Source organism: Canis lupus, chromosome 8 (genome assembly GCF_003254725.2).
Source record: "Canis lupus dingo isolate Sandy chromosome 8, ASM325472v2, whole genome shotgun sequence".
Lineage (NCBI taxonomy): Eukaryota > Metazoa > Chordata > Mammalia > Carnivora > Canidae > Canis > Canis lupus.
This window is the reverse complement of record NC_064250.1, coordinates 47,987,483-48,101,484: the sequence shown is the minus strand read 5'-3', so window position 1 is coordinate 48,101,484 and position 114,002 is coordinate 47,987,483. Positions and strand designations below refer to the sequence as shown.

Below are 114,002 nucleotides of genomic sequence, written 5' to 3'. Positions count from 1 at the left end.
ATCTCTGAGGTAGATCATGGTACCTACAATTTAAATATATGTATTAAGTGCTCACCTGTGGAAAAAGATAATTCATGAAGAGTATTTTTCAGGGGGACACAATTCCTATTGACAGGGGGACACAATTCCTATTGACAAGAAAAAATTCTTTCAGACTACACAAATCTAAAGTATGCAGGAGTTGAATGCTAAAACAAACCCCAGAGGTTAGCCTCCAGAGAAAGAAGGGAATGTCTGAGGAAACGTTGAGAGGTAAACACAATGAAAACAGTAAGAACATCCATCCTGTGCCTCACCAGTTCACACATCTACCCACTCTGAGGAATTGGCTTCCTCCTTCACCAACAGTCTTCTGGGTTTGGTTTCTCACAATCTCACCCCTTCATGCACATAGACTTGTTTTGCTATTTCCAAATCACCCCTCAAATATATATCAGGTCATAGTCTTCTCTTTGAACCACCCTCCTCTTCATTTACTGACTTCTGTGGCTCAAGCTCCTATTCCTTGATAACCACTTCTGGCCTGGACATTTAGCTTTGAGCAAGAATGCTGTCTCTACCTTAACATTTTCCCCACTTTATCCTCAGCATCTGATCTGCCGCCCTTCCTCTCAACCAATACCTTTCTTAGGAAGAGTACTGCAGTTAAGCGCAAGAGCCCCAGAAGCTTGTTTCATCAGGGCTCAAGCACCTACTAGCTATGGATCTCTGCAAGTTACTCTCTTGGCCTCAGCTTTCCCATCTGCAAAATGGAGATAACAAAATAGTATCTACCTCACAGTAATGTTTGAATGTTTAGGTAAAATAATACATGTGAAATTCTCAGCCCATTCCGACTGCCCAGTATGATCTTCGCTATATTATTACTTAGCAGTCCTGAACTGTTAGCAAAGTCAGGAATTTGGATTGCTTTACAGTGGAAAAAGATTTCTCGGGATCCCTGGGTGGCGCAGCAGTTTGGCGCCTGCCTTTGGCCCAGGGCGCGATCCAGGAGACCCTGGATCAAATCCCACGTCGGGCTCCCAGTGCATGGAGCCTGCTTCTCCCTCTGCCTGTGTCTCTGCCTCTCCCTCTCTCTGTGTGACTATCATACATAAATAAATAAAAAATAAAAAAAAAAGAAACCCGAATATGTTAAAAAAAAAAAAGAAAAAGATTTTTCTCTCTCTCTCTTTTTTTTTTTAATTTATGATAGGCACACAGTGAGAGAGAGAGGTAGAGACATAGGCAGAGGGAGAAGCAGGCTCCATGCACCAGGAGCCCGACGTGGGACTCAATCCCGGGTCTCCAGGATCGCGCCCTGGGCCAAAGGCAGACGCTAAACCGCTGCGCCACCCAGGGATCCCCTGGAAAAAGATTTCTTAGCTTAAGAATGGCCCTGGGGATCCCTGGGTGGCTCAGTGGTTTAGTGCCTGCCTTGGGCCCAAGGCGTGATACTGGAGTCCCAGGATCGAGTCCCGCATCAAGCTTCCTGTGTGGAGCCTGCTTCTCCCTCTGCCTATGTCTCTGCCTCTCTATGTGTCTCTTATGAAAAAATAAATAAAATCTTTTTTTTTGTTTTTTTTTAAATAAATAAAATCTTTTTTTTAATTTTTATTTATTTATGATAGTCACAGAGAGAGAGAGAGAGGCAGAGACATAGGCAGAGGGAGAAGCAGGCTCCATGCACCGGGAGCCTGACGTGGGATTCAATCCCAGGTCTCCAGGATTGCGCCCTGCGCCAAAGGCAGGTGCCAAACCGCTGCGCCACCCAGGGACCCCTAAATAAAATCTTGTAAAAAATAATGCAAACCTTAAAAAAACAGCTCTGATGTGTGACGTTATAGGCCCAAGACATATTCTGAATATTTTTACTATAACCGTGCAGTAAAGTGCACTAAGAGCTGTGGTGACATCATAAAACTTAACTTTAAACCGAGATGTTAATATTTTCTGAGAAGGAAAGAAAATCCAGCTAAAAAAAAGCCTTGTGCTATAAAGTCTATATGCATTCCCTCATTTACTCTTCATAACAATCCTATGTTGACCTGTCTATTTGGCACATGACATAACTACTATTGCTATTTGCCAGTTGGTTACTAAAGGCTTGTCGTTTACAGGCCAATACATAGTCTGACACTCTTAACTTTAAACTTAGTGACTAAATGTAGTATTTCTAAAATTATTCAACATGCCACATATTTTTTTTAAGATTTATTTATCATGACAGAGAGAGAGAGAGAGGCAGAGACAAAGGCAGAGGGAGAAGCAGGCTCCCTGCTGGAAGCCTGATGCAAGACTCCATCCCTAGAATGAGGATCAGGCCCTGAGCTGAAGGCAGACACTCAATCACTGAGCCACCCAGGCATCCCTTAACTTGCCAACTGTTTTTTGGGGCTGTATCAGTGTCCACTGAAGAGACTGTTTGGCTTGGATCTTTTCTTAACTCCTGTACAGTTGTTCAAAACATCTTTGCAGCTGTTCTACTCCCTAAAACACTGGGTGCATGTATAGGGGGAAATACACTGACACAACCATGCTCTTCTAACATTTAAAATATATGTTCAAGGGCAGCCTCGGTGGCACAGCAGTTTAGCGCCGCCTGCAGCCCGGGGTGTGATCCTGGAGACCTGGGATTGAGTCCCATGTCAGGCTTCCTGCATGGAGCCTGCTTCTCCCTCTGCCTGTGTCTCTGCCTCTCTCTCTCTCTCTGAATGAATGAATAAATAAATAAATCTAAAATAAAATAAAATAAAATAAAATAAAATAAAATAAAATAATAAAATAAATGTTCAAGATCACATTTCCACATAGATAAGCTTGCTTTTTTTATTTTTATTTTTTTTAAGCTTGCTTTTTTATTGCAGATAAACTGGCCCCTTTTCTGGTTCTCTTCATTTTATAGTCATTAATGTTGATAATCTTCCTCCTCTGCTTTTTTCATGAATGTGGGTTATCTTTTTCAGAATATTTAAGACTTTAAGGTTTTTTGGCTACTCTGTTCCAAAATAAATGGACTTTTTCAAACCCAGTGTTATGAGACAGTGGGATTATCAACTTGATGCTTTGCTGAGTTCTTACTATATTAAATCCCTAAAAAAATAAAACCTCCATAATTATACCTGGTGGCATGTATTCTTTATAGATACCCCAAAGATGCTTTTGCCCAAGATTACTATCTTGATGTTTTGACACTCATTTCTCATCACATATCCCATTACTTCATCAGAGCTGAGCTTACTGGGCCAACCAGAATTTTCCAACCAACCAACCAACCAGCCCCAGAACTCTTCTCTCCTATAGGATTCTTGCTAAAAATAGAATCAGAAATAAGAGTTTCCAAGAAAGACTAGGGTGCCGGTATTAGAACAACACACATATAAGCAGTTTTGTTAGATTGTAGATTTATCAGCAAATACTAGGAACAAAAGGTTTAATGGCACTGAGTTTATACTCCTAAACACCAGTTTTGATATATTAGGTGCAAAGGCAATTAAGATCCTTATGCCCTGTAAATGGTAGATAGGATCATGTATCCTTAAGCTCTGGAGACAGCAATTACCTAAAAAACATATGTGAGACAGAGTTTAATTATGTTGACAATGCTTAGAAGATTCTACTAAGTGACTGCTTCAGTTTCTTTATTACAAAATTATATCTAGTCACTTCAAACACATCAGGGCATTTCTCTGGGTGAGGGGCAGTCTTCTGTTTCAGGAACCACAAAGATGCATCATTTATTGAGCAAGTCTCCAATGTTCTAAAACTTGGCAGAGAAGGAACTTTCTAGTAGTCTATTGCTGTTGTGCCAGAATTGGTGGATCTGCCCCCAAAAGAAAGACCAATAACAGATTTTTACATTTTGGGGCATAAATTTATCATTTCACTTCCTTCATATAAAGTGACCATGATTTACCTCCTCAAAACATAGTCCTTGATAAAAACACCTTTAATGATGATCAAATAAAAGAAGAAAAGTCACTTTCTGTTGCAAAAGCTAAGCTACCTATCCCTACAAAGCAGCAGTCCCCCAAAATACAAAGTCCTGAACTCAAGCTGGTGATGGGACTACAAGCAAAACAACTCATTCCATACCCCTTAACAGTTCTTCAAGTCCCATGTGGAGCACAGTATCTGGAATACAGAGGTGTTACATGAAGTTACGCATGATAACATTGCACAGAACCACACACACACACACACACACACACACACACACACACACTGCTTTTAAAATAAAAAATCTGAATAAGCTCTGTGGAGTATTCCAATGTCAATTTCTTGGTTTTGAGACATCTCTGATTCATATAAAATGTTACCATATGGGCGGACTTGGTGAAGGATGCATGAGGATTTTCTCTGCACATTTTTTGCACTTTCTATGGATCTATAATTATTTCAAAATACAAAGTTAACCCCCCCACCGCCACACACACACCATGTAGAATCAGAATCTTTGGTAGAGTTCTACTTAAGGACTAATGTCCCTTAAGTAAGAAGCAAATAAAAGTCCACACCACCATAAATAAGAGTGCTTTTATAAGGACATTTAAAACCATAAATAAGTATTTTAAATACCAAAGCAGGCTAATTTAATAAGGTACATTCTAGCTTCTTAATTAAATATCAATTTTTCATTTTGTTACGGTTTACTTGGTTTTGTTCTGTGTACACAGATAATCAGAACTATCAGCTAATTCTGTGCTCAGAATCAAGTCATAAAAAAAAAATACTTGTCCTGCCTACCCAATGCACTTGTCTTCTCCCATCTATGACCCCCTCCACAAATCTAACTTCTCCTCCAAACTTTCCAGTTTAAATGACATTGTACCACAACTTACTTCTGTTGTTAAGAAGCTTCACCACAACTTGAAGGGCTATGGCTTGTTTTCAGGCCCAGGGGCACATATGTGTTTCATATTAAAAGACATTTTAAATCTTGGCTTTTATTCGCTCCCAATAAGCCAGATTCTCCATGTGCCTAGACTATTTCTTGTCTATCAAGCACCTTTGGAAACTGCATTAACTTTCAGGCTATATGGATTTTACTTTGCACTTAAGGAGTTTCATTAATTGTTACTAACAAGTATCCTTCCAACACTTCCAACATCTACCACACCTGCAAAGTACTAACAGACCAAGGCCCTTAGAAATTATGATTAATGAACTTATCTTTAGATGGAGATAGAATAAATTAAACATCTCTTTTAGCCCTCTCGTTTTCAAACTTGGCTGCACGCTTGACCTACCTGGTAAACTTTAAAAATTACCAATGAGGGGATGCTCGGCTGACTCAGTCAGTAGAACATATGACTCTTGATTTCAGAATCATGAGTTCAAGCCCCACATTTGGTGTAGACATTACTAAAACAAACAAACAAAAAAAACTTTAAGGGATGCGTGGGTGGCTCAATTGGTTAAATGTCTGACTTTGGCTTGGGTCATGATCTCAGGGTCCTGGGATGGAGCCCTGCATCAGCCTCCCACTTAGCAAGGAGTCTGCTTCTCCCTCTCCCTCTGCCCCTCCACCCACACATGCTCTCTCCCTCAGTAAATAAAATCTTCAAAGACAAAAAAAGTTTTTTTTTTTTTAATTACTTATGCCTGAGTCCTACCTCTAGACTCTAATTGTTTTAAGTATATCATTGTTTGAGCCTTGTTTTAACAGATCCCCAGGCAATTTTTAGATATAAAGTTTTATAATTACGTGCTCTAGCATAGGACTTTTCACATGGAACACTGTTTATGTTTCATTGTTTTTCCAAACATGTATACATAGAGAGTAATCTTATGTTCAAGTGCTTATGGAATCTAAGCAATTATTCAACCAGAACCATACCAGTTCTTGGTTTAAGGCCTTCACTGTCAATATACTTCCCTGACAATAAACTTAAGGAATGCTGTTCAGATCTTGGAGAGGCCCTACCGACATACTCAGATTCACATCTAGTGAAAGCAGAGGGATCTTATGAAAAACAGAACATCCTCAAAGTATATAATTAAAAAAATAGACTTAAGAGTCATGTTGGGTTCACAGCAAAATCAAGCAGAAGATACATAGATTTCCCATGTATTGCCTGCCTCCATATAAGCATTTAGGCTCCCTCATTATTAACATCCCCACCAGAATGGTATATTTGTTACAACTGATGAAACTATGTGCATCAGCATCACTCAAAGTCCATGGTTTTCATTAGTGTTCACCCTTTGTGCTGTATATTCTGAGTATGAACAAGTACAAATGACATGTATCTACATTTATGGTTATCGTACAAAATAGTTTCATTGCCCTAAAAGTGCTTCCCTTCTCACTAACCCCTAGCAACCAATCACTAATCTTTACTGTCCACATAGTGTTGCCTTTTCCAGAATGTCATATAGTTGGGATTATATAATGTGTAGTGTATGATTTTTTCATTTATTAACACGCATTTAAGTTTCCTCCATGTCTTTTGATGGCTTGACAGCTCATTTCTTTTTAGTGTTGAGTAACACTCCATTGTTTGGATATGTTTACTTAACCATTCATCTCTGAAGGATATCTTGGTTATTTCCAAATTTTGGCAATTATGAATAGAGCTTCTATAAACATCCATGTTTAGGTTATTGTGTGGCCATAGTTTTCAACTCCCCTAAGAAACTGTCAACTATCTTCCAAAGTGGTGGTATCCATGTTGCATTCTCACCAGCAATGAATATGAGTTCCTGTTGCTGCACATTCTCACCAGCATTTGCTGTCATCAGTGATCTAGATTTTGGCCATTCTAATGGTGTGTGTTGATACCTGTGTTTTCATTTTAATTTCCCTGAAGACATATGGTATGAAGCATCTTTTCATATGCTCATTTGCCGACTTTATCTTTTTGATGACCTGTTAACTCTTTGGCCCAATTTTAAATTGGGTTGTTTTCCTATTCCTGAGTTTTAAGAGTTCTTTGTATATTTTGGATAATAGTCCTTATCAGATACATATTTTACACATATTTTCTCCCAGTCTGTGACATTTCTCTTGACAGTGTCTTTCATAGAGCAGAAATTTTAATTTGAATCAAGACCAACTTATCAATTCTTTCTTTCATGGGTTGTGTCTTTGGTGATCTAAAAAGTCATCACCAAACTCATTTAGGTTTATTTCTATGTTATCTTCTAAGAGCTTTATAGTTTTATGTTTTACATTTAGTTCTATGATCCATTTTGAGTTACTTTCTGTAAGAGGTGTAAGGTCTGTATCTAGATTCAACTTATTTGCATATTGATGTCCAGTGGTTCCAATACCCTTTGTTGAAAATACTACCTTTGTGAACACCTGGATGACTCATTTAAGTGTCTGCCTTTGGCTCAGCTTGTGATCCTGGGGTCCTGGGATCCAGCGGGAGTCAGGCTCCCTGCTCAGCGGGGAGTCTGCTTCTCCTTCTGCTCCTCCCCTGGCTCATGCTCTCTCTCCTATCAATCTTTTTAAAAAGATAGTATTTTTTTTTCCATTGTATTGCCTTTGCTCCTTTGACAAAAATCGGTTGATTAAATTTATGTGGATCTACATTGGGATCTCATTTCTGTTCCTTTTATTTATGCCTATTATCTATTTTGTCTGTTTTTGTCTTGATTACTATAGCTCTATAGTAAGTCATGAAGTCAGGTATTATCAGTCCTTCAATTTTGTTCTTCAATATTGTGTTGTCTAGGGATCCCTGGGTGGCTCAGCGGTTTGGCACCTGCCTTTGGCCCAGGGTGTGATCCTGGAGTCCCAGGATTGAATCCAACATTGGGCTCCCTGCATGGAGCTTACTTCCCTCTGCCTGTATCTCTGCCTTTCTCTGTCTCTCATGAATAAATAAATAAAATCTTAAAAAAATATATTGTATTGTCTATCCTGGGTCCCTTGCTTCTCCATATAAACCTTAGAATCAGTTTGTCATTATTCACAAAAAAGTTGCTGGGAATTTGACTGGAATTGCATTGAATCTATAGATTAATTTGGGAAGAACTGACATCTTGACAGTTTTGAGTCTACTTATCCATAAACATGAATTCTCTCTGCATTTACTTAGTTCTTTGATTTCTTTCATCAGTTTTGTAATTTTCCTCATATACATCTTGTTAATTTAAGTATTTTGTTTTGGGGGATGCTAATATAAATGGTATTTAAAAAAATTTTTTTAAAGATTTTATTTATTTATTCATGAGAGACACAGAGAGAGAGAAAGGCAGAGACACAGGCAGAGAGAGAAGCAGGCTCCATGCAGGAAGCCCGACGTGGGACTTGATCCCGAGACTTGCTGAGCCACCCAGGCTGCCCAATGGTATTGTTTTAAATTTCAAGTTCCACTTGTTTATTGCTGGTACATAGGAAAACAACTAACTTTTATATATTAACTTTGTATCCTGTAACCTTCCTGTATGTATTAGTTCCAGGAGTTTGTTGATTCTTTTGGATTTTCTACATAAACAAGTGTCTTCTGCAAACAAAGTTTTATTTCTTCTAATCTGTGTATCTTTTCTTTCCTTCACTTGTCTTCTTGCATTATCCAGGACTTAACAAAATTTTGAAAAGCAGTGGTGGGAAGGAACATCTTTGACTTGTTTCTGATCTTATAAGGAAAGCTTCATGTTTCTCACCATTAAATATGAAATATATTAGCTATAGGTTTTTTTTTATAGTTACTCTTTATCAAGTTAAGAAAGTTCCCCTCTATTTCTACTCTACTGAGGGTTTTCAATCATGACTGGGTGTTGGATTTTGTCAATGCTTCTTTCATTTGTTTATATGATGTGATTTTTCTCCTTTAGCCTGTTGTGATGGACAACGTGTACTAATTTTTGAATGTTGAACCATACCTTGCATACGATCCCACTCAGTCATGAGCATAATTTTTTAAATACATTATTGGATTCAATTTGCTAATATTTTGTTAGGGGTTTTTGCATATATGTTCATGGAAATCCACAGTCTGCAGTTTTCTTTACTTGTAATGTCTTTGGTTTTGGTAGAAGGATAATGCTGGCCTCATAGTATGGGTTAGGGAATATTCCTTCTGCTTCTATCTTCTGAAAGAGAGAATAGAAAACTGGTGTAAATTCTTCCTAAAAAGTTGGGTAGAATTCCCAGTAAGCCTATCTAGGCCTGGTGCTTTTTGTTTTTGAAGGTTGGTTAAAAGAAATAAGAATAAGGTTTGTTAGTATTGATTCAATTTTCTTAATAGATACAGACCTATTTATATTGTCTATTTTCTCTTTTATGAGTTTTGGCAGATTATACCTTTCAAGTAACTGTTCTATTTCATCTAGGTTATCAAATCTGTGGGCAGAGTTGTTCACGGTATTCCTTTCCTTTTAATGTCATGAGATGTTTCGTGATGTCCATTCTTTCACTTCTGATATTAGTTATTTGTGTAAAGAACATTCTTTTATTTTTAAAATTTTATTATTTATTTAAGTAATCTTTATACTCAATATGGTGCTCGAACTCATGACCTTGAGATCAAGAGTGGTATGCTCCACCAATTGAGCCAGCCAGGCACTCCAAGAATGTCCTTTTAATAAAACCTTTAATACCTAAAAAAATGAACTAGATCCTCTCATGTAAAGTGGTTATTCCAGATTTCACCAAACTAATACTTTTTTTAAAAGCAAAGGTACAGTATCAAAACTTATATTTTCAAACTAGTATCAAACAGGATGTGTGATGTGAGAAAATATTTTCATAGTACTTATGGATCCAGTTGTCATAATTCCAAAGGGAGAAGAGAAAGAGTTGGAAAAAAGAACTTCACAACTAAGGGAGATAATCTTCTCAATTGAAAATTTAATTTCCCCACCATTGAAACACAGCACCTATTCCCAAAAACTTAATAGCTTTGATCTATGTATGGCTATTACTTTGAGTCTATTTCGCTTATCCTTATCAATTCCAAATTTACTCAAGACTGAATTTTAAAGTACCAAGAAAACAATTTTTTAAAATTCCCAGCCATTAAGTTAGGACTCTTTCTAAAATACACATACAGATTATTAGAAGGACATAAATGGAAGAATTTTTTCCTATGGCCCAATAATTAAATTTTTCTGTATTTTCCCTGGAAAATTTGAAACTATGCCCCAGAAGGGCATTTACAAGAATGCTCAATGTTAACACTGTCATGATAGTGAAAAACTGTCACAAATAAGAGAAATAATCTATGCTATATAGATATCATGGAATATATACTTACACATATATAATTTATATGTATGTGTGCATATATATATATACACACACACAGACATAAGGGGTTTGCAGACAACATGTAAAGAGTATCACTCACGTAAAAAAAACTTAACTAAACCCTTATAGGTACATATATATGTTTATAAATGCACAGAAAAAGATTTGGGAAGCCACATCCCAAAATGGTAACAGTAATTACCTCCAAGATTTTAAAATGTTTGATGCTCAACAGGGGTTTTAGTATTATCTATAGTATTTTAATTTTTTTAAATAATGAGAACGAATGAATTATTTTATGACTGGAATAAACTTGAAAAAGATAATGCCCCAAAATATAGTTTAAGAAATCAAACATAGCAAAAGTACACCCACCTTGACACTGACAGGTGCCAACAAAGAAGCTTTAATGACATGTATCCTCTCTCCCCAGTAGAAATAGTAGCAAGCAATGGAGAGTTATGAGTAGGACATTCTGGTCAAATTCACCTCTGGGTATGGCTGCTCAGCTGCTCCACTTAACCAAAGGGAATTCTTGCAGTCTTCTTTCTCTGGGATAAGTGTGTGCACACTATTTAATTGTGCACACACAGGTGCTCATCTGCCATCTTGATAAATGGAGGCATGGAAAGGATGTCACCCAAGGAGGAGGCAATATGCATGCATCCATGTGACAGCAACCAATGAACAAAAAATAACCTACTGCAAATTCAGCATTAGTATATTATGTATGTACTGCTATCTGACTCAATGAAAACAGAATTATTTACTCCAAAATGTTAGTTACCAGGTATTGGCCAAAATCTTTACATGCAAACTATAAGCTGATGTTTCCTCTCCTATTGAAATCTTCTTTGTCTTTCCAAAGTCTTCTATGACATATGTCAGAAGTCTCAAAATGATGGCCTGTAGATAATATGTAGCCTCCAGCTGACTTGCCCATTGCCACTACTCTATTGCCCCTATAGTATTTTGAAAAGACTTTATCACATAAAAATTGAGCTTTCCCTTTATCTTCATTTGGTAACACCTGGCTGGAGAAGAACGATCTCATTGAGATAGGGCAAGCACTCAGTCCTCACCATGCCCTACTGCCTCCCCAAGCTGAGAGCAGTTGCCTTTATGATTCTGCTTCCACTGTTGATTTTCTCAGAGTAAAGAAGAAAATGAACACTTGTACTTATATCTCTACCAAATGTAGGGACACTAAAGATACATAGTGTAGAATATTTTGAGAAAAATTGGAAAGAGGACATTTTCCCACAAGACTGAAGAATATTCCTACACGTCTAGTTTGCAAAGTATGTTCCTGATGAAAGAAGAGAACATGCCATTATGAAACTACTGGCCAATTCTTTCACTTACATCCATAGCAGGCATTTGAACTTGTGATACCTGGTTTATATAGTACTTATGGAAATGCCACCAAGTGGAAAATAGGCAGTGAAAAAGCAAACTCAAGAACTGGAGTTTTGGGGATCCCTGGGTGGCACAGTGGTTTGGCGCCTGCCTTTGGCCCAGGGCGCAATCCTGGAGACCCGGGATCAAATCCCACGTCGGGCTCCCGGTGCATGGAGCCTGCTTCTCCCTCTGCCTGTGTCTCTGCCTCTCTCTCTCTGTGTGACTATCATAAATAAACAAATAAATAAATAAAAATTAAAAAAAAAAGAACTGGAGTTTTGTGAATTACACATATATTGACCTATATGAGTTAACTTTATATTTAAATTCATTGCATCAATTCTAAATATGCTTAATGAGCATCAACTATACATAACAGGTATTGCATATTAGGTGTTGTAAGGATGGAAGAGGAGCAAAATAAAGTTTTTACCCTCTAGGAGCTGTATTTGGGAATGGGAAGGGATGAGGCAGAAAGACAAGACAGGTGTGTGTGTGTGTTATTCTACTAGAAAAAAATTAAGAGGAGATCATAGATCTACGGAAGGACATATGGGTTGCTTCCGTATCTTGGCTATTGTAAATAATGCTGCAGTAAACACAGGGGTGCATATATCTTTCCATTTTCTTTTGGTAAATAACCAGTAGTAGAATTACTAGGTCATTTGATAATTATACTTTTAATTTTTTGAGGAACCTCCATACTGTTTTCCACAGTGGCTGCACCAATTTACACTCTCATTTACAATAAGATGTTAATAATGTTGTGTTTGGTGACAGATGGTTACCACACTTACTGTGGTGAGCACTGAGTAATGTATAGAACTGTTGAATCATTATATTACAACTGAAACTGTGTATATTAATCCTACTTAAAAAAATTAAATATATGAAAGCCACATCCAAAGGCAGAGAGAGAGAGAGAGAGAGAGAGAGAGAGACCGATCATAGGACAAATCAAGCAAAACCCTGTGCTGGAAGGAAGAAGCAAAACAGGAAGATCAGAGAAAACACAGCTTTAGGGAGAATGTAGCGTGTGATCCAGGCCCTAAGATACAATTTCTAAAGGAAATGGGAAATTTTAGGGAAAGCTGAGTATACAGTAAGTCACACAGTGTGCCTGTGGTATGTGTACACGTGGTAAGAAGAGTGGAAGAGGAAGCTGGAAAAGTAGCTGGGATCGTGTTACTGACGGATTTCACTGCCAAGCTGATGAATTTGTCCTTCATAAGATGGGTAACAGGGAACTTCCAAGTGAAGTAGGTTAAGATGCTTGTTGTTGGAGCTAGAGCAAATAGGCTAGTTATATTACATAAGAAATGACAAATTAGGGATCCCTGGGTGGCGCAGCGGTTTGGCGCCTGCCTTTGGCCCAGGGCGTGATCCTGGAGACCCGGGATCGAATCCCACATCGGGCTCCCGGTGCATGGAGCCTGCTTCTCCCTCTGCCTGTGTCTCTGCCTCTCTCTCTCTCTCTGTATCTGTCATAAATAAATAAAATATTAAAAAAAAAAAGAAATGACAAATTACAGAAAACAAAATTATTTCTATGAGCTATCCAAACTGCAAAACATGATTTCCTCTCCTCCATTCTTACACAAGAATACTCATCAAATTTTTAAGCTTCTGTAATTAAAAAGTATCAAGCAATCTAACAAGTAATAAATAAGATCCCAAGCATATAGTTTTACTGTGGGAATGCAAGGAAGATGGTTTCAGAGGTAACCAACTGAATCATATTGTTCCTAATAGATATATTTACATCAGAACGTACTTCTAGGTCCACAGAATTTAGAAAACACGCCCATGTGCACATGCACACAACACACACAATACTGAAGCATTTACCATCCTAGAACTTATGAAGGCCCTCAGAAAGAAGGTATCATAGTTAAGAAAAAAGTGCTAAGTCGGGGACCAGGAAACCCAAGTTTTAGTCTTGTTCTGCCATCAAATAACTATGGGATTTTGAGCAAATAATTTGTCTTTCAGACTCAGAAACTTCATCTCTAAAGTGAAGGGATTTGACAGGAATGAGTCCTAAGGTCTTTTCAACCTCTTCTCTAAATATCAAGAGTTTCAAACTGGCAGCCTTCAAGTCTGAAATGGCAGGCAAACTGTGCATGCCAAAGCATTTGCAAAAAGCCCCCCAACCAATCAAATCAAAACCAAAATAAGTTCCTAGTGCTCAATGATTTCACACATAAAAACCCAGATTTTTCATTTTTCTTGAAAAGCCAGAAAATCTGGCAACAAGAACCCACTTCCCCACATAGCCACAATCTGCTGTGGCTTTGCAGGTGTTGTTTCCCCTTTAACCGGACCTACCTTGTTCTCCAGTTTGCCAGTCTCCACCCTCTGACTCACTCCTTTTTTTACCTGTCCAACTCTGAATAAGTGAAGTGTGTGACTACTGCCACGCTCATGGGAGACATCCCCTCTATTCACTCAAGAGATAACATGAACCATGCACCAAGCTAGCTAGATGCTGTAAAAGAAACAAACATTAGACATACCCAAGAATTAGAACTCACCATCAGAAATGATAGGTATGAGAGAAATTCCAAGTTATGGTGGAAGAGATTACTTTAATTCTTTAAATATAGGAGAAGGATCTGCAATCTAGATCAATACTGTCAAAAACAAGAATTTGGTAGAAAGTGCAAGCTTCTTAAATAGAAGACTCAAAGTCTTTCCCTTTATAATAAATTGTTAAATTTGTCTACAAGCTCCTCATAGGATCACAAATGCAAGGTCCTGCTGGCAGGCAGACGGCTGTGCATTAACTGCAGAAGCTCCGCCTCACTCAAGAGGATGCTCATTGACCATGGTCTAACATGAAAGCAATGGAGCCTGAGAATGGAATCAGATCAATCATTGTGCATAAATATCCAGGTACAGAGGACGGTGGTCTAAGGATTTAACATTCATTCACGTGTAGACCAGGGACTCATCAGAGTCTCTGGCCCTCTAAGATGCATCATGATTCTTTGCTTTGTCAGAATCCTATTATGTAAGATTTACCAGGAAACAAGATCTGCCTTTGTCATTTCATTACGGCATCTCTCTTAATAGTTCACCCCTGTGACATGCTGGCTCTAAAGTGCCTATCATCCCCCTGAGAATATGTAAAGGATGCCATTGGTACTGTTCCTTCATTGTTAAAACTCAGGTAAGCATAGGGAGTGGCAGAGTGATGATGATATATAAAATTCAAAATTTGTAAGAACAGAAGACAGCATGGATATCCATCAACAGAAACCTGGTACATTAAATCACAGTAACGACATACAATATTCTGCAGCTGTAAAAGGAAAAAAGGATGGAATGCCACTGAGCAATACAAAGGAACAAAGCACTGATACACATAACAACGTGAATGAATGCCAGAGAATTATGCCAAGTTAAAAAAAAAAAAGCCAAGAATCCAGTCCCAAAAGTTTACATCTTAAATGATTTCATTTATATCACATTCTTTAAATGATATAATTATAGAAACAGAGAACAGATTAATGATTGCCAGGGGTTAGACATGGGGGTATGAGGAAGATGGGGGTGGATACACCAACCTACACATGTAATAAAACTGTATAGAAATATACCTACACAATATATATTCCATGCCATGAAAAGAACAGAAATATAAATGAAGCGGTTGCTTAAAATTTTTCAGTAAAGCTCCTTAAAATACAAAGGTACCTTTGGAAAATTAAGGAGGGGGGAAGGAAGGAGGGAGGGAAGGAGGGAGAGAGAGAGAGAATGGAGGAGGAAGAAAGAGAAGTTAGAAAGGGGAGAAGAGAGAGAAAAAGAGGGGGAATGAGAATGTTCTGTATACAATCTGAACGACTTCCAAGACCATTAAAAAGAAAAAACAAAAATAAGATGGTTTGTGTAGCACTCTACCATTTGAGTACACAAAAACAAAAATGTTAATACTTAATGCTTATCCATAGAATTTTTCTAAAAGGAAACAAAATTAACAGGCAACACTGGTCACTTCTATAGATGGGATGTGGGAGGCTGAGGTCGTTGAGATGGAAGGGAGACTTTAATACATATGCCCTTGAACCTTCTGAATTTTATACCACATGCATGCATTACTTATGCATAAAATTACCATTTTCTTTTTGAATATATGCAAGTCAAAGCAAATCCACAATTCAGTACCTTTACCTTTGTACACACCTGTGGTCTGGCAACTGTTGTTAATACTTATCCTCTCTGGGTATTTAGTAGTTAGCCTTTGCGCCTAAGCCTCTTAAGGCTCCTTACAGGTTCTGAAGATTAGTTTCACCACTTACCTGAAAATGCTTCTCAATGATTACTCTTCCAACACACACACACACAAACTGTACTGTTTCATATGGCATACCTCAGTCTATAGTAGCTGACTACAAACGATGATGATTATCTTTAAGCCAAGTGAAAATTTCAGATTTCAAAAGCAAAAAGAGGAACAAATAAAAAAGTAATAATGACAATGATGACGGCTACCACCAGTTTTTTACCTTTTACTCTGTGCTCAGTACTGGGCCAAGCAGCTTACAAACATCCTCTCAATTCACTCCTCCCAGCAACCTGTGCTAGCTAGGTAAGTTTTGTTATGTTCACTTTATAGATGAGGAAATGGAAGCCCAGATAAGTTAAATGATTTGCTTAAGGTCACATAACTTCTGAGAGAGGAACTTGAACTTGTACCAGTAAAATTCATCTCTGTTTTGGTAGCTCTAAGCTGTATTTAAAATAGCCATACAGTCTCTTTGTAGCCGACGACTTGTTGCTTTTACAGTCCTAACAGTATGCCAGGCTCTAGATACCAACATTACCTTTAAAATACCTGCAACTTGCACAGTCAGCAGGATAAAATACTTAACATAAAAGCTGAGGCACCTCCAAAGTATGAAAACCTAGGTTGAAATTTTAGTCAATCCAATTCAGAATTTTATACGTGGTTTGCCCAAACAACAACCAGAATTCTTTCACAAAGGAAAGAAATCCAACCAGAAAATTTAAGATTTTTGTCTGTCAGTAAACTTCTGAATTAATCATTGATATCAAAATCAAGTATAACTTCTTGAAAATTATGTGAATCGTGTCAACAAACAGATTACTGTGTATAACTGATGGCTTTTGATCCCTGTAATCAATCACAATGTGTTCTGAATATGCCAACTTAACCCTAAATAAATGATTTCTAAATAGAAAAAATTTCTGCATCTCATCAAGCAGAGCTGAATCACCAAAGTGAGAGTTTTCATTTAGTTTAAGAGATCTGAAACATTAAAGATACCAAGAACTTTCCCCAACATCAGATTATTTTTGTATCAAGACACAACACAGGATTTTAAATCAACTTCATACGATTATAATAAAAAACGTAAAACACATACCAAGCAGTTTTTTGAGATGATAAAGAAAACAATGTTAATAAAACAACAGTAAAATGCTAGCAAATAAATGGAACCCAAGTTTGGTTTTCTGTATTCCAAGGATATCTCAATAAATTTAAAGTATCTATGTTATCAAGGCATTTTTTACTCACACCAAATTTCTCCAAGATATTCTTGGGCTTTCTAATTCTATTCTGCATCTAGTGAGAATGCAAATTCAAGAATTTTTTACCAGTCTCATTAGATTAGTAAAGTTGAATACTAACTGACAGTCTCTATTATTTTATTTTTGGGGCCTAATCTTTTTTTTTTTTCATTATTCTCTTTCATTGAGGTTGTTAGGCCAAGTTCCTAAAGCAGCCAACATTCTATGTCCATCTCCTAAGGTCATGTTATTCTGTATATTCTGAAAACCAGCAGAGGCCATTTCTGACTCTGTTCTCTTCCCTATCCCCTTTGGTATAAGATCAGAGACACAAAGGCATGGCTGCAAGGCAAAAATATGGTGGGTTTAAAGTGATTACCACTTATTTCACTGGCATTCTGAATTCTGTTAGAACATAAAAAGGTTAAGAAAACTAAAGTAAAACATCCTTTATGAGAGCATATATGCTTCCATTGTCTTCTGAACTAGAGAACACACTCTGGAAATACTGTTTTTGATAAGAACAGACATTTGGTAGATTCACGTGCGTCTCTGTACAAACAAGAATTCTATTGGTTATCCTGTGATGTACCTTCACTCATAAAGGTGGCTGAGAAAGATGGGTACATAGAAGTGTACTGTCGGCCAAGAAGCAACCAAAGTAGCTTGTTAAATACTACAAACAGTGGAAGTCATCCAATGTGGCAAATTATACATTCAGTATTGACTTGTTAATGATCTTAAAGCCTCTTACATATAAACATTCAGAACTTCAGGGAAGACAGAAGAACAGAAAGTTGTCAGGATTCCCATTAAATTCATCTTCAGTACTATAATTTCACATTCTTGAACCCAAAGCAATACAATTTGAGTGCTAATAAATATCATTTCTGGTTACACAATATTTAATGTAGGTCATAAAATTAAAAGGTTTTTGTCTGTAGCCCAAAAGTGTATATTTCAAAATAGTTAAGCCTTTCATGAACATATTTACAAATTGCTGAGTTGGATTACAAAGTGGAAATGGTGTTTGAGGAAGAAGGCTCCTTTCTGTCTTCTCTCATGCTACAAAATGTTTTTTTCTTTGCAGATTGGAAAAGGGAAAAGTGTTTTTTTTGCTTTTAAATTGGAGTATTTGGGTTTTAGCTCTGTGCATTTCTAGGTTCCACCTGGTACTATCCACAAGAGAAGAAAATCTGTGCAGAAGGCCATGCTTTCCAGTAATGAGCAATCTGGCAAGAATCTGAAAACTTGACAGGCTTAGAGGGTGCCTGCCAGAAGGCTGCACATCTCCGTACTCATCCTTCCCTGTCATCTTGATGAAAACATCAATGATTCAAGTTTAGCAATAAGGCAACAAGCTCCTGAGTTCTATGGAGTACATCAGTTCTGCCCACCAGGAATCAAAGCCAGATGAGGGAAAAATCAAATTATAACATAGCATGAAAGGAGAAAGTGAAAAGTGGGAGGAACAGCAAGAGGATCAAAAAAATAAGACAATAAAACACCATGCTACAGAACTGATGTGCTCCAGAGAACTGATGAATATTTGCAATTGTCTATACTAGTCTTCATGCTGCAAAGACAGAGAATGAAATCAGCTCTCAAACAAAGATCAGTGCACCTTCCTTGTGTTTACAATATGTGCTATGGAATCACTGAGCTACATAATATTCAATGGGAAAAAGGCTTTGGGATGTTCGGCTAGCATGTAATTAGAACACATCATATTAAAAAAGTAATAAAAAATAAAATTAAGAAAACAAGAGAAAGGGGCCCATGCTGTATAGCCCATGAATACTCATCGGCTTTATCATGAAAGTTTATTGTTTTTAATCCTAGTACAATCAGCTACCAGTTACATACAGTAAAAAACAAAAACAGCCACAAAGCAATGATGATAGAGATAGTCTGTGACATTGTACAGTGGAGGAAATATTTTCTGTTGGAATCCTCCAGCAGACCCCCACATGGTTTCAGCAGTTAAGCTATCACTCCCTCCCTCCCCAAAATAGTTAAAAAGAAAAATTAATGTCTTGCTTGGGTACAGCAAGATTCTAATACCTCTTGGGGACACTGGAGAACTTTAAAAAACTAAAGTGGTAGAAACAAAACAAAAACTGAAACGTGGAAGGCAAGGTGACACACAACGAAGCTCCATGAGGCTGTGGCTTCAGAATCACCTCAAAGCGAACCACCTGAAAGGAAAAGAAAAGGCTGTCAAGCCACGAAACAGCAGGCAGAAAGTTCAATAGACTTTAGTATCTCATCATTCTACTCCTTCTCAAATCGAAAGAATCCAAGCTTTTCTCAAGTCTTGTATAAAGTGAGCCAGGTTGCAGAAAACTGCTCCCTTTTCCAACACCCTCATTGTATATACTGGCAACTAGCACATACTTACTCTTCTAAGAACCAGAAAATACAAGAAGAGAAGCCTTTTTAGTAAAGCATGCTGTCTCCTTTATCTCAAACCCTTCAAAACAACCACACAGTAGGCTATTTACGTGACTGTGCAAACTTACCTTAGAGGAATTAATGACTCCGCTCAAAAACGAAGTCTCATATATATTTGGTTCGATTGAGGGCTTTTTCAGCCAGGTGACCACTTTCATCTGTGATCTTCTCCCAATCAGTCTGTCCGACCACAAAACCTATGGCCCTTTTCCTATCTGCATCCTTCTTTTCTTCCAGGTCTGCCCATCTCACCTAAAAAGAACACAGCATTAGGCTGGGCTTTAGGAAAAATAAATACATAAAGAGCTCTTCATTCTCTTGGTAGTCTAAGGGATATTTAAAACAAAGAGATAAAAACATTAGGAATTAACTGCAGAGAAGTGGAGAAAGCCATGTATCTTAAGTTCCAGAAAGAAAATTCTCTAGCCAGTCACCAAGTCCTAAACCCTTCCAACTCCTGAACAGTTCAGCTCTCAGCTCTCGGCTCAGTCCCCCATCTCTTCTGTCCCTCCTTTCTGGTTTACTGATCTTATTTTTCCTTTTGCCTAGTCTTCCTACCTTTTACATGCTCACTCCCTCCGATCCATTCTGCCAGTGATCCCCAAATACAGACAGTTGTGACTATCACCTGCTTTAAATCCTTCCCTCGCCTAAAGAATAAAATCCAAGCACACAGCTCCCTTTGGATCTGGCCTGTCTGCTCTCCAGTGGCATTTCTGGGCAGTGACTACAGCCTTTTATATAAGCAGTACAAAATTATTTCTAGCTCTCAGAGCACATTGGACCATTTCCCATCTCTGTAACCTGGCATATACTAGTCTCCTTCCTGAAATGTCTTTGCCCTAACCTTGTCCACCTGCCATGAGTTTAGTCATCAACCCTTGCTTTATCTTTCTTGTCTTTGCCAAATAATTAATTAATCATTGCTTCTTTAGAGCTACTTCTAGATCTTGAGGTTTACTTTTGAACTTTTACACTATATTGCTATGATCTATTACAGACTTATCTTCCCTAACAGACTATAAATACCCTAGATTAACAGACTTTCTTAGAAAATAGGAAGCAGGTATTACTATTTTCATTCATAAGATAAAGAGATGGACTCAACTGCTATCATTTACAGAAAGATTTATTTTTTTTTAAATATTTTATTTATTTATGACAGAGAGAGAGAGAGAGAGAGAGAGAGAGAGAGAGAGAGGCAGAGACACAGGCAGAGGGAGAAGCAGGCTCCATGCACCGGGAGCCCGATGTGGGATTTGATCCCGGGTCTCCAGGATCACGCCCTGGGCCAAAGGCAGGCGCCAAACCGCTGCGCCACCCAGGGATCCCCATTTACAGAAAGATTTAAACTACAAATACATAAACTGGATATTTCCCATTGGCAGGTATTCTGATAGTTTAAAAACGTAAGCAGATACATTTTGAATTTTAATAATATATCAAGTATAGATTCTTATATTAACAATTAAAAAACAAGCAGATAAATCAAATTCTGCAAAAGCTGAAATACTTAAGGAGAAACTATGAAACTGGGGACACAGCACCAAAGTCTGTAGAAACTGTATTTTTTAAAAAGATTGTTTAGTTGAGAGAGACAAAGAGAGTGAGAGTGTACAAGTGGGAGGGGCAGGAAAGGGAGAGAGAATTTCAAGCTGACTCCACACCAAGCATGGAGCCTGACATGGGGGGCTTGATCTCACGACCCTGACATCACAACCTGAGCTGAAACCAAGAGTTGGATGCTTAACTGACCGTGTCACCCAGAAGCCCCCAAGACTGTATATAAATTTAGCTTGTGATTTATTATCTGTTGCAAGGAAAGAAAACGAGAGCATGCATACTCCATGCTGTTCACACCAGACATAGAAATGCATTACTGCTCTTAGAGGTACACTGACCTTTCCTATTACCATTTACAGGACTGGTAATGAAATGACTAGGCTTCTCCAAATAGCAACCACTTGACCAAAGAGAAGATACATAGTAATGGCAGTGGGGAAAAATTGATAACACCCAATTCTTTTTATTTTTTTAAGATTTTATTTATTTATTCATGATACAGAAAGAGAGGCAGAGACATAGGCAGAGGAAGAAGCAGGCTCCTTGTGGGAACCTCGGAATCATGACCTGAGTTAAAGGTGGATGCTCAACCACTGAGCCACCTAGGTATCCCATACCCAACTCTTTTTATTTTTTTATTTATTTTATTTTATTTTATTTTATTATTATTTTTTTTTATTTATGATAGTCACAGAGAAAGAAAGAGAGAGAGGCAGAGACATAGGCAGAGGGAGAAGCAGGCTCCATGCACCGGGAGCCCGACGTGGGATTCGATCCTGGGTCTTCAGGATCGCATCCTGGGCCAAAGGCAGGCGCCAAACCGCTGCGCCACCCAGGGATCCCCCCAACTCTTTTTATTTTTTTTTTAAATTTTTTTTTAACTTTTATTTATTTATGATAGTCACAGAGAGAGAGAGAGAGAGAGGCAGAGACACAGGCAGAGGGAGAAGCAGGCTCCATGCACTGGGAGCCCGACGTGGGATTCGATCCCGGGTCTCCAGGATCGTGCCCCGGGCCAAAGGCAGGCGCCAAACCGCTGCACCACCCAGGGATCCCCCCCCAACTCTTTTTAAAGTAGATTTTTAGTGTGTAGAAAACCTAAATTTCCTTCATGGACTTTAGAAAAAAAAAAAAAGCCTAAATAATGTGAGCTTTTGTATACAGAGATCTCTGGTCTTTCTGCTATGTATTTATGCTGATTGTATTTATTTTGATAGATTCATCTACTCTCTCAATTTCCCTTGGGATCAAGGGGACACACTTTAGCAAAAGATGATTATGGTTAAGGAGGATGAAGGATGGAGAAATGGACAGACTGTGGTCACTGAAGAAAAAAACAGCACGTCCTTGGCACAGAGTTAAACACACTGGTCAATTTCACTTTGAATAAACTAAGAGCTAACTTTTAAGTCTGCAGCTTAAATTAAGTCTTTAAACTCAGATAAAATAAAGAACATAGGATTAGAAGAAAAATATGTAATTATGTTTTAAATAAGCAATATGTTTCAGCACAAATACAGTTTTATGTTGAAATTATTTTATTTATTTATTTTTAAAAGATTTTATTTATTTATTCATGAGAGACAGAGAGAGAGAGGCAAAGACATAGGCAGAGGAAGAAGCAGACTTCCTGAGGGGAGCCCGATGCATGACTTGATCTCAGGACTCTGGGATTACACCCTGGGCTGAAGGCCAGCTCAGCCACTGAGCCCACCCAGGCGCATTAGAAAAGGCCATCTGTCTTTCTTTTTAAATTTAAATTCAATTTGCCAACATATAGTGCTCATCCCATCAAGTGCCTGCCACCCAGTTACCCCATCCCCCCACTTTCCTCCCCTTCTGCCCTTTGTTTCCCAGAGTTAGGAGTCTCTTATGGTTGGTCTTCCTCTCTAATTTTTCCCCATTCAGTTTCCCTCCATTCCCTTATTGTCCCTTCAGCATGGAGTTTTAAAGGTCAGCAGGTTGGCTGGGAGAGACGTAAGAGAATTGCCCTGCTCTTGGAGAGAAGACAGGCAAATATAGAGCGTGGAAACAGCAATCTGAAGAATGCCTGTGGCATACAGTAGGGAAGTTATTTGCTCATCTTGGAGCACATCCCAGAGAGACAGCATTCACAGAAAGAGACCCCTCTAGGAACAAAGGACCTGGCCAATGCCACTTCCCTCACCTACCCCTCAGCATAACCACAGGACTACCTGTGGGAACCAGTGCAGCACCAACACTAACGACCTAACTTGCCTAAACCAAGACCTGCCCCCTGTGCTCTTGCGGAACTGCCTCTCCCACTCATACTTGCCTTAGCCTCAGTAAGGCAGGACTCCTCTCTCAGAAGACTGAAGCAAACACTTGCTCACGTTGCATCTCCCGATGTGGGAGTTTTATGGAGCCTCAGTTCTGGCAGTGGTGGCAAGAGGTCTCATTTCACAATCAGACCAGAGCACATCTATTTAAAACGCACCACATTCAGGCCAGGGACCAAACACTGCCCACAACTGGCAAAGAGCCTCTGCAGATAGCTGGCCTGAAGGATAAAATGGCCAGAACAAAAGAGCAAAGCCTACAGAGCATTCACTGGTCACACTTTCAGAAGCATGAGGCCCTGGGGAACAGGGGATACCATATGGCAGGGCACTACAGGACCTTTTTTTCATAAAGTCATTACCCTCAAGAATGAGAGATGTAGCCAACTTTCCTAACACAGAGAAAGAGGCAGAGACTCAGACAAAATGAGAAGTCAGAGAAATTTATTCCAAATGAAAGAACAAGAATATGGCCAGAAGAGATCTAAGCAAAACAGATATAAGTAACATGCCTGATAAAGAATTTAAAGCAATGATCATAAGGATACTAACTGGACTTGAGAAAAGAATAGAGGATATCAGTGAGACGTTAACAGAGAGAAGGAATAAAACAGCAGAGAGAAAGGGTACAATAAATGAAATGAGAAATATGCTTGAGGGAATGAACAGCAGGATGGAAGAAGCAGAATAAATTAGTGACCTAAGGAGACAGAGTAATGGAAAGTAATCAGACTGAACAAAAGAGAACAAAGAATTAAGCAAAATAAGCATAGCCTTAGGGAACTCAGTGACTCTATCAAATGTAATGACATTCTTATTATAGGAGTCCCAGAAGAAGAGAGATAATTTATTTGAAGAGTAGCAGCTGAAAACTTCCCTAACCTAGGGAAGGAAACAGATATCCAGATCCAGGAAGCACAAAGAACTCCCATCAAAATCAACAAAAGCAGATCCACACCAAGACATGTTGTAATTAAATTGGCAAAATATAGTAATAAAGAAAAAGTCTTAAAAGGAGCAAGACAAAAGAAGGCAGTAACTTACAAGGGAAAACTCAGAAGGCCAGCAGAAGATTTTTCAGCAGAAACTTTCCAAGCCTGAAGGTAGCACTACATGGGAAAACTCTGCAGTCAAGAATACACTATCCAGCAAGGCTATCATTCAGGGAAAAAAAGGACAAAGAGTTTTCCAAACAAACAAAAACAAGGGAATTCATTATCATTATACTAGCCCTGCAAGAAATATTAAAGGGGATTCTGAGTGTAAAGGAGAGACCAAAAGTGACAGTATAAAGGTAGAAGCATGAAAGCAATAAAAATGAGTACTTCTATAAAAAAAAATCAGTCAAGGAACTCACAAAAGGATGTAAAATAAGACAACATATATTTAAAATGTGGGGAGAAGAGGAAAAAAATGGGTTCAAACTTAAATGACCATCAATTTAATATAAACCACATGCAGAAGAGGTTATAAATAAACCTAATGGTAACTACATATCAAAACTATCAATAAATATGCAAAGAATGAAGAGGAAGAAGTCAACTGTATCACTAAAGAATTTTAGCAAATCATGGAAGAGAGAAAGACAAGAAAGGATCAGAGAAAAAAATCTCCAGAAACAGGGATCCCTGGGTGGCGCAGCGGTTTGGCGCCTGCCTTTGGCCCAGGGCGCGATCCTGGAGACCCAGGATCGAATCCCACATCAGGCTCCCGGTGCATGGAGCCTGCTTCTCCCTCTGCCTGTGTCTCTGCCTCTCTTTCTCTCTGTGTGACTATCATAAATAAATAAAAATTAAAAAAAAAAAAAAACAAAAAACTCCAGAAACAACCGCAAAACAAACAGTAAATAAACATTTATCAATAATTACTCTGAATGTAAATGTACTCAATGCTCCAATCAAAAAACATATGGTGATGGAATGGATAGAAAAAATGATGGGGCAGCCCAGGTAGCTCAGTGGTTTAGTGCTGCCTTTGGCCCAGGCTGTGGTCCTGGAGACCTGGGATCAAATCCCACGTTGGGCTTCCTGAATGGAGCCTGCTTCTCCCTCTGCCTGTGTCTTTGCCTCTCTCTCTCTCTCTCTCTCTCTCCCCCTCTGTGTGTGTCTCTCATGAATAAATATATAAAATATTTAAAAAAAGAAAAGAAAAAATGAGACCCATCTATATGCTGCCTACAAGACACTCAATTTAGACCTAAAGACACCTGCAGATTGAAAGTGGGGGATGGAGAAATATCTATCACACAAATGGATGTCAAAAGAAAGCCAGAGTAGCAAGACTTAAAATGGACAAAACAGACTTTGAAACAAAGACAGTAAAAAGAGACAAAGAAGGACATAATATAATAATAAGGGGACAATCCAACAAGAAGATGTAACAACTGTAAATATTTATGCTCCCAAAAGGGGAGCATCTAAATACAAAAAAACAGTTAATGACAAACCTAAAGATCAGAAGAGATCACATATTTAGTCCACAAAACAAGCCTCAACAAATTCAAGATCAAAGTTATACCATGCATTTTTTAAAAAGATTTTTATTTATTTATTCATGAGAGACACAGAGAGAGGCAGAGACAAAGGCAGAGGGAGGAGAAGCAGGCTCCATGCAGGAGCCCAACGTGGGACTCGATCTCAGAACTCCTGGGATGTCCTGAGCTGGAGGCAGATCCTCAACCACTGAACCACCCAGGTGTCCCTACCATGCACCTTTTTTGACCACAATGCTATGAAACTAAAAGTCAACCACAAGAAAAAAATCTGGAAAGAGCACAAATATATGGAAGTTAAATAACATGCTACTAAACAATGAATGGGTCAACCAGAAAATAAAAGAAAAAAATTTAAAATGTACAGGGAAACAAATGAAAATGAAAATATAACAGTCCAAAACCTCTGGGATACAGCAAAAAATGGTTCTAAGAAGGAAGTATATAGCAATACAGGCCTACTTGAAGAAACAAGAAAAATCTCAAAAAAAACCCCTAACCTGACACCTAAAGGAGCTAGGAAAAAAACAAAAACAACAACAACAAAAAAAATCTAAAGCTAGAAGAAGAAAGGAAATAATAAAGATTAGAGTAGAAATAAATGATATAGAAACTAAAAAAACAATAGAACAAGACCAATGAAACCAGGAGCTGGTTCAATATCAATATCAATAAAATTGATAAAACTCTAACCAGACTTACCAAGAAAAAACAAGAATGGATTCAAATAAATAAAATCACAAACGAGAGAGGAGAAATAACAACCAACACCACAGAAATACAATTTCAAGCGAATATTATGAAAAACTATATGCCAACAAATTAGACAACCTAGAAGAAGTGGATAAATTCTTAGATAATATAAACTACCAAAACTGAAACCGGAAGAAGTAGAAAATTTGAACAGACGGATAATTCCAAAGAAATGGAATCAGTAATCAAAAAGCTTCCAATGAACAAAAGTCCATGACCAGATAGCTTAATAGATGGATTCTACCAAACTATTTAAACAATAGTTAGTAGCTATTTTCGAACTATTCTAAAAAATAGAAAAAGAAAACTTACAAATTCATTCTATGAGGCAGCATTATTCTGATAACAAAACTAGAGAAAGACACCACTAAAAAGGAGAACTAAATAAATAAATAAATAAAAAGGAGAACTACAGGCCAAGATTCCTGATGAACACAGATGCAAAAATTCTCAATAAAATACTAGCAAACTGAATCTAACAACACATTAAAAAAATCATTCACCATGATCAAGTGGGATTTATACCTGGGTTGCCAGGGTTGGTTCAGTATTTGAAAATCAATCAATGTCACATCAATAAGAAAAAGGATAAGATACATATGATCATTTCAATAGGTGCTGAAAAAGCATTTCACAAAGTACAACACCCATTTATGAAAACAACCTTCAACAAAGTAGCTTTAGAGGTAACATACCTCAACATAATAAAGGCTATATATGAAAAACCCACAGCCAGTATCATCCTTAATGGGAAAAAATGGAGAGCTTTTTTTTCCTAAGGTCAGAAACAAGACAAGGGTATTCACTCTCACTTTTATTCAACATAATATTGAAGTCCTAGCCACAGCAATCAGACAACAAAAATAAATAAAGAGCATCTAAATCAGTAAGCAAGCAGTAAAACTTTCTCTTTTTGCAGACAACATGATACTACATAAAGAAAACCTGAAAGACTCCACCAAAAAAACCTGCTAAACGATTTTAGTAAAGTCACAGGATACAAAATCAATGTGCAGAAATCTGTTACATTTCTATACACCAAAAATGAAGCTGCGGAAAAATAAATTAAGAAAGCAATTCCATTTACAACTGCACCCAAAATGATGATACCTAGGAATAAACCTAACCAAAGAAGTAAAAGACTTGTACTCTGAAAACTGTAACTGGTAAAAGAAACTGAAGATGACAAAAAGAAATGGGAAAACATTCCATTCTCATGGGTTGAAAGAACAGATCTTGTTAAAATGTCTATACTACCCAATCTATACATTTAATGCAATCTCTATCAAAATGTCAACAGAATTTTTCACAGAATTAGAACAACATTCTAAAATTTGTATGGAACCACAAAAGATCCCAAATAGCCAAAGCAATCCTGAAAAGGCAAAGCAAAGCTGGAGGCATCATAATTCCAGACTTCAAGTTACATTAAAGCTGCAGTAATCAAAACACTACAGTACTAACACAAAAATAAACACACAGATCAATGGGACAGAATAGAAAACCCAGAAATGAACCCACAATTATATGGTCAATTAATCTTCGACAAAGTAGGAAAGAATATCTAAGGGGAAAAAGACAGTCTCTTCAACAAATGGTGTTGGGAAAAATGGACAGCAGTAAAAGAAACTAAATCATATTTCATAAACAAAAATAAATTCAAAATGGGTTAAAGATCTAAATGTGAGGGACACTTGGGTGGCTCAGCGGTTGAGTATCTGCCTTCACCTCAGGGCAAGATCCCAGGGTCCTGGGATAGAGTCCCACACATCAGGCTCCCTGCAGGGAGCCTGCTTTTGCAGGCATCCTGCTTCTCCCTCTCCCTATGTCTCCACCTCTCCTTGTGTCTCTCATGGATAAATAAATAAATAAAATCTTAAAAAAAAAAAAAAAGATCTAAATGTGAGACCTGAAACCATAAAAATCCTAGAGGAAAACACAGGTACTAACTTCTATGACATAGGCTGTAGCAACCTCTTGCTATGCTTACTGAGGCAAGGGAAACAGAAGCAAAAATAAACTATTGGAATTACACTAAAATAAAAAGTTTCTGCACAGCAAAGGAAACAATCAACAAAACTAAAAGACAACCTATGAAATGGGAGAAGATATTTGCAAGTGACATATCCAGTAAAGGGTTAATATCCAAAATATATAAAGAATTTATAAAACTCAACGCCCAAAAAACAAATAATCCAATTAAAACATGGGCAGAACTTACGAACAGACATTTCTCCAAAGATGTAGAGATGGCTAAAAGACACATGAAAAGATGCTCATCATCACTTATCATCAGGGAAATGCAAATCAAAACTATAATTAGATATCACCTCATACCTGTCAGAATGGCTAAAATCAACAGCACAAGAAACAGCAGGTGTTGGCAAGGAGCTGGAGTAAAAGGAACACTCGTACAGTGTTGGTGGGCATGCAAACTGGTGCAACCACTGTGAAAAACAGTATGGTGGTTCCTCAAAAAAGTTAAAAATAGAACTACCCTACAATCCAGCAGTCACACTACTGGGTAATTACCCAGAGAACACAAAAATACTAATTCAAAGGGATACAAGCACTCCTATATTTATAACAGCATTATTTATAATAATCAGATTATGGAAGCAGCCTAAGTGTCCAACGATTAAGTGGACACTTAATCGTTGAGTGGATAAAGATGTGGGAGTGTATGTACGTAAATGTGTATATGTGTGTATTATATAAAATGTGAAGTAAGTCAGTTGGAGAAAGACAAATATCATATACTTTTATTCATATGTGGAATTGAAGAAACAAATGATCAAAAGGGAAAAAAAGAGACAAATCAAGAAATAGACTCTTAGAGTGCCTGGGTGGCTCAGTCAGTTGGATACATGACTCTTGGTTTTGGCTCAGATCATGATCTCATGGGTCTTGAGATCGAGCTCTGTGTCGGGCTCTGCGCTTAGCAGAGTCTGCTTGAGATTTTCTCCCTCCTCTTCTGCCCCTCCCCCTGCTCATGCTCTCTCTTTCTCAAATAAATAAATAAATAAAATCTTAAAAAAAAAGATTCTTTTTTTTAAAAAAGATTTTATTTATTTATTCATGAGAGACAGAGAGAGAGAGAGAGAGGCAGAGACACAGGCAGAGGGAGAAGCAGGCTCCATGCAGTGACTTGATCCCGGGTCTCCAGGATCATGCCCTGGGCTGAAGGCAGTGCTAAACCGCTGAGCCACCCAGGCTGCCCAAGAAACAGATTCTTAAGTATTAAGGACAAAGTGATGGTCACCAGAGGGGAGGTGGGGGAACAGGATGGGAGAAATAGGCAACGGGGAGGATTAAGGAGTGCACTTCTCATGATGAGCACCTGGTGTATGAAGTACTGAATCACTATATTGGACACCTAAAACTAATATAACACTGTATGTTAACTAACTGTAATTAAAATAAAAACTTAAAAAAGAACTACGATGTACACAGCTTAATTTTTGTCTACCCAGCTTACAAAGTAAATTACAAGGGATCACATACTCTGTAGATTAATAGGTATTCAACTAAAAATAAACCAGAGAAAATGTTTTTCATTTGAGATTATTCGTTGTTACTGAACTACACCAAATTATTATTCCCTAGGAAGAGCTATTTCTATTTTTTATTGCCCCAACCTTAAAACTGGAATAGGAAGAATCGACACAAGTAGTATCTGAGTGGAGCTAGGCACTAATCTAGAAGGCCCCTAATCTCCCTTTGCCCTCCTCTCAAGCTACATGGACAAGGGTGGGTCTAGGGACTATGTGAAGTATTTAAAAGAGCTTTGAAAACTGGGATTCTTCATAATGTTATCCAATGTAATGAAGTGTTACTGGCAATTTTACCCTCTTACAATAAATACTCTTAATATTAAAAGTACTGAAGAAACTCATAATAAGGAAATGATGTGTAAAGATAAATGATACAGAGCCTCATCTTAATTAAGGAAATGCAAACTGAGATACCATTTTTGTTTTACCAGATTGTCAAAAGGTTAAAAGTTTGGTAATAGCACCTTTAGTGCAAGTGTGGAAAAACAGGCATTTAGTTACATGTGGCTGTATAAACAGCTGTAACCTTTTGGGTAAAAAGCTCACAGTATTTGTCAAAATGATAAATCATATTCTATAAGATTGCAGCTTTTATGTTAACTATTTAACCAAGGCATATGCTTTCAAAATGATGCCAAGAACATATGCACCATGACTTTCGCCCTAGTATTTATATTAATAACGCAGAGAAGACAGCCTAAGTATTCACCAGTAAGGGACTAGATAAATAACTGTACAACCAATGGCATATTAGGCAGTTATTTAAAAAGACTGGTACGTCTGTATATACTTATACAGAAAGACCAAGACAAATTAGCTAGAAAAGGCTTATCCAGATCATATATAATATGACCCTTTTTTTTTTTTTTTTTGCTTCATTATCTTGTTTTAAAGGATACACAAAGATCACTTTTCCTGATTTTGATGTCTATGTGGAAGGGCTATACAACGTTCTGGTTATATTTCTCTGTTCCTTTTCACAGCAAAACTTCATCAAAAAGTTGTCTCCATCTGCTGTTCTATATTTCATTTCTTATTACTTTGTTTGCTCCCAACTGGCTTGTGCCCTTCAACTCTAAAACTCAACTGATTATTGATCAATCACCAATGATCTCCAAGTTGCCAAATCTAATCTAATAGCCATTTCTCTGCTCCCAATTTACTTGCATTCTCTGTATCATTTAACAATTGACTACTCTTTACTTCTTGAAACATTTACCTCTACCTGAATTTCTAAATTTTGGAGTCTTGCGTCTTAGTATCATTTCTAATGTAAATGGTCCCTCACTGACCTTCTCATTGTTTAGTCTCAAACTAGACTCCTCCAATTTTTTCTGAGTCAGTAAATGGCACCACACATGTGGAGTGCTTATGGCCAAAACCCTGAAGATTCATTTTTGATTCATTCCATCCACTCCTGGACCCTCTAAATCTAATCCACTAAAAAGTCCCACAGATTCCTGGGGCACCTGGGTGGCTCAGTCAGTTAAGTGTCCCACTCTTGATTTCGGCTCATGTTATGATCTCAGGGTAGTGAGATTGAGCCCTGAGTCGGGCTCTGTGCTCAGCAGGGAGTCTGCTTGAGATCTCTCTTTGCCCCTCCTCCTGCCCTGTGCTTACTCTCTCTCTCACATAAATAAATACATCTTAAAAAAAAAAAAAAAGACATTCCATAGATTCTCTTCAATACTCTACTTTGCACCTGGCTATTCTGCCCCATGATGAAACAGTACAAGTGGCAACTTAAAACTCCGTTCAGGTTGACAGCATGCTAGCCATGATATTCTTTTTTTTTTTTTTTTTTTAAGATTTTATTTATTTATTCATGAGAGACAGAGAGAGAGAGAAGCAGAGACACAGGCAGAGGGAGAAGCAGGCTCCATGCAGGGAGCCTGATGTGGGACTTGATCCTGGGTCTCCAGGATCATGCCCTGCGCAGAAGGCAGGCGCTAAACCGCTGAGCCACCCAGGGATTCCCTAGCCATGAGATTCTGTTCTCCATTTTTTAAATTATCTATACATTTTAATCTGATAATTTATATGGTCTGACTCCTTTTTTGATTTGTAATATGATACAGTATAAACTAAATCACTCTAAAAATACCATTCATGTTCTTATCTGCCTATAACTTTCTAAAACCAGATGGCTAAAGAAGCCCTTTATCTACTGGCAATTACTGACAAAGTCTCTTACCCTCTTCTTCCCAGGTTCAGAGGCACGAGTGTCATAATCATCAGGGAGCTGTAGGTAATCTTCCATTCTGCTGGCAATTGCCTCCCAGTCACGTTTCCTTTTAGTACCAGTTCTCAAGCCATCCAACTTGTCTGAGGGACAAACACAGAGCCGCAGCATTAAGGAAGAGTGTGAGTTTGCACACAACACACAAACAAAGGAAAAGAAGTCTGGAACACTGTCAGAGGGCACATCCACATTTTTGAGAGCAGCATCACTTGCAGATCGAAACTATCTTCTTGGTTGAGATAGTATCAAGTTCTGTGCAATTTCCATTGTTTATTTGGTGTTCATACTGGCAGGCATTACATTACAATGTTGGTTTAAGGCACAAATACAGGCAGAGCAAGAAAAGTCACTTGTCTCCTGGCCTCCCACCCCCAAATCACACTTCAGCTCTCATGTTCTGAAGGAAAATGCGAAGACGGGTTTTTCTAAAAACTACTTCTTCCACTCTTTTTCTTTAACACAATATTAACATCACCCATTTGATTTGCAATCATGTGTGATACTGTGTCATATGAAAGGTAGGCAGTACCAACAACTTAATGAACCAAGCTAATATTTAAAAAGGTTTTACATTAACAGTTCCTTGGGATTTTGACCACTGTGTGAGGATTCGCCATAAGTTAAGGTTTCTGAGTAAACCGTACAAATCACCACATTCTTTGGTTATACTACGAAGTTCTACTGACCATTCTGAGGCTAAAAGCTAGCCAGTGAAAGTGACCAGACCTAAATTTTCTTTCTGAATCCTCAATCTGAGAGGGCTAGGCTTTCCAAGGGCCCCAAATCGTAACCAATTAAATGAACAGAGATTGCAGATTCAGAAATTATAAGACATGAGTTTAGGTGTCTTCAAGAACACATGATGAAAATGTGCAGTCATTTTTATTGGTCGTTAATACTGATTTTTAATTCTCTATTTTTATTCTCATGTGAAATATGAGTTACACTGAAGCACTAAATTATTGAATCATCTGTGATTATATACACACACTTATTAAGCAAGTCAATAAAAGAAAAGCTAAAAATGTCAGAAATACACAACAACCACACTTCATTAAACTCCATAAAGGGTGCAGAGTGCATATAATAAAAATCTGTTAGGCACCAAGTTGGAGAGAAATTGATATGAAAAGAAAAGTACAATGGAAGCAGTGGCAGGAGAGAGGGTGAGTTTATGCTTCAAATGTAAAAGATTCACACACAGCTAACTGTACCACACCAAACAGGCTTAAAAAAAACCAGTAAGATTTCGCATACTTGGCAAAATTTTTATTTCCTAAAACCCTCCCCCATAAAAGCAATAGTATTGAAAAATCTGCAAGGCACACTACAACACTTTACAAAACTCAATAAATTTTTATCATATCACTTTGGAAAAATTTTTAACATGGAAGAGTTCAATAGAAACAGTTGCCTAATCTCTGTAAACCACATGCTGTACCAAATGGCTTTATCTTTGTGTGTATGACAGGCCGTATTATACAGATTCTTAAAGAAGTGATCCCTTGATTGCATAGGGACACAGATGATGGTATTAGAAAACCAATGAAGTCCCACAAACAATAAAACTGTTCTAGTTCAACAGTATACAGTATTACTAGAAGAGTAGGAAGCTCTAACACACTTATTAAATAAACCTCAAGGGATTTCCAAACTTAAGATCAACTTTGACATTAACATACTTCAAAGGAAAAAAATTCATATCTGAACTCCAAGAATAGAGCATAGCCAAGGCAGCAATGCAGAAGGGCAAGTATGAAAACTGCAAGAACTTTTCCTCAAACACTGGGTATGTGACAGGAGTCCCATATTTGCAACATGGAAGATCAGAAGAACATGTACTTCTAGTCTGAACACCCTTGTTTGTAATGTTTAATTTGAAATTTCATTGTACACAGCATGTTTAAAGCTTCCTTCTTGGGGCTGAAGAAAGGTTCATACCTCTTCCACATGGCATCCTGGAAACCCAAACACACAGATGTATGGCATAAGGTGAGGGAAGAGGAATCTGGGGTGTTAATTACAGAAGGCGGCTGGTATTCCATACACCCACACTAATGATTTTCAGAGGTTTGAATTTCAAAAGATGAGGTTTTAAGATGAAGATGAAGGTTTAAATATCCAACTTGGCAGGTCACAGAATTTCCCACATCTTCAGAACAGTAAATATTATTATAGCACAACAGAAAATTTTTGTAGATACATCTATGCATTTTCTAAACATAAATGGTGTTTCTGAAAATCTGTTCATGGTAAACATATAAGGGTTACGTGCCTATATGAATAATAACTTCATTCCAACTGTGAAGAGATGAAATTGCCTGACATGTAGAAGGCCAATATACAATAACCAATAATCAGAGACGAATGACAGATGAGAAAAGCAAAGTACTTGGTATGGAGAAATCTAAATTAGGATAGCAGTCTCAAACCTTCTTTTGGTTTCTCAAATTGTGAGAATTTCTCACGATTTGAGAAACCAAAATCGTATCATCAGAATTTAAGTAGCTTCAATACTGAAACCCAGCGTCTGATGTGGCATGTAACACCTACCCTAGTATTAGGGTGCCTGTGTCCCAGCTGAAAAGGAGCCAGTCAGGGGCAACTGAAATGGGCCACAGGCAGTCTTTAACAACTCCACAGCACCCATGCCAGATGTATTTCAGGCCAGTTTTCAATCTCTCTAAAATTACACCACTTCCAATTTAACACTCAAACATTGGCTGAAGTGCATACTGTACTTAATGAACATAGATCAAGAATCTGCAATGGGATTTAACCAGCTGCATGAAAGGTAAATAGTACTTTCTCACTGGCAGACTCATTTGTGAATCAAAATTCCCCAGGTACACATTTAGCTCTTCTGGCTCAATGTGTGACTTAGATGAAGCTTAGTATGTTTTCATCTAGCATAATCGTGTTTCCAAAAGTAATTTAAGAATGTTGGTAAAGTACTAGAAAAATTAATTGTATTTGGTAATCAAATCTATTGAATTTGTTATCATAAGGAAAGCACCATAGACTAATTCTCAGATGAAGGGCCTTATGTTTTAGGGAAGAATCTTCTTCTCATTTGGCTCCACGGACCAATCTCAAAGAAGCAAGCACTTTCAAGAATGCTCACACTCAATTTGCCTTCCTCCACAAATAGATTAGCTCTCAAGATAACACAGTGGTGCAAGATGTCCGTCATTAAATGAAACATCACTGTCACGTATTAAAACAACAGCAGCAGTGGCAAACATGGTGGGGTTTATTTTCTAGGTTCATTACTAGACCTTCAGTGCCTTTAACTGAAATGGTTTATTTACCAAATCCATTTCTGGAATTAATTGCCTAACGCTTTAAGATGGATTGCATTTGTATAAAATGTGTTTTCTGAGAAGCAAATGGTAGACAGGACAAAATTATTTTCAGGAATCAGTACCAAGTTTAATAACATATTTTCTTGAATATTCATCACAGCTAAATTTCCTTTCTCTTTTGAAATTAGAAAGAAAAATAGAAATTGGACTGGCTCAAGTTTAAAAATTATTATTGTAGATCACATATTACACGATACCTATGAACATTACATGCTTAGCTAAAATACCGATCATTTTTATAATCCTCTTGATCTGTATTTATGATCTCTTTTTGCCCAAAAAGATAATTGCTATTTTGAGAACCAGAAGAGGGAAATGATCTTACAGTCTTACAGGTTATTCTCAAGGTACAGTGCAGAGCTTCAAACAGACTTAATCTAATATCAAAATAAGCAGATCTAAAGCATTATTATTTAAAAAGTAATTTGTGATTATTATTTTCCTACGTATTTAATGGCATTGAAACGTTTATAAATGCTTTAAAAGTTTAGAGGAAGAGATCATTGACTAAGATTTCCCAAAGAGAGAAGACCAGTTTAAGAATATGTCAGTAACCACATACAATTTTCACATGTCATACACTAGGAAAAAACCCTAGACTTTATATCAAAGCACCTATCCCTATTAATAATACAGTAATACTAAAGTTTATGGAACTACTTTACATAGGACCTAGTGGACATCAATTGCTAACATGATCAGTTGGGCAAAATAAAAGGCAGAACTTATGCAACTTATGTAAAATGTACTCCTCTTACATCAGAAACACAAAGGATCCCAAACAGTGAAGCAGCTAAATGACTCAGATGTGTTCTATAAACTTAAGATATTTAGATGGTTACTTCAGTCTTGGAGTAACAGTACGATACCAGGAAAAGAAACGCAGAGACTGACAGTTAAATTTCATACATTAGTAAGGTCAATTTTCCAGGAAGTCCTTATCTCATTTTCTTAGATTATTTATTAATACATCTTAATGTGATAAATGATTTTTTAAGCGAGGTGAAAAAAAGTTTTGCAATTATTACCATTAAATATTGGAAGAAAATCACTGGATATATATGATTTTCTGCTTGACAGACAACCTCACCATTAGGCAACTCCAACTTTTGGGTTAGATAGTAATTTTAACCAGTTTACCTTGTAATCAACCTGCCACTAAAAATAAACCTAAGGAAAGAATCTTACAAAGCAGGCTCCTTAAAAACCTCAATTACATATCTACCTCCCCCAATCCAGAAACTCTTATTTATTATATAAGAAAAATAACTGCCTTTCAATGAATGTTTGAATGTTTAAACTTCAATATTTATTATTATTACTACTCTTGTTACCCAAAATATTCATAATCAGGTTCAACTTTGGACTGCCATTAAATATTCTTTTTTTTTTTTGCCATTAAATATTCTTTTAAAAAAGAAATCTCATCATCTCTAACATTTCTGATTAATATAACAATGGATTTTAGAAGTGACAGTATTTTATTGCTAAATTCATCATACTTCTGCTTACTCTAAAATTTTTTGAAGTGGTGGTAAAGGCAATTCTTCTAAATACCCTTCTTTCACCCTGTCACAAGATGTAACTAGTTAAACTGAAAGCTTGCTAAGGATGTATTAAGGTAGGCCAAAAATCTTGGTTTAAAGCAGAAATTTGGGGAAGTTTGTTCTTCTTAAAGCAGAAAGATCTATGACCATTACCATCAGGTATCACATATAAAAACAGGAAAAAGGAGATACCCACCTAGCTTGGCCTCAGATGTGTCCATCTCCCATTTGCTTTTCGGAATGTAACCCTAAATCGCACACAGAGAGAAGCTCGAAGGGTTAGAAAGAGACACATACATGCATATCACTGTTGAACTGGAAAAGCATTAAAACTGGGAACGGATTCAGTTTCCACTCACTAGTTATATATATATCCTTAGGGAAAACACAGTCTCATTACCTCTGAAGAAACTGAATTACCCAATTCACCAACTTCACTGCCCAGATTTCAGAGTAGTCACTTCAAAACACTATTGTGAAGGCGCTTTGAGGCAGCTACAGTTCAGGACACACAGTTGTAGTCCGAACAACAGCTGGATAGGAAATATGGTGAGGATGTACGGTGGTTACTGTGCTAGTATTAATATCATTCAGAGTAGCAGAGTAGTTATTTGTAATAACTAGCTAGCTTGTTTTCTAAGTACAACTTCGATTCTCAAGTGATAGTAGACAAAGAGTGTTCTTCAAGACAGTTACTTTATATTGCAGCGTAATTTTAAGTACTCAAAAGAAAGAAGAAAACATGGTATTGCTGAACACAACTATGAAGTTCCAACTTATTTAAAAATGACTCAACCCATTTACCGGTTAGATCTTACAAAGGCTGGTTTTTACTGAATCAGTATGAGAGCATTTCTTTTTCATCGGTTGGAACCTAGATTATTATTTCCAATGTCTTTTAAAATGACATTTTCCTATTATTCGAAAACCAGAAATCTCCACAGGCAATTTACATTTTATTTAATAAAATAACTGGGTGGTTTATTTCAAACAAAGTCCCGTAAGATTTTCAAATTTCCCAATGTACCTATTTAACTATGTAGTAATATTTTTCCACTTATTCACCTAGCAAGTGTACGGTTATGATTCCTCTTTTCCTTCATTTGGACTCTGTTGTTAGACCCTAACATACAGAACTTTAACATTAGGGCTTATTATGTAAACAGATTCATCAAAGGTGTCAGCATCTTCTTTTCAGAATTAATATCTCTACATAGAGAATATTCAAGTCCATGGAACAGACTGACACAAAGGTAGGTTGGCAAGTATGCTGAATGTATGATAACAATAGCTGCTGTGTAAGAGTACTGGAGCATCATAGTTCTTCCAGGAAACCTACAGATTTTGTACATTTCTAGTTTTTAGGCCAGACTAATTATTCACTTTCAACTTATTAGTATTTGAAGTTATAAATCATACCATCTTTCCCAAATACATTTCTACAACAAACCAAGACAAAGCTATGCTGAAGTGATGGTGCTAAAAGTACTCATGAAATTTGTACAAGTGATATCTCGAAAATCATCTGAAAACCTTAAGCATCACTAGAATAACATATTTATAAATTCTGAATCATATCTACTAGGTTCACTGAAGCACTAAAGAAAGAAAAATATCATACCAATGATCCCCAGAAGGATTCTCTTAACCAAGAAAAGTTTGGATTTCGCCCAGTTGCAGTGATCAGTACAAAGTAGAAAATGCAAAGTTTATTAAGAATTCCATTAAAATGGTCTGAATGACATGAGACTTGCTCTTAACCCTTTGGTTAAAATTCTCCAAGAATCTTTTACTCTTGGAATAGAACCCAATAGTAGAAGATCTGGATTCTGCATTTTTGAATGGGTTAAGAGAAGTTTTATAACATAAAGATAAGCAGAATGAGTATATTAATTTCCTCCTGCTGGAACCACCCTGTTCTTCCTTAAAACTGTGTATCTTCTCCCTGGTTAAAATGTTAGGCCACTTGGAAATAAAAGAGAGAGTCCAGCAGGGTAGAGTTCTATGGCTTCCTTGACATGTTTCTGATGTAATAATAGAGTATTACAGTGTGTTTCACTTTTCAAAGTAAGTAGTACATTCAATTAAAAGTTCCGAACTTTGACCTAACCTAAACGAGTCAGATGTTATGAATCATAGCCTGAAATCTCCACAAAGGAAGACGGAGCTTCAGAAAGCTAACATTACAGACTTCTCACGTGATCATTTTCTAGTACACACGCTGCAAGTAGCTAAAGAGGTCATTAGCCATATTCCAGAACAGCGTGGACCTTTAAATGAACTTCCTACCTACGTTTTAAATCATATATGTCAAAAGACAACCTAATTAAGAAAAATAATTTGTTTAAAGAAAAAAACATACTGAGACTCAAATGCAATTAACTTTAAAGCTTATTTTTTAATCCGCATATGAAATCTAAGAATGTAGAGGTTGACACCATCTCTATGTACACACAGTTTCTTTCTTTTCAGAGTCCTCTATATCACACATGGGTTTGATGGGACCACTCCTTAGAGAGTCTGTATTCTCTAGGGGTAGGAATCAGGGTTCTCGCTTTGTACATTTCCAGAAGAATATGAGAAGCAGCTTTATAAAGGGCCGAAGTATTAAATAAACCAAATAATACTTTAAATTAAAAAAGCAACACTGTTTCAAGGCATTGCTAATCTCTGTGCCTCATTAGCAAACACTGAAAAGTAACATAACTCTACAGGTCGCATATTTTTCAATGACAGGGTAAGGCAAACATCTCTACAGAGGTGTGATCAAAAGCATTTACAGTAGGTACACGGGAACTTTGAACTCACACTACGGAAGCCTCTCATCAGCTTAAACAAAATGCATTGCCTACACACTCAATTCATTTTCCCCATCACTTAACAGGATAAAATGCAGAACAAATCCAGCAGTCAGTGGCAACCCTCTGCCTCCTCATTCTAGAAGTTCTTCTGCCTCAGTGACAGAACTCAATTTTGAAATCTTGTAGCAAAGAAGAGACAATTATGCATATGTTGGGTAGGTTGTACCACATATCTGCTGGAATGTAAGAATGCCCTCTCATATATCATTGATTTTCTTAAAAAGTATACTCCCCTAAAGCCACCCACAAGTAGATGAGTGAGTACAAGGGTAAGTTTCTTAGCATTCTTAAAATTTTCTTGTAACAACACAGTAGAGGGTCCTTTTGGTCAGAGGGAAAAGAAAAAGTATCCAAAAGTCTCCTTGAAGATGATTATGGAAACTTTTACCATTAAGGTGCAAATCAACAGTAGTAATCTGACCATAGATCTGAGATTAAACCCTTAAAAATTTCAATAGAGACACTTTGTTCAAAGTGGTTGGTCTGTCTCCTACCAGTTCGCTTTCCTCTTCCTCTGCATCTTTCTTTTCTTCCTTCTGTTCTTCGATATTTGCATCAAAATCTTCCATCTCTACCTACACCATCCCAATTAAAAAAAAAGAAAAAAGATGAGTTAACATTTAGGAAAATGTTGAGTCCCTCACTGAAATCTGAAATGAGCACAGTTGCCCAGAGCAAGACAGCACAAACTCACTGTTACATTCTAAGTAATTTTTAAACCCTAAACTTTGAAACAGAACTTGTAAAAGAATGATATTCCTGTCTTTCATTTGCCTGGGATATCCATCTTTATAATTCCCTATGAAGTTGAGTATAATTATCCATGCTAAGTTGACAATTACCTGTTTTGAATGCCTATGATTACTAGAATTTCATTTTAAAACCTTTAGCAAGTATTTTTTCCAATCAAGTAAAACACGTGTTTGTTTGTTTGTTTGTTTTTTTGGTAAAACATGTATATGATTCACATTTCAAGATGTAAGAAAGGGTATAGTGAAAAATAAGATGATAGTAGCTTGGCCCAGAATGGTAGCAATGCAAATAGAGAGTAGATAGATTAAAGAAGTATTTATAAGGTAAAATTGACAAAACTTGTAGACTGACTACATGGTGAAGAGATAAAGTTGAAGGTTGATATAACACAGAATCAAGAGCAAAGGATAACAGAGAGTTGAGTCAAGGTTTCAGCAATCAAGTGATTTGTGGGTTCAGTTACCAAGAGAATACCAGAAGAGGAGCAGGTTTGTATGAATTATATAGTGGATAGGTTGAATTTGAGATGTACTCAAGTAATAAGTTTTTGGTAGAGAATTTGGAAAGTAAGGGTAGAGTTTTAAAAATCACCCATAATCCCTCCACTAAGATATAATTAGTGTTGTACTGATAAAAATTATTTGATTCTTCACAATTTATTATTAAAGGCACATATGTGGTGATCCAAGCTACCAGAAAGATCTATATCAAACGTGCAGAATAACAAGATCCTAAGATAGATGGAGCCCCAAAGAACTCCAAAATTTTAGGACTGAGTAGCAAGAAAAGCCAGCAAAGGAGACTGAAAGGGATGGCCAGAGAAGCAAGAGGAAAATCAGAAGGTGGACTTGCAGTAGCCAAAAGGAAAACGCTGTCAAAAGGTGGACATGAGGGCAGCCTGGGTGACTCAGTGGTTTAGCGCCGCCTTCAGCCCAGGGCATGATCCTGGAGACCCTGGATCGAGTCTCATGTCGGGCTCCCTGCATGGAGCCTCCTTTTCCCTCTGCCTGTGTCTCTGCCTCTCTCTCTTTCATGAATAAATAAATAAATAAAATTAAAAAAAAAAAAAGAAGAAGGTGGACATGGTCAATTAAGTTCTATGTGGCTGCAAAATTAAGCAACAGAAATGAAAATTATCTACTGTCATGAAATCTTTGCTGAGAGTGTCTGGAGAATGGTTGGAGCAGAAACCAGAGGAAATGAGTTGAGGAATGGCATTGGGAGGTAAAAATACATAAAAACACAATGACAACATTAATAGGAGCTCAAGCCAAATGGAAGTACACAACTGATTAAAAGAGAAAAATCTCTACTCTTCCATGATAAAGATTTACTTCCACCAAATTAATAACTGATTTAGGCAAAATTATCAATGAGTGAAAACTTAGGGAACAAGATATTAACAAAGTTTCTCCCTACAGATTATTATAAAGGATAAAGGTAGAAAAATTTGATGGATACCACCTGAACTAAGTGATCAACATTTGAACCACCAGGAATGAAATAAATTGACATCATATGGTTCTGATATGATGCACTAAAGACCCAACATCACTATGTAGCATTCCTGGTAATGTTTAACCTGAAACTAATCATGTGGAAACAACCAGACAAACCCAAATTGAATTGTATTCTACAAAACAACTGGCCTACACTCTTCAAAACTTCTTTGTCTTTCCTGACAATGACATGGCTGAGAAAGTACTTTTTTTATATTAAACGGCTATATCCTTGATTTTTAAAAATTGCTGTAAGGCACATTAAGAGAACATTTGGTGAAATGTGAATATGGACTATATGAGATAATTCAGGAAATTTGTACTACTTAATATAATATTTTATCAATGTTAAATTTCCTGAATTTGATAATTGGGACTTCTAGTTTTGTAAGAGAATACCCTTGTTCTTGGGGAGATACATACTGTAATACTGTATTAGAGGTGAAGGGTTAAGGGTTATGAAGTTTACAACTTAACTTTCACATGGTTCCACAGTAGTAGTAATAAGAAGACATATATATCTATCTCACATCCATCAAAATCCTAGAGGAGAACACAGGCAACAACCTCTGTGACCTCAGCCACAGAAACTTCTTATTGGACATGTCTCCAAAGGCAAGAGAAACAAAGCCAAAGATGAACTATTGAGACTTCATCAAGATAAAAATCTTCTGCACAGCAAAGGAAATAGTCAACAAAAACAAAGACAACTGACAGAATGGAAGAAGATACATGCAAATATCTTTTTTTAAGATTTTATTTATTTATTCAGGAGAAATACAGAGAGAAAGGCAGAGACATAGGCAGAGGGAGAAGCAGGCTCCCTGTGGGAAGCCTGATGTGGGACTTGATCCCCGGACCTGAACCAGGGATCACGACCTGAACCAAAGGCAACGCTCAACCACTGAGCCACCCAGGTGCCCTGATATCTGCAAATGTCTTATCAGGTAAAGTGCTAGTATCCAAAATCTATAAAGAACTCACCAAACTCAACATCCAAAGAACAAATAATCCAATTAAGAAATGGGCAGAAGACATAAATACACATTTCTCCAAAGAAGACATACAAATGGCCAACAGACACACGAAAAAACGTCACTTGGCATCAGTGAAATACAAATCAAAACCACAATGAGATACCACCTCACGCTGGTCAGAATGTCTAAAACAAACAAGTCAGGAAATGACAGATGTTGGTAAGGATACAGAGAAAGGGAAATCCTCTTACACTGTAGGTGGGAATGCAAGCTGGTACAGCCACTCTGGAAAACAGTATGGAGGTTCCTCAAGAAGTTGAAAATAGAGCTACCCTATAACCTGGCACTTGCACTACTAGCTATTTACTCTAAAGATACAAAAGTAGTGGCCTGAAAGGGCACTTTAACCCCAATGTTTATAGCAGCAATGTCCACAATAGCCATACTGTGAAAAGAGCCCAGATGTCCATTGACAGATAAATGAATAAAGATGTCATATGTGTATATATACTGGGCTATTACTCCGCCATCAAAAAACCCTGAAATCACAATAGCCAAATTGTGGAAGGAGCCTCGGTGTCCATCGAAAGATGAATGGATAAAGAAGATGTGGTTTATGTATACAATGGAATATTACTCAGCCATTAGAAACGACAAATACCCACCATTTGCTTCAACGTGGATGAAACTGGAGGGTATTATGCTGAGTGAAGTAAGTCAATCGGAGAAGGACAAACATTATATGTTCTCATTCATTTGGGGAATATAAATAATAGTGAAAGGGAATATAAGGGAAGAGAGAAGAAATGTGTGGGAAATATCAGAAAGGGAGACAGAACATAAAGACTCCTAACTCTGGGAAACGAACTAGGGGTGGTGGAAGGGGAGGAGGGCGGGGGGTGGGGGTGAGTGGGTGACGGGCACTGAGGGGGACACTTGACGGGATGAGCACTGGGTGTTATTCTGTATGTTGGTAAATTGAACACCAATAAAAATTAATTTATTAAAAAAAATAAACACGGAAAAAAAAAAACAAATAAAGAGTGAATGGCTGGAAATGAAAAAAAAAAAAAACACCCTGAAATCTTGCCATTTGCAACAACATGGAACTAGAGGGTATTATGCTAAGTGAAATAAGTCAATCAGAGAAAGACAATTATTATATGATTCCAGTCATATGTGGAATTTAAGAAACAAAACAGAGGAGCACAGAAGAAGGGAGGGAAAAATAAAACAAGATGAAATCAGAGATGCAGACAAACCATTAGAGACTCTTGATCATAGGAGACAGACTGGGGGTTGCTGGAGGGGAGGAGGATAATGGGGGACATAGTAATTGACTGATGGACATTAAGGAGGGCACGTGATGTAATGAGCACTGAGTGTTACATTAGACTGATGAATCACTGAACTCTACCTCTGAAACTCACAATACACTATGTTAATTAACTGAATTTAAATTTTAAAAAGATATATATCTATATAGAGAAAAATGTGGCAGAATATTAACAATCAAAATCTCAGTGAAAGTTCTATAGGTGTTCTTATATGATTCATGCAACTTTTCTGTAGTTAAAAATTTTTTCCAAATAAAAAAGGTTAAAAAAAAAGGTCCCTTTTGCACTGGTTCAAGGCAAAGGACACTTACCTCTTCAATAGCAGCATCTTGCAGCAGAGAACGAATGTCTAGACGCATCATATGACGAGGTGCAGTTTCCCAGTGGTCAGCCATCTATTGAGAGATTTAGGAGGTCAAGTTATCACAGGAAACTATTCAAAGAAAGACCACATGAGCACCTAAGACAAATTTAACCAATACTGTGAAGTCTAACAGGCCAGTTCCTGGAAGAATTAGGCCACATCTCTTTCACTTAGATACAAAGGATAATACACATTTACTAAAGAAGGTAGAAAAGACTTTCTGAAAGTAAAGGGGATAAACAACTTCCATACAACAGTGATCATACAAACAAAATGAAGTTTAGAATACAACACCTCCTATGTTTCCAAAAATCACCTTATTTATTTCCTTCAGTTTTCTTCCATGAATATTTCTCTTGCCACAGGTCTGGTTATCTGCACTCATTTCAGCTAAATATACCTAAAAAAGAATGAATAGTGATTAAGCAAACAAATGCAACACTTACATGATAACATAAAGTACTCTAAAGTTCTTTTACCTCAAATCCCTTGGTTTTTGCTGCACTCCAAAACTGGTCAAAATGTCTAACTCTGTCATTGATGGCATCCAGGATGATAAAGGGGAAAAAGCCATCATCCAGAGTCTTTTTGAAAGTTTTGAACATGCTGGTGCGGTAGGTCTCTTCCATCTCGGCTTCATATTCATATTCCATGACCTAAGATACCCCAAAAGAGATATGGAGTAAGCAAAAACAAAGAACCATCCTAAACCTCTTCTCTTGTTAGCTTCTGGACAGACACAACTTTGTAGCGTTTCCTCCGCATCTAATTACTAAAGTTTGTATTCAAAAAAGAGAAGTCTTTGTCTTCAAAAAAAGCCACATTTCTCTCTGAACATGTTTTCCTTTCAATACTATTAATGAATCAGGATGTAACCTGAGAGGAATATGCCATACCTTCTTTTTCACTTTCTTTCCAGAATCTGGGTCTTTTTCTTCTTTCTCCACTTCAGTGATGAAGTAATCATCTAAGCTTAGAACTCTGGGTGCAGGTCCTCCAAACTCTACCTCTTTATCCTATAAATCATGCAGCCAAAGTGTTAAAAAGAATTTACAGAATAAATTAATGAATGCTCATACCAAAGCTCCTTCTCATGACTAAATAATATGCAATCTTCTGGTGGTTTCAACTCAAGCAGAGGCAAAACTATTTGTCTACGCAGAACAAAATGTTTATGGAAAAGAATCTACCACATGGGTCAACAAGGATGGATCAAATGGGAAATACCTGTATCAATATCACACTGCTTGCTAAGAAGACAAATGGCTAACAAAAGCAACTGATTTTTTTTGGCTTTCCCATACTCACTCGAATAAGTTTTGCAACATGTGTCTTTCCACTGCCAGGCAATCCTCTCATTATAACAACAATCTGAAACACAGTGAAAAACCAAAAAAAATCACTTAGAGATTTTTTTACAATGAGGCCTTACAATTAAGTGACCTATCGTTCTCTAGGATACACCATATGACGGGTCATGAAATAAACCTTAATAAATCTGAAAGGACAGAAATAATACAAAGTATGTCTCTGGCCACAGTGGAATGAAATTAGAAATTAAAGTAAGAAAAAAATTGAGAAATTCACAAGTCTATGGAAATTAAACATCGTATTCTTAAATAACCAATGGGTCAAAGAAGAAATTTAAATATCAGAAAATACTTTGATATAAATAAAAATACCAAAACTTACGGGATGCAGTGAAAAGCAGTGCTTATAAGGAAGTTTATAGCTGTAAGTGCCTATATTAATAAGATCTCAAATCAATAACCTAACTTTCCAATTTCAGACACTGGAAAAAGAACAAACTAAACCTGAAGTAAGCAGAAAAAAGGAAATAATATTAGAGCAGAAGTCAATAAAATAGACAATTGAAAAACATTTAAAAAAAATCAATGGAGCCAAAAGCTGGTTCTTTGAAAAGATCAAAAAAATTGAACATACCTTCAGCTAGACTGACTAAGAAAAAAGAGAAAAGATTCAAATGATCAGAATCAGAAATGAAGGATGGGACACAATTGCCTGCTTTACAGAAATAAAAAATGGTTATAAAATGGACACCTTAGGTGAAATGGGCAAATTCCTAGAAAGAGACAAAGACATTTTCAGTTGAAAGTGACTGGAGAAAAAATAGACAATCTGAAATAGACCCATGACAAGTGAAGAGACTGAATTAGTAATTAAAAACTACCTGCAAAGAAAAGCTCAGAGGCCCAGATAGTTTCATCACTAAATTCCAAGAAACATTTAAAGAACCCTTTACAAACTCTTCCAAAAAACAGAATAGGAAGGAACTCCCTACTCATTCTGTGAGGCTAGCATCTCAAATCACACAAATACTCTAAAACCAAAATAAATAAATAATAAATAAACAAATAAATAAAATAAAATAAAATAAAAAAATAATACTCTAAAACCAAAACCAGACAAAAACATCGCAAACAAACAAACAAAAAAGCTATAGATTATTCCTTATGAATACAGATGCAAAACTCTCCAATAAAATACTGGCAAAGGGAATCCAGCAACATATAAAAAGAATTATATACCATGACTAAATGGGATTTAACCCAGGGATGCAAATTAACATCCAAAAATCAATTACTTGGGGGATCCCTGGGTGGCTCAGCGGTTTAGTGCCTGCTTTCGGCCCAGGGCGTGATCCTGGAGTCCCGGGATTGAGTCCCGCATCAGGCTCCTGCATGGAGCCTGCTTCTCCCTCTGCCTGTGTCTCTGCCTCTCTCTCTCTCTCTCTCTCTCTCTCTCTCTCTCATGAATAAATAAAATCTTTTTTTTAAATAAATAAAATCTTAAAAAAATCAATTAATCAATACATCATTATCAATATGATGATAAAAAATCACATGCAAAAGAATAAAATCACACACAGTAAAAACAAAAATCACAAAAATCTCAAATGCAGGAAAAGCATTCAGCAAAATCCAACATCATTACATGATAAAAAAATTCAACAAACTAGGAATGGAAGGGAACCTGATAAAGGGTATCTAATGAAAACCCACAGCTAACATTATACTTAATGGTGAAATAATTAAAGTATTCTCTCTAAGATCAAGAATAAACAAGGATGTTCACTCTCACCACATTTATTCAACACTGTACTGGAGGTTCTAGCCAGGGCAACTAAGCAAAAAAGAGAAAGAGAGAGAGAGAGAAATAAAAAGCATTCAGATTAGAAAGGAAGAAGTAAAACCTCTATCTGCAAATCACATGATCTTGTATACAGAAAATCCTAGGGAATCCACTACAAAATTAATTAGAATAAATGAGTTTAACAATGTTGCAGGATATGAGATCAATATTTAAGAGTCAGTTGTATTTCTTTTTTTTTTTCTTAAAGATTTTATTCACCTATTCATGAGAGACAGAGAGAGAGAAAGAGAGAGAGGCAGAGACACAGGCAGAAGGAGAAGCAGGCTCCATGCAGGGAGCCTGATGTGGGACTCGATTCTTGGTGTCCAGGATCACACCCTGGGCTGAAGGCGGCGCTAAATCGCTGAGCCACCCAGGCTGCCCGAGTCAGTTGTATTTCTATACAATTAAACAACCCAAATATGGAATTAAGCTAACCATATCAATAATACTATAATATGAACGGATTAAACAATCCAATGAAAAGGTATAAGTTGTCAGACTACATTAAAAAACATGATCCAAAAAAATAAAAAAATAAAAAAATAAAAAAACAAAACAAAACAAAACAAAAAAACATGATCCAACTATATGCTGTGCTGTCTAAAGGAGACATACTTTATAAATTCAAAGACGAATAAGACTGAAAGTAAAAGGATGAAAAAGATAAATCATGCTAACAAGCAACCACAGAAAAGCTGGAGTAGCTATACTAAAAAGAGGTGAAACAGACTTTCCAACAAAGACTTATATAGTCCTATGTAGTCAAAATAGCTGATGGAAATCTCTAGTACCAGTTTACTGAAATATAATCTAACTATTTTGCAATATAAACTTAAGAATGCATACATTTGACACCTGTCAGAATGGCAAAAATCAACAGCACAAGAAACAACAGGTGTTGGCAAAGAGATGGAGGAAAAGGAACCTTGTGCACTGTTGGTGGGAATGTAAACTGGTGCAGCCACTCTGGAAGACAGTATGCAGGTTCCTCAAAAGTTAAAAATAAAACTACTCTATGATCTAGCAATTTCAATACTAGGTATTTACCCAAAGAATACAAAAACACTAATTCAAAGGGATACATGCACCTGTGTTTATAGCAGCATTATTTACAATAGTCAAGGTATAGAAGCAGCTCAAGTGTCCATCAACAGATGAATGGATAAAGAAGATGTGGTGTGTGCATATATAAATATTGTATATATACACATACATATGTATTATACATATGTATAATAATACATATGTATGACATATGTAATACATATACATATGTATGTGTATACATATATATATAAATAGAATGTTAGACATAAAAAGAATGAAATCTTTTAGCCATAAAAAGAATAAAATCTTGCCATTTGCAATGACATGGATGGAGTACAATGCTAAGTGAAATTAGTCACAGAAAGACAAATACCATGTAATTTCACTCATATGTGGAACTGAGGAAACAAATGAACAAAGGAAAAAAAAAAAGAGAAAGAGAGACAAATCAAGATATAGACTCTGGAATATAGAGAACAAACCGATGGTTACTAGAGGGGAGGGGGGTGTGAGGATGGGTTAAATAGGTGATGGGGATGAAGGGGTACACTTGTCCTGATGTACACCAGATGATGTATGTGTACACCCAAAACTAATATAACACTGTGTTAACTAACTGGAATGAAAATAAAAACTTAAAAAAAAAATACATATTTGGAGGTCACTAGGAAAATAAGCCCAAGTAAATCAAGTCCTTTTTGTTTTATATACCATAAAACCAAATCCACTTTCCCTCTCGTCAAAATAATGGAGCAATTAATGGATCTCTTGTCAATTTTTTTTCTCAAGTTTTTCAACGTTTTTTTTTGCCAAGCAATTAATCTCTAATTTCTTAAATTCTATAGCGTAAGCAGTTTGAGATTATATGGTGATTTGGAAATAGTAAGATGCCTTGAATCTGATTATTACGATGTCATAGAAAAGTAGAGAAATTCTGCTCAGGATATTAAAAGATCTCCTTTCTGCCTCTGATTTGCAAGAAAGCTAGTCAACTACATAGGACTCACTCTCTCAGGTCTGCTTTCTCGGCCAGGTGGTTTCAAAATATCATCCACATTCTTAGATTCGGGTTTCTTCTCAACCCGTGGAGCTGGAGGTGGCTGGTGGCTTAGTGAAGGAGCTGGCAGGGGCATTCGCTCCTCAGGGTAAGTTCTTCGTTCTCCTAGAATACCAGCAGTTGAACAAAATTACTATTTATATGGTAATTATTTTAAATTTTAACTTTCTTCGATCATGCTAAGGTAAAATAATTTATGATGACTTGGGAGGCACCCTTAACCTTAATAAGAGAAAATTTAAAGTAATGTGAATCTACTGAAATCAAGAAAATAAAAAGATTTAGGTAAACAGAATATTCTAAAAAATACTCAAATCATTTTTGTTTGTATTAAATTTAGGGGAAAAGTTAAGCAACAGGACATAGAAGAATAACAATTACACTTTGCTGGACAGTCCCAAGTATGATTTATAGTCTGTCTGTAATGCCAGCTTTACAGCTTTATGAACAAGGGTCACCAGCTTAGGAAAGCTTGCTCTTACAAACAGGGATGCGTTTTTAGATTAAGTGTATAGTGGTGAAAAACTAAAAGCAACCTAAATGTCCAACAAAAAGGGTTTCATATTTTATTCACTCAATGGAATATTACAGAGCTATTATTATAATAGGTTTACATATAGAAAAATGTATATGGTACAATATTACTGGGAATAAGCATGATAAAGAAACTGTATTTACACTTTGATTACAACTCCATTAATACATACATGAAAAGAGAATGAGAAGAAATATACAAAATTATAATAGTTGTGGTATGGTAGATGGTGGCATTATAACTGATTATGTTTCTATTTTCCAAATTTCTTTAATAATACAAAAGAACAATTTGTTTTCTTTCATTAATTACATTGTTATTTTAAAATTTTTTACAAAAATTAAAAAAATTTTTAAGTAGGTTCCACATCCAAACATGAAACCAAACAGGGGACTTGAACTCATGACCCTCAGCTCAACACCTGAGCTGAGATAAAGAATTGGATGCTTAACCGAATGAGCCACCCACGCACCCCTACACTGCTATTTTTTAAATAATGTTGCCATCTCTGAAAAATCTGTGACTACATTTTGCTCTGAAAGTTTAAATCCATAGCTACAGTGGGAATCATCTCCAGTGGTTTGCATTCTCAACATCCTCATAGTTAATAAGGCACTGCTTTACCTCCAAACATGGATGGTCCTTCGTAGGCTGGTCGGTCAGACTTCCTGTCATAGGATGGCCTATCAAATCCCCCTCTTCTGGATGAGGAATGGTCTTTTTTGTCTCGATATGACTGAGTCCTAGAAGATGTTAACAGGGAGTGCTTTAGAAAATAAATGTGGAGGTCTCTGTCTTACAATGCAATACCACTATCTGCCCAATTTTTTCCATGGGTAGTTACTATACATAGTCAATATTTTTATTTTGCTTTTCTTTTTTTAAAGATTTTATTTATTTTTATTTATTTATTTGACAGAGAATGTGAGAGGGAGAGAGAGAAAAGCACAAGCAGGGAGAGTTGCAAGCAGATGGAGAAGCAAGCTCCCTGTGGAGCAGGGAACCTGATGCAAGGCTCAATCCCAGGACCTCGGGATCATGACCTGAGCCAAAGGCACACGATTAACAGACTAAACCACCCAGGTGCCCCTTTATTTTGCTTTTCCATTTCAGTCTGACTTGCATACACATATCTAAAGAGCTCATGAATTGCAAAAATACACTGTTTGCCTACTATTTAAATAATGGCTGCATCTTTATTGACAATACTATTTTGTTTCCTCACTGGCTATCCTCATCTCCCATTTATTTCTCTGGATTTCAAGCTCACAAAACTCAAGCATCTAGTTTCCTAAAGATTAGTCTGGAACTGTTCTTCCCTCTCCAAACTATACACACATGTATAAAAATTTATGAATTTCCTTTAGATGCAATGACTTTTGCCAAATTTAAGTCTATGGTAATTTGTATACCTGGCAAAAAAGATATTTTTCATAACATACCTATCATCTCGAGGTCTGCGTTCTCTATCAAATCGATCCCGGTCGTAGTCAATAACACCCCGATCCCGGTCTCGGTCTCTGTGTGTCTCCCGATCCCTTTTGAAATCTCGATGATCTGCGATGACATTACTTTGACGATCAAAATAAGGCTCACGATCTCTGTCTCTATCATAACGATCACGTTGGCCTGCATGCTCTACGAAATAATTAGTATAAAATAAGAGCTATAGCCCTTCTTCTGAAATAAAAGCTGAAGACTGCAAATCTAACTTTAGAACTAATATAAACTATTGTTCTAAATTCAGCTTATGAATCTTTTAGCTATTTTAAAGGGAGGCCCAGATAATCTTATCAAAAGGAAAAGCAAATGATAACTAGGTCCTAAAAGGTTTAAAAATACTGCTCTCTCTGGGACTCCTACCTGTCTCAAAAGTTGATCTTTCAGGTAGTGGATCTGGACGCAAAGTTATTCTTTCTCCATAGGGTATCTGTTCAACTTTATTAGTGGACATATCTGGTGAAACAAATCAGGGACAAAACATGGTAAGAATGAAGCTAAAAGAAGACAAAGCTGAAGCTAACAATTTCTTGACAATCCCAAATACAAACCTGTCACCATCACTCACCTCGGCCATGGCCATAATCAACAGTCTGCTGCACTGGTGGTGGTTTGGACATTGGTGGCATACCCATAGGCAGTGGGCCAGGAGGGGGAATGGAAGGGTGCAGTGGGGGTGGTAACACTGGAGCAGATGGAATTGTTCCAGTTTCTGGTTTAAATTCTGAATTCAGTCCTTGTTCATCATTTGTATCCCAGAGACCGTAGAAAGAATCTTCATCCCAGCGTTCCTGTTCCACAGCTGAAGTTTGTGGCTTTATCACTGGAGGAGGAGGTGGAGGAGGAGGAGGAGGAGGCGGTGGTGGTGGTATTGGGATAGGCGGCCTGGTCACAGGAACAGATGATCTTGCTGGGGGAGCAGAAGGTCTTACAATTGAACCTGGTGGTTTACCTATAGGAGGGGGTGGTCTATAGGACCCTGGAGGCTGGAGAACAGAGTAAATGGTTTAGTAGATAAACACATCATTATGTTTTCACACATTAGCAGCAATTAAAATCTGATTCTCTGTCCATAAAAGAAAAGGCTGACAAACTGGTCATTCAAAATTAAAAACTTTTTGTGTTTAAAAATACACCAATGGAGAGAAATATCTAAATCATGTATCTGACAAAAGACTTGTACTTAGAATATGAAAAATTTTTACAACTTAATAAGACAAATAATAGGGAAAAAATGGGCAAAAAATTTGGACATTTCTCCAAAGTAGATACATAAATAAGCACTTGAAAAAATGCTCAACATCATTAGTCATTAGGGAAGTACAAATTAAAATCGTAATGAGATACTATCTCATACCCAGTAAATGGCTGCAGTTAATAAAACAGACAATAACAAATGATGGCAACAATGCAGAGAAATAAGAACCCACTTAGATTGCTAATGGGAATGTAAAATGGTACAACCACTTTGGTAAATGGTTTAACAGTTGCTCAAAAAGTTAAACATAAACTTACACACTCAGCAATTCCATTCCTAGGTGTCTATCCAAAACACACACACACACACACACACACATCCACCAAAGGACTTGCAGAAGTATTCACAGCAGCATTATTCAAAATCCAAATTTCTGTCAACTGGTGAATGGATAAACAAAATATGATAATCCATATAATAGAATATTTCTTGCCTGTAAAAAGAAATGAAGTACTGGTTCATGCTACAACATGGATGAACTTTGAAAACATCAGGCGAATTAAGAAATGACAGACATGAAAGACCACATGTTGTATGAATTCCATTTAAATGAAATGCCCAGAAAGGCAAAACTACAAAGTCAGAAAGTAGATTAATTGTTGCCTGGAACCTGGGGTAGGAATGAGGATTAACTGCAAATTGTCAAAAGGGATCTTACTGGGATAACGAACATGTTCTAAAACTGGATTATGATGACAGTTGCACAACTTAGTAAATTTATTTAAAAATCACTGAACCACACAATTAAATGGGCAAATTACATGCTATATTATACCTCAATTAGGTTATTTAGAAAAAGGAAAAAAATTCGTCTTTGCCCTTTTGCTGGATTGGGCTGGTTGGCTCTTGCTATTGAGGTAGTGACCTATTTCATCCCATCTTTCTGACCCTCTTACATCTGGAGATCTTCATATTTCTCTAAGCTTTTCCACCTAGATACATAAGCCTGGGTCTTTTCTTACAATCTTGCTCTTTGGGTGTCTAGGTAGCTCAGTCAGTTGGGGATTCCCTCTTGATTCCCTCAGTTCAGATCAAGATCTTGGGGTTGTGACATAAAGCCCCATGTCAGGCTCCAAGCTAAGCAGAGATTGAGACTCTGTCCCTCTCCTTTTGCTCCTCCTGCTGTCTCTAATAATAAAATAAGTACATAAAATCTTAAGAAAACCAAAACAAAATCAATCTTGTTTCTCATTCTTTGTTTTTTTCCCTCTACCCTTAACTCAGCAACAGGAATGTGGATTCAGTTCAGCCCGTATCTGCCTTGCCCCAAAGCACCCAATTCTAGGGATTCTTCTCAAATGCCTGAGATTTATGGGTCTAAAAAAAATTATGTGTCCTTGCAAATGTCATCTGTTGAGACACCCCATGTGGAAACTGTCTCTCCTCTTCCTTCCTCCATAGATCTGCTTATTCAGGACAGCCCCGATTCTTCCACCAGTCCCAGAGTAAAACTACTGGCCGCTTCTATAGAGGAGAGCACAGTGAAGAAGGAAGGTATGGCCCTGGGCAAGAAACAGAAGATCAGAACCCTGTCCTCTCAGAGCTATATGTACTCAACGACAGATTTCAGAGACAGAAATACCTCACTCTAAAGTAGATCCGAACTTCCCAACATTCTGAACCTTAGCTATAAGCAGGTTAAGACCTGGTTCCAGAACCAGAGAATGAAATGTAAGAAGTGGCAGAAAAATAACTGGCCAAATAGCAAGTGTGACTCAGAACAAGCTCAGCAACTATTGAATACTCAGGCTTCTCTTCTTACTACCAGGAATAACTGATAAACACTTCTGGAACCTTTCAATATAGAGCAACCAGACTTGGAACAGTCAGTCTTGGAGCAACTATTCCTGGAAGAGTCAGAGCTGGTGCCCCCAAGCCTGGAACAACCAGACCTGGAACAATCAGCTCCACAATTGTGGAGAGGAATCCTTGCAGCCCCAGATCCAGTTCCAGCAAAATTCTGTCAGTGATTTGGAGTCTATCTTAGAAACTGTTGGGGAAAGCCAATAATGTAATACAAAAAACTGCTAAGGATTTTAGCACCCAGCAAATAATGGATTTATTCCCAAATTACTCTGTGAACACAGACCCTGAAGACGTATGATGATGAGTGTATTATTCAATCTCAATTTGGGCAGCGGCTGTATTACTTTTCCTAGTATTTATATTTTAGGGTCCTGTTATCTCTGCCTTGATATTCTGTTCCTCACTGTGCTTATTTTGTCAAATTGAGGGGGTATGACTGGAGTCTAATCAAGGAAGTTTCAGTAGCATTGGCTGCTATGGACAACACGGCATGTTTCTGGCTATAAATAACTAGATACTATACTAATTTGGGTATCTTTAAGCTCTAGGATCTAACCTCAAGAATAGGAAGTAAAAATACAAAGATGTGTGACAAAGGATTATTTGTATTTTCAGAGACTGTGAAGCTTTACTTGTTAATAACTTCAATTGTTACGGTGAAGGGTTAAACCACATGTGCTTCACTGATTTCCTCTGCCCCTTGTGTTGTTTTACACTAACTCCTAATGTGTTCATTATTTTAGTATTTGCAGAAAGATGTTTTGTATTTTAATGTATCATGATAATAGTACCAGTTGGCTGGCTGGTTTACAGGTTTAAGTACAAATAAATAAAATACCCACTTAAAAAAAATTTGTCCTCAACACTACCATCCCCTCCCCTCCAATGTACTATCCTCTCTCTTTTCTCCTTCCTGAAATATTAGGGAGCTAGCCACTTAGATATAAATGCCCCAGGCCCACCCCACACCTACTGAATTTCTGTAGGGGAGATCCTAGCATTAATTAAAAACAAAACCTCCATGATTAATTCTGATGTTGACCACTTGGCTAAGAATCTCTGCTATAAACTATCTTTCTCACTCTGGTGGCCTATCTCTACAAAAATAGTGAATTTCCAGTGAAATAAACTCTAGCTAGCCTCCTCACTTCTATTCAGTTGTCTAGTTGACAACAGTAGTTTGTGGCAGGACTGGTACCAACATACAACACCAAAACCAGGAAACAAAACAAAGAAACTGAATAGAACATTTAGTAACCTACTCAAGAGGGAGTGCTACTGTAGCGTGCAATGGTTGCATTTGTTTTCACAAAGCAATCACCAAATGTCAACAGAAATATGTATTAAAGAGACAGTAGAACCTCTTAGATAGATAGGTCCTACCTATCTACTCAATACTGAAACACAATTATTAAATTTTATTTTAATCTTTACAAGTTTGATTCAAATACTCACTACACTTTTCTTTTAGTTCATTGTTTCTAGTTTGTTTGTTCTTCACTGACAGCTATTTTTTTTAATTTATTTTTTATTGGTGTTCAATTTACTAACATACAGAATAACCCCCAGTGCCCGTCACCCATTCACTCCCACCCCCCGCCCTCCTCCCCTTCTACCACCCCTAGTTCGTTTCCCAGAGTTAGCAATCTTTATGTTCTGTCTCCCTTTCTGATATTTCCCACACATTTCTTCTCCCTTCCCTTATATTCCCTTTCACTATTATTTATATTCCCCAAATGAATGAGAACATATAATGTTTGTCCTTCTCCGACTGACTTACTTCACTCAGCATAATACCCTCCAGTTTCATCCACGTTGAAGCAAATGGTGGGTATTTGTCATTTCTAATAGCTGAGTAATATTCCATTGTATACATAAACCACATCTTCTTTATCCATTCATCTTTCGTTGGACACCGAGGCTCCTTCCACAGTTTGGCTATTGTGGCCATTGCTGCTATAAACATCGGGGTGCAGGTGTCCCGGCGTTTCATTGCATTTGTATCTTTGGGGTAAATCCCCAACAGTGCAATTGCTGGGTCGTAGGGCAGGTATATTTTTAACTGTTTGAGGAACCTCCACACAGTTTTCCAGAGTGGCTGCACCAGTTCACATTCCCACCAACAGTGTATGAGGGTTCCCTTTTCTCCGCATCCTCTCCAACATTTGTTGTTTCCTGCCTTGTTAATTTTCCCCATTCTCACTGGTGTGAGGTGGTATCTCATTGTGGTTTTGATTTGTATTTCCCTGATGGCAAGTGATGCGGAGCATTTTCTCATATGCATGTTGGCCATGTCTATGTCTTCCTCTGTGAGATTTCTGTTCATGTCTTTTGCCCATTTCATGATTGGATTGTTTGTTTTTTTTTTTTTTTTTTTTTTTTATTTTTTATTGGTGTTCAATTTACTAACATACAGAATAACACCCAGTGCCCGTCACCCATTCACTCCCACCCCCCGCCCTCCTCCCCTTCTACCACCCCTAGTTCGTTTCCCAGAGTTAGCAGTCTTTATGTTCTGTCTCCCTTTCTGATATTTCCCACACATTTCTTCTCCCTTCCCTTATTTTCCCTTTCACTATTATTTATATTCCCCAAATGAATGAGAACATATAATGTTTGTCCTTCTCCGACTGACTTACTTCACTCAGCATAATACCCTCCAGTTCCATCCACGTTGAAGCAAATGGTGGGTATTTGTCATTTCTAATAGCTGAGTAATATTCCATTGTATACATAAACCACATCTTCTTTATCCATTCATCTTTCGTTGGACACCGAGGCTCCTTCCACAGTTTGGCTATCGTGGCCATTGCTGCTAGAAACATCGGGGTGCAGGTGTCCCAGCGTTTCATTGCATTTGTATCTTTGGGGTAAATCCCCAACAGTGCAATTGCTGGGTCGTAGGGCAGATATATTTTTAACTGTTTGAGGAACCTCCACACAGTTTTCCACAGTGGCTGCACCAGTTCACATTCCCACCAACAGTGTAAGAGGGTTCCCTTTTCTCCACATCCTCTCCAACATTTGTTGTTTCCTGCCTTGTTAATTTTTCCCATTCTCACTGGTGTGAGGTGGTATCTCATTGTGGTTTTGATTTGTATTTCCCTGATGGCAAGTGATGCAGAGCATTTTCTCATGTGCATGTTGGCCATGTCTATGTCTTCTTCTGTGAGATTTCTGTTCATGTCTTTTGCCCATTTCATGATTGGATTGTTTGTTTCTTTGGTGTTGAGTTTAATAAGTTCTTTATAGATCTTGGAAACTAGCCCTTTATCTGATATGTCATTTGCAAATATCTTCTCCCATTCTGTAGGTTGTCTTTGAGTTTTGTTGACTGTATCCTTTGCTGTGCAAAAGCTTCTTATCTTGATGAAGTCCCAATAGTTCATTTTTGCTTTTGTTTCTTTTGCCTTCGTGGATGTATCTTGCAAGAAGTTACTATGGCCGAGTTCAAAAAGGGTGTTGCCTGTGTTCTTCTCTAGGATTTTGATGGAATCTTGTCTCACATTTAGATCTTTCATCCATTTTGAGTTTATCTTTGTGTATGGTGAAAGAGAGTGGTCTAGTTTCATTCTTCTGCATGTGGATGTCCAATTTTCCCAGCACCATTTATTGAAGAGACTGTCTTTCTTCCAATGGATAGTCTTTCCTCCTTTATCGAATATTAGTTGCCCATAAAGTTCAGGGTCCACTTCTGGATTCTCTATTCTGTTCCATTGATCTATGTGTCTGTTTTTGTGCCAGTACCACACTGTCTTGATGACCACAGCTTTGTAGTACAACCTGAAATCTGGCATTGTGATGCCCCCAGATATGGTTTTCTTTTTTAAAATTCCCCTGGCTATTCGGGGTCTTTTCTGATTCCACACAAACAAATTATTTTAAGATTTGTGTGGAATCACTGACAGCTATTTTAGACCTTACACAGACCAGCCAACAATATATGCATTCCTTACACATTTACTCACATATGGGCTGTGCTTTAAAAAAAACTTTTTAAGTAATGAAATGGATTTGGCCAATATATAAGGATGCTGTTTAACTAGAGATCACTACAGGCTACAGTTAAAGACAAAGAGTTACTACCTAAGGATAAACATTTGATTATGGCATTTTAAACTCCAAGAAAATGCCATATAAGACAAAAACTTTTGTGTGGAGCACAGCTATCCAGACCTGTTTCAAATATCTTAAGAATACTTGGGACTTTGGGATCCCTGGGTGGCGCAGCGGTTTAGCACCTGCCTTTGGCCCAGGGCGCGATCCTGGAGACCCGGGATCGAATCCCACGTCGGACTCCCAGTGCATGGAGCCTGCTTCTCCCTCTGCCTGTGTCTCTGCCTCTCTCTCTCTGTGTGACTATCATAAATAAATTTAAAAAAAAAAATTAAAAAAAAAAGAATACTTGGGACTTTGTCTATAAATAAAACAAAAAGTATTTTCTTCACACTACATAGTGAAAGCAATACACACACTTGTAAAAAAACAAAACAAAACATCCCTACAGTATTTATATGAGAAAGGATTAGTATCTATACTATATTTAGAATAATATAAATTGGAAAAAAAAAACCCTTAAGAGTCAACAGATAAATGGATAAAGAACAAAATAGAATTTTTATAGGAAGAAATTAGTTAACTAATATGGAAAAATACTCATGTTCACTATTAAAAATGCATATTAAAACATTTTAAAACTATTAAATCTACCAAAAATATTAAGAAGCTGACACCTGCAAGGCTCTAGTATACATATTACACAACTATTTTTGAGAGCCACTGGCTGTATTTCAGGAATCATTATAAAAGGTCCTTATTCTGTTACTGAAGTATCCCACTTTGGGAATTTAAGGTTATTTTAAAAAGTTATCTAGATTAAGAACTTGACACAAAAAATTCATTAATGTTCTATTAATAATAAGGCTGAAGGATTAGAAACCAATTGTCTAACAGAAGTGGAATAGTTTTAATAAATTATGCTTCAAAAATAATAATGTATGCAGGAATACAGAAAAATGTTTATGATTTGTGAAGTGAATAAAGCAGACACATGGAACTATAATTTGAAGCTTCTACTATTTGCTAAGAGATACAAAGATAAAAGACATAGTTCCTATCATTATGAGCTCTAAATATTTTATTTTAATTTATTCATTTGAGAGAGAGAAAGAGAGACAGAGTGAGTGAGTGCACGTGTGCACAGCACACAAGCAGGGAGAGCAGCAGAGGAACAGGAAGAAGTAGACTCTCCACTGAGCAGGGAGCCCAATGCAGGGCTTGATCTCAGGGTCCTGGGAGATCATGACTTAAGCTGAAGGCAGACGCTTTACTAACTGAGCTACCCAGGTGCACTAAGAGCTCTGTTTAGAAGGAAAGACAGACCTGATAACAGACAAAATACAACAGGATAATGGCCATGACAGAGGCTTGTATAAGACGTTACAGAGGTACATGTGAAGGCAACCATCTTACACAAGTGTAAGAGAAGATACAGAGCTGAGTTCTAAAAAAATGAACAAGGATGAACTAGTTGGAGAAGGGATAAGAAGAGAAAGAAAAGAAACTCTGTTTTAGAGAACATGCATGTGCAAAACAATAGAGAGGAAGAGCCTGGCACACTTTGAATTGTAGGAAGCTCCATGTGGAACGAAAGCAGAATGTAGCAGAGTGATGGTAATGGTAAGTAATGTTAAGTTCAGGAAGAAAACATAAAAGGTCATGCAAAAGACTCTAGATTTTATCCTGAAAGCCATGGGGGAATACAAAAGCATTCTAAAGTGAGGGCACATGCAACATAGTGAGATTTATGTTTTTGCATGTCCATTTTGGCCAGAAGCCCCATCAGTGCTGTCTTAAGTGAGGTGTAGGGGTACACAGTGGCACTAGAGAACTTTTTCAGGTGATGGAAATTTTGTTCTTCCTTCTATTTGTCAAAACACAAACCTATGTAGGCTTAAAATGAGTTATGAGATGTAAACTAAACCTCAAAATTTGATTAAAAAATACAGCAAAACAATCACTCAAGCAGCAGAATGGAAAACGGGATCAGAGGGGAGTGAGATGGGGAGATGAAATAATCTGAAATAATATAGGCAAGAGCCGATGAAGGCTAGAACTGAGATTGTGGGGAAGTGGAGGACAGTATATTTGAACACTATTAAAAAGGTAGTAAAATCAATCAACAGAATGACTGGATATGGAAAGGCAGGACAAAGAAAAGAATGAAGGCTGACTTTCAGGTTCCCAGCTTGGGTGACTATGTGATGGTGAGGAGAAAGAACAAGTTAAATAGAGAATGATAATGAGTTCTGCTTTGAATCTGCGGAGTAACAGGAGACACATCAAGATGCAGATGGATGCACACACAGGTCAGGAGACAGGACATGGAGAGGTGACATCATGGTGGTTGTTGGTGTTAACAACTATATCTGAGTGTTACGTGTTAGACCAGAGTGAAAGGGAACATTGAAAAATGAAGAGTTAATTTCATGAAATGATTTGGGTTTTTTTCTCTCATTGTGTTGTTACAAAGTTATTTGCATGACAATATTTTTAAAGCCCAACACTGGCTTAAAGGTAAAACAACAAATAACAACCACAAAGATGAATGCAAAACAAATAGAGAATTTGATCAAACAAGTCTTCTTTAACAGAACTTTACAGCCTGAACTGAGGCATGACGTTTGATCCCTTCCTTAGCTGTGGAACTAGTAGCTTGAGGAAGTGGGGAGACTATGAGGCTCATAGGAGCAAAGTTCATGGGGAGCCCTCGCACTGCCCAGATGAAAAACAGCACTATTTGAACAAAAGAGACTATTAGGAAAATTCTACAGTTTTGTGAACATGAAGCCATGTAGCTCAGGTGTGCTTGGTGTACTTATCAAAACCTAGGGGAAAAATGCTCACAGGCGACCACATTTAAAAGATTTTCAAAGGTCAATTACCACTAGCTTTATACTTTCCCCAAATTTACATTTTTTTGTGGAGGAAATTTATACTTATTACAATAGGAAAAAGAAATCAAACAAAACATACAAACATACAAAGTAGGAATCATTTCATTTCCTGAGCACACATTTTGCCATACCGGGTACATTCCAGGCCTTGAAGATGCATTCTGCAACCTCGTGTCCTGGGGTGGCAGATGGTCAGGCATCTGTGGCTCCGACCCAAAGTCTTTCATCTTCTGAAGCTGTTCTTTTTGTTCCCTGTGAACAAATAAAATTGCCATGGTACATTAGGCATGTTTACTCCATTCCTAAGTGACTACAATTGATAACAAAGAACAAAAAAGAGACCTAAAATCCTTGTTCTAAAATCCTCTCAGTGCCCACAGAGCACAGGCAGGATAACATTCTTTTGCCTATATGTAGCTAACTGACCAGTCATCTACAACCTATAAACGACTACAAATTATCAAAGATCTTCAAGGGCAGATTCTATAATCTGCCTCATTAGTCTATTCTAAAATATCATCTACTTGTCATGTTTTTCTTTCATTGAACAAAAAGTTGTCTCACTATGTCTTTTGTTCAATACTCTCTAGACCAAAGGTTGCAACATGGTGGCCAAATATGACCTAGAAAGCGATTTTTTTTTTATTTTTTGAAATTTGGCTTTCACTTCAGTTTTAAAAATCTGAATTAGCTGCCATTATTTACAAAGCAAAATATTTCATAGATAAATTCAAATTTTAAAGGGATTTGGTAACAATGGGTTTAAGTTCCCACATGCCAATGATGAGCTGACAGGAATAGTGGCTGTCCACTTTAGATGAAGCGGTTTGCCACAATCCTCACCACATTCAGTAAGTAGTTATTCTGGCCCATTTTTACTCATTTTAGTTACCTGTCTAGTTTTTGTGGATATTTTAGTTTATGGCCCTGCTGTATACAGTGAGAACAAATGTCAGCCTATACCCTTAAAAACGGTACTTCATATTCCTAAAGAGTAATTACACAACTCTTCATGCTTTTCTTCAAATCTCTGGTCAAATTCCTTTTTTTTTTTTTTTTAACTTTTCCTTACAATGCCCACCTTAAACAGGTATAACATCTACTGTAAGCTCTTCGGACCTTTTATAGTTTTTTCCCTACATTGGGTATAGTGACCCAAATAGACATAAAGGGTCAAATATAGAAAAAGTTTATTTTCTGCCTCACATAAATCATATTATAACTTTACACCATCACAACATAGCTTACTTGTATTCAGCAATGACAATTCTTATCCATCACTTCATATTTTAATTAGGTTTATATTGCCTAGAAAGAGCTTTAAAAAAAGGATGGTGAAGAAGAAGCACCTTTTTATACAGCATTTCCATATAAAGCAGTAATAGATGAAAAGGAAATTTTAAAATGAAAGGAAAGAAATCTTGGCAGCTTGGTAACACCAATCAGCTTGGTGTTCTCCATAAACAAAACAGATTTTAGAGTTGGACAGACTGCACTGAAATTCTGGGTTTGCCACTGAATAGCCAAGTGGACTTAACCTCTATGAGTCTTAGTGTCATCTGTGAAGTGAGGATACTATCTACTTCTCTTTGCAGGCCTTTGAGATAAAACGATATGAGACAGGAGAACTGAGATAACATACACTAAGTTATTAGCACAGTGCTCAGTACACAGTGGGCTTTAAATTAAAGGTGTCTATAACTTAAAAACGAACAGTGTAGTAACTAAATATTCTCTAGCATGCTTTCACATCTTCAAGAGTAATCTAGAAGAGTCTAATCTTTCAGAGCGTATCTTCTATAGACAGAAATCTGTTATGCTGCCTGAAACATCAGATCTTCCATCTTTACCTACAGGTATTTTTCCTCACTACACTTTTCTATTCATAAAGCTTCAGTTATAATTTCAATTGGTATAATCCACAAATGCAGACTAGAATTAAAAAATGAAGGAAATATAATACACTGGAATATATCAAATCCTAACCATTAATTTATTTTCTCAAAACATTGTTAATTCCTAAGAAATTACTCAAAAAGCTTACAATCTAACAATGACTCCTAAATTCTTATTTCAGGATATAGTTGGTTTAAGGATTAAATGCGTATATACTAAGTATTCAGTATAGTTCCTAGTACATAGTAAGCATTCAATGTTAGCTTTTTAAAAAAATTTTGTTATTGCTACTACCCAGGAAGCATTATGGAGATACCTATACAGAGTTGGGTGACTGTTTATCAAGAAATCCAAATTCTATTCTCCATTTCGCAAAGAAAATATTTGATTATGCAGAAACAAGTAACATCCTCAAGTAGAGATATCTGCTTCTAATTATACGGAAAGATAAAGCACCCCAGAAAGAAAGTAACAATGATTAGACAAATCTGAGGACACTTTAGGTAAACCATTCTTAGCTTCAACAGAGAAAAACACTTCCCAAAGTTTTATCAAAGATTAGTGAATATGAAGTCTATCAGATCTAATACCAAAGAACAAATGCCTCCTGGGGAAAAAAAAAGATGTTACATATGAGCTCCATGAAATCCAGAGCACTGGAGAGTTGAAGTTTGATACCTGAAACATGCATAAGCATGGTATGTCAGCAACACATCCATAAAAGCCAAGAATGGCTATCAAATTTTCACATTTCAGGACATAAGCTTACAATTAACACAGTTCCTAAATATATATCCTAACCCTAAACAGTACTGAATGGCCAGGTAATAATTAAAATTACGAGATAAGAACTTGAAGCAAAATGATTCCATTCAAATATATCACATCACTTTAAAAGAGCAGTTTGAATGTGGTTTTGACTAAAAGAAATGATCTTAAGTAGTCAACTTACCGAAGCATTTTCAGTTCTTGTGCAGCTTTCAAAATGATTTCGTGCTGCCTCTGACTGAGAACCATTACCCCTCCAAGGCCTTGGTCAGAGTCTAAGTTTGTATCCGACCCCATCATTTCAGAAGAATGATGTGAGGAGGGCATATGTTCCGCCATGGGGGAATGTCTATCCACATCAGATGGGTACCATCTGTCTGACAACCGTTCTCTTTCCCAGTCCATTCTGTCAGGGATATAATCTCGCTTTTCCCGCCATGTATCTCCTCTTTCTGGATACTCTCGGATCCTCAACTCACCCCTATCACGAAAATCTCGATCATACCCATGGTCTCGATTTCTTTCTTCTCTCCATCTATCATCCCGATATCTATCCAAAGGTGGAAGAGGTGGGAGGGGTGGTAAAGGTGGAAGAGATGGAATATCCCGTTCACGAAACTGTGATTCTTGTTCATCCAGTGGTCTCCCATAATCTCTGTCCCACTCATTATCCAAATTTCTATCATACATATCCATGGGTCTTCCAATCCGATCCACATCCCTGTCCAAGTCCCTGTCCATTTCCCTGTTGTAGTCCTCATCCATATCCTGATCTCTCTCCCAATCATCCCACCAAGGGCCTCGTCTATCTCCATCATGAGATCGAGATGGTGGTGCTGAGAACCTGTCCTCTCTGTTATATGGATCTAGTGTATCATCTTGATAGTCACGTTCACATTCTCTCCAGTATCTTTCTCTATCCCAATCATCAAGTCTTTCTCGTTCCATTGGAGCATTTCTACCATCTAAAGGGAACTCTTCATGCCCTCTCTCTTCTCCATGGTTCCATGGGGCCCTAGGAGGCTCGTCTCGGTGATATGGATACATTTTTTCCCCACCATCTCCTGGTTCTGGTCTAAATGGACCTCTGTCACGACCGAAATCTGGTCTTCCCAGTCCCCTTTCCCTACTGCCAGGCCCTCGGGGTGGTCCCCTCTCCCTACTCCCGGCTCTTCGTGGTGGTACTCTCTCCCTACTCCCAGCCCTCCGAGGAGGTCCTCTCTCCTGACTGCCAGCCCTCCGAGGTAGTCCCCTTTCTCGGCTGCCAGCTCTACCTCTGTCCTGGCTGCCTTGTAGACCACCTGGCACTTTCTCCCGATTGCCTCCTGGCCTCATTAACCCTCTGTCCCGGCTGCCTTCTCCTCTATTCATCTTCTCTCGACTGTCTTCTCTTCTACCCATCATCTTATCACGAAAGTCTTCTTGCTTGACCAACCCTGGGCCACGGCTGAGTGCCTGGCCTCGACCTCTATTTACTAGTCCTTTATCCCGTATGTCTTCCATTCTGTTTTGCCCCAGACCTCTGTAAGATGAGCTGCTGCCTCGATTGCCTTCTAACCTATTATCTCTGTTATCTGGCCGAGGTAGCCCTTTCTCTTGGCTGTTTTCTGAGTGGGGCAGACCAATACCCAAAGGTTTAAAATCATTATCTGCAGTTAATGATGATGATGTTGTCACTGCTGCTCCTCCCTCCATCCCCCCTGGTTTTGAGGGAAAAGCAGATTGAGAAGGTACAGGTTTATTTGCAAGGGATACAGGCTGAGTAACAGCTTGGGCTTTGTCCATTTGAGTCTCCATACTTTGAGAATTCGGGTCCCAATTAGAAGGCTCTATGGGCCCTTCCGAGACTTCGCTTTTAGGTGGCTCTTGTTGAGAGTCGCTTAGATTCTCATTTGACTGAGCCGCCTTGGCATCCTTTATATCTGCAGCAATGGAAAATGTAGCTGACTGCATTTTAAAATTCTTCTGCTGGTTACTATTGGTGTCTGCTAATTGTTCTTTGTTTCCTGAAAGAGGTTCTGCTTGTGACTTAGGTTGCGGCTGATGTTGCTGTCCAAAAGCTGGCTTGGGGCCTTTCCACTGTGGTCCACTCTGTCGAGGACTGAGGGATGTATTGGGGGTAATATAAAACTGAGATGCTGGCCCCCGGGGAATCATTCCCCATTTGCTTTTAGTGCCCTCTGTTGGGTGACCTTCATATCTGGGTCTTGGCCCATCGGGGCGATTTCCTTCAAAACGAGGCCCTTTGGGTCTCGGTCCTTCACACCTTGACCCTAAATCCTCAAATCTTCGAGGACCATCAAATCTACAAGTAAAACAAAAGATATTACTCAAGACAGTAAAGCAGAAAAAAAATATTCTCCATGTAAGAATATTTAAGGCAATCTGGCCTTAGAATTTGTTTACAGAAATGACTCTGTCAGTCATTAAATAAATCCTGAGGCATCTATCTTAGAATCAGTAAGCTAAAGTGGCAGTGCTCAGGTCTCAGGACAGGCTTTGGAAATCATGTCAGTAGTATTATCATAATTCACTTCAAAACATTTCCTGCGGCAAGTCACTGATATTTTAACTAAATTGTTAAAAAGCAATTATAAACATTGTCACTTAGTAGACAGAAAAGTCCACTCATTTTTAAGGGGGAAAAAATGCCACAGCTAATTCTGAGAGTATTTTCAGAATTAAAATATAAAAACTAAATAGGAAACAATTAACAAGGTAATTTAGGATGATTATAAATACTGTTGGAACTAACATTATCATCTGGACTGACAAAATTCAAAAAGACAGTAGCCAGCTATATCTTAGGAGTATGCCCTGACATTTTAAAGTCTGGACATCTTAAAGTCCTGAAATTTTGTTATGGACCTCCTTGCTTATTCAGTAAATTTTTAGTGCACATTCCTTGTCAAGCACTACAGTACATCCAAGGGATATACAAATAAAATGTCATCTGTGCCCTCAAAGGGTTTGCAATCAAGGAGAAAGAGAACCTAAATGTAAATAAGTGCCCAAAGGTGCAATGACAGAAGTCTATCTGAATATAACAAGGGCAAACAGAGGAGGTGATGGTTAATTCTACCAGGATAAGGGGAAGGTTGCTGTCCAATAAAGGCTTTATACAATATATGATGCTTAAATTAAGTCTTGAAGGACAAATTCTCTGAGGCCAGGCTAACAGAGTGCACTGGAGATAAGGTAAATGGACAGCAAAGACATCTAAGGTTAAGGAAGCATTGTGAGGAAAGGCAGGGAAGCACACTAGCACAACATGTCTCGAAGTGCAAACAGTTCAACATGGCTGAAACAAGAGGAGACAGAGTAGGGAGAGCTGGGAAAGGAGTGGAAAGGTAGAGAACTAAGAGACAAAGTAAAGAGTAGGCAAGAATCAATCTCCAGAAGACCCTGTATGCCTGTGTGGCAGAGACTACTATGTTCCTCCAATAGCCAGCCATTCCCCCTTTTCCTAGAGTAACTGAGCCTCTTCATTCTTAGCTGGACATAAAGCTAGCCAGCCTAAATACTCTCTTTTCCAAATTCTCCTGCACTAGAACTTGCAGCCATGTTCTGGCCAATGCGCTGAGAGTGAAAATGACCAGCACATCCTTCTGGGTCATACCCTTAAAGGGAAGGGCACATATTCCTCTTTATCATTTATCATTTCCATTTCATGCTAGCTTTGACATGGTAATGACACATCTTGGACCATGTAGATAAGGGCAATATACTAGGAGATAAAAATGAACAAATCAGGAGGAACCTGGATTCTTGACATTGTAGAGCCACCACATAAGTGCTGAGAAAGAATAAAACTCTAATTTACTAGAGCATGTGACTTTGGATCTCTGTTATCATAAATGAATTAATTCAGCTGGGTAAGAAGTTGGGAGTTACTTAATGAGACTTAGAGCCACTACAGATGGTTTGAATTTTAAAAGATTGCTCTAGCAGAAAAGTAGCAGATGGATAGGTGGGAAAAGTTTATTTAGAATTGTTTCTATAATTTGGGTAAGTGAAAGGGAAGCCTGTCCTAAGGCAGTGACTGACATGAAGATGCAGAGGAGATAAAAGTGAGAGAGATGTGAAGGAAGGTGAAATGGATAGGACTTTCTAACAGGTGAGATTAAAATGATAACGGAAGGGAAGGATTTATAATGATTCTAAGGTTTCTGTCTTAGGGCTAAATGGATGGTGATACTTTTCAGGATTTTAATGATAAATAGAAGAGTTTTTCTCTCATTGGTTTGGGAAATCAATGAGGAATAATAAATTCAGTTTCAGATAAATCATTTATTTTCCATTCCTGTTGACGTCAGATTTTGCTGGTCTAGAAGTCTTAGTTTCAAAGGGAGGAGGGAATGCTCCCATCAGGGGAAACAACAATAACTCCATTAAACTCAAGATTGCCACCTGGCTACTTTGGGTTCTGAATCAACAGGCGAAGAAGGGAGTGACTGGCCCTGGGCTGCAAGGGGGAAACTGCACACTGAAGGTAAGAAGGAATATGTCTGGAATGGAGATCCTCTAGGACACCTCTTAGCACTTCCATGTCCTGTGATTAAAGTAAAAAAAAAAAAAATTTACAATAGCTGAATTCAGACAGGACTGCCAACAGCCCAGAGCCTTCAAGAATGAAGGTTTGGGTCACTCCACCAGGCAAAAAACCAGGACCACCTGAGGTGCATGTGAGAACAAAGGGACTATGAAATGGGTTGTGGATAAAGGTTATTATAAATACCAACTATGGTTAGGTTACATGACCAATCGCAGAAAGAATTGTAACAGTTATGAGTAGTTCCTTCCTTATTTGATATGTTTAAATATGTCTTAGTCAAATTTCTTTGGTTGATTTTTCTTATCTAACATAAGATGTATTAATAATAGTTAATTTTGTATCTCAGAGTTTAAATTACAAAGTAACAAAGAAAGAGTGTGAACCCAGCTGGAAGAATGAAGATTTCACCAAAGACAAAAAAGGGACTTTGTATCCTTTTCTGGGGAAAAGGTAAGAATCTTTTTTCAGTTGTCCAGAGATAAGTATTTTATGTCATGCAAAAATCTCCCTTGTGACCCATCCTAATCAGAAACATATAAGGGAACTCTGGGAAAGAACATATTAGTGAACTCCACTACAGCCTAGCCAAATTGACACCACACAGACTCCTCACAAGAAATTTCAATATACATAAACCCTATTATAAACAGAAAAGGGATCACCAGCAGATGAGAATTTTGCTTTTAAATTCTAAAAGACAAAGAGCACATGTGAATGGTAACATATGGAGCAAGAAGAAGCTGCAGTTTAGAATGCTGGAAGTAGAAAGGGATACAATAAAAATGGAGTTGGGGGCAGCCCAGGTGGCTCAGCGGTTTAGCGCCACCTTCGGCCCAGGGCGTGATCCTGGAGACCCGGGATCGGGCCCCTGGGCTCCCTGCATGGAGCCTGCTTCTCCCTCTGCCTGTGTCTCTGCTGCTCTCTCTCTCTGATGAATAAATAAATAAAATCTTAAAAAAAGGGATACCTGGGTGGCGCAGCGGTTTAGCGCCTGCCTTTGGCCCAGGGCGCGATCCTGGAGACCCGGGATCGAATCCCACGTCGGGCTCCCGGTGCATGGAGCCTGCTTCTCCCTCTGCCTGTGTGTCTGCCTCTCTCTCTCTCTCTCTGTGTGTGTGACTATCATAAATAAATTAAAAAAAAAAAATCTTAAAAAAAGGGGGGGGAGGGTTGGTTTGCTCACAGAAACCTAGATAGTCAAAATTCTAGATACCATGAAGGACAAGACTAAGAGTTGGGGTTAAAAATATATAAGTTAAAATCTATAGTCGGAAACATCAACCAGACTTTCTCTAGGCTGAATGTCCCTAATTTCTTGAATCTGAGAGTCCTCTAACATTAGCAGACAGTTCTTTGCCCTACCACCTCAAACAAAGCCTGAATTTGCTGACTGGGAGCAATAATAGCTAATAACCCCTTCATATGCATACAGTTTTCAGTTAGCTTGTTGGTGTCCCCAACTCTTAAATATAAATGATAACCAAGGATCACTAGATATTTGAGGAATGTCTCCAATATGAAAGGAAGAGACCAAAGGTAAACAGGTCATAAATCTGGAGAAAACAGAGATAATGCAAAAAACAGAAGATAACTTTTTAAAAATCCTCAAATAACATCCCCAGAAAGATTCTTAAAGATACTGTGCTATAAATCAATTTGCTATACATAAAAAAGGATGAGAACCAAAAGAACTGTGGAACATTTTTAAAATTCTCCAAATAAAATGCAATGAAAGAATTAGCAGTATTTCGAAGTACAACCAAATGAAAGAGAAAAAGACAAATATAATCAATCTAGCAGGTCCAAAAACTTACAAATGAGGCATTCCAGAAAAACAGAAAACAAGAAAAACATTTATAAAGAAATAGCACAAAGGTTTAAGAGTTAAGAGACTCTAATCTCCAGACAGAAAGGGCCTAGCTCACTAAGTACCAAATATAACTAGTAAAACAAAAACCCACTATGAACTTTTAGAATACCAGGGTGAAAAAGTGTTTCTGGCAAAGGGAGAAGTCACCTAATTAGGAAAAGAATCAGAACAGTATAGCACCTACACTAAGTAACAGAAGAAAATAGAATGATGACCCTAAAACCTTGAGGAGTAATTATGTTCAACATCAGTATGTGGTATGTAAATGGTATTAAACAGTTTGGTATTAGCATTAAAACAGACATACAGATCAATGGAACAGAACTGAGAGCCCCAAAATAAACCCACACATATATTGTCAATTACTTTATGACAAAGGAGCTAAGAATATATAATGGAGAAAGGACAGTCTCTTCAATAAATGATCCTGGGAAAACCGAACAGCCATATACAAAAGAATGCAACTACAGTGCTATCTCACACTATACACAAAAATTAACTCAAAATGGATTAAAGACTTGAAAGTAAGACCCCAAACCATAAAACTCCTAGAAAAAAACACAGGTGGTAAGCTCCTTGACATAGGTCTTGGTAATGATTTTTTTGAATCTGATATCAAAAACAAAAAGGTGGGACCACACTAAACTACCAAGCTTCGGTACAGCAAAGAAAACCATCAACAAAATGAAAAGGTGACCAACTGACTGGGAAAAAATACTTACAAATATTATATCTCATAAGGGGCTAACATCCAAAATAAACAACTCATATATACTCTAGCGAAAAAACACTCTGATTAAAAGATGGGCAGAAGATCTGAACTGATATTTTTCCAAAGACGACATACAGATGGCCAATAGGTATATGAAAAGATTTTCTACATTATTTATCATCAGGGAGATGCAAATCAAAACCACAATGAGATATTACCCCACACCTGTTAGCATGGCTATTTTCAAAGACTAGAACCAATACATGTTGGCGAGGATATGGAAAAAAGAGCACTCTTGTATATGGCTGGTGGGAATGTAAATTGGTTCGGCCACAAGGAAAACAGTATGAAGGTTCTTCAAAAAATTAAAAGTAGAACTACCATGTGACCCATCAATTTTACTCCTGGGTATTTATATCTGAAGAAAACAAACAAACAAAAAACTAACTTAAAAAGATACATGCATCCCTGTATTCACTGCATCACTGCAGCATTATTCACAATAGCCAAAATATGGAAACAACCTCAGTGCCCATCAATGGAAGAATGGGTAAAGAAACTGGATACTGAACTGAATATTATTCAGCCATAAAAAAGAGTGAAATCTTGCCACTTGTGACAACATGGATAAACCTTGAAGGCATTATGCTAAGTGAAATTAAGTCTGACAAATGCTGTATGATCTTATACGTGGAATGCAAAAATAAATAAATAGGAAAAACCCAAGCTTATCAATACAGAGAATAGGCTAGTAGTTGCCAGAGGCAGGGGTGGGGCATGGGAGAAATGGGTGAATTAATTTTGTTTTTAGTTTAAATAAATTAAATTTTAAATGCTCAACTTCAAATTCTATATCCAAATTATTCATCAAGTGTGAGGTTAGAATAAAAACATTCTCAGACACACTAGACTCAGAAAATGTACCTCTAACCCATGATTTCTCAGTAAGTTACTTGAGCATGCACTCTGGGAAAAAGAGTCACTAAATCACAAACAGGAAGCCATGAGATTCAGTAAACCGTGAATCCAATCCAGGAGGACAGTCAAGGAAAATGCTGGAGTAACAGCCATATATATGGCAGATCTTTTGAGCAACCAACCACCCAACCTGCCTAGGTGTAAAGCAAGAAGATGCATACATTTTGGAGAGAGAGCTCCTCAGGAAAAAAAGGGTGGTGCTTCTGGGACTGGGGTTGGAGAATTATTTTAAACATTTTTCAAGAAGACAATTAGAAATCCTAGAGAAGTCATTACAGTAAAGAAAATATAACACATTGCTTATCTCTACAACAAATATTTTTGCTCATCTAATAACAGTGATATAAATATATTAGGCAGATGAGGTTAGAGTAGTGTAAGAGCTAAATCTATATCAGACCCGGAAGTAAATATATAATATCTAAAATGTGTAAATCAAGAAAGTAGGAGCATTATCATTTAGTGGTAGGAAGGTAACTACCAAAAGAAACAGCTAAAGAATTAAAAGATGTCATTAGAAAACACATCTAAGCTGGCTATTTTTCTTGATTTTTAAAAACTATGGTATGTACATACCACTTTGATAAGAATAGAAAATGAATTTCTTTAAGTGGCACAGAGAGATTAGCCCTAACCAAGAGAAAGAAGGGCTTCTTTTGAGGCTAGAAGATGAGGATAGTAGAGTAAGGTAAACATAAGGGCAGAAAGTGAGTTTCACTTGGCCTGAAAGCCTTGATTTTCTCTGGGAGTCAGGAAGCTAAATTAAAGCTACAAAGTAAAATTAAAATGTTTGTGGAGACCAAAAAAGCAGCACTAGTGCAGATGGTCTCTGCAAAGCAGCGAAGGCTTGGCACAGTTATTGTTGGGCAAAGGGAAAGGAGCTGACCAAAGACTTGTCAAAGGATAATAGCAATGCTTAGGATGGAGACCACTTATTTACCTATTTATAATACTGTTTCAGAGCTTATGATGGTTTAGTTCCTTTTCTTGAAGTTACATTTATTAATTCAAAGTGCCTGGAAAAACACCTTAGACCATTAAAGTCATGTAAAGCAATCTGTTTGTATTTGATTCAGCAATGATTACTTCATATAAATGAAAAGAGAAGATTATCCTCCACAAGGAAGAGTCAGAAGAACCCTTGTCCACTCATTACCCAGTATTATAAACAAATTTAAATACGAATGAACTGCCTTCCTCACCAAATTGTGAATGTCTTCAGAATTTTATCTATAACTAAGACATTCTGGCATAAGCACCAGTGATTTAATCTGACACGTCAGGTATTATGTTTGTGATGGAAATAAATGGTACTTAAGGAGTTCACAGTCCATGGGAAAATGGAGGCAAGTAAATCAACAATCAGAACACAATTTGATAAAATGGGATGTGTTGGCTTTATTTACTGAAGTATGTCCATTGTCTGACTCACTGAAGGATCTCAACATATAATTACTGAATTGCTCCCTGCCCCCTAGGGTAAGAAAAATAGGAATTAGCAAAGTAAAAACTGACAGGAAAGGAATTCCAGACAAAGAGAAGAGCACGTGTCAAGGCCAGAGGAAAGGATGAAGGAAGCAAGAGGCACTAAAAGATGTGCAGATAAGGAAGAAGAGAATCCAGGGGCAAAGTTGTAAAAGGTTATGAACTCAATACTGCAAGCATCATGCCTGCAAATACAACATGCAGTTTCCATGAAAGGGTAGGGTGCTTTGCTTTTAGATTAAATTGCTGATCAACAGCCAAGGGTCATCATTTTATTTTTATTTTGGGTGTTAGAAAATGTTAAAGCAATTGAAATATACTTTCAACACTACATGTAAATGGCAATTATTTATCAATACTGCACTTTCAAATTTTCAAAACTCAAGGCTGTAACAAAATGTTAGACTATCAAAACCTTTTGTATTTATAAAAGAATTTTTAAGCTTTTGGAAGAAATATATTTAGAGATACTCAATTTAAAAGTATGCACAAAAATAAGTCATGTTTACAACAATACAATGAAATGCTATGACCTTTTAACATATAAAAACATTTGAAATAAAGTACAAACATATATATATTCACTAATACAATCACATAAAAACACATGCATTGCCCATTGGTTAGATGAGAAGAAAAACAAATATTTGTTGTTTTAAATCTTTAGAAAATTTTTGTACAGTTAGGTATTTCATAAACTTCTAAAAAAATAAAAACCCTAAAACTAGATATGAAACCATTAGAGGTATGTATAAAAATTTTAGGATTTGACATAAAAAATAGACTTCAAATTGGGTATAAAAACTTAAGAGGTATGAAAAAATACAAAATACCCTTAAACAAGATAACATCTTATTGTCACAATAATTACATAAACATAAATCAGCTGACCATGGGAATTACAAAATGTTAAATTCTAGAATCAAATTCTTGCCCTTTTAGTTTTCATGTGAGATAATTTTTCTAATTATTTTCTAATATATATATATATATACAACCAAGATCCTGAAGTCAAAATCCAACCCCTGCCAAGTATTATCTCTATAGTAGGAACAACCATGACAAATGGAAACATAGATAAAAAATTTAGTATTTATAGTCCCTTGCTAATCCTAATAAAGTAGGTACAGAATGGAAGAGGTGAGTAATTCCAATCTAAAAACCAATAAAAAAGTATGTGTGACAGATCAGAAGTCAATATATTACAAAGATTTCAATTCTTCTGCAAAACAGTCAATAGATTCTATGCAATGTTTATCAAAATTATAGGTTTCTGAAAACTGACAAGGTGATTCTAAGCATTACATGGGAAACACAGAGGACCACAAATAGTCAAGTCAATCTAGATTGGGAGTCAGCAAACCATACGGCCCATGGGCCAAATCCAGTTAAGAGTGTTTTGTTTTGTTTTGTTTTGTTTTACAATTTTAAAGGTGAAAAATAAAAGAATGAAAAATATTTAATATAAACCAAACATGGCCTGCAAAGCCTAAAAATATTTCTCATCTGGCCCTTCAGAGAAAAAGTCTGCCAACCTCTGATCTAGAAACACAGAATTGGAGGACTTACACTCAGAGACATCAAGATTTATTACAAAGCTACAGTAATTAAAACAGGACACTTATGCAAGGATAGACAAATAGAATCCAGAAACAAACCCACACATAGAGTCATCTGACCCATAATGAAGGAGATAGTACCAAAGTAGTAAGAAAAAGTTAACTTTTTCAATAAATGGTGCTGGGGTCAACTAGATAGCCATATGAAAAATAATAAACCATGAACCCTGCCTCATATTATATATCAACAATCAACTCTATAAATTGTTGATTTAAAAATAAAAGATAAAACAACAAAAGATAAAATAGGTTAATGTGTTCATGGCCTTGGGGCAAATAAACAAAGATTTCTTAAACAAAACACAAAAAAGCACTAATAACTATAAAGGAAAGGGTCAATAAATTCGACTACTAAATTAAAATCAATAATTTCTATTAATCAAAAGACACCACTAACCTTTGAGGCTCCTCTGGGTTCACTGCATCCTAGTTTTAGAACTGTTTTGTTTTTATTTTTGTTTTGACAGTCTATTATAGTCATACCTGTCAGAATGGCCAAAATCAAAAGAGAAGAAACAACAGCTATTGGTGAGAATTTGGAGAAAGGGAACTGTTGGTATTGGAATGCAAACTGGTATAGCCACTAGGGAAGACAGTATGGAGGTTCCTCAAAAAGTTAAAAGGAGAACTACCCTTTGATCTAGCAATCGCACTACTAGATATTTACCCAAAGAATACAAAAGTACTAATTTAAAAGTTATGCACCCCAATGTTTACAGCAGCATTGTCTACAGTAGCCAAATTAGGGAAACTGCCCAAGTGTCTATCAACTGATGAATGGATAAAGAAGATATGAGGTGTGTGTGTGTAATGGAATATTACTCAGTCATAAAAAGAATGAAATCTTGCTATTTGCAAGGATGTGGATAGAGCTAGAGAGTATTATGCTAAATGAAATGTGAGTCAGAGAAAGACAAATACCATATGATTTCATTCATGTGGAATCTAAGAAACAAATGAGTAAATGGAAAAAAAATAGACAAACCAATAAAGACTCTTCCTTTTCTTTTCTTTTTTTTTAAAGTATGCTCTACACCCAACATGGGGCTTGAACTCTCAACCCTGAGATTTAGAGTCCCATGTTCTACCTGCTAAGCCAGCCAGGAGTCCCCCAAGAAACAGGCTTTAACTATAGAGAACAAATTGATGGCTACCAGTTTATTTAACCCAGTGATGGATTAAACAGGTGATAGGGATTAGGAAGTGCACTTGTACTTCCTTATCACATATCCAGTGATAAGCACTAGATGTTGTTTATTAGTGTTGAATCACCATATTATAATACCTGAAACTAATATTACACTTATGTTAACTAACTAGAATTTAAAGAAACACTTAAAAAAATAAACAAAAATAAACAGTTCTAAGGATTGACATTTCATGACTTTTTTTTTTTTTTTTTTTTTTACAGGCTTTTCCCAAGAACAAAGAGAAAACTTACCTCTAAAAAAATAGAATAAAACTTATATTATCATGCAATTACTATTTGGGTCCACTCTTTTCACAAATCTAAGATACATTATGGGATCCTATGGGATTTTTTTTCTGTATCTTAAAAACATTCTGCAATTTCTTTATCCTAGAATTCTTATTCATCTTACTCATTAATTATCCCCAACTATGCCACAGAAGATTAAAATATGAAGACAATGAAGGGATGATGGATTTGCCTAAAGGATGAAGCAAAGGTAGAAATAACTGTCATCTCACTCCACTTTGTATTACCCAAAATCTTACAGCCTACTTTTAGGCTTCTCTGAACACAATTGAGAAATGAGAAACTTTCAGAATGGCAAAAAGTGAGAGAGAAAGCTGTGTCAAAATAAAAAAATAAACACAGAGACAGAAGCACTCTAGGCTCTAATAAATGTGAAACTGATCGCATCAGTAAAATCTCCAACTCTGAGTCCTCATATGACAGCACTCTAGATGAATATTCTCAAACTCAATATTTGATGAGTGAACAATATATTTCTAAGGACAGAAAGGAAATGTAGTACTGCCATCCACTTGGTTATTAAACTGGAAGGATGTTATCACATAATATTTTCTGCCAAGAACCTGGATCATTCTGCTTTGCCAGAAGAATGTGTGACAGGATTATTTGATCTTTTATATTTATGTGCCAAAATTTACTCGATGCAGAGTTTTGCTCTTATAAAACTTTTATAAAAATTTCTAATAAGTTGTTTTTCACTATTCCTTTGTTGTTACTTCTGTAAGTTATTTGTAAAATGACTTTAAAATTTAAAAAAGTAAAAAGGATCCTCTGGATCTATATACTTTTTTGGTATACTGAGGATAAGAAAAAGGGTTATAGAATGACAAATAGTTGAGACAGTCTAGACACAGAATAATATCTAGTATACACAAGGAACTCCTACAATTCAATACATTACCCGATAGAAAAGCTGGGAAAAGACCTCAATCAACATTTCATAAAAGAGGAAATTCAACTTAACAATAATCAAATGGACAGAGAAGTTAGCTTCATTTGTCATCAGAGAAGTACAAACTAAAGTCATACTTAAAATCTCACTAGACATCCATCAAAACGGCTAAAACTAAAAATTTAACAATACTAAGTGTTGATGAGGATGCAAAAAAACTGCTGGTGAGAATGTAAATAGACATAATCACACCAGAAAACTGTTTGGGGGCACCTGGGTGGCTCAGATGCTTAAACATCTGCCTTTGGCTCAGGTCATGATCTCCAGCTCCTGGAACTGAGCCCCGCATGGGGCTCCCAGCTCAATGGGGAGTCTGCTTCCCCCTTTCCCTCTACCATTCTCCCTACTTGTGCGCTTGCTCGCTCTCAAATGAATAAAAAAATCTTTAAAAAAAAAAAAGAAAAAGAAAAAAAAAACAACTGTTTGACAACATCTACCAAAGTAAAACCATACCTACCACCTGATCAAGCAATTCGAATCCTTGGTATATTTCTAAACAAAATTAAATACATGGCACACACACGCACACACCTAAAGAGACACCTACAGCGCCAAAAGACACAAAGCAGTGATCTTCATAATAACCAAAAATCTTAAATGACTAAATATTAGAATAGATAAACAGATTGTGGTATATTCAAACAATAAAATATGGTAGAGAAATGGGAATGAACAAAAACTGCAGCTACATACAACATGGATGTATCTCACAATAATGTAATATCAAGTGAAAGATGCTAGACTCAAAAGAATACATACATTAGAATTCCAATTCTAAACTTCAAAAATAGGCAAAACTATTATATGAAAAGTCAGCATTATGGTTATCTTTGGGGTGAGAGAAAAATGGGAAAGGGCATGAGGAGGACTTCTCAGACACTAGTAATCTTTAGATCTTGATCTCAGTTGTGATAATGTGAGTGTGTTTACTTTGTGCAAATTCACTAAGCCATATACTCAGGATTGTGCATTATCTCTGTATGTTACCCTTTAATAAATAAGTTTTATGATTGAAAAATAAAAGGTTCTGGGAAACCAATATCCACTGACCTAACAGTTTATCAGAGCAGAGGTAGTCTTCTAGAAGTCCCGATGAAACAAATGACACACACCTACACACAATTTCAAAAGAGCTGCCCCAGATGCTCCACAATGTGGTATGATATTTACACATGATGGTTTTTAGAAAGCAGCCTCAATCTGGATTTCGCAAAAACTCAAAGTAATCTACATTATTTTAATAGTGTATTATTGGTCAATCAGTTATCTGTGTTCTCTATTCTTGTTTTTCTACACAGCTTTGTTTAAAAAACAAAACGGAGTGGCTTACCATATTAGTTATGTGATTATAGCAAACTCGAATTCAACTAGTAAGAAAAATTCACAAGTTTCTGTAACAGTGGATTATTTCTACCTCAGTCTCTTTCACTCATTTACCAGCTTCTCACTGATTTTTTTTTTCACCTAGTTACACAGGAGGAAAAACAACCATGCCCTGGCAACCATCAGAAACGATACTCAATATAAGCTAAGTGAGCAAAAGAAGTAGAAAGGTAATAGAAACAGAAATGACATAAGCTAGATTGGGGAAGGGTTTTAAAAACAGGGTAGATAATGTGAGCAGGATCCAATTCAAAAACAAACAAAACAAAAAAAACCCATCCTTATCAAAGTTGCAGGTGGAAAAGATGGAGAGGAACATCTTACATCTAAAAGCAACATAATCAACATTTATTAAGATTTCAGCAGACTAGAATGTTGGCCCAAACCTAACTAAATGAAATGTAAAATAAAATCTTAGAGAAAGACAAAACAACAAAAAACATCCTGCAGAAGTTCAGGATGAGAGAGACTTGGCTTAATAAGAGCTGATGTGAAAAAGACTTGGGAAGCCAAAATGATGTTAAGCTCAACACGAGTCAACACTGTGACAGTGCTGACCAAAAAAGTAATTTGTTCAGCTACACAATACGTTATTTATAAAAAAGTTGGTAATAGGTTCTATGGTTTCCTGCATCTAAAGTAAGGGTTCATTCATTCTGAAGGAGACTGACAAATCCAAGGCCCTTCGCAAGACAGTGAGGAATGTAGCAGGAGGAGGCTAGAACCAATATAAGTGTGAAAAGAAAAGAAGAATATGAGTTTCTGTGATGGCAGAGAAGAGTACGTAGGACAGGATGCAGGAGTCAAGAAGGTGGTGTTTAAAGAAATGTAGGAACTCACTATAGGAGGAGGATAGGATAATCCATCACGTGTTACACCACACAGGCAGATCTAGAATCAACAGGTAGAAGTGACAGCAACACATTTAGGTTCAACACAAATAGGCTTTCCGGCAAACTGTCAACACCTTGTATGGTAGTATTCCTTATCACAGTGCCAATGTTCAAGCAGAGGCTATTAACCAATTGTCACAGGAAGTAAAATGAACTCAAAAGTGGATCAGGAAAAAAAAAGCGGGGGGGTGGAGGGGATCCCTGGGTTGCTCAGCGGTTTAGCACCTGCCTTCAGCCCAGGAAGGGCTGGAATGAAGATCCTGGAATGCCAGGATCGAGTCCCACATCGGGCTCTCTGCATGGAGCCTGCTTCTCCCTCTGCCTGTGTCTCTGCCTCTCTCTCTCTCTCTCTCTTCCTCTCCCTCTCTCTCTCTCTGTGCCTCTCATGAATAAATAAATAAAACCTTAAAAAAAGTGGATCAGGGGTGCCTGGGTGGCTCAGTCAGTTGAGTGTTCGACTTCTGATTTTGGCTCAGGTCATGCTCTCAGGGCCATTAGGTCAAGCCCCCACGTGGGCTCCACACTCAGGGCAGAGTCTGCTTGGGATTCCTTCTCCCTCTCCCTTTACTCCTCTGCCCCCTAACCACACATACATGCTTGTTCTCGCTCTCAAAATAAATAAACAAATCTTTAGAAAAAAAAAGGATCAGAAGGCCTTGGATTCTAATTCCATCTCAATCATTTACTAGCAATGTTATCTGGGGCAATTTATTTATAACCTCTCCAAATCTCAGCTTCCCTTATATGTTTACTTCATGAGATCACGGAAAAATAATAAGGTAATACATGTAAGACCCAGGATGACAAACTAAAATGCAATACAAATATGAATTGCTATAGAGGGGATATTACACTAGATAATTGCTAAGATCCTCCCAGCAGTGAAATTATTAACTATACTTTAAGGTAAGAAAAAACTTAAAATGGGTCCTAAATTTACAATAAGATTTGGTAGGCAAAAGACAGAAAACATTAATATGATAGAAAAAAAGGGGGGACACCTGGGTGGCTCAGTGGTTGCGTGTCTGCCTTCAGCCCAGGGCATGATCCCAGGTCCAGGGATCGAGTTCTGCATCAGGCTCTCTGCGAGGAGCCTGCTTTTCCCTCTGCCAATGTCTCTGCCTCCCTCTCTGTGTCTCTCATGAATAAATAAAATCTTTTAAAACTGGGCGGGGGGGGGGGGCGCAGAGCAGAAAAATCTATGTTTCACAAGGTCTTAAGAATGTACTTTTATTTATTTATTTATTTATTTATTTATTTATTTATTTATTTTTTTATTTATGATAGGCACACAGTGAGAGAGACAGGCAGAGACACAGGCAGAGGAAGAAGCAGGCTCCGTGCACCGGGAGCCTGATGTGGGATTCAATCCTGGGTCTCCAGGATCACGCCCTGGGCCAAAGGCAGGCGCTAAACCGCTGCGCCACCCAGGGATCCCAAGAATGTACTTTTCTGATAGCAAATTAGTCACCAGATCTAAAAGGCAATGCTTAATCCAAGAGATAAGCAGGAATTCTAATAAAAAAGTTACACATGCCAAATAAATCGAGATTACAAAATGCACTTGTAATCACTCACAGTATGAATATCACTTAATCATGGCATTAAACACAGTGCTTAACTAGTGCTTTTGCTCTGGGACCACCTGGACTCTGCTCCCATTGGGTGTGGACTCAGGCTCTATTCTCCCAGTTACTTGATGCTGAGCAAGTTTCTCAAACCTCTCAGCCTCAGTCTGTCAAGGGTAAATGTAGGGTATGAACCTGCCTAGTTAACAGGTTGCTGAGAAGACTCTAGGAGATAACATATATATGGTTTCTGGCACCCAGAGAGTTCATGTTAATTATGTGTTGCACCATAGAACCAGATCTAGAATTAACAGGTAGAAGTTGTAGCAATACATTTAGGTTCAAAGCTAGGAAAAATACTTTCCAGAGAACTGTCAAGAATATAACTGTCATTCTAAGATGGTAGAGTTCTGTGCCATGTTGTTTTCAGAGTTATAAATTTGGTGAACAAACCAAAGATATATTTTGTTTCCAAAAGCCAAAATTAAGGTTAAATTAAAATAGTTAATACAGATACACTGACACTGAGATAGAAAACTAATCAATGTACTGACGAGTGCAAAAAAGCAAGCTTACAAGACAATATGCTCAGTATGATCTTATTTTTATGACATATTTTTAAAATAATTATCTCAATGGTGGAATTAGGACTTTCACTTTTTAAAATATTTTTCTGTACTATCTAAATTTAGTATAAGGAGTATATATTTCTATTACAATTTACAATTGGCAAAAAAATGTGATTGATAATGTTTTTCTATAGAAAAATTAACATGTAGGCCAACTGGGGAAAAATATACTTTTACAAACTTGGAAAAATGAATTAAATACTTTTTAAAAAGCAAAAAAAAAAAAAAAAAAAAAAAAAAGGCAAAGCAAAAAAAAGTTAGAGATTACTAGTAAATTTTCCTGTGTGCTTTTCTAAATAAAAATGTGGTGCAGACATAAGGAAAACATCTCCCAAATTGAGGGAAATATATAGGAAATGAGCTCCATGGGGGTGGGGATTTTGTCTACTCCGTTATATTCACTGCTATAAGCACAGAGCAGGAATAAATATTTGCTAAATAAATGGATAAAAGCCGTATCTACCCTTACATGAAATTTTGTTGCCTTATTTCACTAGAATTTGACTTATTCATCTTTATCTCCAATAGCTGGCATATTCTCTAACAAAGAGAAGTTACCAATTCAGTTATTTGTCAAATCAAGGAAAAAAACAAAAAAGATAAGTAAACTTAATAAATATTACTGTTGAAGTTAAAAAGTCTATAAGACATTGATAAGTATTACTCTAAAAAAGGACATTCATCCTGGAGTGTAATCTCTACATACAGGATAAAAGCAGTGACATCAAAGAAATGGGGGCACGTTACTATTTCTAGATTTTTATTATGTTGTGTCTAATAAGTGAACAATACTAACGTTATTAACTGTAAACCAGGAATGTATATAAAAGTACAAAGAAATATAAAAATCATATAAATAAAGCTTTTTATATAGCACCAAGGCCTACTCAGCCTAAATCAACAAAAAAGCCAAACCAAACCAACCAACCAAACAAAAGCAGACCTACCTTGGGCCTCTTGGGCCTTCCAAGTAACTGCTTCTAGGAGGATCTGGAAGCAGTCCACCTGACCTCACTGGCATGTCCTTGACTCCAGTGATGGGCTGAGATGGAGCAGCTGAAGACTCCCCAAGTCCTTGCTCAGATGAGAATGAACTATATGGCAGAGTCGACTTGCTCAGAGGGGCTTTAGAATTCACTTGGTCTGATGGACTAACAGCTGATTGCAATGGAGGATGGTAGGTTGAGGGTGGGGCTGAACCAAAAGACACAGGAGTGGGAAGCAGTGCTGGTCTAGGTTTCTCTGGAACCTGTGAACTTTGAGAACTGGAGGCTGGTGGAACTGGAGCTGTGGCTAACTGAGGAGGTATCCCTTGTGGAACCCCAGGGGGAGGTAATCCCGGAGGAGGTGTGGCTAAAGACAATGGTGGGAGGGGCAAGACAGGTGGAGGTGCTGCAGAGGAGAGAGAAGGGGGGGGAAGAACCGGTGGTGGCCCTGCAGAAGAGAGGGAAGGTGGGGGAAGAACCGGTGGTGGCCCTGCAGAAGAGAGAGATGAAGGCATCACAGGTGGGGGCACAGAGGTGGGTAGAGAAGGCGGCATCACAGGGGGGGGCATGCCGGGCGGTGGCACTGAAGCAGGCAGGGCAGGGGGCATCACTGGTGGTGGCAATGATGGGGGCAATACTGGAGGGGGCATTGTTGGTAGAGGTGGAGGCATCTGAGAATATGGAACAAAAGGAGGTGGCATTGACATGTTCCCCATATATTGGTTCTTCATGTTCTGAAATGAATTGACTTTCTCCTGGAGATAGGTCTGAGTCGCTTTCATATGTCCCTGCCATGTTTTCCACTGCTTCTCATACTCCTGAAGCTGATCTTTATGAGGATAAGAATGGAGCTGCTCCTCCCACAGCTGAAACTCCCGCTCCCATTCTTGGTAGAGATGTTGAAACTGTTGCTGCTGCATCTCATAATGCCGCAGCTGCACGTCTACAGACATGGTCTACGAATAAAGGGGTGACAATTATTTCAAGACATTCATATAAGAGAATTAATCACAAGTTAAAATATTAAGGAATCAAGGGCATTTGTATCTTAGGAAACTAAAACACTAAAGACTTTGTAGGCTAGTAAGGATAAACTTGTCACATCTATTCAATGATAATCATTCTTTCTTCCTTTGACTCATTTCTATGTTGCCCCAAAGTTGGAGAACTAACTAAACACTAAAGCAAATACCTATCTTAACAAGAATTATTTTTCAACCTTTTAATATTACAATGGATAATTTTAAGAACTTGAAAAATGATCTATTATTATGGACATACAGACACAAGTTTGTGTCTTCAAGGTACAAGAAGGACAAGTATTTTTTATGGTGTATTTCCTTAGGTTTCTGTGGTGGTTGCTGTGATCTTTTTGGTGGATTTTTGCTCGTCTGTCACTGTAGTGATTTGTAGGCAACTTGAAACTACATGATACGAATCTTTGGTTCTGGGGCACCTGAGTGGCTCAATTAAGTGTCTGCCTTTGACTCAGGTCATGATCCCAGGGTCCTGGGATGGAGCACCACATCAGGCTCCCTACTCAGCAGGGAGCCTGCTTCTCCCTCTCCCTGCCTCTCCCCCTGCCTGTGCTCTGTCAAATAAATAAATAAAATTGTAAAAAAAGAAAGAATCTGTGGTTCTTAAAACTCTTAGCAATGGGCCTCTAACACCTGCTTGGGTGGACAGAAGACTCGACAGAGACTCCAAGACAGAAGACTCCACTAGCCCTGCCCCACCCTCCCAACAGCATTTTCATAAAGCTGTACTTCCCAAACTCATGGTGATGTGACAGAGAACTACTCAGAACCCCCTTGGAAACATCTAATTTAATTTCTCTCCTTCTTCACATTTAAATCTTTTTCAGGAATAACAACTCCTTTAAATGACTTGGGGCAACTTCCCACCATGTGTCAGCTGAGGAGGCACTTGCCTGCATATGTGGCGGCTGCTGTATGATCTGTTGGTACTGTTGGAGGATCTGCTGTAACTGAGTATGCTTCTGCATTATTCCCTGATACTGGAAGCCAACTCGATGTTGCTGGTGCTGCTGCCAGTGTGCTGCTGCAGCCTGCAACTGTTTTAACCTCGCATCTTCTTCTGGGTCTTCAGACTAAAGATAAGAGAGAGAATACACTTTTATGTAAGCAATAAAACAGCAACCAAATTAACAAACAACCTGAATATTTTTTAAAGTACTGTATTATAAAGTCCAGAATCCCTACACTCTGGCTGACTGAGAAAAGTTATTTTACATTTAGATAAAATATCTGGCTCTACTTACACTGTGGATCATGAATACTAATACAAAGGAGCTTATAAATTCTAGTCTTTACTGGAATAATAAGAGTCAGTTTATAGCTATGTGCTCTGCATCCTATGAGAAATATTTTTTTTTTCACATTAGCCATTTTTTAAAAGATTTTATTTTTTTATTCATGAGAGACAGAGAGGCAGAGACATAGGCAGAGGAAGAAGCAGGCTCCCTGTGGGGAGCCTGGATGCAGGACTTGATCCCAGGACCCTGGGATCACGACCTGAGGCAAAAGTAGACACTCAACCACTGAGTCAACCAGGTGCCCCCACATTAACCGAGAGACTAAAATGTCATCATTATGATTCAAAGATTCCACAGAGGCTCTTGGGAGAACAACTATCTTTGGACCAAAGTGAGAACTTTTCATGTGTCAGTTAGTATGTTAAGTGACAAGGATTATCACATTTAATGCTTCAATAGCTCTATAAGATAGCTACTATTTGAATATACCCATTTTGCAGATGAGGAAATTGTAGCACGGGCTAACTAACTTGTGCAGAGTCACCCCCAGCAAATGGCACTGCCTCGACTATAGCCCCAGTAGTTTGACAACAGAAGGTTAGGCTCATAACTACTGCCCTGTGCTGCCAATATGAAAACGCCCTGGCTTCCCTTTAGTGCTGAGAGAGCCTTAATTCAGAAGTGTCTAATTCTTCACTCACTGGAACCATGAGAAAAATGCCTTTTCTAAACTTGATCATTTATCTGATTATTCCATAACAGAATTTTGCATGTACTTAAAAAAAAATCAAAACATATATCCATTTTGACTAAGGTATATATAAATGAATCAGAAAAAAAAAGCTAAACAACTTATTAAACACCAAGTAATTAGTTTTATGGTTACCTGGGGTTCCTCAGGTGGGAGAGGAGGTGGTACCTCTTCATTAGGAGGTGGTAATGGGGGCTCCTCCGATGCAGGGGGTTCTGGTACTTGACTAGTTGCAGGTACAGTCACTTCTTCCTTTACCGGCTCTGGTGCATCCTTTGCTGTGACAGGACCTTTTTTGTGACCTGGCAGATGCACTTTTGTCCGCTGCTGCAAACTAAGAAGGTGCTGCCGATACCAATACTGCTGCTGTTCCTACAACAGAAAGCATTTTTAAGAATTTTAACTAAAAATCCTATATATCTGCAACTTGGTGTTGATAGAGACCTGCGTTTGTACCTGTGTTCATCTGTCTATATGTAGGAAAAGGCAAAGCCGGACTGAGAAAGACAAGTAAACAAGATCTTTCAATTCCTCCCCCAAATATATACATTTAAGTTAAACCATACATATTAATTCAACATACTTCTCTACTCTTTTACCACACAGTTTTGGAAGTGAGAGCAGTCTTTTTTTTTTTTTTTTTTTTTATGATAGTCAGAGAGAGAGAGAGAGAGAGAGGCAGAGACACAGGCAGAGGGAGAAGCAGGCTCCATGCACTGGGAGCCCGACGTGGGATTCGATCCCAGATCTCCAGGATCACGCCCTGGGCCAAAGGCAGGCGCCAAACCGCTGCGCCACCCAGAGAGCAGTCTTTTTGACAAACGCTCAGAGGAGGAACGCCTGGGTGGCTCAGCGGTTTAGCGCCTGCCTTCGGCCCGGGGCATGATCCTGGAGTCCCAGGATCGAGTTCTGTATCGGGCTCCCTGCATGGAGCTTGCTTCTCCCTCTGCCTGTGTCTCTGCCTCTCTCTGTCTCTCATGAATAAATAAATAAATAATCTTAAAAAATAAAAAAGAAACTAAAAAAAATGTTAAAATGCTCAGAGGAAATCCTGTTAGTATTCACAGCTGCTTGTTTTGAGCCTGCCATTAGCTGGGGTAGATTTATCCAAGGGGTCTTGTAAGTAATGAATATAGCCAAATAGTTCTGTCCCTTCTCTGACTTCTCTCTCCTTTGGTGCTCTTTCCTCTTTTAAACAGCTGTTGTATCCCAGCTCTATACAGATAAATGAGAATATACTTTTTTTAGAATTCTACTCATTTTAAAAGTCTCAGCTTTGTCCTCCAAATTATATTGTACTTTAATTTTCTGAAAGCTTGTTTTGTGTTTCTACTTGAAAAAAACTACAACAAAAAAAAAAGAAAAAAACTACAACAATAAGAACTTTAATGAAGAAATAATTAGAAAATACAGCTGATCCTCATTAGTCATGGATTCTATATTTGCAAATATGCCTACTTGCTAAAGTTTATTTCTAACTCCAAAATCAATACTCAGGAAACTTTGGCTGTCATTTGTGGACATGCATAGTGGAGTGGTGAAAAATCTGAGTTGCCTGACTTGCACATTTCCTGCTGTTACAGAACAAGGATATGGTCTGCCTTTTTGTTTAGTTCTTATACTGTAAATAAGTGTGCTTTTCACAGTCTATTTAGGACCACATTTTTCAGATTTCTGTGCTTTTTGTTGGTGACTTTGCTGTTTAAAATGGCCACAAGCATAGGCTGGTGTGCTGTCTAGTGTTCCTAAGTGCAAGAAACCTGTGATGTGTTTCACATAGAAAATCTACATGTTAGATAAACTTCATTCAGACAGGCGTTGTGCTGCTGGCTTTGAGTTCAATATTAATGAATCAACAAAATATATTAAAGGTGTCATTAAACAGGGGCACATATAAAACAGGTTATGTATTAACTGGTTGATGAAAATGAGACCAAAGACTCACAGAAACCTAACCCTGTAATTTCCCTAGGAGCAATGGGTTAGTATTCACTAATTCAACGCTCTTGGCAACTTTATGGAACACAAATACCTCAAATAAAGAGAATCAACTATACAAATAAGTGATAACTAATGAATTAAAATCAATTAAGGGGATCCCTGGGTGGCTCAGCAGTTTGGCGCCTGCCTTTGGCCCAGGGCATGATCCTGGGGTCCCGGGATCAAGTCCCACATCAGGCTCCCGGCATGGAGCCTGCTTCTCCCTCTGCCTGTGTCTCTGCCTCTCTCTCTCTCTCTCTTTCTCTCTGTCTATCGTGAATAAATAAAATCTTTTTTAAAAAAATCAATTAAAAAAAATCTCACCACTCAGACATAACTACAGGATCTTCATTTTCCCAGCATTCATTATATAACTCCCTATGGTTACAAGGTTGCATAAGGAAAAAGTTGTCATAACATGAAAATATTCACTCACGTACCATCTTTTATACTTCCATAATTAACAACAGCATGTATTTCTACTACAATTATAAGAATGCAGGATTTTATGAAACTGATGTTGGAGAGCTTTGGAACTCATTACTGATAGCTGAGGATCTAACAGAAATCCTGCCAGTTAACAATCACATTTTTTATAATAGGAACTGCAAAAGAGAATGACACGAATATCAAAGGTTGAAAATAGCCCCTAGAGGGATGCCTTGGTGGCTCAGCGGTTGAGCGTCTGCCTTTGGCTCAGGTTGTGATCCCAGGATTGAGTCCCACATCAGGCTCATTACAGGGAGCCTGCTGTTCCCTCAGCCTATGTCTCTGCCTCTCTGTGTCTCTCATGAATAAATAGGTAAAATCTTTAAAAAAAAAAAAAAAATAGCCCATAGAAAAACTGATAAATTCCTACATTTTTCAACATATCCAAAACCAAAATAAAAGATGATATATAATACTGCCATATAATTTTGTCATAAAAAATATAGTACATAAACCAAATCAACACTATTCTTTGTTCATTCTAAGACAGCTATTCCTTATGACTTTGAGCTCTGTTTTTAAAGGTTGTGTCCCAAGTTAAATTTTTAAAATAAATTTTACTTATTTTTTTACACGAAACTTTTGGTCCCTATGTTAAATAGATTCGTTTTGTTTAGATTCACTGGGATTTATTATCCTTGAATAGCCAGGATTTTCTATACTGTTAATATTTTAGTGTACATCCTCTCCAATTTCCCACAGGCAAACAAAATACATAAGACATATACAATATACTCTTTTCTCACTATGATGTTTTATTATTTGTTTTTTTACTCACAGAATATAATTTTCTTGGGAGAGAGCTGTCTCATGCTTTTCTTATATCCTATCTGGTGTTTAAGCACAGAGCTGGAGCACAGGAGGAATGTCAATAAACAGTTATTGATCAACCGAAGACTTCCCTTCTAGGCCACTTATTTCTATGACCTGAAACTTGCTCCAAACCATTGGGAGGAAAAAATTCCATCTCACTACCTGCATCTTGAAGTCTGGGTCATGATTGAGTTATTCTGTTTTTAATTTCCATGCACATAATCATCAGCTCCAGAGATGTAATTACTTTTTCTATTGAACATTAAAAAAAAAAAAAAAAAAACAGCACACAGGCCATGATAATTGACAATAACGTACCATTAAAACATTTTCAACTTTCTTTTACTATTTTATGAAAATAGCAACAGGCTTATCTTTCAGCTTTAAAAAATTAATAAACCCAGTCTCTTTCAAGTAGAAGTTAGAAGTTTCCCTTAGTTTTTAGTTGCTTTGAAAGCATCACTAAAAGATACAAAGATGCAAACCATCTTTCATAAACTAGAAGCCAATGGCTACACACATGAAGACTATACAGATCTAGATTCTTGATCAATTTGTATGTATCCACCTTATTGTCAATGCTTCCCATCTTTGTCTTAGACCTAGCCTAGGGCTAAGAACCTTGTTAGGAGCTCGAATACTGGTTGATTTGCTGAGAGTATGCACTACAGGTCAATTTCTATTTCATATGAATCCAATAAGCAGAAACCAGATCTATTTCAGTTCTAAGACTAGGCTCTGGTACATTTTTAAAGCTCTACAAATGAGCATCATTCATATATGTCTTCAGTGTCCCCCAAGAGAAAAGTGATTTCTGTTTTAGAAAGGAATAAAACCTGCCTGGACTTCCTAATGAAGCCAAAGCAAACCTAGAGCCAGTTTTTCCGTTTGCCCCATTGTATCAGACAACTCCATCTCACATGGGATGTTAATTCATAGATAGAGGAAAATCATTGCATATGTCACACTCAAAGAGACTGAATGAAGAGAGTTAAAAAGGATGTAAGAACTACTTGTCACAAATATCATTATTAAAAAGATGCTAATTTATTCAGCAAGCATCAACTGACCACTTGCTATAGTACAGTAATGAACTAGGTACTAAATGATTTTCTAAACAGGGTAATGTAAAGCAAAGAGTGTGTGAGGTGGGGAGGAAGAGAGATGGAGAGAGAAAGAGAGAGAGAGAGATGTTTTAGAGATTAATTTTGGAAGGTTGCCTTTCCTATCCAAGTTATTGGAAATGCCTATAACACTAAATGTCCTATGTCTTACATCCTAAAGCAATGGGTGGGGAGAATCTGGCAAAATAGTGAATTGGTTTTCCATTTTTTTAGACTTATTTAAAACATACTTATTTTCAGTATTTTTGAGGTTTACATTCTACTGCAGGAATTAAAGTCACCAGATAATCTTAGTCCCATCTAAAAAAAAAAAAAAATGAAAACTGAAAAAATAAAGCTCCTCTATTTCACCTCTTCCTCCAGCTCCTGCCCTCATTCTCTCTCTCTCTCTCCTTCAGTCAAACTTCTTTAAAGAGTTGTCTATACTCACCATCCCCATTTCCTCACCTTCCATCACTCCTCAAATCAATGCAATATGGCTTCAGTCACTATGAACTGCTCCTGCCAAGGTCAACAATAATCTACATGTCAGTAAATGCAAAAGATAACTCAAAGTCTTTATCCTGCTTGACCTGTCAGTGGTGGTGCTACAGCTACAGCTGAGCACTCTCTCCTCCTAGAAACAGTCCTCTTTGCACTTCCACGGGACTGCACTATACTGACTTTCATCTACCCATTTGGTCTTTCTTCTGTTGGTTCCCCTAGATACTGAGATTCGGTGGGGCTCGGATTAACATCCTTTAAACTCTATCCCTACTCTACACACATACCTCAGGAGACCTCATCCATTTCTGTGCCCCAAATACCATATTTATACTGATGACTCACAAGTCTGTCATGTCTCCAAGATCTCGCTCCTAGACTCCAGACCTATCTATAGCTTACTTCCTATTGAACATCTCCATTTGGAATCATGTGGCTCAAGGACCTCAAACTCAGTAGGTCTAAAACTGAACTCATCCTTTCACATCATCCCCAGACCTGTTCTTCCTCTTCTTCCAGGTTTTCCTATTTTATTAGTAAATGGGACAACCATCTACCTAGCAGTCTACTCCAAAAACTCAGGAATCATCCTTGACACCTCCCTCTCTGCTACTACTCAATCTCCAATTAGGTTCTAGCACACAAATACTTCTCCAGTCTTTCCACTTCTATCTGTGTCACCATCCAAGTCCAAGCCACTGTTATCTCTTGTCTGGATTATTCTATTAAGTATTCTCTATAAATCATCCTTGCTTTTCTCAATTCCACTCTCCACACACCAAACACAATGAGCTTTCACAAATGCCAATCTGTCACATTCGACTATATAAAATCCTTCATTGGCTTCCAACTGCCCCAAAATCCTCATAGGCCCTCCCTGATCTGGTTTGTGTCTATCATTCTCAACTGGAACTTTCAGGAAGCCTTACTTTGAATGCTATCTGGTTAATTCCTACTCATTCTTCAGGTTTCACTTAAATATCACTTACAAAGGAAGGCCTCTTCAATTAGGTTACAGCTCTCAACTATAACTAATCACTTAAAAATATTTGTTCTTAAAAAAAAAAAATTTGTTCTTCACCTACTATGTGCTAGACCCTGAGTAAGACACTGTAAATACAATGGTGAGCTTAAAACTAGAAGACAAACAAACAAAAACCCATTCTTCATGAAATAGTCTAGTGATATTGTGTATTTTATAATCCCACAGCACCTTGCACTCGTCATAATGACTTATTAAATGTCTTGTTCTTCCCATTGGGACAAGTCAATGAGAGCAAGAACCATGTCTATTTTCTTCAACTCTGGTACTAAGCTAAGCACGGCACTTGGCACATAGTTGCTACTCAATAAGTACTTGGATATCAAATAAATGACTAAAAATTATTTTCTTTTAAATGACTAAAAATTCTAATCAAAGTCAAGAGCTTTATGTAAGTTTTGAGAATTAAAGGATAAATGAAGTCACAATTTATGAAAAAAAAACGGCTAGTATACATTTTACCTAGCCAGCCCTTTAAATACATAGAAAATTAATTCTTCAAAATGACACATTCCATTAAATCACCAATGCTTTACTCTGAAAACTAGAAATTAAATGGAAGAATATTATGCATTTATCCTATCTTTCCCATACCAACTATATCTCCAATTAAGTAGTCCTAACCAGTTAATGAAAGTTTTTCTTTACAGAATTCCATATAGTAAATGTAGAAGCAATGGTAGGAAAAAAAAAATCACCATGTTATAACCTTCAACAAAGAAATAATTTACTCAAGCAAAGACTATCAGTGGATAAGTCACTAGATAAAACATTAGAGGCAGGGCAGCCTGGGTGGCTCAGCGGTTTAGCGCCGCCTTCAGCCCAGGGCCTGATCCTGGAGAGCCAGAATCGAGTTCCACGTCGGGCTCCCTGCATGGAGCCTGCTTCTCCCTCTGCCTGTGTCTCTGCCTCTTTCTGTGTGTCTCTCATGAATAAATAAATAAAATCTTAAAAAACAAACAAACAAACAAACATTAGAGACAAAATTGATGGGAAGCTTTACAATGGAGGGACCAGACTATTGTTACCTACTGATCAATCTTGGCTCCGCTAATAGTGGAATAACCAGGCATTGTGTGTCTCCTGATGGAATACAAACGAAGTACACAGCACCACCGTGGTAATGAAGTATACTTGCCAAAAGAAAGGTGAACTTAAGTCTAAGCTTTCCAAGTTTACCAGAAGCGTGAAAGAGAGTGTAACAAGTCGAATGATAAGAAACCATGAGTAAGCAGACAAATCCAGAATGTGGGATATTATACAAAACTGAGATAGACTTCTCATCAAGTTCAATGGCATGGGGTTGGAAAAGAGAATAGGAGAGATTAATCTAGATCAGTTCTCAATGGAGGGTGATTTTAAACCCCAAGGGATATTTGGCAACGCCTGGAAACATTTTTGTTTCCCATTGGAGGCTGCTACCAACATCTAGTAGTGACAGGCCAGAGATGCTGCTAAACATCCTATAAGGCCAAGGACTGCCCTCCACAACAAAGAATGATCCTGCTCACAACGTCTACATTGGATCCTGATAAAATCTGAATAAACCAATAATACATGATTGAGTCCATTGGGGAATGTTAACATGGATGATATCAAGTAATTATTTTTAACTCCAACTAGTATGATAAGACAATAGGGGAAATCTGAATGGGCAGGTAATTAGATGGATGATACAAAGAAACTGTTACTTTTTGCAGGTGTTATAATGTATTTACCTAAGAAAAGGTCCATTAAAAAAAAAAAAAAAAAAAACCATGACTAAGAATGTAGAAATGAAATGACATGAGATCAAAGATTTCCTTTAAAATATTTCAGCAACAATTAAAAAAAGGCATAGGTGAAGTAAACATGGTAAAATCTTGATAGTTGTTGAATCTGATTGATGGGTTTATAGGAGAAATCATACCATTTTCTTTACTTTTGTGTTTATCATCTTTTGCCATAAAAATTTCTAACAACATATTCCAAAATTAAAATATGAACCAAAAAATAATAAATTGGCAGAAAGGTTCATTGTCAGAGACCGGCACTGGTATGAAGAAAACCTGTGTAATCTAATAAGCCAAAGTATCCTAAGTCTAGAACATGACAACTCTTATAGCTTATTCAACAAATCTTTGTAGAGAGCCTACAGTTTGCAAGGCACTGTCCTAGGTGCTACAGAGGATAAAAAGATGAGTGAGATGGTCCCTGTTTACAAGGGACTTACAATCTGAAAAACATCCAACCAGATAGGTGAGCTCAGGGATGGCTTTACTGAGACCCTGATATTTGAGATGTACCTTGAAAACAATACAACTATAAGGCAGGAAGAGGAGGTTGAGGAAATTGGGAGGAATTCTAGACAGAGATAAGAAAGCCTAAACAAGCTTACAAGGCCCTTCTTGGTCTGGCCCACATACTTCTCAAGCTTCATCTTCCATTTTTTTTCTGGTGTCATCAAAGAATTGGAGGCAATGAATACTCAAAGTACTGAAGGAAGTTCAATATAGAAGAGTACAAAGGCAGAAAAAAAAGCAAAACCAGCAAACCAGTGTTCATGTAAGTATTTGTATTAATGACTGGTCAGATACCTCCTCCCCTCCTTCCAAAAACAATTTATTTGTCTCTCTAAAAGGCCAGAAAAAGTCTAGTAGAGAGGAGTATATGGATGTTGTACTTTGACTTGAACTAACTCTGAGGCTGACAACAAAGCATTGGGAATGCGCTGGGAATGGGGACAGAAATTTTGTCTAATAGAGGCATCTGGGGGAAATAACCTGGTAGGATGGTACTAATTTGGTGTAAACCAGCAGAATCCCTTATTCTATTTCACTTCAGCATCACAAATGTTTTCTCCTGATGATGTGCCAAATACAACATCTTGCTTACCTAAAACAACTTGCGTATGTTCTTAATTTCTAATGCTAAACCACTATAAAATTAGAGTACCACAACTATCTTTTGGAAATCTTTTATATATAAATCTGAGTCTGTAGATTAAAAGACTCTTTTTTTCATTTAGGGAATCTAAAGTAGATTAGTAATTGCTCAAAGTGTCTATGTTAAGAAATCATAACAAGTTATTTATTCTGAGAGTTCTATCTTCTTTCTTAAGGGAGGAATTCTTTAGTTACTGCTATCCAATCCGTCTTTGCTCTGTAGGAAGCATCACTTAAAACAGAAGTTTAGAGGACTGGCTCTCTCATGAAGGAAGAGATATCACTATATCACTAACTTATTTTCACCTTGGCCAAATTCCAAGGCAGTTGAATGGTAACAAGTCACTCCGTAAGCAAATTGCTTATGTCTTAAAACTTGATGTGTGAGAAAGGGCTGTATGGGTTCATTCCTTAAAATAACCAAGAGACTCCCAAAAAGGTCAAAGATGAAGAGACTTCCTATGTATTGCATATGTGTCTATAAGTATAATTAGGATGTTCCTGATAAGAACAAGATTTCCATTCTTCATTTACTAACACTTTGTAATTCACGAAGCTGACAAGCTATCAGTGGCCCCTAAATACCTGTTTAAAGAAGCTAACTAGTCAAAAGGTTTGTATACATTTCAAGTACCAACCCTTTGGGAAGCCTCTGTTCTATGCTGCCTCACAAACGGAAATTTGAGTTTAAAATACAATTTTAAAACAAAGCTCTTTGCAAAAGCAACAAAATCTAGGAGGTCAAAGGGAACCAAAGAATAAACCTAAGAAGTAACTCTTGAGCCACCCCACTATTCCGTGGACGTTAGAAACATCTTCAAACAACTGTTCTTTTAATAATCCACATTTAGCTACTTGAAAAGCTGGGGTGTCAGACTTCTGACTCTTAAGGAACCCTTTGGAGTGTAAATTAGCTATTCATTGTGTTGGAATTAGCCCAAACACGGGTTAAAGCCCTGAGGCCTGCTCACTTAGGGCCCTTTAGGTGAAAGATGAGGCTCAGGCATATGCTTTCTTACCTGTGGAGTCATTGTTGAGGGATCTGGCTCAGGGGCAGCTTGCTGCTGTTCAGCACTCTTGTTCTTGGCCCCACTCTCCGAAGGCTCTTGCTGGACAGTTGTCTTATTCCCAGAAGGGGCGGACGGTGGCGGTGGAGCTAGTAGTTGGGATTTAGAATGGCCCTGGGAGGGGCGGGAAGGAGATGCCTGAGAAGGGGGCAAGTAGGACTGGGAATGGCTCAAATAGGATTGCGAGGAAGAGGAAGAGGAAGAATAAGAAGGGGTGGGTGCCAGGTAGGATTGGGACGGTGGGGACTGAGAAGGGGACGGCTGAGCGGGAGGCAGGTAGGGCTGGGACGAGGCCGGGGGGTAGTACGAGGGTGGCGGCTGAGGTGGGGGCATGTAAGATTGGGACGGGGGCATATAGGACCCCGGCGGTACAGGGGGAGATTCAGGGGGGGAATCCAGCTCCATGGGAACCAAACCAGGAGACCCATCTCGTTGGTGGTGGAGCATCTGGTGTTTGTACTGCTGCTGCTTCTGATAGCTGAGGGCCGGCCCAGGTGGCGGGGGCATCGGTGGTGGCGGTGGCTGCCAGTCCCCGTAGCCGCCCCCCGGCATCACCGGCGGGGGCGGCAGGGGGGGCGGAGGAAGGTGATGGGGCTGGAGCACGCACTGCATTTGCTTCTGGTGCATCTGCTGCAGCTGCTGGAGCTGCGCCAGGTGCTGCTCGCGGAAGCTCATGAAGCCCGAGGAGGAGGGGGCCGCGGGAGTCGTCGAGCTCGAGTACCCGGGCCCCGGCGAGGCCTCAGGAAGCGCCACCGGCGGTGGCGGCGGCGGGACCGGCGGCGGCGGATAGTGGCTGCTCCCGCCATACCGGCCCCAATTCGGGTACATATCGGAGAAGGCGGCGCAGGGCTCGTCCCGGCGCCGTTACTCGTCGCAACCGACCTCCAGGAGCTGCGGCGGCGACGGCGACAGCCGGAACTCGCGGCGCCTACAGGCCCCGGAGCGTGTAAACGGAGCGCGCCAGTGCGCCGGCGCTACCGAGCTGGGCCCGCGACCGGGAAGGCGGGGACGACACTGGGGCGACTACGCCTGCGCAGTAGCCACCGAGAGGAGAACAAAGGCAAGATAGAGCGACCCTTTCCTTGGCGGCTCTCGGTTGCCATCTTCCTTCCGGCCCGGATAATGTACGTGCGAGTAGAATGTTCTCATAGAACCGAGGAACCATAGAGTCTCAGAGCTGAAAGGGGTGGTAGAGATCCTATCGCTCCACGGGCTCATTTTTGAATGAAAAAAAAAAAAAAAAAGGTTCCATTCACAATAGCAACAATCTCAACAACAACAGCAAAGCCATGAAACAAGTAGGAATAACTCTAATAAATATGTGGAATGTATATGAAGAAAACTACAGAACCGTACGGAATCATATCCGAGGGGAGTAAATGAGACTTGCAATGATGGAGAGGCTTACCATGATCCTGAATGAAAAGAGGGAAAAAATGTAGACATGTCAGTTCTCCTCAAATTAAATGAATAGAATTAATTCAAGTCCAACCAACAAAAAAAAGAAAATAATAATAATCCGGAACAAATCTGTGAAGAATAGAAATATTTTGGAGGTAGACTGTAATACTACACCAATTCCTGCAGATGTTATATGAAAGATAACATCTGCAGTTATTGTAAAAGGTGAGAAATGGAATTCTTTAGAATAACTCAACACATAAAAATTCGTGTTGGAGAATCTCAGCTAAAGCAAAGATAGCAAAAACCAGATTCAACGATTGTCCCGAGGGGGTGACCTAGAAAATAATCCAATCTGTCAACATAAAACTCAACTTTGGCTTGAGTGGATCACTGAAAAACAAGGCTGATACACTCTGAATTCTGGAAAGGGAAACAACAACAACACTACCTAACTCTGAGAATATTAAGTGTGTCAGTGTGTCAGTTAAAGATTTGACCTTCCATCTTAGCAACCCAGATCTTCACCTCTCTTAGGAGGCAGATGTGAGTGGAAAGTGGAGCAACTAAGTATCTTTCAGAAGGCGTTTTCATTCGCAAGTAGGAATTTCGTTGCATTTCTCTTAACTTTTTGTTGAAGTATAACATATATACATATAACTAAACATCATAAGTTTTCAGGTTAGTGAATTTTCACAAACCAATCACATTATGTAACTAGCACCTTGATCAAGAAACAGAACATTAGGGCCAGGTCAGATGCCTGCCCTTGTACCCCTTCTTTTCCCAAAAAGAGAACAGAAAAAGAAACAGAATATTGTCCAACTCATAAATCCCACTTACTTGTAATTTTAATATTTTCTATTGAAATTCTCTTGAAAAATATTAAAAATGCATGTAAATTACTATACTAATAGCCTAGAGGAGAATATGAGATGGTTATCTCATTAGATGAAGAAAAAGAATATGATAAATTTCAACATCCATTCACAATTTTTAAAAAATCTTAGCAAACCAGAAATAAAAGGGAACATCCTGATCTTATAAAGAGTATTTATTTTTAAAAACCACAGCAAACATCACACTTGATTGTGAAAAGTTCAAAGTTTTCCCACTAGGATCAACAACAGATGTTCATTACCAATCACATCTGATATGGATTGAATTGTATTCCACCCACCCCCCAAAATGTTCAAGTCCTATTCCCCAGTACTTCAGAATGTGACTTTCTCTGGAAATAAGGCTGTTGCAGATGTAATTAGTTAAGATCATATTTGTAGTAGGGTCAATCCAATATGACTAGAGTCCATTTTTAAAAAAAGATTTATTTATTTGACAGAGAGAGCACAAACAGGGAGAACTGCAGGCAGAGGGAGAGGGAGAAGCAGGCTCCCCACTGAGCAGGGAGCCCACAGGGCTCAATCCCAGGACCCTGGAATCATGACCCGAGCCAAAGGCAGACACGTAACCGAGCCACCTAGGCACCCCACCGCTAGTGTCCTTATAAAAAGATGGCCATTTGAAGACCCAGACAGAGAGAATGCTCATATGATGCTGAAAGCAGAGATTGGAGTTATGCAGCTGCAAGCCAAAGACTGGAACAAATGGAATTCTCATACAGTGAGGGTGGAAGTGTAAATTTGTTTTATTTATTTTTTTAAAGATTTTTATTTATTCATGAGAGAGAGAGAGAGAGAGAGAGAGATTGGCAGAGACACAGGGAGAAGCAGGCTCCATGCAGGGAGCCCGACATGGGACTCAATCCTGGGTCTCCAGGATCACACCCTGGCTGCAGGCGGCGCTAAACCGCTGCGCCACCCGGGGTGCCCTGAAGTGTAAATTAGGATGATCATTCTGAAATACAATTTGGCAGTAGCTACTAAAGCTGAACAGACCCATAGCTTATGACCCAGGAATCCCACTACTAGGCATATCATGAAGACAAACGCATGTATATGTTATACAGAAGACATGTACAAGAATGTTCATAGTACCACTACTTGTAATGGCTGAAAACTGGAAAGTAACCCAAGTGTCCACCTATGCTAGAATATATAATGACATTGTGGCACATTTATACAATGGAATACAGAACAATAAGAATGAACAAACTATAACCACATGTGAATCTCACATATTGTTGAACAAAAGAAGCTATGCAAAAAAGTATGTACTGCATGTTTTCACATGCATAAGTTCAAAAATAGACATAACTGATATGTAGTGTTAGAATTTAGGATAGTAGTTACCCTTGGGGTGAAGAGATAGTGATTGAAAGGGGGCATAAAGGCAGCCGCTGGTATGTTATGTTTCTTGATCTGGGTACTGGTTACATAGGTATGTTTTGCTTGTGAAAGATTCATCCGACTCTACCACTTGTGATTTATGCACTTTTCTGTTTGTATAATTCAATAAATGTACCTCCAAGAAACTTTTGAAAGATGGAACTCCAAAAGAATAGTGTACAATTGGCTTTACATGTAGTTCAAAAATTGGCAAAAGGAAATTATAATGTTAAAAGTAAGACTAGTGGTTTCCTTTGGGGAGAGGGAAAGGGTAGTGGCTGGAAGGGGTACAAGCAGGGCTTCTGAAATGCTAACAATGTTCCATTTATTGAACCAAATAGTAATTACACAAATATTTGCTTTGCTGAAACTTATTGAACTGTGTGTTTATCCTTTGTGCTTTCCCATTTGTATGGTGTACTTCACAGTTTTTTTTTTTTTAAGTTAAAAAAAGGTGGGAAGGAGAACAGTGATAGTTGTGGAAAACAGAGAAAGATGAGATTAGGTGGAGGGAAGTGGAAAAGTTTGAAAAGTTTCTCTTCACCTCTTCCTTTCCCACCTGATATTGGTAGGTTCTAGCTGTCCTGTCCTCTATTCCATCCTCAATAACTACAGATCTTTCAGCACCGATGTGGGAGATAACACCTTTCCCCTCATTGTTTCAAGATAAAGACCCAATTGGGAATTGTTTTAGATGCTATAGAAAATCCTAGCCTCTAGATTCTTACTCCCCGTGAACCAACAGAGTTGGCCACTCAAACCTTCTAGTCTACACAACTAAAAAAAACAAAAACAAAAACAAAACTTTGATAGGAACCCCTATCTAGATACCAGAAAATTATTGAAAAGAGGCCTCATGTATAATGCTCTTCTCAAGACATTTTAGTGAAACTGATTTCACATTGTATGACCAGCCCCAGACCAAGTATTTAGAGATGGATTTTACTAATCTAGGATGAAAGAAGTCGCAACAAAAATATAAAGTGCTCCTATTCAAAATGAACTAAGGGATGAATTAAAGCATAAATCACACAAAAGGTTTTGTGTGGGAGACTTCAGAGAGGGTTAGCTCTTAATTGTCAGTGCTGTCAAAGTCAACTTGCATGAGTCTTCTCTGGTCTAGGTTTATAACCCAGCTGTACTTCTTTCTTGTTGTTTCATTCTTGCTGTTGCTAGGGGGACTTGGTTGGGGGCTGGGAGGAAGGGGTGGCATTTGATTGGTTAGTGGTTTGAGGCCATATTCCGATTGGCTGATGGCTTACATGCCATTTTGAGGAATAAAAATCTGCTAGCTCTTGCAGCTTGTACTGCTCTAAACAACAGGATTTGGAGTCAGATTGTCTACTATTGGACCTATGCCTCCTTAGGTAGGCATTTAACCAGGATTTTGAGTAGACAATGTCTAAACTTAAGAGTATCTAAGATTGGTCATGCCTAATCTTGGCAATGTTAGTGCTTCTTTCCCTCCCTATTACAGAGTCATGTTCTCGTTTTATCCTAAAGAAACCCATGGGTGTTCATATGTAATCCCAGTTAACATGTAGCCAGTCCTTGTAACCATGCCCAGTTTAGGAGTGAAAATCCTGATTCCCAGGATCACAGTTTAGGAGAACCTGGCACTTGAGGGTGGCTGTATCCATTACTTCAAAAATGCTTTGAAAATACACTGCGGGAGTCACAAAATAGACAAGAAGGTCATTTAACTAGATCTAGGAGTAGAAAAAAACTAAGGCAGGAACTATTCTATCATCAAAGCTCTGGATGCTGTAAGAAACAAAGTTCACCTCTATTTTTTTTTTTTAACCTTTAGCCACTCGGTGGCTTTTTAGATATATGGGCTGGTGAGAGAAGAATCTAGAAGAAAAAGCCTCCATTCCCCTCATCTTCTATAGTGAAAGGGCCGAGTACTCTGATCTAAATCCTGCATACAATTGGGGGAAAATGTAACACTGGGGAAATTGCATATAAGTGGGGAAAATGTAACACTCCAAAACCAAACCAAAACAAAGAAGTCTAGGTGCTGTTAGGAAGGAGGAGTGGATATGGGTAAGCAACAACAAGCATCCACTACCCTGGGCCACTGTTGTCAGGCAAATATGTTTAAAGACAGGAGCATAAAAATGAGTTTAGAAGTATAGATCAAATGCAAAAAGAACATCATCAGGAAGATCTTGAGAGAGAACAAACATAAGGGTAAAATTGAGAAGGACTTCAAAACTGAATAATTAATGCATTTAAAATATTTTATTTATTTATTCATGAGAGACACAGAGAGAGAGGCAGAGACACGGGCAGAAGGAGAAGCAGACTCTTTGCCAGGAGCCTGATGTGGGACTCAATCCCAGGATCCTGGGATCATGACATGAACCAAAGGCATATGCTCAACCACTGAGCCACACAGGCATCCCAACTAATGTATTAATTAGGATGCAGTCTAAGCTGCTATAACAATGAAACAGCAAAGTATAGTGACTTAAACAAAAGTTCATTTTTCACTTATGAAAAGTGAACTTATGAAAAGCCAGTTCAGAGGTAAGCAGTCCAAAGTTGTCATCTTCAACATATAGCTTCCATTTCTGGGTTTAAAGTGGCTGCTCTGGCTCTTGCCATTAAATCTGCCTCTAGCCAGTAGGCTAGTAAATGGGTTAGAGTAGAGAACCATACCTTTTAAGGAGCATGCCTTTTAAGGTAAGGAACCAAAAGAGATACACATCACTTTCAGTTACATCCTGTTGGCTACAACTTAGTTGGTTGGCCTTGCCTAGCCTTAGGAAGGCTTGGAAATAAAGATTCCACCTGGGAAACCCAGATAAAACTCATGAGATACATTATTAAGGGAGGATGAAAGAGGGAATACTGGGGACAACTGGCAGTATCTGTATTGAAGCATTGAACCTGACAATACCAAGTTCTTTTTTTTTTTTTTTTTTGTAATTAAGAGAGAGAGAACAAGCAGCAGTGGGTAGGGTAAGAGGGAGGAAAACCACATGGGGCTCAATCCCAGGATGCTGGGATCATGACCTGAGCCAAAGGTGGCCACTTAACCAACTGAGCCACCTAGGAGCCCCAACAATACCAAGTTCTTTTTTTTTTTTTTTTTAAGATTTCATTTATTTATTCATGAGAGACAAAGAGAGAGAGGCAGAAACACAGGCAGAGGGAGAAGCAGGCTCCCTGCAGGGAGCCAGATGTGGGCCTCCATCCCAGAACCCCAGGATCAGGACCTGAGCCAAAGGCAGACGCTCAACCACTAAGCCACCCAGGTGCCCCCAATACCAAGTTCTAATGAGGTTGTGGAACAACAGAAACTCTCATACATTGTTGATTGGAGTACAAATGTGTACATAAAGAGTAATTTGACAATGTCTATTATCACTGAAGATACACAGTGCCTTAGGACACAATTCCAGGGGCACCTGGGTGGCTCAGGGCATGATTCTGGAGTCCTGGGGTCAAGTTCTGCATTGAGCTCCCCACAAGGAGCCTGCTTCTCCCTCTGCCTATGTCTCTGCCCCCCCCCATGAATAAATAAATAAAATCTTTTTAAAAATTTAAAAAATGAAATCTTGCCACTGGTGATGACATGGATAGAACTAGAGGATATTATGCTAAGTGAAATAAATCAATCAGAGAAAGACAATTATATGATCTCAGTCATATGTGGAATTTAAGAGACAAAAGGAGGATCATAGGGGAAGAGAGGAAAAAAATAAAACAATATGAAATCAGAGAGGGAGACAAACCACAAGGGACTCTTAATCATAGGAAACAAACTGAGGGTCACTAGAGGGGAGAGGGAGGGGGTGGGCGGACAGGGTAGCTGGGTGATGTGCATTAAGGAGGGGACATGATGTACTGAGCACTGGGTGTGATATAAGACCAAGGAATCTGTGAACTGTACCTCTGAAACCAATAATACATCATACATTAATTAACTGAATTTAAATAAAAATTTTAAAATGCAAATTATTAAGCCTTAAAAAAACCCCATAGACCTTACATATAGTCAAGGTATTCAAATAATGGGTAAAATTATAATGAAAATCAAGAGGACACAAATAAAAATCCAGAACGGTGTTTACCTCAGAGTTGGGGTGGAGTTGAGGGAAAGGAATATAATCAGGGAGGATTACATAAAAGTTTCAAAGCTGTGGTTAATATTCTTTTTCTTAAATTGGGATGGGGTGCAAGGGTGTTCATTTTAATAATATCCTTTTTTAAAAAAAAAAGAAAAAGATTTCATTTATTTGACAGAGAGAGCATGGGTGTGTGCACAGGAGCGGAGATTGGGGTGGGTAGAGGGAACCTGACCCGGAGCTCAATCCCAGTACCCTGGGATCATGACCTAAGCCAAAGGCAGACACTTAACTAACTGACTGAGCTACCTAGGTGCCCCTAGTAATATTCTTTATGCCTTAAATATATATATATATATATATATATGCAATATTTATTTATTTGTATTTATTTTTTTAAGATTTTATTTATTTATTCATGAGATACACAGAGAGAGGGAGAGAAAGGCAGAGACACAGGCAGAGGGAGAAGCAGGCTCCACGCAGGGAGCCCGACGTGGGACGCGATCCCGGGACTCCAGGATCATACCCTGGGCCAAAGGCAGGTGCCAAAACACTGAGCCACCAGGGATCCCTATATATGTAATATTTAAATCATACATACAGTATTTCATAATTCAACGGCATATGTATTTAAATATATAACATAAATCAATACCTTTAAATGCCTAAAGTATTGCCTACTTTAAGGTGGGAAAATTAAGGAGAATGGAGAAATATCAAAGTGGATCGAAGAAAAATTAGAAAAAACTGTTGACACTTGTCCTATACTCTAAAACAGTTTTAACCTGTGTAATTCCACCTCAAACACTCAAGTGTGGGCAGCCCGGGTGGCTCAGCAGTTTAGCGCCTCCTTCAGCCCAGGGCCTGATCCTGGAGACCAGAGATCGAGTCCCACGTCGGGCTCCCTGCATGGAGCCTGCTTCTCCCTTTGCCTGTGTCTCTGCCTCCCTCTCTCTCTCTCTGTGTGTGTCTCTCATGAATAAATAAATAAATAAAATAAAGCACTCAAGTATTTGAGAATGAGGTGTAGTGAATACTATTCTTTGCCTATAGAACATCCATTCTTCCTTAATAAAATCCCAGTTTTGCGGAGATATTCACATCTCCCGGTATATATCTCATGTCACTCAGAAAAAGCTGACCATCTCTGGCTCCAAGAGTAGGTCCCAATTAGTTTAAGTCAATCATGATTACATCATCCCTCTTGCCATTTATTGGGAGATTCTGTAGTAACCTAATCAGCACATGACCTTTCTTTGGCCACCCAAGGGTTAGCATCTTCCCAAACTTGGTACAATCGTACTGAAGAGAAGGATTTTTATTATATGATTGGGAAAGAAACCCCCTTTCTTTCTCCAATGGATGTAAACAAGGAGCTTGTTGCTCCAGTTGCTGTTTACAGCCAAATGGGGGCTTTGATGACAAAGCCAACAGAGGGCAAAGTTCAGAGTTGAGGGACATAGAGCTTCAGCTGATTATACTGGGCATAGAGCTACACTACCTTTGAAATTCCTGTTATTCAAGGTGCATTTCCTTATTGTTTGCACTGAAAGCACCACAGCTGAAATCTGGATATATATTCTAAGGATACATGTAGAAACAGGAATCTCAGACACACAGTTGGGGGGCATGGAAACTCAGAAACTCCACTAGGCACTATAAGAAGGGCTGCCTAAAAATAAATAAATAAATAAATAAATAAATAAATAAATAAATAAATAAATAAATAAAAAAGAAGGGCTGCCTATGTCGGCCCTAGAGAGACTGGAGTGTGTTTCAGGATCTCAATGGTGCTTAAGGACCCAAAGTAGATAATAGCTGTTACTCCCTCAGCATTAGGATGTTCTTGATTAATTCCTACCCCAGGACTCTGACATCATTGTACTCTGGTGTTAGATGCACCCCTGCTTTTACATGTGGCTTCTACTTTGGCTATAACTATTCAACTCTTCATGTCTTTGGACCTAAAGTTCCCCAAGAGAGGATCTATTTCCTTAGGACAGAAGTTTCCAGCAGCCCACCTCATGATCTCTCGGCCAATTTGTACCATTGGATATTTGTGGGTAATTTGCCTGTAACAGAATTAAGTTTGTGATCATGAAGGACCAGTTTGGCAGTTTATATCAAAAGAACCTCTTAGCATTAGCTTATGTGTATGCTATTCATGCTAGGCTCCTGTTCAGCACACATTGGGTTGATGATGGAACAATTTAGGCTCAAATTGATCATGGAACAATTTAGGCACAAAGTTCTTTCAACATGTCAATCTCAAAATCTTTAACCACAATTGGTACCCATAATGCAACACCAACTCTTATCTTTGATGGAACCTCTGATACTTTATTTTTTTTAATTTATTTATTTTTATTTATTTATGATAGTCACACAGAGAGAGGCAGAGACATAGGCAGAGGGAGAAGCAGGCTCCATGCACCGGGAGCCCGATGTGGGATTCGATCCCGGGTCTTCAGGATCGCGCCCTGGGCCAAAGGCAGGCGCCAAACCGCTGCGCCACCCAGGGATCCCACCTCTGATACTTTAATGACAGATCTCAATCTTTTATTTCGATAGCCCTCTCAATTCCTAATTTTTAATATATGTTAATCAATCTTCTTGAGACCCAGCCCCTTGACTGATGCTTAATCCCAGGTCACTGCTCCTCTCATGGTTTTACTTCTTTTCCTATCAATTCTTGAACCTATGTTACATCGATTCAATCTTTCTCACATGTATCTTCAACTCCTTGTTCTACTGTGGCATTTGTCCCGTAAGCTCCCCTTATAGCTTACTGAACTTTGTTTTGCTGAATGGTTATGGAGAAACCACACAGCCTGCAATTAGTCCTATTCAGGTTCTGCAGTCCTGTCTGGGTTCTCATCATTTACTTTGCCATTATTTTATGTCATCGACCTCTCCCACTTAGTAGAGTAGCTATTTCAGTCCTTCACCACTACTTCAAGCCTTGTGTCTCAATAAATGGCCATGCTTTCAACTTTACAGAGAGACTAACAGGCACCAACTCCTTCAACTTCTGCTCACCCTCCTAAGTACTAATCTTCACTGGCAGCCACCCCTGCCCCCTATCCTCCAGTGTTGAGTATCTCTTCTCCTGTCCCAAGTTGATGCTGGTCTTCACATTCTAGATTCCATCCCTTGACATTGCTACTCTGTCAGTTATCTTTTCTCTCTACTGTGTTTCACTTAGCTTATTTTTTTTACCACTTTTTATTTTGAAAAATGCCAAACCTAGAGAGAAGTTGTAAAAATAGTAAATAAATACCCCTCTATCCTTTAAAAAATTTTTTAAAAAGATTTTTATTTATTTATTCATGAGAGACACACAGAGAGAGAGAGAGAGGCAGAGACAGGCAGAGGGAGAAGCAGGCTTCACGCAGGGAGCCCGACATGGGACTTGATCCCAGGACTCCAGAATCACGCTCTGGTCTGAAGGCAGGTGCTAAACCACTGAGCCACCCAGGGATTCCCCCCCACCCCCGCTCTATCCTTCATCGAGGCACACCATCTGTTATGTTTTCTTACATTCTCCTTCTTCCTCTTTTCTCTCACATCTATTACCTATCCATCTTTCCCTAAACCATCAGTTACTTGAAGACACTGTGACCCTTCACACATAAACATTCAGCATATATTTCCTAAAACAAGGGTATCCTTACATGTATCTACAATATAATGTTCATGCTAAGGATATTTAACATAAATACAATTATATTATCTAGCAATCAGTCCATATTTAAATTTCCCTAAGTGTCTCAACAGTATCTCTTATGGCTTCTTGTTTTTTTAAATATTTTATTTATTTATTCATGAGAGAGAAAGAGAGGGAAAGAGAGAGAGAGAGAGAGAGAGAGGCAGAGGGAGAAGCAGGCTCCATGCAGGGAGCCCGATGTGGGACTCAATCCTGGGTCTCCAGAATCAGGCCCTGGGCTGAAGGCAGCACTAAACCGCTGAGCCACCAGGGCTGCCCTTTGTTTGTTTTTGTTTAAAGACGTTATCTATTTATTTATTTGAGAGAGAGACACACAGAATGGGAGTGAGTAGGGGGAGGAGCAGAGGGAAAGGGAGAAGCAGACTCCCCGCTGAGCACAGAGCCCAATGTGGGGCTTGATCCCACAACCCTGAGATCATGACCTAAGCCAAAATCAAGAGTCAGACACTCAACCACCTGAGCCACCCGTTTTTTTGTTTTTGTTTTTGTTTTTTTTAAGTAGGCTCCATGCCCACCATGGAGCCCAACACAGGGCTTGAACTCATGACCCCAAGATCGAGACCTGAGCTGAAATCAAGAGTTGGATGCTTAATTGACTGAGCCACCCAGATGTCCTGCTTCTTGTTTTTTTTTTTTTGGTTTTTGTTTTCGTCTTCTTAAATTCAGAGTCTAGTCAAGGATAAGACATTGCTTTTAATTGTCATGCCTTGTTAGTCTCCTTCAATGTAAAATAGTTTGCCAGCATTTTTTTTTTATGTCTCTCATGACATTAATTTTTAAGAATCCAAGCCAATTCAGGTCATGATCCCAGGGTCCTGAGATCAAGCCCTGCATCGGGCTCTGTGCTCAAGGGGAATCTGCTTCAGGATTCTCTCTCTCTGCTCCTCCTCCTGCTTGTGCTCTAAAATAAATAACTGAATCTTAAAAAAAAAAAAAAAAGAATTCAAGCCAATTATTTTGCTGAATGTCCCTCAGTTTGGGATTTGACAGTTTCCTCATAATTAGATTCATGTGAAAAAATTCTAATTTGGGGGACAAAAATATTACATGGGTATTGTATCCTTCTATACACTGCATCATGATGTACATTATGCCAACTTATCCTCTTAATAGTAATATCAAGTTTAATCATTTGGTCAAGGCAGTGTCTGCCAAATTTCTCTATTGCAAAGGTGTATATAACTAATCTGTGTGGTGATACTTTGAAGCTCTGGAAATATCTTGTTCCTCACGGTTGTCCACCAATGGTTCTAGCATCCACTGATGATTCTTGCCTGAAACAGTACAATGGTGATTGTAAAACAATGATTTTATATTTTTATCATTCCTTCTACACTGAATAGTTGTCTATTTCTATATATGAAAGTTCTCATATCCCATTTTATTTATTCTTAGTATCTTATGGACTCATGTATTCTTCATTAAAAATTAGTGTGCATCAACATGTTGTACACCTTAAATTTACACATTATATGTCAAATATAGTTTAAAAATCAATGTGATAATCCATTACTGTCATCATTAATTCTGATGACTAAACTGTCTCAAATTTGGCCAGCATGAGCCTTTTCAAGCTGGCTCCTCAAGATCTGAGCACTTCTTTGCATTTTTCTGTAATTAAAGAATGCCTTTATTATGGAGAGGGACCAGGATGCTGACTGGACACCTGAACTTCCCTCCACTCCTGGACACACAGAATGTACACACAAAGCAATTCCCTATGAGAGAAATCCAGAAACTAGCTGAGTGACTACTATACATCAGGCAAATGAGAAATACTCAAATAGGATAGGAAGGGCTGAGACATACTGTTACTTACCATGAAGCTTATCCTTGGCATAGCACCAAATAATTGGGAGGGAACCCCCAACACCCAGATTCTTCCTGAGGAGTAAGGGGTTTGAACCACACATCTAGTGCCCCAACTTGTAAGGCTCCCACACTGGATGTCCCCAAAACACCTACCTCTGAAAGCCAATAGGGCTTATGTCTACAGGCCTATAGCAAACAAAGAAGCAGTTCTGAGTGGGAATGGGACTTCTCTGGAATGGGACTTCAAACTTTCATTTCTCACTGTGTATCTTTGATCTTGTATCTATTTTTTATTGTACTAAAATCCACATCACATTAAATTTACCATCTTTTAAAAATCATTTTTAGGTGCACAGCTCTTAAGTGTTAAATATATTTACATTGTTGTGCAAAAAATCTCTACAACTTTTGCATCTTGCACAACAAACTCTATATCCACTAAACACTAATGTCTCCTGCCCACACTCCTCTGCATCTGGCAACCATGTTTCTATTCTCTGTTTCTGATTTTAGCTACTGTAGACACTTTATGAGTGGAATTATATGGTATTTGTCCTTTTTGTGGCTGGCTTATTTTGCTTAGAACAATGTTTATCATATTGTAGAATGTAACAGGATTTCCTTCTTTTTAAAATCTGCATAATAGTCCATTGTGTGTATATACTACATTTTCTTTATCCATTCATCCATCAGTGGATATTTGGGTTGCTCCCACTCTTGGTTATTGTGAATAATGCTGTAATGAACATGGGTATGCAAGTATTTCTTTGAGATCCTGCCTTGAATTCTACTGGATATATAAACAGAAGTGGGATTGCCAGATCATATGGTAATTCTATTTTTGATTTCTTGAGAAACCAGTATACTATTTCCATTGTGGTTGTACCATTTTACATTCCCACCAACAGTGACAAGTGTTCCAATTAATCAGATACTGATTGTATCCTTGACATTTATTTTCTGTTCTTTTGATAGTGGCTGTCCTAATGGATGTGAGGTGGTATCTCATCATGGTTTTGATTTGCACTTAGCTTATGATTAGGGATATTGAGCATTTTTTCATGTGCTTATTGGTTTTCTGTATATCTTCAGCTAATTGTCTATTCAGGTCTTTTTGCCCATTTTTAAATTGGGTTATTTGTTTTTTCTGTTGTAAAGTTATAGAGGTTCCTAATGCATTCTAGATTTTAATCCCTTGTCAGATGTATGCTTTCTAAATATTCTCAGGATCCCTGGGTGGTGCAGCGGTTTGGCGCCTGCCTTTGGCCCAGGGCGTGGTCCTGGAGACCCGGGATTGAATCCCACGTCGGGCTCCCGGTGCACGGGGCCTGCTTCTCCCTCTGCCTATGTCTCTGCCTCTCTCTCTCTCTGTGTGACTATCATAAAAAAAAAAATATTCTCTCCCATTCCATAGTGTGCCTTTTCACTCTGTTGATGGCTTCCTTTGAAAGAAGGAATCGTTTAAATTTCATGTGGTTCCATTTGTCTATTTTTGCTTTTGTTGCCTGTGTTTTTGGTGTCATATATAAGAAATCATTACCAAATTCAATATCCTCAAGCTTTCCCCATTTTCTTAGTTTTAGGTCTTATGTTTTGGCCTTTATCTACTTTGAGTTAATCTTTGTTAATTTTATGGTGCAAGAGTCATTTTTCCTTCTTTTGCATGTGGATATCCAGTTTTCCCCAGGACCATCTGTTGAAGAGACTGTCCTTTTCCCATTTTGTAGTCTTAGCACCCTTGTCACAAATCATTTAATATATTCAAGTGTTTATTTCTGGGCCTTCTATTCTGTTCCACTGGTCAATATCTCTGTCTTTATGTCAGTACAACACTGTCCTCATTACTATTGCTTTGTAGTGTGTTTTGAAATCAGGAATTGTGAGGTATCCAACTTTGTTCTTCTTTTTCAGATTGTTTTGGCTATTTAGGATCTCTTGGGATTCCATATGAATTTCGGCATTTTTTTCCTACTTCTGCAAACAAATGTCATTGGGATTTTGATAAAAATTGCACTGAATCTGTAGATCATTTTGAGTAATATGAACATTTTAATGATATTGAGTCTTCCAATCCAAGAACACAGGATGTCTTTCCATTTCTTTGTATCTTCTCTGATTCTTTTAGCAACATTTTGTAATTTTCAGTATAGAAGTTTTTCACTCCTTAGTTAGGTTTACTCCTAAAGTATTTTATCCTTTTTGATGCCATAGTAAACAGGATTTTCTTTTTTTTTTTGAAAAAAAAATTTTTTTTTAATGATAGTCACAGAGAGAGAGAGAGAGAGGCAGAGACACAGGCAGAGGGAGAAGCAGGCTCCATGCACCGGGAGCCCAATGTGGGATTCGATCCCGGGTCTCCAGGATCGCGCCCTGGGCCAAAGGCAGGCACCAAACCGCTGCACCACCCAGGGATCCTGTTTTCTTTTTTTTTGAATTAATCGTTGTTAGTATACTGAGATACAACTAATTTTTCCATGTTGATTTTGTGTCCTGAAACTTTGCTGAATGCATTAATTAGTTCTAACAGTTTTAAAAACGGTTTCTTTAGTACACCTGAAACTAATATTATATTGTATGTTAACTGGAATTAAAATAAAAACTTAAAAATAAAAATGGCTTCTTTAGGGTTTTCTACATGTAAGATCATATCATCTGTGAACAGATATAATTTTACTTCTTCATTTCCTATTTGGTTGCCTTTAATTCTTTTTCTAATTGTTCTAACCCAGACTTTTTAACATGCTCTTTATTAGCTGATACAGATAAGTTATGCTACGGTAATAAAAACAAACAAAAAGCCAATCCAAATTTCATAGTTTAAAATAACAAATGCTTATTTATCATTCACTCTGATGTTCCCATCATTAAGCTGGGATCCAGACAAAGCAAGTTTCCATCTTTGTCTTCATGACTGTAAAGAAAAAACAGGGCAGCTCTGGTGGCGCAGCGGTTTGGCGCCGCCTGCAGCCTGGGGTGTGATCCTGGAGACCTGTGATCAAGTCCCGCATCGGGCTCCCTGCATGGAGCCTGCTTCTCCCTCTCCCTCTGCCTGTGTCTCTGTCTCTCTCTGTGTGTCTATGAATAAATAAATAAAATTAAAAAAAAAAAACAAAGGGGGCAAAAAAAGCTAATCACACAATGACTTTTAAAGCTTCTGCCTAGAAATGAATGTCATCTTCACTCACGTTGCCACCCCTAACTTCAGAGATGGTGGGGAAGAGCAATCCTACCCTGGGTTCATAAAATAGAGTTGGGAATATTTGCTGAGCAGCACAACAACTGCTACACTCCACCCTTTTGTTACCAAATGCTGGCCTCACTGCCTCACTTTCCTTCTCAGAGGCCAAGTACATACAACCCCCTGCTCCCCAGAGACATTCTCAAAATTGTGTCCAGTAATGACATCAGGCTCAAAATTCAGGATACCTAGGAAAAGTATAGGAGTCTCTACAGCAAGGCATATATGT

General features: G+C 38.0%; 1 protein-coding gene and 1 pseudogene across 3 annotated transcripts; one reads left to right on the top strand and one right to left on the bottom strand.

The window, feature by feature from the left end:
- Positions 1–18,896: 18,896 nt before the first annotated feature.
- YLPM1 (YLP motif containing 1) lies at positions 18,897–98,228 on the bottom strand. Of its 3 annotated transcripts, none has more exons than XM_025444157.3 (21): positions 97,184–98,227; positions 87,445–87,681; positions 86,214–86,393; positions 84,245–85,239; positions 65,340–67,460; positions 62,623–62,743; positions 53,040–53,457; positions 52,835–52,927; positions 52,414–52,528; positions 51,596–51,714; positions 50,387–50,541; positions 46,485–46,547; positions 46,073–46,192; positions 45,656–45,832; positions 45,493–45,576; positions 45,124–45,207; positions 40,741–40,821; positions 37,582–37,633; positions 32,426–32,556; positions 19,639–19,822; positions 18,897–19,314 (listed from the first exon to the last, which is right to left on the bottom strand). In XM_025444157.3, exons 1-20 carry the CDS (start codon positions 98,057–98,059, stop codon positions 19,676–19,678), a joined length of 6,369 nt encoding a protein of 2,122 aa, XP_025299942.3. In that variant the 5' UTR covers positions 98,060–98,227; the 3' UTR covers positions 18,897–19,314; positions 19,639–19,675. The 3 variants fall into 3 exon arrangements, 2 of the variants coding, with proteins under 2 accessions (XP_025299942.3, XP_025299941.3); XM_025444156.3 differs by having other exon boundaries at positions 52,414–52,609; positions 97,184–98,226; XR_007412438.1 differs by lacking the exons at positions 18,897–19,314; positions 37,582–37,633 and having other exon boundaries at positions 19,684–19,822; positions 52,414–52,609; positions 97,184–98,228.
- On the top strand, positions 54,962–55,971 carry LOC118355537 (homeobox protein NANOG-like; annotated as a pseudogene).
- Positions 98,229–114,002: the final 15,774 nt, after the last annotated feature.

Bases quoted from the DNA above. Each gene is read 5' to 3' on its own strand.
- YLPM1 (XM_025444156.3), bottom strand. From the start codon at position 98,059: ATGTACCCGAATTGGGGCCGGTATGGCGGGAGCAGCCACTATCCGCCG. The intron at 52,610-52,834 runs GTAGGAGTCCCA...ATTATTTCGTAG, and splicing joins AAGATCAACTTTTGAGACAG to AGCATGCAGGCCAACGTGAT. The intron at 45,577-45,655 runs GTAAAAGAACTT...ATTCTTTTTTAG, and splicing joins CAAAAACCAAGGGATTTGAG to GTATATTTAGCTGAAATGAG.